Here is a 143,594-nt window from a genome sequence, read left to right on the forward strand (position 1 = left end):
CCGGTCCCCCCCCCCCCCTTCCTCCCTTCTTTTTTTTTCTTATTTTTTGTTACCTTTTTTCGAATCCATCTTTCACTCAATGTCGATGAAAGATGGATTTTACTGGGAGACGCATAGTCCTAGGGCAATACCAATTTAGCGCTTTTGTGCAGGAACAGGAAGGCCTCGGGTAATGTGACAACGTCTCCTATTGGCATGCCTCTTAGTAAAGTGCTTTTCAACACTTTTCACTGCCACGTAACGCTCGTGCATTGAACAATAACTTTTTTTTACATATGCAGATACAGAATAAATAAGCTTGACGTGAACACTTTCTGTTTGTTGTTGTGGTATATACTCTTACAGTTAACCTTCACCGAATCATATTACCGTTGTGCCCTGCTCGTAACCGTCAGGTATTTGCGGCCATTCATGTAAACTTTCTTCGCATTTTCTCTGCAGATCGGCACGCTTTCTTGTCAGTACAAGCCGTGGCACGGAACACAAGGAGGTCGGGCAGTGTGTGGCTTCTGCATTGTCTCCCGTTCCATTCTTCCCGCGTACGACCACACACTAACTTCACGCTTTTAAATCGAATCAGCGGAAGTTCTTTGTCCTCAGCTCTGTGGGCTGTGCATAGGACGAAACGCAGGGGCGGATGTAGGCATCACGCAAGAGCGACCCATTTAAGACGACTCGCTCACGCGCTATCTCCCGTCGTGCCGCTCGGCGCATGCCAGAAGGGGAGAGGGCTGAACTTCTCAATAATCTCCGCCGCGATCTCACGCGCAGATGTAGGGCGCTGCCAAACGACGCCGCAACACAGTGAAGTTAGGTTTGACGAAAACCATTTAGCGTACAAACGGCAGCACATCCCGAATACCCTGTAACTTTGCCTTCGTTGTCCAGCATAGTTCTCGTCTGGACCGGAACATGTTCGGCGCTTCAGGTCTCATCTCTCATCGTCTGCTGTTTTTAAACAGCTGGGTTTCGTGTTTCACTCGACGTTTTGCGTATTCCTTTGTTTAAAAAGGCCAGCCTGCCAGGAGCTGTGGGCCTTGAAAATTCATTGATCTTCCATAAATCCCTGCATTATAAACGGGAGATTCCTTGAAGTCGTTGTAAATTTCTTTCCGGCATATAAATATATTTTCAGAAGATGGCATACGGCTCACTCTGGCGGATATAACCTTCACGGCTGTGTTCACCCTCGCAAGCATACGGTGTATACAAACAAGAGATGATACAAAGGGCAAACGCAAAGAGGGAGATATCAGCATTGAATGAGATCGGTTTCACTGACCCTGAGTCAATAGCGTGTCCGCGCGTTCGAGGGCTGCGGAAGTCGGCACAAGTTTTAGAAGCGACCGAGGCTGGCAGACCACAGGGCGTTCAGCGAAGCGGACGTTGCACACGGTCGGCCGTCTTAATGATCTTTTGTGCTGCGGAATATGGCAGCGTTCCGAGCTGGAGATCGCGGTCTCTTATCGGATCGCACTGGAAGGACGGGCCAAAAGGTGATCGCAAAACCAAGCTCCGAACACAGATGCAACGCCTCCGATCCGGTCGTTAAAGATCTCGATAGCCTGGGAGTGCCTCGCTTTTCTGGGAAGTGTTATTCAGACACCGGTGCGGCCGTTCCGGTCCTTGACTAACGCGTATACGTGTACGCAGCTCTGGTTTGCGCGCTATATACAAATGCGCGGCGGCCCATTGTTCGTATAAAACTGGCGCTGCCGTTTGGGCTGTTGTGCGACCGTGCGCCACGGCGTCTGTTAACTACGTTCCGAGGCTTCGAGCCCTGAGAAAACGAAGAGAGGTCGTTGGAATCACGCTTTTCTAGAGCGTCGAGGCGAGTGGCGGCTGCCCGAAATGCGAGCACAGATGCAACGCAAGTATACAGCGGCGGTAACCCAGGAAGTTAACAACGGTGGTAACCAGGAAGTGGAAGTAAAAGCGACGTTTCAGGCGCACGCAGAAGGATAAAATGTTCTGAACCCCGCCTCAACCAGCTGGTTGCTCGCGCGATGCCATGTAATCGGGTACGCGTGTTTCCCGGCGGGCCAACTCTCACTAATGTCCTCCATACCCCCTCAGCCTTTCGCGGTCCCGTACTTTGGGAATGTGGGGTAACAACAATGGAGTATTTAGGGCTAAGGACCAGGGCCCGTATTCACAAAAACCTTATACGCTAAAATTGTTCATAAGAGAAAATTTCAACCAATCTTGATGCCGGACAGGACATATTATTAGCCAAGGCGGCCGGCCAATGGCAAACACCACTTACGAACAAACAGCTTTGTGAATTCGGCCCCCGGGGTCAAAGTTACGAATCTTTTCGTTCGCAAGATCTTTTTGTGATTAACCGGTCATCTTTACTAGAGACATGTTCGCTATTTCGATTGAACAGCGTTCGCTGTTACGAAACACTCTAACATGTAACAACTGTGTTTTGTAGGCGGGATGAATGATTCAAGAGCCGGGCCCGTATTAACAAAAAGCTCTTACTCTAGAATTTTTCGTAAGAGCGAAGTCTGGTCAATCCTGATGCTTGAGTTAGTATTAATGGTGGGGGCCGGCCATTGGGAAAGAGTACATACAAAAAATGTGGTTGATCCCTCTTATATAGGAATTGGTATAGAACACGAAAGTGAAACGTGTCTTCACAGAAGTAGTGTAATGTTTATTGCACATTGATATATAATGTCTATTGGTGTTTTGTGGCTAAAGCGCCCTTAGGCGTTGATGCACCCACGCTGACGCCTGGTGGCACGTCTCCTCCATCACGACTACCAACGTCGATGACCATGAGCAACCGTCGTGCATATGGAAGCTGCACTACGCTGCACACGCTAGCACAACACGAAAGACGAAGCACGTAACTGACACACTAATACAACGCGCAAGACAAAGCACGTAACTGAATCGTCACCGAGTCAAATCAGCGCGTACAGCGCGTCGTAATTGCAGCCTCCGCGATCAACTTCAGAAACATTTTCAGAGCTAATTGCGGAGGCCACGCTCCGCTGTGCTGAGTACGGTGAACGCCACCTAGGTGCGTTGGTAGTGCTTCTTGATGCCAGCGTCCCTTCGAATGCTGGCATCGAGGCGTCGTAGTGCTGAGACCACCGAAGCGTTCACTGTCGGTGCGCGTTAGTGTCATAATGCAGTACTTCTCTTTTCTGCTCGTAGGCGGCGGCACCGCCCCGAGCAAGAGCGCGGGTACACGGAGGAGTGTTAGATCAATGCCTCCTAAAAAAACAATGCCTGGGACGTCGCTTGCTTTGCCATTGGAGGTACGCTGCCGTGCGTTGCGAGCTAGCGCCGCGTGTTGGCGCTAGCGACTGTACTGCCGGAGTGACGCTGTCGGCAACGCTGTGTCGGCGCAGCTGACTACGTTACAGAAAGTACGCTACAGTGGCCAGAATCACTGTAACTATACGCGTTGTGCAGGCGGTTGCTTGCGCGCTCGTGGCGTGCATTTGAGGTGCGGCGTAGAGCGCGCGCCTGCTGCGTGACAAAATTTTTTCTTCGAAGGAAGACCAGCTCTGGGCCGTCCGGCAGAAGATGCCGGCCGAGTCCAAGTCCTAGCTTTTTTATAAGCTTTTTTTCGGCCGTCTTTCGACAATGCCGTGTAATGAGTTTTGAAGTTTTGAGCATTACAGTCACTTGGCAGATTTTCGAAGAAGAGTTAAAACTTTGTAAAGATTGGTAAAATCGTGGTAAAAAAATGCGTGGCGAAATCGTGGAAAAAAAAAATGCGTGGCGAAGAGAGCTACGCTCAAAATTTATCTCGTCATTAACTCCTGTACAGCGTCGCGTCGCTAGCGCGTTGGAGATAAGAACGCTGGCATTCTTTCTGCCGACGGTCAACCGTGCATGCTGTGTTCGCCGCTGCCGAATAGTTTCGCCAGAAGCTCGCTTATGGACACAAGTTCGTCCAAATAAAGGCTACTGTTATCCCAAGTCACCTCCTCTCTTTGCCAACTGACAAAGACCGCCACTTCAACGCGACAATATGTAGCATGAATGTCGTCTGGTGAAGCAAAGGTCACGGTAGGCAAAGGCGGGCGTGCGTCGTCTGCTCGAGTTACCATGGCACGGCGACGCGCCGCCGCCGCAGGTGTGTTGCAAGCGTTCGCCGCGAGAGGATCTAGGGGTTGTACTATGTGGAGAGGAGGAAAACAGAAAGGGTAGGGCGCCGCGTCTCCGGCTCACGTCCCAGGCATAGTTTTTTTTTTTTGGAGGCATTGGTTAGATATATAAGCCGCGTCTGTGTAGCTCTCCGCAAATGCGTTTGTGGCGCAATGGGTTAAACGCTCGGCGATCTATCGTCGCGGACCGAGAGGTCGTGGGTTCGATTTCCAAATTTTGCATGTTTGTGGAACTTTTTCTTCTGGTTTCTTTCTTTGTATTATGTTCTATGACGTATTTCCGTGACGGAAATACGTCAGTGAAGTCTTGGTGGACCCCGGCATAAAACACTTTCGTATTAAAAAAAAATGCTTTGTAAATTCAGCCCATGGTCATTCTTGGTCTCAGTCAGAGACAGCGACGCTGACAGCTTGGCGTGACCGAATTTTAATGGAGGAATAGTTCGGGTTTCGGTCTTGAGCAAGGTGTTTACGGTGTCAAGTCTCTACTGACCAGCGAATAAATACTAGCTACAGCGATCAACAATGCAACTCCGCGTCGCGTTCGATAGTTGCTTTCCGAGAAGCAAGCACGCCACTTATTAGAACGCGGGACTCGCTGACTGCTGCCCCAATCAAGGGAGACGTCTCATATGAACGGTGTCACCGGCCACATACATGACTTGATCGTCTAGGGGAAGAACGACCTGATTAAGATGTCGACCCTGCAAGGACAATTCGCGCACTCCCGCCATCGCTCCAGCCGCTTTCGCAGAAGCGACAAAGGCTGCTTCTGCTCAGGGGCGGAGACAGCTCCGAACATGTCGTTGGAATGAAAGGCGACCAGTTTTTACACTACGTCTTGGTATAATACTGTGCAGTATTTTGAACGCTAGGTATAGTGTCAATACAGCAGGGTTAGAGAAACTTCCGATACATGCAGGCGCCTCCTGCGCTGAGCGATAACATTTGTTAGACGCTGAAACGCGGTCACTCGAGAAAGATGAACAGGTACACGTGTCAGTATATAATGTATAGCAATTATTTTCACCTGATTCAATTTGATTTGTATCATACGTCGTTCATGACAAGCTGACTCTCGCGATTACGTAGGCTACGTTATGTTACAATTCATGCGATAACGCGCCTTTTCTCATGAAGCGTTTCTGCGCACGAACGGTTTTATGAACATAAGATCAGATTAAAAGAGGTTTTCGTTCCTATAGGGTTTCCGTGACTTGCCAGTGACTGGCATGTATCGTTAGCTTAACAGATCAACAGATCTCGGCAATTGCAGCACATTTAAGCAGCACATCCTAACCGTTCGCCAAGTGGCGAGCGCAGCAACGACACTTGACGACATTCAACAGCTGCTGCCAGCCGCATAGCGTCTCTACCGCTGCATGGTTTTGATGATCCAAGGCAGACCAGCCTGGCCCGCGGCGTTGACGGCGACTAATCACGACGAAACCGCGCGTCACCGGGCCTCATACTCGGCATATGTGCGCGTGTGTGCGTGAGTGCGTGAGTGCCACCACGCAAGGTCGTATCATCCGTCTCCTGCGCCTTCGACAACCCATCAAGGCCTGTCTCCTAGCGGCGGCGGCATTGCCACCGTGTGTCAGGCGCGCCGAACGAGAAACAATGGTCCCGGGTCGCGGAGAACGGAACGCTGCTGGAGGCACCGGCGGGGACGACGTATCAAGGTTCTGTTTCCGAAGGACCTCTAAACCGAGACGAGAGTAAACGGACGGTGGAGGAGCGACAATGCGCTTTCCGGACACCAACCCAGCGGCCAGATACATGTAGCTATAGCTCCACAGAGGACGCGAATGACTCTGAAGACGCGGTGTTCAAGAGTAAAGAAGAAAAATAAAGTATAAATTTGAACGCTTTGAACGAAGCGAAAGCGTCACGCCTGACGACGTATCGGAGATTCCGACAGGGTCGAACACAGAAGGCGAGCGAGATTGCTAAGGCCGAGACCGCGTATAGCATTCACGCATCACTAATTCTGCGGAGGTCCCTGGAAAGGCACCCCGCGTTTATTTGCAAGGTGACAGGCGACGACAGCGAGACAAATATAAACGACAGTTGCTACGACCAAACGCATCCCGAAACGCTCCGTGTCCTTGACATGTGTCGGCCTTTCTCGAAGTCCTGAGCGCAACTCCCAGCGTGCCTGCCGTGGCCACCGTTATCGCTCAGGTATGGCTTATATTTAGCAGCGTGAAAGCTTCGTTTACATTCGATAAGCGTTTAAAACACGGAAGAAACCTTACTTGAGATGGGCCCACCAAGAATACAGGGTATAGGGTGTGCGTACATCAATTAAAGCCGTGACATGAAATTCTGAAGCCAAGCACTTTTAGTAATCTAGTTTCCCTGCATGTGCCGCTGCCCCACCCCCCTTCCCCCCTCCTCTCGTTATAAATTCACCTCCTGACCTCAGAAAAAAAATGTTTAAGAAAACCTCCTTCCGTGCCGCAAAGGGGAAGTACAGATGAGCTTTCTCGAACAGCGTATGCATGCATATTTGAACACGTGATTGCTTCCATACCGGAACACGTCATTAAGTCGGCACAAGATCGTGGTGACATTGCAAACAGCCGTGACGACAACTGCACGCTTCTTGTACTACGGTCACTGCACGAGCCAGTCTAGTCGACGTGCTCAGTTAAGATACGTACTCTCTCAGTTCAAACCGTGGCAGGGACGTTGGAGCAGCTGGAATCCACACTCTGTGCCTATATAGTCGTTTTGTTGTTGTTGTTGTTGTTGTTGTTGTTGTTGTTGTGTTGTTGTTGTTGTTGTTGTTGTTGTTGTTTTGTTGTTGTTGTTGTTGTTGTTGTTGTTGTTGTTGTTGTTGTTGTTGTTGTTGTTGTTGTTGTTGTTGTTGTTGTTGTTGTTGTTGTTGTCGTCGTCTCGTAGATGGCGACGGCGCCTGCCAGAAGCGGAACGTATCCGGGAGGAAGGATTGGCTATGTTTGCCTTGCTTGATATCATGCGAGGGCTTTTTTTTTTTTGTAGCTTAGTAGCAGGCCCGCGAAGTCTAAAGAAAAACGGTGAAAGGCCTGTTACCCTCCCTCGCCACTTTTTCTCTTACTTTCGACACTAATTGTATGAAAAATAGTGAACGCCTAGACTAGGGCTTTTCTGCATAGCACATGAGGTGAAGCTATGTGAGGAAGCCACCTCAACGTTACCCCAGACTCACTTGCGTATTCTCATCGTTGTTCACACTAGAGTGAGAACTTGATTTTGGACTGTTCCGAAATGCGGATGGAGAATTTGTTGCCTTGTGCTGACGTACCTAACCGTGCTTGAGAAGTCAAATCTCTCTAGCTTAAAATTTTAGCACGAGCTTGTTCAAAGCCACTGATCACGCGAAGTTCCACAAGAAGAAATCGCGAACGCCCGAGAAAAATCTCCGTGGCCTGTTCAGACCTGGTGTGAAACTGCCTCGCAGCCGTTGGCCTGAAACGAAGGCAACTGCGGGCATGATGCCAAGATGTGAGAGTCAAGCGGCTTGGTACAAACGCTTCCAGGGAAAAGAAGCGGCTTGGAGGGGAGAGGAAAGGAGTTGGGGTAGGGTTGGAGAGAGATGGCACGTTAGCACGGAGCCAGTGGCACTCCGCTTCTGACGCCGCCGCTAAACGCCTAATGGCGAGCCTCGCCATTCTTCTTCCGTTAGAGGCATTAAAATACGCGTTCGTAAACAGCCACAAAGCATGTGCGCCACTCATTTTGTGCGGCACATTTTGCTTGATTTATTTCCTCCTATTGTTCTCTTCGTCACTCTTATCCTCCTCGGACAGGCATGCTTTCCCGACAGACACCGGTGTATGGCGCGGCAGACAAAAATGTCGCTGGTGAATAAACAATAATCATAGAAAGATAAATCGTCCGAGCACCGGTCATCTGCGTCCTGCGGTATACATGAGCTCTTCAACAGGTAGTGTTTACGTCAGTACGCAAAATGCGCCGTGACAACATTAGCGCCGACCATCTCGTTACGTCAGAATGAGTCACGTATGCGGTCGTTGCGTTAACAAAGAAACCTCGCTTGGTTGTTGTGTGGCAGCCATTCGGAGCCAAAACACTCGTCGCACAAAGAGTTTTAAAAAGATGAAAGAAAGCGTGTCTCGGCATACAATAGTGCACGAGGGACATTATCACCATCAAAGCAACGGAGGATGTCGGGTATTCTTATTGCCTTGTTAGTGGCGCGTCTTCGTCAGCCCACCAGCATCATTCCGTTCCTTGGGCTCTGGCCAGCTGTTAAAGGAAGTCCTTGAGACAAAATCCTTGACAACAGACTTGCGCGTTTTTCTAGGGTGCCTCGATACTGCGCCTCACAGAACGGCGACACTGCTATCGAGGTACCCTACGTCTTCCAGTGTGTTTTGCGCCTTCTAATAGCCAGCGTCGTAACCCACCGAAACACGCCTCCTATATTAGGTATAGAAGTACAGGGCGACACGTACATGTTGTTGTCGTTCACATTACAAATCATTTCTGAGAATCCTGCAGGGAAAATCACTCTAAGTCGAAGGAAATGAACCCTCCAATCTCCTTCGCTAATGTCTCACAAACAGCTCCAGGCCGCTTGGCAGTGAAGCCAGTGATTGGAACGTATGCGTACCACCGTTAACTACTGTGCTCTCACGGGTTCGGAGAGTTAAGTAATCATTGAGCATTGCATACACAAACTATAAGAACAGCAGCTCAACAACAGCCAGTGACTATCCAAGGAGTAAATGCATCATTTGGTGAATCATTTGAGGAGGAGTAGCTAGATCATTAGCGTATAGGGTGATGGCACAACAGTGGTTCAGCTTGTCGCTCAAGGAAGATACCGTAGACCGGAAATCACGCTCCCGGCTTGTTGCAGCCTATGCTGATGTCATGAGCTCGGGACACGCTGCGTTTATCAATCTGAACAAGATATGCACCGCATCTTCAAAGAACAGAAGCTATGTTATGAAGCCCTTGTCGACGTGCCGCCTTACAACGAATTCATCTACGAGATTCCAACATCACTTATCTGCCAAAAGGTCTGCATGAACTTGGCAGAAGCATGCCCAGTCTGCTTGCCAGGCTGAAAACCGCGTTTTACTTAACCCGACCCGTTTGGTAAGTTATGAGAAAACGTGGTGGCATAGACGGCTCGCAGCCAGCGACGAATAAGTAGATGCTTTGTTCGCGCGCTTCCTTTTCGCGTCTCGACGTAGGTATATAACTAGAATTTTTGACCGCCAAAATGAGCTCCTGTAAGCGCTGCCATATTCAGCTGTTTCAGCCCGACTCGCACGTCGACCCACTCGCATCAGGTGCATTTAAACGAGAGAGAGAGATAGAAAGAAAATTTAATGATGAAAAAGGCAAAGAGGTAGGCCTCACGTACATTCCTCTAGCCATCGACTATAGGCTGAGGAAGGGGGAAGAAGGAATGAAAGATGAACATGGGTGACGATGACAACAGGGGGAAGACGCGAAGCACATAATGGGCACGTCTACTCAAAGTCTTGAGTCCAGGCCTGTACTTTAAAAAAAAACTCAAGTAAGGAACCTGGATACGGAGAATGACTATTGTGATCAGCGCATCGTTGCTCCTATGGTGCTATGGTGACGCGAACTACACATCCGTTCTATTGCAGCAAGAATGAAAATTAAATCGGTATTTCGACAGCGCCTAAATCCCGCGCAATAAAAGCCTTGTCGAGAACCAATATAACAGTTGCTTGGCCCCATCGCCTACCTCTCGCCAAAGGTGTCACGTGTTTGCGTCGGTAATCTTGCCTCAGGCACTTCGTGGGAACTGGCTCTATGTGATAAAGTGTAGACTGAGATCTCAAGTCGTTTCCCAATGCGCGACAAATGGGCAAGCGCTCTCCAACCTGACGATTATGCGACATGTTTGCACAAGCGTACGTCATCTCTACAAGCGTTTTGCGCATACAGCGTAATGCTTCTTTGTGTCCGCACATACAATTCTTTGCAACCACGTAACTACAGGTAGCCTTGGCGGTTCCGCGCAGCACGAAAGCGATGAAGCGCGTGAAAGAAATAATGAAAAAAAAAATAGAAGCAGAGTAAACAGAGAGGACACGGATGGGTCGACAAGAGAGCATCGCTTAGTCGTTATTCGCCATGACCATATCAAATCGGAAACACGTTTCACGGTGGCAGAGGTGGCCGTAAAAGGTCCTTGCAACAGAAGATGGCAGGCAGCGGCCGCAGCCGGCGATTGGCGTTCCGTATGACCCGCATTCGGAGAGGGGAACACTGAAAGCTGCCGGCGCTGTCGGGAAAGAATCATCAATGGCGGCGCACCGATCGAGAAGAATCGGAGAAACAATTGAGGCTCGACGTTTTAGACAGGTGAACACCACATAATCTACAGAGAAAGCCCAAAGAAAGCACAGGTAAAATGAACATACGAGTTAACGTTAAAAATTCATGGGATTTTAACGTCCCGAAGCGACAGCAACACAGTTGGGTTGCATTCATGTTTTATGGGACACGGCACACACAGGAGCTCGAGTCCTCTGCGTTTCCTTTCTTCGTCATGCTAGCCTTCCGCGCTATTCCCAAGACATGAGCAAGGTACAGCACACACACAACTGTACCTCGACCGGACGCTGTATCAGCACTCGTGGATCTCACGATACACAAACGCTTTCGGAGCCGACACTATATACATGAACTCGGATGGGAGAGAGGACCAACGCCCACGTCGGCAAGCTTGCGGTTCTGCACTCCTGCGGAAGCTCCGTTTAACACGATTATCTCAAATCTCAGACATAGTGTTGTGCACTGCGTTCCGGCAAGTAACAAGAAGCGGCAATGCTGTTGCTCTGTTGTACCAGACTATATAGAAACCAGTTTCTCGTGTCTTAAGTGCTCGACGAAGCGGGAAAAAAGGCAAGTAAGGAAAAAAACAAAGAGGGATAAAAAGAAAAAAGAGCGATGATGAAAAACAATGGAAGCCCGTTTCCAGCTTGCGGTGTAGGTGTGACAGACGGCGTGCGCCGCTCGAGCGGTGCGGATCGCAGGGAAACCTGCCCCGGCAGCGCGGAGGAAACGCCCGCGTTTTACGGTTCCGAGAACATGCGACGGCGACACGCGGTTTTCCAGGCACGACGACCGCGGCAGCGGAAGTTGGGCGCAACGAAAGGGAAAGCGCCTCTGTGTGTACGAGACTGACCCAGTTGGGACAGCCGAACCCTATAGCGGTTTGTAGAGCACGCCGCGCCTTGCTCGGCTATGCGGGCACAGTCAGCACAAACGTATAGTTACAGAACGCACGTGACTGTCCGTACACGACGCCGAATTCAATCACCCCTCTGGATCTTAGAATTCGGAACGAAGCGCTGAGCTTGGAATCTCTTCTATAGCTTAGCGGAACACGCTGGCGAAGGCAGTATACTACAATTCATAGGGATGATCGACAAACCATGCACGAACGGTTTTTAGCCTTAACTGGAGTTCGCTGTGCTGCACGTGACCGTGTGCTGTGATAGTGCGTGGTGATCGTGACCAGCTGTGGTTGTGTGTGTCGGTGCTGTCCATTTCTGTATATATATATATATATATATATATATATATATATATATATATACTTTCATTGCTTGCTACCTTACCTTGCCCCTCAGTCTCCCAGTAAGGGTATCAAACGAAAAACGAGATTTTCCGTTCTGGTTAACGTTCCTGTCCTTCTCCGTTCTTTCGTATGTGTCTCTCTCATTTGTATAGGCCGAAGTGCCGTCCCTAATAATGCGATAACTCGGCCTCTCTCTCAGTTGCAGCTAGAACAAAGAACCTGTTTGCTCGTTTCCTTCTGCATGTGACTACTCTGAGCGTGGCATAGAGAATAGACATATCGCTTCAAGAATTCGTTTCGCCTAATTATGTAGCCCCCTTCATTTATTCAACAATTTAAGGTTGTGGAGAGGCCGTTGAGATATCCTTTGACATTTACAATGTCACAATATAAAAAATAAATAAATTAATTAATTAATTAATTAAATGACAAAAGACACAGCAGAACCAGCATATCGCGGAAGACCCGAGAATGGAATGGAGTGACAAGCCGAAAATACGGGTCCACTGGCTTCGCAGCGACAAGGATTAGGCGCTCGACAAAAAAAAAAATAATGCTTTGGAAATGTTGCTCATTCGCGTGTTCCGGGGACATGGCAACTATCTCTCTCTCTTTTTTTTTTTTTTTCGTTCGTGCTAAAGAAGAGAAGGAGTGTTGATTGCTGTAGGTGGACCTACCCTTGCAAAAGTTTGAGCGCCACCTATCGAGTGCAGAAGAGTTTGAAGATCGCCGCACGGTGGTTGAGACCGGCACCCATTTTGCACCTTCTGATGCGGCCCTATGTTTTCATGGCCATAGCCACGTAATAAATGTTGCGCGCATAAAGCATGCCATACTATGAAACAAGTTATCTCCATAATATTCAAGTTGCTCTCACGTTTTCAAAGAACAACAATTTTTTTATATACTTTCATCAATGACCTCTGATGCTTTAGCACACCGGCTCATTTTCTCAAGTGAAGGTCACGATCAGGACAGGAAAACGGAAGTCGGCTTTAGTTGCCGGCAGTGTGGTTTGGATGAAAATCGTAACTCAGAAGCAAGTGCTGAGACACTGAGGTCATCCTCTCAATAAAGACATTTTCTACTATACTACTACTTTGGACGAGTTCTATCAATATTGCCTTAATTACTCGCTCTTAAACTGAGCACAGCAGCAGTAATCTCTACGGCCACATTAGGCTATACCAAGCAATGTGAGCTCGGCTGAAAGTGCCACATTTTACGTCAAGACGATGCGCATTGTATAACAACCCAGGTGTAGACACAGCCTATGGAGCACGTACCCTGTATAACATATTGAATAAAGCCGGGGAAAATTGGACCTCGACCTCACGATTGCTGCTATCGCTCTATATATATATTTTTTTTTCATTTTAATATGAAGATTGTCATAATCGCGCCAACTGCACTTATATCTTTGTTATCAGGTGGCTAATCTCAAAGCGCTTATTTCGTTTTGCGCACGATCTGAAAGGCTATTAATTTTGGCCTAACTAAGCAAATGAAACAATAAAAAAAAGGCAAAATCGCACGCACGTGCACCCCAGAAACGAACACGGAACACCATCTTCGGCAAAGCATCCACGCTCCGCACGCTCGGTCGCGCAATCTCGTCTAGCCACATCGCAACACGCTGCTGAGCGCCAATGAGTGCTGCTCTATCTCTTGGCCAAAAATACGCGGACAGGAAGAGCGCGGAAATCTGGAAGCGGCCGAGTGAGCGCCGTCTGCACGTCGTTAATCAAACTCTTGGCTTCCTACATTCCCACAGCGTGCTTTGCCATGACCGTAACCGCCCGGGCCGCTCCGCGGCACCCTATGCAAGGCGACTGAATGGAACCGTACAAAGACGACCCGCTGTGCTCGTTCAGCTGCTGTGGCTTTCAGCGACTCAGGTCGAGGGTTTGAGTCCCGACCTGCCGGAGAGAACTCATTTTCATGGGGGCAGCATACAAAAAAAAAAAAAACGGAAACTTCAACGATTGCTCCGACTCTGATCTCAATTGCTGCGACAACAGATGGAGGTTCTCGCAGTGAACACCGCCGTCTTCTATAGAACAGCTTCGTCTTTGCGATGCGCACCAAGTTGTCTTCGTCCGCTACGGTTTTGAGCCTGTCATGGCACTCGAAATACATGTGCACGGGTGCTACAAATCTAAGAGGCTGCGTGATGTATGACAGTCCAAATGCACGAAAGCCCATAACGCTATCGCGCAGATTTGGCTACCGCGCCTAATCTGCGGGATAGCGACGTGGTTAGCATGCCTTGCTCCCAAATGCCCAGTGCCACAGTGACGAACGGTCGATCCTCAGCAGTGGCGGTCGGAAAAGGTTTGTTTTTATTAGCCATGAAGCAGATTATGATGACAGCCTAACGTAAAAGATGGGACGAATGGACAATCCACTTTAAAGAGCCTAACTGCTGCCGCCCACTAAAACGTCTGTCTATGTAAATTTGGCAGTACAGCGTACGTTTTTCTTTTATTTAGAGCACCAAAGCCTCTGTGCTCTTGATTAAGCCTCTCACATGGCCATCTGCTCTGGTCCTTCTAGAACTTTTGCTGGTACAAAGGTGCAGGAACTAAGCGGGACGGTGCATTAGTATTTTTTTTTTTTTATGTAGCAAAGTGGGAAAGTAAGCTCTATTATGGCCGGCTATCCCTGAATTCCAAATACACTACAGAGGCAAGATTACCGAAAACAAAAAAGAATGAAGAAAGAAATCTCAACACGCAGTAGACACACAATCCCAAGACATCATGGAAGCAGACAAAATGTCACTATAAGGGCATTAGCATCGGCAGCATAGTCCAGTACCTGGGACAGTCATACATCATATATGAGAGGTGGAGCCCACATAAGTCCTCTTATGTGCACATATATATGCAGCAACCATATTTGCCAATAAAGCTGACCGCGAGGTAGGCCAACACGAGACAGTGTTGTTCACGTTCCTGACATTCACGTTCCCGGATACGCGTCTCATGCACTCGCGGAGGGACTTGCGGAGGGATACTTTTGACAGAAGATGACGACTCAAGTGGCCAAAATTGATCTGCAGCTCTGCACTGCGGTGTCTCTGATAGACCAATTAGAGCGGGTCAGGCACGTTAAACAGCATTACCTATACACGTGCCGGAAGCACTGTGAAAGCGGGAGCTCAAGCCAGCTTCGGCGATGTCACAACTTGCTTCCCGGTGTACGATCGAGGTCAAATGAAATGCGAGCAATGTAACTCAAATTCGAAGAGCAAAATATAATAGCCTTAATATAACTATCTGTTATTAGTGTTCACGTTCAAGCGCTTCTGCATAGATTGAGTCAAGGAGGAAGCGCCTGTTTAATCTTGGGCGTGCCCGTACAACCAGCGCAGACGCAGATCTAGATATGTGAACATGGTTCGTTTCGACTTCCGAAGCGTGGTCATCCCATTGGACAAGTCAAAATCAACCGTGCTATTATAAACTCTTCCTCGACCACCGTTTCCTCTCTTTATAATAGATATTTGCGTTCAAGCTCGCTTCATTTGTCCACGATGGTCGTAACCTACGGCCAACAACGTCTGCTCGCGAGGGCACGAAGCGGACGCAACCATAACGAGTGTATTCTGACGCGGAGGTCTTTGTTACGAGTCTTCATCGATAAGTTAACGTTCTAGCAAGAAATTAAGTAATATGCAGTGCACGCAACGCTGACCACATGAAAACCACCTCCTCGTGTGCACTGTCTCAACGGAGCTCTGACCGTTTGTAGTGAGACAGCGTACAGCGCTCTTTTCCGTCCATCTTGGCTTTATTTCGCTCGAGGCACAAGCGTGACGTTTGATAAACGGTCCTGGGCAGCTACGCTTAGCGGACTCGCGGTCACCATTGGCCGGTCGTGCTCAAAATATTAGATGAGCTCTCGTCACCGCTTCCTTCGGGACGTTGCTGCCCTTGCAGAGTTAGGCAACTGCTACACAGAAACACCTTCCCATGCCATTTCTGGCCTATTGCTTCTTTTTTCGTGGAAAAAGAAAAGAAAGAAAAGGCGCTGACGCATTCAAAAAGATGCGCGTGCTGGTTATATACTTTGAGCCCCTAGGGCTCAGAAGAAGCCGAACGAGATTGAGTCACAGTCAGCGCTCTCGTTCAACAGGTTTTCCACACGAAATGATAATAAAAAGCTTTGCTATATCAGAATATGCGGTTGCCGCTTCAGGTCATCTTCCTGTCGCGTATTTTACTGACTTCGCCCTACATTAAGTTTCGTCGGCGTACAAACGTCGGCGTGCAAACAAGAAAGTATATAGGAATTCTGTTGTGCATAATGACTTGCGATGTGGCTGGACGTTTCAGTAGTGATGTGGTGTTGAAACGCCGTAGTGAGTGGCGGCCGGGTTACCGATCGCCAGCCCATGCATCCGGCCGTATTTTCCCTGGCACTTCTGAAACCTCTTGCTTCGCCTTGCCGGGAAAGCCAGCTGGTTGCTAAGTCGTATTCTTTGTGAATTACGCACATCACCGCGCTTTTAGAAAAGAAAAGGTCGCAATCGAACGATCACATCAGTTTCTCTCGCAATCTGTATCGGATTAACTCACCGATATCGAATCGGTTTCTTTCGATGTGTGTCAGATGTGTCGACCAACAATGTTCACACACCCACCCAGTTGCACACGTGACCCTGGTTGTCTATTCGCGCCCATGCGCAGTGGCCCAAGTTGTATAATCGGCAAGGCGACAGTTGCCGGCAGTCAGTGCCAGCAAAATGGGATGAAAATAGGTAAAGAAAGCTTCGCTTTAAAAAGGACATTCTCATACGCCGTCGTTGCTTTTTGCCCGAAAACGAAGAAAGGAGTTATTCTTTTGCACAGCAAAATAAAAAAGAAAACAAATCAACTTCCTCGTTTGGCAAACCACTACCATCCACGGATATCGCATCGCCGCTAACGCAGTCATCCGTGCGCGGAAAACTGACGCCAGCGAGAAATTATTGCTCGACCACGCACGAACAGTCGCCCCTGCAGGTCGCGCTCTAGCGCGACCACGGAGCGGCTATAAAGGCACGGATGAATGATCTGTCCAGACTCGAAGTATCTCCGAGCACGTACCCGCATATAAGGAGAAAAGAAAACCGCATGAGAAGGAGTACAAAAGCAATCGATTTACGCCGGAGCACGACGTTTTTTACCCTTGTGCATACAAACGCCAGCGGTAAAACATTGCACAAGACACCGTTCGAGCAGAAAATTCCTCCCGCGTAAAAAAGCAGCGATGGCGAAAGAGGTCGAGAGGCAGTGATCAGTTGACGCCAACGGACGCGGCGCGACGGAGATTGACCATGTGGCGCCGTTGTTCCGACGACGGGACCGCCTCTGTGAGAGCGCGGTTGGTTTCTACAACTCATCGCGGCTAATGCGCGGACTAGCAATATACTGGTGCATAATGAGAGGTATTGCCCTGCTACCGACCTGAGCCTTGATGTACAGACTGCGATGATTGCTGCTGAACCGATGACTATACGATAGCAGCAGCACGAAATGACATGGCCCGAGACGAGCGTGTCTATTGATCGGAACATGACGTTTTGCCGAGCACATCGTATATTATAACAGAGACCTTGGGGTTTTGTATATGTTACTTCTGACTCCATGTGGTCAAAGGGGGAGGATTGACGATTTGCCACTAGACCTACTGCACGTATAAACTGCCCGCTGAGAACAAATAGTGCGTTTTGACGCAACAATACAGGCGCATGCGGATTGAGAGCGTTCTAACTCAATCACCCATCACTTCGCCAAGACAGGGCAATGCAATAAAGATCCATTTTATTTCCCGGTTTCGCGCGTTCGTCACGCAAGGGCCCGTGTTTCACGCGAAGGGGCAACTTCTTCCACCATCGTGGCCATCGCGACTGTAGCAAAAGCTCCTAGCTGACATGTACAAGCACCGCAGCTCCACGGACATACGTCGCTACGATCTGTTGCTGTTCTAGACCAAACCTTTATATAAACGGCATGGCGCTAGCGATCTCGTAAAACCTTAGTGGGGGCCTGGTTGTGGGGCCCTTAATGTTGCTAAATACGGATATAGGTTGGCAACAATGACTGGCCGGTGAACCGCCTGTTGCATCTCTTTCCGTGATATAAGTTCATACCACTACACTTCCCAACACCCACTGCAACTATGAAATGCCATTAATTAAGTCGAAAGCACGATACACATCCCCTCGAAGAATCTTGTGGCCTCTGGAAGTAATAAATGCTAAATACAATCATGTGAAAATCATGATCTTGGCAGTGCACCAAATAGTAAGCTTCGCACCGTCGTATAACGCCGGAAAAACAGTGCGAAGTGCTCCACATCGCCAGTCTCTATACGCAGCCTTTACAGACTGGGGAATGTGTACACTGTGTCTCGAAAGCCGAAGCTGGCGAGTACGCCGATCTCCTTTTAAAACTCCTGCACAACTTTCTTCTCGCATTCTACATGTCGGTTATTTGGAAGGTGAATATTAGATGTGGCAGGTACTATATACTGCACTTCACAACGCTATACAGGTCTCTTCAAGTGGCTCGTGGGCTTCTACAGCCTTTGACGTCCACGATTTCGCTAGTCAACTTGACTGGACAGTGTACGGTCCTGTGACGTGACGTGTAAACCACTGTCAGTCCATTGAGAAATAGATTTAGACGGCAAATATAGCGTTCACGAATAATTTATTCCGCCTTCCCATGTTCATATTCTTTAGCCTTTACGTAGCCTACAGTCATCATATAGGCAAAATTAGGCAAATTGAGTAATGCTACAAGTTACCATACTCACAACTGACTCTTTGCACCGATGTGATAACGACCAAAATTTTAAAGAACAAGATGTCGAGAGGATGCACCTTAATCTGACGCAGTTGTTTTCGGCATATCGCCAGCAGTGAAGTGGGAGTTATGAATGGGGTCTGAATATGGCGTCCGTGACGTCATGTGAAGCTGTCTATAGACTGCCTCCGGACGTGGTCTTGTATGTGCTTACATACACACTACGACCCTAGGTAGTGCACAACCTCTCTACTGATTGTCTATAGCCGCCAACAGACATTGGCCATAAAGAGTACGTGAACTTAACAAATACATAGACTTTCTGTAAACTGGCCAAATTAATTCTTGCGACTAGCGTTGGCGATGGGCCGCTCCGATATGCGAGAAGGCATGTGAATTCCATCACAGGTTACTTCATCCCACTGGAGCTTCTGCTACCCTGCACGCTTATTTATTATGTGAATTGGAGTGTAGGACGCGACATCTTAAAAACTCAGGACGAGCAACGAAGAAGGGGTCAGGGCGAGAAGCGATGTTATACGATCGTGCCTCGCCCTGATGATGGCGATCTTCTTGAGCTGAAGGTCGCTATCGAGCGATTCGGATCGCGTGTGGTACATTTGTCCTGCGTTACGGCGACCGATCGCTTAATCGACCCCCGGCGTAATCACCGGCCTCATTTAAGCTGAGGATACGACGTGAACAGCACTTCTATTGCTACAGACATTATACAATGTGAAACATGGACGTCGCTCCCTACCGCATTCTGTACTCGAAAGCCGTGAACGACCCTCGCGGATATCTAAGGATATCTTCGGCTGAAAATAACGCTGGTATTCAGCAAGGGAACGAAATTACAGGGGGCAAGAGGTTAATGATATCTTGAGAAGTTGCACGGTACGGAAAGGCAAGCGAACAAAGCACGGACATGTGTACATGGAGATTGAGGGAAAAAAATTGCAAATTTCTACTGAAGTGTCGCACAATGACAGGAAAAAAAGAAAATGATGGCACAATAACTATATGCTCATGCGCATGGGAAGGAAGCGCCAGCCCGTCAGTCGTCGACACGCCTGGCCGCTATCGAAAGACAATGGTTTAGGGATCACAATTCTTATTTATGCAAGATAATACAGGACTGGCTTACGCTTGTGCTACGGCTACTGCTGATATGTCACGCCTCGACCACTGAGGGTTCACTGACAGCTGCAGGTTTGAAACGCAACTTCAGAAATGGCAGATTAGACTGCGTACAATGTGACACGATGATCCCTCCCTCGTTGAATAATGCAATACCTAACTACACGACGTTCGTGGCAAAATTCAGGGACATTTTTGCGTTTTTTTTTTTCACGTGCAAGAAAGAGTTACATAACTACTTGCTAGTCAGTAGATCTAACAAATGTGTCACAAGAAAGTCGCGTTATAGATTTACAGATCTAAACAGAAAGAAAGTGACCGTTATACACGTTTCCTGGTCCCAATCCAGTGGCACAACATGCCACAAGAAAATTCCTCGTCATATAAAAGTCTTTGCGGGAGAGACTATAAAGACTGCACAAGTGCATTAGGTTGCGCTAAATGGTTTTAACATGATATAGACAGTGTAGAAAACAAGGCAAATGGAGGCGGATAACGTAAGCGCTGACCATCAGTTCACGTTGACTGAATCTCAAGTCGGCAATCCAGTTGATAACTCAGTGCCCACGAAGTCCACCTCACGTGGCAGTTTCTTCCTAACTGTTTGTATAATGTTGGATATTATGCAAGCCTATTTCATCCGTGTGCGTAATAGAAATCCGACTGTTTGTTGGAACTGATAAGGCAGCATAAGCACGTTCGAGAGGCTTAAACTGGCAAAACTTAATTTCGAAATAAGCCCACGCTGACGGCGCGCCTATCCTCTAATGATCCAGATTCGCTTCTGATAGGAGAGTCCGCGAGCAGCTTCGTCGTCAAACGTGACCAGATTTTTTCTGATTAAAGGCGGTCAAAAGTCTACATGGGTATGTGTTCCACTTATTGTCTCTCTAAATTTGAACCGTTCCTAAGGGTGCGGTCTGTTAGGCCCACTGTTTCGATTAATAAGACATAACCGTAGTTTTTCATCGATATTGCGAACAAGAAACCCATATGGCCAGATTTTGTATTTTTAGTATTTGTATTTGGACGAGCGCATGTTTTATTTCAAGTTTGTGTCTTCCTCGGCCAGATTAGCTTCCATCAAACACTGGACTATGTTTCTGTTAAGGTATACTCGTTTTGCAGACAAAGAATCGAGCAAGCGAATCAAAGTTAGAGGAAGACGAGTCGTGCCATAGCCAAAATCTCGAGCTTAAGTTTCAGCCAGATCCCCACACTTCAAGTTGCGCGCTTAGCACTTGGTAAAACTCTATGTAGTTAACTAGCACGTATCAAAATGATACTAGCAGGGATTGCCGTTACTATAGTTGCAGGTAGTGAGGGCAGACAAGCTTAGAATGTCTAACGCAAAAAAAAAAATGTAATCGCGAAATGTACCTCTTCTGTCGAACTCGTGCGATGGTGATCTTCACGAGAGTAGCCGGAAGTGTCTTACTTGCAATCTTTACATAACTATACGTGAATTTTAAGGGGGGTGAGGGGTGGGGGGTGGTGGCAGTCGAGTAGTATAAAGAAGTGAAATTTTAGCGTGGATATCACATCGACGTTGACCAGAAGTTGGCTCTCACTTGCACATCCTAAATTAGGCACGATATTATGGAACCATGACAAAATATATTATAATAACACGACGTTAGAAAGAAAACTCCGGCTGAATTCACAAAGCTTTTCGTTTGCAAGTGCTATCTGCCATTGGACGGGCGCCTTCACTAATATGTGCAGTATTAGGATTGGCTGAACTTCGCTCTTACGAACTATTCTATAGCGTAAGAGCTTTCTGCAAATACGGGATCTTACTACTTCATGTTTTCTGCTCATCTTTATCTTTTTTTGTCATGAATACAGCGTCATAAACAGTTACTATTCCTACATCTTGTCCACAGTGCAATTCCAATTGTTGATTACACCAAGGAGGACGTGCACAATATAAGCAGTTGCATTTGCCCACACAGAACCACCCACTGCCAAGAAGCAAAGGCCACCCTGCCGGTAGAAACAAAGCTGTTGACAACACACTCGCTTCAGTTCAACGAACCAGTCGCGAGCGCGGAGCACTGCAGGAGAGCCTCGTGCAGGCACTGTCTTTAGAAGATCTGTGCGCGCATTCACAAAACTTATCTTACGTAAGATTGCTTCCTCCGGGGGCAGCGTTTAGGAGCACGACACCGAAGACAGCAATTAGCGTGATAACGAGACGGCGACGGCCAATCGCGCGCAGCTCTTACGTGACACACTGTGAATGCTGCGTTATACCAACAATTTTCCGTTCCGCGCTTCGTCAGTGGTTGAAGAGGCGCCCTGCCTACCTACGTTATCACCGCCAGGATCGACCAATCGTGAAAGATGGATGATAAGGAAGGAATAGAATAGAAAGAAAGGAATACATAACTATTCTATTCCAATGTAATTCCTTCTCGCGCTTCGTCAGTGATCCGAGTGGGGCTCAGCCTAAGGTATCACCGGAATCCGTCGCCGTCATGAACGGTACATGATGAGAAAACAATGGAATCGAGCGAAATAACTCACTACAGTAGAGCGATCTTGTCGCTGCTCAGAAGAAGCGAGGGGCGAGTGCGCGCATGTACGAAAAGAAAATTATCCCACAGAAAGCAGACCTTTCCAGCATTGTTCTCGTTACGAACAGCCCCGGTTGCATCCCAATCGTCTCTTCCGCAGCGGTGCTCGTCGCGACAGTGACTCCACTGGTGTGCACGCGTCGACACGTGAGGGCAGCAGCGAACGCGTTAAAAAGAACCATAAAGGAAGAACCAGCAGTGGTAGATAAGGAAAGCAGGAAAAAGGAAAGAAAGAAAACGGGATAAATATAAAAGAAGAAGAGGAAGAAAAGAGCAAAGTTAAAGCGTCCGAAACGAGGCAAATGGGCCGGTCCAGCCGGCGGCACTCACGTGGAGAAGCATCGCCGTGGGGAGCATTTCTCTTCTGAGGTTACCTGCCTCTGGCTGGCGCTGTGTGTGTGCGCACGGGTTTTGCCGGGCCGAAGAGCGCGCGGTAGAAGTGGATAGAGCACGGTTCTCGCTCACTCGCTGGAGGTTGACGCTGGTCGGTGGGGCGCTGCCGCTGAGCGATGTCCGAGCGGCGACTGGACCGGCGCGCTTTTTTTCCACCGCGCACCAGGGAAGGACGGCGGCGACAGCTCTCTCGGAAGGCAGCAGCGCCGCGCTGGTGGAGGGGGGGGAGAGGGGTGTTGCCGAGAAAGGACGATGTGCCGGCGTGGTGCGTGTAGCGAGAAGAAAGGAGTCGGCGGCGGCGGCAGCGACGTAAGAGCGCGCCGCGCGAAGTCGTTCATGACACGAGCCGCCCGGCGCGAAGGTCGGGTCGGCCGATTCGCCCGCCCTCCACGATGATGCTGGCAAGCATGTCCACTCCTCTCTCTCTCTCTTCCGTCCCCCTCGAAACGACGACGACAACAAGCGCGCGCGGGAGACGCCGTCACCGGGTCGCGTTGCAAAACGCCGGGCGTCAAACGCGACCGAACGAACGACCCGACGGCGATGTTTCGCCCAGCTGTTCCGGCGCGTCAGTTTCAGAGCTGAAGGATCCGTCCTCAACGAATACTAATACGCCCGCATCCGTCTGTCTGAGCTATGGAGTTTGTCAGAAGGACATAAAAGCGAACGTTGAACCAGTCTCGTTGTTAGATTACCCTTCTAGGGACTTCGCAACTATCTTATCTTCATCCTTTCACCCCCTTCCCCCAGTGCAGGGTAACCAGCCGGACTCAGTCCTGGATAACCCCCGTGCCTTTCATGTATCCTCCCACTCCCCCCATCGCTCTCTCTCTCTCGCTCCCTGTCTGTGGCTTTGCGACAGGATACGACTTAATTGCAGAAAAATTGCGAATGAAGGGGCTGTACAATTCTTCCGCAATTCGAATGTCCCGCTTCGGACGGGGTCACCTGCGCTGCGCCGTCCATGTCGGTGGTCATGCTCTGCCCGGCATTGCTGCCTGCTTTGAGTCAGAGGTCCGCACAGAGTGGATGCTACTCTTCCACAAGTGCACGTAAATCGGGCTTTGTGGCTCTTAATGGCAGGATTGTTGAATGGTACGAATGAGCGCCGTGTGGAGTGTCCGCTCCTTTTCGTGGTCCTTGTCGTAAGTCGCGCTGATGAAGCCATCAATATAAGCCGGTCACAATGCATGGAAATTATGTATCAAGGGCAGACGCGTACAAATATCTAGGAGTTCGGATGAAAGGGGTAAACAGGTATATGGAAAAACATGGAGGTAATCGAAGTGAAAGGTCGGAAAAACGTGATCATATTGAAACAGAGAGTGCTATGGCAGTAGAACAAATATGAAGTAGTATGAGGTGCATAGAAAGGGGTAATGGTTCCAGGGCTTACGTCCGCCATGTCAATGCTGCGCTTAAAATCTGAAGTAGAGTCTGAACTGGAGATTAATCAGAAGGCTACTGGAATAACAGCATGGGGGCGCATGGAATAACCACATGTGAGAATATATAAGGAGACATGAGCTTGGCATCGTTCAAGACTCGGTAAGCAAATAGTAATATCTGCTTCGAAAAACGACTCACGTATATAAACGAAAATAAACGGCCACTGGGTTACTTAGGCACCAGTATAGAAAATGCGTTGATTGACAATTGAGAAAAAGAATCAGGGGCGAATCCACAAAGCTTTTCGTCTAAGTTTTCTTCGCCATTCGCCGGCCGCCTTCAATAAAAATATGTGTAGCGCCAGGATTGGCTGAAATGTTCCTATACGAATAACTCTAGCTTAAGATATTTTCGTGAATACAGGCCCAGAGCCCGTATATTCACAAAGATTTCTTGCGCTACGATCCCTCGTAAGAGCAGATTTCAGCCAATCCTGATTCTATATACACAATGTTATCGAAGGCGACCATTCAATGGCAAATGACATTTACGAAGGAAAAGATTCATGAATTTGGTAGGCCGAATTCGCAAAGCGTTTTGTTCTTAAGTGCTATTTGCCAAAGGCCGCTAATAATGTGTCCAACATCACAATTGGCTGGCACCTGCGCTTACGAACAGTCCTCACAAGAACATTTTTGTGAATACAGGTCCTGAAAACTAACCAGTAGTCCTTACCACGGTCCTCTGCTATTATGCTGACGTCGTGGACAGCAGTGTGTTGAACGTGAAGTCAGAGATGCAGAATCATCATATTGAATTTGATCAATGGAGGGGAAGCCAGCCATTAAACTAGTACTTTACAGAACAGCAAAGAATGAAATTTTAAGGGAAACCCTTGATGACAATAATTCCAATGACAGCGCCAAGCCGTTCGAAGCCACATCAGTATGTCTGAAAACGAGGAGCTTTGGGAGAATATTTTTTAGGTGAATACGATTCGTGCAAAGCGTGAGCTAATTCTACAAAAATTATTCCACATGTTTTGGGAAAAACGCCCCAGTGTATATATCTAGCGAAAATGTAGTAGTAAGCCTTCCCGAAGGCGTTGAATATTAAACGAATCTGGGCCCGTGTTTACAAAACGCTCTTACGCTGTAAATGTTCGTAACGAAATATTTGAGCCAATCGTCATGTACATATTAGCAAAGGCTGCCGACCAATGACTAACCAATGACTACGAACATAAAGCTTTGTGAATTTGGCCCCTGCAATGGAGACTATAGTAAAAGAAGACTGGAAATTTTGTGACGTACAGGAAGAGAAAATCAAACTTTCTACTTTGACTACAGTGGGTAACTAAGTATACGAAAACGAATACTTAAATGCACCAAAAAGGTAAAAGAACGAGCTTGATGGGATGAGCCGCTTGCTCCGATTAAACGCGGATGCTCATGTCACGATCATCATCATCACAGCGCCGACCGAGCGATGTGAAAAAGTGGCGTAAATTCGTTCTTTTGGGAGTAAATCCAATGAAACTATCGAAAATGGATTATCTTCTCTCTTGAAATACAACGTTGAGCTAACAGATTTTTTATTAGCAGAATACACCCACAATTCACTGAATACACCGCGACACGTTACTCGTAGGTGCTGATGCCGTATTTTTACGTTTACGTCAGCTTCTCACTAACAAAATCGCTGTTCGTGGAAAAGGCAACAGTGGGAACACCTTAGAGCATTATCTATTACTTTATTTTGACTTCGTATTTGTGTACTATGCTCAATGAATGAAATGCGAACAGTGTAACACCTACTTCTTGCGCAACCTCTAGTGAAAAGCAAGAGACTCGAATATTTACGACTAACTCTGGCGTGTCACCATCTCTCGTGGCAAATCGCAGTTAGTCATTCATACTTGCGCCCTGGTAGTCAGATTAGTACCCAGTTTTCAGCTACGGCTTCTTTTATCGCAGGTGTAGCTTAAGCTCACTGTCGTAAATAGTAAAAAGAAGGTTTAGACCTTAAAGGTAAGGGTGTTATCCATGGGGCCAACCAGCACCCATAAGAACGCAAAACAATTCACTGTGCATACTGCCCACTGTGTGTTCCGCGCTATACGAAGGCGCTTTTAACTTTGGTCTCAACGAGATACTTTAATTTTGTATGTTGCGTATTGCAATGTGTTTTGTGTTTGTGAGGTGCATCGTGTGTGTCATTTCAGTTCTCATCGTTTCCATCTTAAGTAACGTGCTAGGCGTGTTGATGGAACAAGTTATAACGACGCGTGTGAGGACTGGGCGCAGAAAGAAGTTGAAGTTCGGCGATTGTCCTCTGTGCATTCTTCCTTTGTCCGGTCCTCACACGCGCCTTTATAAGATGTTCCATTAAGCCAGCAACCAAATGGCCCATCTAAGTTTCTTAATTGTGCTTGGTGTGACGCCAGGTAAACATCCCTAGTTTTCATTAAAGAGCCTCTCTCTGCTAGTCATACTGTCTATGTCGGTACTCGATTCGACTGAGCGTCCCTTAAACACCAACGCGTGTCAGTTCTTATTTCTTTACCCTTTCTTTCCCATCTTCCCCTTCCCCCAGCGCAGAGTAGCTGCCTAGAAAAGTGTACATCAGGGCGACCTGTCTACATTTCGTATGATTAAACCTTTCTCTCTTCCGATCCTTGTCCCCCAGAGATCGGAAGACAGGTCCCACGTAGAAAAGTGACGAATAAGCTCCAAACTTCTTTCCGAGCTATGGTGAGCACTTCCGGAAAGCGCCAACCATTGAATGCTCGCAGTAGAAAGCGTTTCGTTCAGAGGCTGTCACGCAGTTTTTGCCTTTCAGGATCGTTGTCATATAAGCACAACGTAATGATCTGTTCGGCACGTCCCATCTCGTCAGGTAAGGGGCTTAACGTGAAAGTGCGTTAAGGCGTTCCTAGCGCGTTCCTCGCGCTTTTTCTACGACGTTCCCTGACAAGAGCCCTTGACCAAAGCTCCGTATATACAACTAACGCTAACTTCTCTCACACCCCACTCCTCCGTTGACCTACTTTTTTCGTACACCACCATTGGTTGGCGCGCCTCACACTCTCCCCCTCCAACGCGAGTATTGGACGGCGCGACTTACGTCAACCCCCCTCCCTAGGAAGCCTACATGCAAGCATTGTTCTTGCATGTAGGCTCCCTACCCCTCCCCGTTGAGCTCTTGTTTTTCCTCTCCTCTCCCGCTAGGTCACGTGGTTTTTAGCGAAACCGACAATGACGGCACAGGGTCCGCACAAAGAGCTTCGCTGTAAAAGTAGACATTTTTGAGGGCTTTAGTGGTTTCCTGCAAAAATAACTGGCTCCACAAACTTCTGCGTTGGTTTGTCTAGGCCGCGTGACTCAAGTAGATTTCTCATTATTTGACAGTGTTGCTGCTCTCCAATAACTTTCCTAACGATACTCACCTTTTCCGCAGTGGAGTCTTGCCTGCAGGGTCCACATCGAATCGGCTCCAGGATCAGTTCTCCCAGTGCCTGTAGTTACAGATTAACCTTCACCGATTCCATTTGAATAAGTGGCTCGCGGCCTATGGAGGATTATTTCATAACCGTGTCGATGAGGCCTGCTGAACTTACATGACGTTGTAGGTCAGTTGATGGCTCACCTTACACTTTGTAACGCTTAAACACGACATGCTGCGATGACATCTGGCCGATACAAAACCTAACCCACATTTTCGTCGTCGGCTGCGCCAAAATATATAGCGATCCGGATAGAATACTAACTACAAGACATAACTTCGGTAAGACGGGTGTCGCTTGCTTGCTAGCTTCCTATATTATGGCGCGTAACCACTATATGTGAGGGAACAGTTGTCAACCGCCATTTATTGTTTTTGTTTGTTTTTCCTCTAAACAAATGGCGCATACCCACCGTGGGGGATCGGCCAAGAATTACGCCATTTAATGTGATTCGCCGCCGACCCCTCTTATTCTACTTCTCCCCACTTCTATGCTTCTTCTTCTGTCACATTCCAGAGGCAGTTTGCTTCACGGGGTTCTCAACAGATTTATTTATTTATTTATTTATTTATTTATTTATTTATTTATTTATTTATTTATTTACTTATTTATTTATTTATTTATTTATTTATTTATTTATTTATTTATTTATTTATTTATTTATTTATTTATTTATTTAATCCGTCCGTCCGTTTGTTTGTCTGTTTGTTTGTTGGCTTGTTTGTTTGTTTGTTTGTTTGTTTGTTTGTTTGTTTGTTTGTTTGTTTGTTTGTTTGTTTGTTTGTTTGTTTGTTTGTTTGTTTGTTTGTTTGTTTGTTTGTTTGTTTGTTTGTTTGTTTGTTTGTTTGTCTGTCTGTCTGTCTGTCTGTCTGTCTGTCTGTCTGTCTGTCTGTCTGTCTGTCTGTCTGTCTGTCTGTTCGTTTGTTTGTTTTACGTGCCAGATTACGTAGCTAAAGGGGGCCTAAATAGTGAAACATCTTCACAGCATGGTCTCACACTTAAACTTAAAACTCATTTTATTTTAATTTTAATTTTTTTTTTTCAGCGTGACGTGCGTTGGCACAACCATTTGCAAAACAGCCGTCTACACATGTTGACGGATGCCAACAGCATTTCGAAACTGCTGTTATTGGTGCGGCATGACAGCGCCGCCGACAGCATGTTACTCATGCGTTTCCGGACAGTGTCGATCAACTGCTTACGCAGTTGTCAGTGTCCTCATACCCTTAAAAAAACGCAAGTCGCGCGGATTCGTGGAGCGAAACGAGCAATGGCGTCCCGGCATAGCGCGGGTTTGATCCCGGCCGCGGCGCCCGCATTTCGTTTCGATAGCGGCGAAATGCAATATATATATATATATATATATATATATATATATATATATATATATATATATATATATATAATATATATATATTCGTGTATTTTGATTTAAGTGCACGTTAAAGAAACCCAAACACAATTATAGTTTACTTTAATTTTTATCATAAATATTTATTCATTTCCAATTCTTACTCTCAATGAATATGTTTTTGTCCGACCGCACCCTTCCCCCTACAAACTGCCGTATACAACCACGGTGTTCTTGTCCAGTTCCCCGTACAGTGGGTGAAACCGAGGAAGAAGCAGGCAACCGAAAACAAGACAGTGGTCGTCACTGTGGGACAACGCTGCTGTCGCATTAAATGAGTTCAGAGGCAAAGGAATCGCTCAAGTTGCTGTGCCTTTCTTTTTTTTTTTTTTAAGCAACGACTCCAAAACTTTCAACACAAGCGTCTGTCGGGACCGCCGCTATTGCACTTCCTGTTATGGTGTCGAGCACATGCCAACTCTGTCATGCGCAGTACACAGGGCTTGCTTAATCTCTAAACTAGACTGCAGAAAGACACGAATAGGGTGCGAAGCACAGACTTGTCGCAGTCACAGCTATAGGCGTCATTGGCAAAGTTTTTGGCCGCCTTATCCAGAATGCAATGGGTGCTGTTGAATGTTACGCCGGCCCATATATGACGACACAAGTGATATGTTCTGACGAACAAATAAATATATAGCTCACAAATGACACTTCGCTCAAGCTTAAGGTTATTTCTCCAGTATGGGTGCTCGCTTCTTATTTAATTCAGAAGCAGATTAAGAAGTTGAGAATGTTGCAGATTTCAATGTGGTCACAACTTTTACATGCCGCGAATGCCAGTGTCCTAACGATATGTCATGACGCCATCGTTCTCATTGAACGTAGACCTAATGCAAAAGATAACCCGCCGTGGGGGCTTAGTAGTTATGGTGTTGGGCTGCTAAGCAAGAGGTCGTGAGGTCAAATGCCGGCCACGGCGACCGCATTTCAATGGAGGCGAAATGCATAAAACCTCAGTGTGCTTAGATTTAGATGCACATTAAAGAACCCGAGGTGGTCCAAATTGAATCCGGAGTCCCCCACTACGGCGTGCCTCATAATCAGATGGCGGTTTTGGCACGTAACACCCATAATCGAATTAGTTTTGCAAATCCAAATCCACATAGATGAGTGCTGACAAATGTGTGGGAAGATGCGAGAATTGGACGGAAAGCACACGGAAGGAAGGGAAAGAATCTCGGTGGAGAACGAAACCTCCGCAACCTGTCAGGCGCGCCTTGCAGGTTTCAAGAAACCCGAGGACCTTGCCACCGTGACGTTTCGAATACTTTCGCACGGCCGCGTGTATAATAGTGTCATTGAGCTGGAAATCACGAGGAGAGCGTAACATAACGCTGGCACGTGCCGGAATAACCTGTTGGGAAGGACCAAGACTCCCCGCGAGTCGATGGGCGCCGCAGACGATGTGCGCCGCCCTTCGTCGTCTCGTGACGGCGACGATTAGCCACAAGGCAATCCTCTTTGTTTCGGCGCGTTAATCAGCATTCCCCAAACAGCTTGCCCCTCTTCGGTGAGAAGAGGCAACGATTTCTGATTGCACTTGGTGTAGGATGAGCCACCGCGTATTATAAACACCTATCAGCAAGGCAGAACGGCAGAAGTCAATAACCATCCGGTCCGTGCACACGCAATATCTAGCGTATAATCTACGTGTGTCATCGGTAATTACTCGCCCGGCGGGAGACCTGTCGGCTAATGGTTTTGCATGCTCCGTGGGAAAGCGTTTACGGTAAGCACACCAAGGTTGCGAAGAGTTTCGAGAACAGTATACAACCTCTCCTTTTGCCCTATAAGGACGAAGATTGTTCCTTTTTTGTGGTCATAATTCAGCATTCGTCCTTGCCTGAGCGTAACGCAACGCGAAAGGAAGGTTTGTATGCTATACAAGTTTGTACGGACTCGATGCGGTCATTAAAATAGCTATTGCAGCGAGTTGCCTTTCGTATTTTTTTTTTTCTTTTCTCTGTGTAAACGATCTGGGTAATTTGCGTAAGGCGTTGCAAAGATAGGAGCGCCGTTTAGCGGGGAATTCCAAAATACCCTTGTCGGTATAGAAGAGGCGTATATGACAAGGCAAAATGACGTAGAAGAGAGAGAGAAAATGATAAATTAAAGGCAGGGAGGTTAACTAGGGCTGAACCCGGTTGTCTACACTGGAGGAGAAGAAAATATTAAGAGAAGGAAAGCAAGTCATCTGCACTGGAGTTATGATGCCAGGTCTAGGGATTTATACATACATCTAGGGCTTTTGGAATGAACTTACAGATGTAACGTCTTTGTGGCAATATCTAAATATTGTAACCGACAGTTACGACAACCGTTTCTAATAAAACTGATTTATTCTGGGCGAACCTGTGCCCGAGAACTCCAGAGACTCAACACTCAACAAAAAAACGCCTGCGAGCGTGGCCTCTTCGAACGTTGTTCTCTTCTTTTTCACCTCCTGTCGCGTGCCATTCATCCGATCCTCGAGCACGAGCCACCGGTCTGTAAGCACGTGGTGTGGATACGTGCGGCGCAGCGTTGCCTTGCGGTGCCCTGCCTGACGCTTGTATTGTAGCGGTTCTTTGAGACACAGCTATGATGCGGCGAGCGTCTTCTCGGTCTCAGTATGCTGGCGGCATTAGTCCCCCTCCGAAGAAGCATCGTCCCGATGCGTAGAACAGGCGTAGACAGGCCGATAGTTTAAAAGAACAAAGCTCAGGGATGGCCGGTGGTATTCTTGGGCACATTTGCAAATTCTGTTATTTAATGCCTTTCGTAGTAAGGCTTCATTCGTACTACGTGTACGACCTCTGGGCGAGTCCTGCGTCGTGTGGAGCACACTTGACCTTCGGGAGTTACCTCGTAGTTTAAGGGACTTAGCCGACGAAGTACTTTATAGGGGCCAAAATAACGGCGCAGTAACTTTTCCGAAAGACCAGGCGTACGTATAGGCGTCCATACCCACACTTTGTCTCCAGGGTTGTACTGCACCTCTCTTCGACTTAGGTTGTATCGGTTTGCGTCGACGTACTGCTGTTGTAGGATGCGGTGCCTCGCCAACTGCCGTGCCTCTTCAGCCCTTTCTATGTATTCACTAACGTCAGCGTCGTCTTCGCTGCTGTTATTCACAGGTAACATCGCGTCCAGTGTCGTCGTTACGGTTCGGCCGTAAACAAGTTCAAATGGCGTAAAATGTGTCGTCTCTTGTACTGCAGTATTATACGCAAAGGTAGCGTATGGTAGAATACTGTCCCATGTTCGGTGCTCTATGTCCACGTACATCGAGATCATGTCAGCGAGCGTTCTATTGAGCCGTTCAGTCAGGCCATTTGTTTGCGGATGGTATGCTGTGGTTTTCCGATGATCAGTATGCGTTAGTTTCATAACAGACTGCATCAAACGGGCCATAAAAGCTGTTCCCTTGTCTGTTATGACAACCTTAGGCGCGCCGTGTCGCAATACGATGTGTGTGACGAAAAACTGAGCCACTTCAATGGCGGTTGCTGTTGTGATAGAAGAAGTCTCGGCATACCGGGTGAGGTAATCGGTTGCTACCACAATCCATCGCTTTCCTGAGGACGAAACGGGAAATGGCCCAAGTAAATCTAATCCGATTTGTTCAAATGGTACTGCTGGTGGCTGTATTGGTTGCAGAAGGCCTGCTGGTTTGAGTGGTGGTGTTTTGCGCCTTTGACAATCTCGGCACGATTTAACATAGTGCTGCACTGAATTCATCAACTTCGGCCAGTAGTATTTTTGGCGAATTCTTGCCACAGTCCTACTAACGCCCAAGTGACCAGCTGAGGGGTCATCATGGCAAGCTTCTAAGATCTCAGGTCGTAGCGCTGATGGTACGAGAAGTAGAAACGTCTCACCACTGGGCTCGAAGTTTCTTTTGTAGAGGACTTGAGGACATACGAACACAATCCGCGGACAAAACCTCGTGGAACTTTCACTTGCCGATCCCTCCAGGTGCTGGATGAGCAGGAGTAATTCCGGGTCAGAACGCTGATGATGAGCCATTTCCGACGTGTTGACAGCCCCAAGAAATGGAAAATCTTGCTCGTGTTCAGTAGCGGTAGATTTGATCGGTGCACGTGATAAGCAATCAGCATCATTGTGCTTGAGGCCGGACTTGTACACAACCGTGATGTCATATTCCTGTAGCCGCAAGCTCCACCTAGCGAGTCTTCCAGAAGGGTCCTTGAGGTTCGCCAGCCAGCACACTGAGTGGTGGTCGCTGATGGCTCGGAACGGTCTGCCGTACAAGTATGGCCGGAACTTGCTGATGGCCCAAATAACCGCCAGGAATTCCTTTTCTGTAGCTGAGTAATTTGTTTCAGCTTTCGATAAAGTACGGCTTGCGTACGCAATGACTTTTTCTTCTCCATTCTGCCACTGAATAAGTATGGCGCCGAGACCAACGTTACTCGCGTCGGTGTGGATGTCTGTTTCGGCATCTTCATCAAAATGGGCAAGTATGGGAGGACTCTGCAAACGTTGTCGTAGCTCAGAGAAGGCGTCGTCTTGTTCTTTCTGCCACACGAAAGGGACATCTTCTTTTGTAAGCCGCGTGAGTGGTTCAGCAATTTTAGAAAAGTTTTCTACGAAACGTCTGTAGTAGGCACACAGTCCTAGGAAACGCCTGATAGCTTTCTTATCTCTTGGCTTCGGAAACTTTTCTACTGCCGTGATCTTCTCAGGATCTGGGCGGACGCCTTGAGCACTGACAATGTGTCCGAGAAAACGGAGCTCGCGAAAACCGAAGTGACACTTTTCGGGTTTTATCGTCAATCCCGCCGTGCGAATGGCATCCAGAACTGCCCTCAGCCGCTGTACATGCTGCTCGAATGTAGTGGAGAAGACCACCACATCATCAAGGTAAACGAGGCACGACTGCCATTTCAGTCCGGAAAGAACAGTGTCCATCATCCGCTGGAAAGTGGCGGGCGCAGAACACAGACCAAATGGAAGCACCTTAAACTCGTATAAACCATCCGGTGTCACAAATGCCGTTTTTTCGCGATCTCGCTCGTCCACCTCTATCTGCCAGTACCCGCTTTTAAGATCCAAAGAAGAGAAGAAGTGGGCATCGCGTAGTTTGTCCAAGATGTCGTCGATGCGTGGGAGTGGATAAACGTCCCGCTTCGTGACGAGGTTGAGTTTTCTGTAGTCTACACAAAAACGTAAGGTGTTGTCCTTCTTTTTCACCAGGACTACCGGAGATGCCCATGGGCTATTGGATGGCTGTATTACATCGTCCTTGAGCATTTCCTGTACTTGACTTCTTATCGCTTCTCTTTCTTTTGGAGCCACTCGGTACGGGTGTTGGCATACGGGTCTTACGGGTTCTTCGACTATAATGCGGTGTTTTGCGACGGGAGTACGACGGACTTTCGATGAAGTCGAAAAGCATTCAGCAAACTCTGTGACCAAGCTCACAATCTTATCTCTTTGCGGTGATGACAGCTGTCGGTCAATATCGATCGATGCGAGCACACTGTCTAAAGTCCCAGATGCTGGTGATGGTGTGTCGAGAGTCGATATATCCGTCACTTGTTCATAGCCATGAAGAGTTGCTATGGCTGTTCCCTTCGCCACGTGTTGTGCTTCATTGCCAAAGTTGGTCAGGAGGACAGCCGCACATCCGTTACGCAGGTGAACAAGGCCCCTTGCCACACATATTTGCTTTTCCAGTAGCAGCCCGATATTTCCATCTACAAGTCCCTCATTGTCTTGAAATGCGTCGCTCCTTACAATGACAGTCACACTGCACCTTGCCGGCACCGTTACGTGTTCATCCACAATACGCAGAGAGGCAACATGTGGCTGTTCCACATCAGAAAAGGCGACAGCATTTTCCGTAGTAAACAACACGCGAGATTCTTGCAAGTTGATTATTGCGCCGTTTGCTTGCAAAAAGTCCATGCCCAGGATCAGATCACGGGAACACTCGCGTAGAACAATAAAGCTGCTGACGTACATAAAGCCACTAATTACGATCCTTGCCGTGCACATTCCTACAGGCTCGACTAAGTGTCCCCCGGCTGTACGTATCGGAGATCCGGCCCAATGGGTCAATACCTTTTTCAATTTTCTTGCGAGTACACTACTAATAACTGAATAGTCAGCACCAGTGTCTATCAACGCGGTCACTTCGAAGTCGTCGATGATGACACGCAACTCAGAAGTAGCGTCGCCATCACTGCATTTGTTCGTCGTGGTGTCACAGCCGTCGTCTCGTCGGGTTAGCGATGGAGGGCCTTCGGTTTCCTGGGCGTCAGCGGCCTTGCCTCCACAGGTCGCTGGCTCTAGTTTTCCCGTCGCGGACTTAGTGAGCGACGCCTCGGTGACATGGAGGACGGACGCGGACTCGGCGACCGATAACGCATAGGCGCTGCCGATCGAGGCTCATGTTGCTGGGGGTACGGAATGTTTCGGCGTGTAGATAAAAATTCTTCTATGTCGTAAGGGCGCTCACCGTTTCGAGGGCAAGGCGCATTCACGGAGAAGCCACGGAGTCCCACTCGGCGATACTGACATTCGCGATACAGGTGACCAGCCTCGCCACAGTGGTAGCAGAGGGGACGCCGGTCTGGAGTACGCCATACATCGCTTTTACGTGGTCTTCCTTCCGACAAGGGCGGCATACTGCGAGCAAGCGTCTGGGGTGTAGCGGTAGTTCGGACAGAGTCAGCGCGTCCAATGTCCTGCCGTAAAGCTTGGGTGTATGATATCCGCGGCTGACGCTCCAGTTGTGCTAGGGGCCGTACCTGAGGCTCTGGTTCACAAATTACTTGTCGCACTTCTTCGCGTACGACATCTGCAAGTGATGACACCGTAGGAGGGCTTTGAACCAGCTTCAATTTCTGCAGCTCTTCCCTAACGACAGACCTCACCATTTCACGTAGGGCGTCGATGTTGCTGGGGAGGGCTCCTGACCCAACTTCAAATAATGCGACGCTTGCATCTCTGTTGTACTGTCTTGCCCGCTGCTGCAGCGTCTTCTCCATAGTCGTCGCTTCTGATCTGAATTCGGCTACAGTCCGGGGTGGATTTCGTACCAGGCCTGCAAATAGTTCCTGTTTAACACCGCGCATTAGGTGCCGTAATTTCTTGTCCTCAGCCATGTTTGGGTCGGCTCGGCGGAAGAGGTGGGACATGTCTTCAATGTACATGGTCACACTTTCGTTGTTTCGTTGGTTCCTCGCCTGAAGAGCAGCTTCTGCCCTCTCTCTGCGGTCCGTGCTCGGGTAATCGGGTAAGTAGCGAGCAGCTCTCGTCGGAAGTCATCCCACGACGAAAACGACGCTTCGTGGTTTTGAAACCACGTGCGTGCAGATTCCTCCAGCGCGAAGTACACATACCGGAGTTTCCTCGTTGCGTCCCAGCCGTTGCATCTGGCGACACGCTCGAAGTTTTCGAGCCAGTCCTCGGCATCCTCAAATGTGTCTCCGTGAAATGACTCTGGCGTCTTGGGTGAGTCAACGATGACGTGAGGAGGGGTCGCTTGAGTAGCCATCGCACTGGCGCCTAGGCTGACCGCCGTCGCTTCCCTTGGTGATTCGGTGAGGGGACCAAACTCGGGAGGCTCACCTCGTATGCGACGACTTGTGCGTTGATGAACAGGCGTCAATTCCGTTGGCTGCAAACTTCGGGGCTCCGGGCTACCTTCCCTGACGTGTGTGGGGCTTGGAATCATACCCCGCACCTCCACCAGAAATGTAACCGACAGTTACGACAACCGTTTCTAATAAAACTGATTTATTCTGGGCGAACCTGTGCCCGAGAACTCCAGAGACTCAACACTCAACAAAAAAAACGCCTGCGAGCGTCGCCTCTTCGAACGTTGTTCTCTTCTTTTTCACCTCCTGTCGCGTGCCATTCATCCGATCCTCGAGCACGAGCCACCGGTCTGTAAGCACGTGGTGTGGATACGTGCGGCGCAGCGTTGCCTTGCGGTGCCCTGCCTGACGCTTGTATTGTAGCGGTTCTTTGAGACACAGCTATGATGCGGCGAGCGTCTTCTCGGTCTCAGTATGCTGGCGGCAATATTTGTTAAAGGTGCCGAGAGCTACATTGGCATATTTCCCAAAGACAGATTCATACTCCTGGCACCGTGCTTTGTAATAATCCATTTTTATTCCCATTACTTTAGCCCTTCGTCGTTGGCTGGCACCTGGCAAAACGGATTTGATAAGAAATGGTGACGCGTTAGAGCGAACCGTCATCGCATGAAAACTAACCATAAATACTTAAAGCTAAAGATTTCACCAGCAGGCTAGAGATGTTTGATGAATTATTTGAGGAATTTTTCGGCACAGAAGGTTGCCATCACCGAATGGAGTCACCAACGTAATGAAAATTTTGACCGCAACAGCCATTATGCGCATCTTGTCGCCTTCGAGGTACACACGCACACACGCCATCAATTCCAGAATCTGTATGGCGCAAAAACCTAGTTACGATGCACACTGTTTGGCTCGACCCCGACACAATATACACAGACGCAGCACGGAACATTAAGGGACACGTTATCGTGGCTGCTTCGGGACCCTCCGGTATTCCAAGAACCATAACAACAGCTTCAGTCCGCACAGCCTGCACCAGCACAGCAGAGGCGGCTGCAGTGGCCCTGGTAATAAAGACACGGGAGGGAGAAGACAGGCCCGCCTACGTCCTTACGGACTCTCAGGCGGCCTGCCGACTCTTCTTCCACGGAAGAATCCCTAGGATCGCCCTTAACATCTTGGGCGATCGACTAAGACAAGAACATCACATTGTATGGTGTCCGGGGCATCTTGGTGTCACTGGTAACAGAGGGGCAGACGCTCTTGCTCGCGAGACTTCAATCCGAGCAAGGAATGACACCCCAATCGGAAATAACAATCAAATACTAGCATGCGATGTCTTAGAACATCAACGTCGTTCTCGCCAAGAACTCGCCGCGCCAAACCCGCAATTAACAGTGGAGGAGGTTCGGCTATACAGAAAAATCCAGACAAACACCTACCCACATCTGGGGCGATGGCATGCCATCTGGCCAACCAGATACGCCAGTCAATGCCCCTGGTGTGCGGGGAGGCCATCCTTTCCCCATGTGACATGGGAGTGCCAATCACGACCCCAAAATTCAAATTCACCCCTTTTAGCACAAAATTCCTTTAGGGAGCCTTGGGCAGCCATCCTCGCCCGGACTGACCTGGAGACTCAATTGAGCCTCCTCGACCAGGCAAGGCGCGTGGCGGTGGCCACTGGAGTCCTGGACTAAGGACCCACCCTCCGGCCCCCTTAACCCTATTTTTCCTAAATAAAGTTATTTCTCTCTCTCTCTCTCTCTCTCTCTCTCTCTCTCTCTCTCTCTCTCTCTCTCACGATGCACACGACGTGGTACTTGTCCACTACATACAGTCAGATGTGGCCTCCGAAATGCACTGACGCCACCATCTGCGCACTCAGGGTGCGTGTGGCAAAAAGAAACTGTACAAATTATGAAGAGCCGTAATTTCGCGATAGCACTGTGGTTAGTGCGTTCTACTCCCAACCGTTAATTGTCACAGGGGCTTGTTGTTGTTGTTGTTGTTGTTGTTGTTGTTGTTGTTGTTGTTGTTGTTGTTGTTGTTGTTGTTGTTGTTGTTGTTGTTGTTGTTGTTGTTGTTGTTGTTGTTGTTGTTGTTGTTGTTGTTGTTGTAGATGTAGAGCCTTGGAGTCACTGGCACATACCCACTCTGGGGGATTGGCCAAGAACCGGGTAGTTTGAAATAACAATCAGAAGGGAGATGTATAAAACAATACAAACATAAATGTGGGAATATATACGCATCTGAGAATGAATAATTAGAATATATCAAGTGACTTGAATAGAATAAGGAGTAAATGATGAATTAAAAAAAAAGAAGTAGACAGCAAGTCATCAAATTTGTAAAAATATTTCGGTACCCGGTTGTTGTTGTTGTTGTTGTTGTTGTTGTTGTTGTTGTTGTTGTTGTTGTTGTTGTTGTTGTTGTTGTTGTTGTTGTTGTTGTTGTTGTTGTTGTTGTTGTTGTTGTTGTTGTTGTTGTTGTTGTCGTCGTCGTCGTCGTCGTCGTCGTCGTCGTCGTCGTCCCTGTGTATACAATATTTCCTATCTAACACCTGGAGTTGCAACGTTGTTGTTGTTGACACCGATGACTAAGGAATGTGGAACTCCAGTGACTATGGAATGTGGCAAAAACTAAAACAAAATAAAAGCAAGAAAACCACAGGCAAAAAATAAAAATTGCGGATGAATAGAGCATCACTTAACTCAGAGAATTCTGATCCTGACAGACAACACTTAACTCTGATTGCCTTTTTTTCTGAGACACTGAGTTGGCGAACGTTTGTTAAAACACCCGTGTTAACCACGCAAGAGATGATCAGGCGCAAGAATTGCCGGCCGAGCACGCCAGGCTAACCCGGCCTCTTGCAACACCACCACCGCCATCTTAGCCCGTACGGGCAGGTTAAGAACACCTCAACTATTCCGTTGCTGCAGAGGAGCCCTCGACATTCCCACGTGTTCTCCCTATCAATCACAATGTTGCTTGGCGTCGGTTACCAGACGGGAACCTGCGTATTCAACACGCATAAGCCGATGTCCGAGCGAAAGCACGGCACTGCTGAACCGTGAAGAAGTCAGCGACCTGTAGGCATCGGCGCATGGAATGTGAAACTTTGACAGTAGATGTCCCCCAGCCAGTTCCGCCCTTCCCCTATTTTGCATAAGCGCGAACACACGCGGTGCGCCCGTAGAGACGTCAACTCTCAAACTCTAACCGGGACGCCCACGCATATACATACGTCGCTGGGTGGACAGTGTCGGAGATGCAGCTGTCACGCGATTACGGGACTGCGTCCGTCGCATCACAGCCCCTCTCCATCGATGATCTTTAACGCTGGGCTGGCTATGCACCGTTGATCGGACCACGTGGAATCAGGCAGGATTGCGCAAAACACGCCGGACCCATGCAAGATTGGCAAGAGTGGCATGCACTCGGCTTTAGGTGTTCGGCGTGTCATTCCTCTGATCCAGAGTCGTGGACAAGTAAATGCAGTTGCTTTCTTATGCTATATGCAGACGGATTACTTGAATAACTACCAATAGCCTCCCTGCAAGAATTCGAGTTTTCGAGTAACGCCGTGCAGAGGCAGCTGACTTTATGGAGGAACAAGGCTGACAGGGTCTGTGATTCTTGCATCAGCAGCTTCTCCGCAGCAAGACTATCTACCTAGCAGTTTGATAAACAGCGGCCGAACAAGGCCCACCCTGAAGCCAACGTTCCGACATGGGCACTTCTTACCGTCAGCGCCACAGCCAACGCTTCGACAACGGGACAGGACAACAGTAGGGTGTTGTTCGTTTGCCTTCTTTTGACGTGAAACGTCTTTGATCTCATTTAGATGGGGCCGCTTGCTAAAACCGCATGTAACGAAAACAGGTTATAGCATTATCACTTAAATCTTTGCAACCGTACTACCCACGTGCCTTACTTTGGTATTGTGTAGAGGGAAAAAAAAAAAACATTACTCGATCATGCATGTGTCGCGTGGACAGATGGTGCCGTTGTTGCGCCAAGCTATGACGCAGTGCGAGTTAATTTAGCCTCACACGTGTCGTTCAGAGAGGCGTTGCTTAGCAGTACGCTTGTCCATCCGAGCAGGAATGGTCGCGTTTGAGAAATCTCACTATGCCATAGTAGGCATAATAACTCAAACTTGTGCACATCAGGAGTAATAAGGCCTACAAATGTAGAATTTGGTGCAGAAATTTTAAGCTTGCTTGGCTATGCTCCCCTTGCGTGCATACGACACGTACGGTTCAGAAATGGCGTGAAGAGAATCGGGCAGCAAGACGGCTTTGACCACGGCGAAACGTTTCCGTCTTTAGGGAGAATGCAAGCGCAGGAGCAGGCTCGAGCGCGCAGGGCATTCTCGGGCCCCGCCAAAAGGGGGATCATTTCTTTAACCCTAGTGCTCAAACACCCGCTGGAAAACAAGCGGGCCCACTACGAATAGGGAGTGAGCATTATTGCGAAATTAGCCCGTAAGACCCCCACTAGGTGCAACATAAGTTAGGCAAATAACTTATGTTGCAACTAGAGGGGGTCTTGCGGGCTAATATCTGCGATTTTTGAAAATTGAAAACTACAGGACTGAGTGACCGTCTATGATCCGGACTGATCGATCGTCAGTGATAGAGCAGAGATCTACGGCTACGTCGGCGATATCCACAGCGGATTTTCTATTCTTCTCTTAATCTCTCTCTCCCCTTTTCCCTTCCCCAAGTGTAGTGTAGCCAACCGGGCTCAGTCCTGGTTAACCTCCCTGCCTTTCATTAAATCATTTCTCTCTCTCTCTCTCTCTCTCTCTCTCTCTATGCAAATAAGCTTTCCAATTCTTTAATAAATACGACTTGTGCATTTCTTTACATCATTCCTGCACCTCCTACAGGCCATACACCGTGCCCCACTGCAGCTGCGTCCCTGAGACAGCTTACCTGATTTTTTTTTTTTTTCGGTGCCGTTTGCTTTTTTCTTTTTTTTTCTCTCTCTCACCGCTTTAGAACAGCAGCTGCATATGTGCTGTCGGTAGCTTCTGTTACTGCCAACCATAGTGTCAAACCGAAACTGGTTTCGTTCCGGTTTTCGTTTCAGGGCACTGAAAACTGTTCAGCTCCGGTTCAACTACGGAGCGAAAACATTTGGAGGACGCTTAAGCTTCGCCTGTAAGAGTGGAACGCGATAGCATTCAAAGATCCCTGGCTGCTTATCAGGCTTTTTTCTCGTATATTCAAATTGCAATACGACGCTATCACGTCTGTATAGGTTGTGGTTAAGTCGTACTTTACGAATTTTCCGACAGATCTTACTTTGAGAAATTCTATTTTTGTTCACTATCACCTTGCACCACGCGAAGGGCCTGCCCGGTCGGGGTGGTTCAGGATTATTTCCGTCACCGACGCCGGCCAGCCCACGCCGACACCAACGCAGGCTTTTCTGCGACACGGGGCCCTTAACGTTATCGCGTTAAAAAATACAGGTCTAACCGGTTTACGTTCATTTGCATAACTGAAGAATACTTACCAAGAAAACAGCGCAAATTTATTTTGTACAATACCTCGACGCTGATGCACAGCTGCGCTGAAATTTTACGCCCGTTTGTTCTTCAGGCCGCATGTAGTTACAAAAGAACTATGCAGATCCAAAACCAATGCTGAAATGCATGTGAAGCGAAGCATTATTGAGGGAGAGAGGAAGAGATGAGAATATATTGAGCAAGCGCAGAGTCCTCTAGAGTGCTTCTCTGATCAGGGGGAAAAGGAAGAGAAGAAAAATGGTGGACTGAGGATTAATGATGAGGACGGGCAGTAGGATGCGATTATACACACGTTCGTGTTCACAGCCTAGAATCTAGGCCTGTGTTTACTAAATGCTCTAAGAAAGCCTTGATGAGTGAGCCTTCATTGATATGTCCGGTCACTAGCCCAGTAACAATTTTTCACTGAACAGCCTCTTGTTAATTTGTGCTAACGAAGATATCAATACCTGCTGTTGACAATCATACTGGGACAAGCTACAAGTATAGACGTACTCCCTCTGTCTCAGATACATTGCCCGCATCGCATTCTGGCGAGTCCGTTCGTCGGATGCGATGTAAATGCTGCCGCGTTAGCACAACACTATATTCTACCCCTGATGCAATACACCAAAAACCGTACTAACGACGCCGCTGCTTTAAACTTTTGTATTTACAAAGGAGGGAGCATAGCTGAGCCTCAAGTACAGGCAATGCATGCCGAAAAGCTCCAGAAAAGTCAGCCTAAATTCAACTGAAAATCGTTATTTGTTCCTTTCGGTTTCTCTCCGGAGTGAGAAAAAAAATTTAGTAATGATTATCGTCATCATCACTAGTGCCACCCGCTTTGAAACACGCATGTTTTGATACCTCCATCTTTTTCTCCAAGGATAGCCATGCTCGGTTTACGCATATTGCCCTATTTTGCATGTTTGGTTTTACCCATGTCACTCTCCTCGCCTTGACAATTTATCGGCCCCGTTTGCTGTTCGGGTTCTTCTTTCTTCTTTTCTGGGGTTTTACGTGCCAAAACCAGTTCTGATTATGGGGCACGCCGTAGTGGAGGGCTCCGGATTAATTTTGACCACCTGGGGTTCTTTAACGTGCACTACAACGCAAGCACACGGGCGTTTCTTGCATTTCGCCTCCATCGAAATGCGGCCGCCGGGGCCGGGATTCGATCCCGCGACCTCGTGCTCAGCAGCGCAACGCCTTAGTTTACTGAGCCACCCCGGCGGGTTTCGGGTTCTTCGCTGCACACGATGCGCACTTGTGTTAAACGTTTACGTCGTGTCGTGAACAGTCAGTGACATCCTTCTCGACTACGCCACCGTACCTCTCTTAACTGACATGCACTGCTGCAAAACATTAACTGTTCCGAGCACCTTGAGAAGCTCATATTTGAGGTGACGTGCTTGAGGCCAGAATCTGAAGGTTTCAGGTTCGTTTTCACTTTTGTTTATCGGGCACGTCGTAAGCTTGTAATCGTGTTGTCTGCATTTTACCTGCCAACGTGGTTGCAAATAACCTCGTTGTTCCTGTGCAGTAGTGTAGTGGCTAACTGGGGCGCCTCCGGTGGTCTCTAGAAAAAGTTGAGGCGCGCTCGCCGACAGCGCCCAACTCGGACAGCGTTTCGTGCTGCACTATACTGCAAAAATGCAGTTACAAAACTCTTATGTGAACTTTAAGGGTAAGCCTAGTTATAGATGAGTGACACTTTTGTCGACAACATCGATTTGTTAATTGATTGACTCAAGCGTCGTCCCAAAAACTTTCATTTATCGCCATATGAGTGGCCGAGAGCATAAGGTTACATATGAAGGTAGAAATGGGCCCAGGGCACTCTCCAATTCCCACACATTTCCGGTTTCTTGAACTTCGACTCCCAGAGCGAGGACAAAACGTGTGAACTCCACGTAAAACGCTATACAATTTGGGGCACGCAGTTTTTACCCACGCATTTTAAAATGCAAGCCGCGATTCATTTGCATTCAGGCATGCTTTCAGTGGTATTTAATGCTGGCCTCCAGATGTCTTGCCGAAGGCTCTATTTCCAACCACTCCGAAGGGCTCCCATCTTCACGTAGTTCTCAGCTTCGTGGGCCTTCCTTTCTATACCAAGCAGGCCTTTCTCTGCTATCAGCCGTCATCGTATGATCGATGCGAAAAACCTGCGCCTACTTCCGTCGCAATTCCCCAGCAGTGACAGGTACACGAGAAATCCATCCCCCTCGGTGGCTTTGCCCCGGAAGTGGTGCTTTCTGAAACGGCTTCGTAGCGTCAGAAAACCTGGCGGCCGACAGACGACCGCGGCAGACGAGCACGCATCTCGCGGTGACGGCTTTTCACTCGACACTTCCCCCATCAGTTCCTTCGGACCATCCTCTGTTTTCTTTTCAGCCAAGTTGGTTGATGGCGTGGGCCACTGCTGTTTGAAGAAAACACGCAGAGTCTTTCGGAAATGTGCATTCGCCGACGTATAATCGAGGTTGTATGTGACATCACTGTCGGCGACGCCTTGTCGTCATGGCAGAAAGAAACAAATTATATAACGTACGCAAGTAAACGCAACAGACCATGGAAAAGGCCACCCAGGTATATGGGCGGCTCAAGCACGGCCATGGGCTCCACACTTTCTTAATATTTTCAAACTGCTGACGCACGAGAGGCCGTCGTTATGACGTACGGGTGACGGCAGCAGCGTCAACAGCATAAATGCAAGAATGCATCTTTCGATGTCATTTGCCTGGCACAGAATCTGCGCTCGCTGGAAAAAAAGGACGCAAGACGGTTAACGACGTCTTCGTCTCGCCAGGAGACGAAGGTCTCCGGCTGTGTCGGATTGGAACTGCAGAGATCGATGACTATACGGCCTTCATTTGCCATCGATACCTTCCTACATAGAAAGGCTCCAGAGTCACACTAAGACAATTACGTATTGAGTTTAGCACATTTATAGCAGCCGTCCAGCTAGACAAATCTGAAAATTGTGGAGTTTAACGTCTCGAAGCTTATGAGGAATGCCGTACCAGAGGGCTCGATATAAACATGAACGTAAAATAAACGAAATAAACATAAAATTGAGGTATAAGTATGGGAAATTTTCACCCTGCGGTGAAAAGCATGGGACATAAAGCATGGGAACTTGCGAAGTGGAGCAGGCTACGTCACTTAGGTAGCCAAACGAAACTTGCAGGCTCTACAGCGGTCAGTCGTACTCTCTGAAGAGCACTGTGCATGCGCAGTAACTACTTGTTTGTTCCTAATGTTCCATTTGTGTTTTTAATCAATGACGCTTCATAAAGTGGTACGCAATGACAAACTTGCTAACTTTAATAATGCTGGAATGGAAACATCGTTTTATAATATTTGTGACAACGACTATTCATTATTCTAGAACTGTTTGAAAGGTATTCGATATTCGATTCGATTCTGGAACTATCCAATTCGTATTCGATTCGGTCTCAAAAATCACTATTCGCCCAGCCCCTACAAGATACACATATGGAAAAATTCAAGAAGATACCCAGAGTCACTGAGGCTAGCAACTGGTGGCGTTTAAGGTATAATTATTCGACAAGAGTTAACACATATATGTTAACAATCTTTTTCCGGTAACCAAACATGATTGACAAAAGCCGATGCTGAGCGGTAATAGTAATAATAAAATTTTAATCGTTGGTTTCTTAAACATTATTCCCAGGTGGAATGCTGCAATTGCAAAAGATAAGTCAAGTCTGTGCTCATAGCATGCCCTTCTGCTAAAATTTATTCTTTGAACAAGTTTCGAGAAATACGTTCTGAACACGCATCGTGAAATGCACTGCTCTTCCAGCTAACAGATTTACATATTGTCACGTAGTAGTGACGATGAAGCAAACAGTCGTAAAACTGGGAATGACGAAACTGATTCTTTATTGGGCGAACCTGTGCCCACAAAAGCAAGTTACACTTGAAGCTCAACGATAGCGGCGAACACAGTCGGCGATCGTCGAAATCTGATCAGCGGCGAAACGCGTCGGCTTTTATACCTGAGTCATCGAAGGTTCCAGATTAATCCCTGATGCCCGCGTGTCTTCCAGAAAGTTCTAGACAATTCGCGTCGCTCATACAATCAGATTACATGGGCGTCGGTGACCACAGACGACGGATAGAAGCATTGATAACGTTCGAGAAGCTTCCAATGAAGGCGCGTCCTGCGCCGAGCGATAACGTTTAACATTTGTCAGCCAACGTTGAAAGCGGCCACCGGTGAAAGATAAACATGTGTACGTGTCAATACCCTCCCCTTAAAAAGCATCGTCCCGATGCTACTAACAAACACGAAAGCGAAAACAAAACCATGCGTAATAAACAAAATAACAAAAAACAATAACAAAGTAACAAAGTACCTAAGTTTGTCAGCGGGCGTAGAAAGGCTTAAGACGCACCACGTGGATGACTTCAGGTCGTGCCCGGCGCCGCTGTGATTGCGAAATGCCGTCTGGCACGACCTCATAGTCCAGTGCGCCAATACGTCGGGTGATCTTATATGGTCCGAAATAGCGACGTAACAGCTTCTCGCTAAGTCCTCGTCGGCGTATCGGAGTCCAGACCCAAACACGGTCACCGGGCTGGTACTCGACGTAGCGTCGTCGAAGGTTGTAGTGTCGGCTGTCGGTCCTCTGCTGGTTCTTGATGCGCAGTCGGGCGAGCTGTCGACCTTCTTCGGCACGCTGCAAATAGGTGGCAACGTCGAGATTTTCTTCGTCGGTGACGTCCGGTAGCATGGCGTCAAGCGTCGTTGCCGGGTTCCTTCCGTAGACCAGGTTGAACGGCGCCATGTGCGTCGTTTCTTGCACGGCCGTGTTGTATGCGAAGGTCACGTACGGAAGGATGGCATCCCACGTCTTGTGTTCGACGTCGACGTACATTGCCAGCATGTCGGCGATGGTCTTATTTAGGCGCTCGGTGAGGCCATTCGTCTGCGGGTGGTAGGCGGTGGTCCGGCGATGGCTTGTGTGGCTGTATCGCAGGATGGCTTGAGTTAGTTCTGCCGTAAAGGCAGTACCTCTGTCGGTGATGAGGACTTCTGGGGCACCGTGACGCAGGAGGATGTTCTCAACGAAGAATCGGGCTACCTCGGCAGCACTGCCTTTGGGCAAGGCTTTTGTTTCGGCGTAGCGGGTGAGGTAGTCCGTAGCTACGACGATCCATTTATTCCCGGACGTCGACGTCGGAAAAGGCCCCAGTAAGTCCATCCCAATCTGCTGGAACGGTCGGCGAGGTGGCTCGATCGGCTGTAGAAGTCCGGCTGGCCTTGTCGGCGGTGTTTTGCGTCGCTGACAGTCTCGGCATGTCCTTACGTAATGGGCGACGTCGGCAGAGAGGCGAGGCCAGTAGTATTTTTCTTGTATCCTCGCGAGCGTGCGGGAAAAACCGAGGTGTCCAGCCGTTGGGTCGTCATGGAGAGCTTGCAGAACCTCTGGACGCAATGCTGAGGGTACCACGAGGAGGTAGTTGGCTCGGAGAGGCGAGAAGTTCTTCTTTAGGAGAATGTCGTTTTGCAAGAAAAACGACGCCAATCCTCGCCTGAACACCTTCGGCACAGTGACGGTCTTGCCTTCCAGGTAATCTACAAGGTTCCTTAGTTCCGGGTCGGCTCGCTGTTGTTCGGCGAATTCGTCGGCACTGATGGGTCCCAAGAAAGTGTCGTCATCCTGGTCATCCTGTGGCGGCGGTTCGACGGGGGCGCGAGACAAGCAGTCGGCGTCAGAGTGCTTTCGCCCGGACTTGTAAACGACGGTGATGTCGAATGCTTGAAGTCTCAGACTCCATCGTGCGAGGCGACCTGAAGGATCCTTCAAGTTAGCTAGCCAACACAAGGCGTGGTGGTCGCTCACAACTTTGAAGGGCCTGCCATAGAGGTAGGGGCGAAACTTTGATGTAGCCCAGATGATGGCGAGGCACTCCTTTTCTGTTGTGGAATAATTTGATTCCGCCTTCGATAGCGACCGGCTAGCGTAACTTACAACCCTTTCTAGTCCGTCAGTCCTCTGCACAAGAACGGCGCCGAGTCCTACGCTGCTTGCGTCGGTGTGAACTTCGGTATCGGCGTTTTCGTCGAAATGCGCAAGTATTGGCGGCGATTGCAGGTGTCGCTTCAGTTCTTCAAATGCTTCGACTTGCGGCGTCTCCCACTTGAACTCGACGTCGGCCTTCGTGAGATACGTCAGTGGCTCAGCGATCCGTGAAAAATTCTTGACGAAGCGCCTGTAATAGGCGCACAGTCCAAGAAATCTACGCACTGCCTTCTTGTCAGCGGGCGGAGGAAAGTTGGAGATGGCCGCAGTTTTCTGAGGGTCGGGGCGCACTCCAGACTTGTTGATTACGTGGCCCAAAAACAAGAGCTCCTCATATGCGAAGCGGCACTTTTCTGGCTTTAACGTGAGTCCGGAGGTTTTGATTGCTTGAAGGACTGTTTCAAGGCGCCGCAGGTGTTCTTCGAAGCTTGAGGCAAACACAACGACGTCGTCCAAATAGACAAGGCAAGTCTGCCATTTCAAGCCTGCCAGTACTGTATCCATGACGCGTTGGAAAGTCGCAGGTGCCGAGCAAAGACCAAACGGCATGACCTTGAACTCGAACAGTCCGTCTGGTGTTATAAAGGCAGTCTTCTCCCGGTCCCTCTCGTCGACTTCGATTTGCCAGTAGCCGGTTTTGAGGTCCATCGACGAAAAATACTTTGCGTTGTAGAGTCGATCCAAGGCGTCGTCAATCCGTGGGAGGGGGTATACGTCCTTCTTCGTGATCTTGTTGAGGACGACGATAATCGACGCAGAAACGTAGGGTTCCATCCTTCTTCTTCACTAACACCACGGGGGACGCCCACGGACTCTTGGACGGCTGGATGATGTCGTCGCGTAGCATTTCGTCGACTTGGTGCCTTATGGCTTCACGTTCGCGCGCCGAAACTCGGTACGGGCTCTGACGGAGTGGGCGGACATTTTCGTCGGTGATGATGCGGTGCTTGGCGACAGGGGTTTGTCGAACTTTTGACGACGACGAGAAGCAGTCCTTGTATTGCAGGAGCAGAGCTTTTAGTTGTTCTTTCTTATGCCTGGGAAGGTTCTGATTGACGTCGAAAGTTGGCTCAGGTACTATAGTCGTCGTTGCAGGTGCACTGGAATCCGTGAAGGCGAAAGCACTGCTGGCTTGTAATATTTCGTCGATGTAGGCGACCGTGGTGCCTTTGTTAATGTGCTTGTACTCAGGGCTGAAGTTCGTGAGCATCACCCTTGCTTTCCCTGCACGTAGCTCAGCTATGCCTCTAGCGACGCAAATTTCACGGTCGAGCAGTAGGTGATGATCGCCCTCGATGATGCCCTCCATGTCTGCAGGCACTTCGGTACCGACGGAAATCATTACGCTGGAGCGAGGCGGAATGGTGACTTGTTCTTCAAGCACATTCAAGGCATGGTAACTTATGCTTGTATCCGGTGGTAGCGCGTTGTGCGTTGAAAGCGTTATCGACTTGGATCTTAAGTCGATGACTGCACCGTATTGGTTTAGAAAGTCCATGCCTAGGATGACATCCCTGGAGCAGTGCTGCAGGATTACGAAGGTCGCCGGGTAAGTGCGGTTGTTTACCGTGACTCGGGCTGTACAGATTCCAGCCGGCGCTATTAGGTGGCCTCCAGCTGTCCGGATATCAGGTCCTTGCCAGGCCGTCTTCACCTTCTTTAACTTGGCGGCGAACGCGCCACTGAAGACGGAATAGTCGGCGCCAGTGTCGACGAGAGCGGTGACGTTATGACCATCGATGAGCACGTCTAAGTCGGTAGACCGTCGTCTAGCATTACGGTTAAGTCGTGGCGTCGGATCACGGCTGCGTCGGCTTGCTCCGCTGCTGCTACGTCGCGTCGGCCGGTCTTCTTGCGGCGGCGAAGTGCTGTCAAGGCTGTTGCTAGGCGGCGTGCGGATATCTCGTCGTAATGATTCGCGAATCGTCGTCGTCGTCGGCGGAGGATCTTCGGCATTGCGTCGTACAGCAACCGCACCTCCATCGGTTGCTGCCTTTAGTTTCCCCGGTAAGGGCTGGGAGATCGGCCCCGGGTGGGACCGGTGTACTGACGACGATGCGGCGAGATGTAGCGGCCTGGTGACGGCGAGCGTGAGGGTCGTCGGGGTTGCCACTGGGCTCCGGCGAGGTAGTCGGCAATGTCGCGCGGTCGTTCACCCCGCACTGGACGCGGCGCGTTGACGGCGAACCCTCGTAGGCCCATCTCGCGGTATGGGCATCGGCGGTAGACATGGCCGGCGTCCCCGCAGTGATAGCAGAGCGGGCGGTGGTCGGGGGCGCGCCAAATGTCCGTTTTTCTCGGGTAGCTGCGCTGGGCGACGGGCAGGCGTGCTGGCTGCGGCGGCGGCGCTGGGCGACGGAATTGCGGCGTTACGGGGCCCTGGCGCGAGCGCGGAGGGGGGCCTTGACGACGGGCGACGGCGGCGTATGTCATCGCTTCCGGCTGGGGTTGCGGCGATTCGGGAAGTCCTAGCGATTGCTGGATTTCCTCCCGCACGATATCGGCGATGGAAGCAACTTGAGGCTGCGACGACGGTAGCAACTTCCGCAGCTCTTCGCGTACTATCGCCCTGATGGTGTCTCGTAGGTCGTCGGAAAGTCCTTGGACTTCGGCGTAGTGTGGCGTCGAACGGCGATTGTATTGCCGGTTGCGCATGTCCAGTGCTTTCTCGATCGTCGTAGCCTCCGAGAGAAAGTCTTGGACTGTTGTTGGTGGATTCCGTACCAGTCCGGCGAATAGCTCCTGCTTAACTCCCCGCATGAGCAAGCGAACTTTCTTGTCTTCGGGCATAGCTGGATCGGCGTGCCGGAACAATCGAGTCATTTCTTCAGTGTACATACCGATGCCCTCATTCGGGAGCTGTACACGGTTTTCCAGCAAGGCTGCAGCTCTTTCTTTACGGACGACGCTCGTGAAGGTGTCCAGGAAGGCGGCTCGGAAGAGGTCCCAGGTTGTTAGTGAACGTTCCCTATTCTCGAACCAGGTTCTGGCGCCATCTTCAAGAGAGAAGTAAACATGGCGCAGCTTTTCGTCGCAGTCCCACTTGTTAAACGTAGCGACCCGGTCGTATGCCTCCAGCCAGCTTTCGGCGTCTTCACATGGCGAACCGCGGAAAGTCGGCGGCTCCCTGGATTGTTGCATCACGACCGCAGATGTTGGCACAGGGGCTGTCATGGTAGCTGCTGCCGAGGTCATGACTTTTGTCCTCTTGGTCTTCTCAGGTAGGGGTTCGTACTCCGGTGGCAGGTTCAGTAGCCTGCGACTAGCTCGCTGGTCGGGGTAGGCGTCGACGTCTTCTAGACGGTGTGGGCTTGGCTCACGGCTGGACGGGGGGGTCCGGTACAAGGACATAAAAGCACCTCCACCAGATGTCACGTAGTAGTGACGATGAAGCAAACAGTCGTAAAACTGGGAATGACGAAACTGATTCTTTATTGGGCGAACCTGTGCCCACAAAAGCAAGTTACACTTGAAGCTCAACGATAGCGGCGAACACAGTCGGCGATCGTCGAAATCTGATCAGCGGCGAAACGCGTCGGCTTTTATACCTGAGTCATCGAAGGTTCCAGATTAATCCCTGATGCCCGCGTGTCTTCCAGAAAGTTCTAGACAATTCGCGTCGCTCATACAATCAGATTACATGGGCGTCGGTGACCACAGACGACGGATAGAAGCATTGATAACGTTCGAGAAGCTTCCAATGAAGGCGCGTCCTGCGCCGAGCGATAACGTTTAACATTTGTCAGCCAACGTTGAAAGCGGCCACCGGTGAAAGATAAACATGTGTACGTGTCAATATAACATTTTGCACAGGGTGAAACATAAGATCTGGAACAGCAATATATGTCGCTGTGGATTTCGAGTATTCTTATTGCACTTGACGAGTGCTGACCCAGTCACTGCTTAATACCCACACAGACGCTCCTTAATGGAATTCAAAGCGCAACAGCAGAAGCTAAACAAAAAAGCGATGTTTTATTGGACTTTGCTCGCAGCGGTCTCCCTATCACCGCTGTCTCATATCTGTCACCGCTGTCTCATAACATGTCGCTTGAAGTCACGTGATTTAAGAGACACTATTTATCAAGTTATTTCATAGCAGCTGTGAGAAATTCGGGCAGCCGCTCATCACTATACTAATGAAGGCCATCCAGGCATTACTGGACTTTTTTTAAAGTGCGGACCTGGACTGTAGACTTTGAGTAGACATAATTGATTGCCATATGTTTTACATCCTCCTTCTCTTGTCATCGTCGCCCATCATGCGCCTCTTTCTTCCCTCTCTCTTCCCCTTTTCACCTGGCTAGAGGAATATACCTCGGGCCGACCACTCTGCATTTCGTATCATTAAACTTCTCTCTCTCTCTCTCTCTCTGTTGTCTTAAACCGTTTTATTGAGGTTGCCGCCATTTTTTGGACACCGCGCCGTCTATTGTCCGGCGCCATGCTAGTATCTGCGATCGCGCTGGAGGGTGCACGGTGAACGTGCCGTTGACGACGAGGGGGCAAGTTTTCTCGTTTTCCTGAGAGGTCTTAACAAGTTTTTCTGTGATTGAGAAACTTCTTAGCGTGTCGTTACTAAGCTCTCAGCTTCGGTATCGCAGCAATGTCGAACGGTGACAGGCCTAGAGGCGCTGCCATAGCGCTGCCCTCGATAGAAGTAGGAAGCGAGTCAAGTGTAAACATTGTCGGTACGTAACATACATGTAACGTGTTATTATTGTATGTCTAGACTTTAACTCTATTGAGATATCACTCAGATGACAATTTGCCATGCGATGTCCCGCGCCAGCGTAGATCTTAACACAAGTAACTATCGAATCTTAATTCTGAGGTTTTAGGTGTCAAAACCACGATCTGATTACGAGGCACTCCGTAGTGGGGAACTCCGGATTAGTTTTGACCACCTGGGGTTCTTTAACGTGCCCCCAATGCATGGTATACGGGCGATTTCGCATGTCGCTCCCATAGAAATGCGGCCGCTGCTGCCGGGATTTGATCCCGCGACCTCGTGCTTAGCAGCGCAACGTCAACGCCACTACGCCACCGCGGCGGGCATGATAATCTTTCAACACATTTGAACCGAATGTACGAAGAAATGGTTGACTTCGTCCATTCGCAATTGTTGACCGACTCGAATGCGCACTTTTCGTTCATATCCCAGTTGATCATGGGTGCCCTGTGCACTCACTGGAAACAAAATCTCCTGGAAACAAAACACGAAACAAAGCCGATGACGTCAAGTCCTTTCTGTTTATGCTGGCATTTTCAGCCACGTGGTTGCCGTGGCAGAAAATGCACTTCATATTCACTTCCGAAAGTTATTTTTGCAGCCGAATACAGCACAGTCGTAGCCAGTTGACCTTGAGACATGCCATCGCAGGAATCACAAACGGAACACGTTAGAATCCCAATAATTCACAATAGAGAGGTTTAGCTTCTCCGGTAACCGGGAAAACGCGAGCGGATCGGGCGTTGGGGCGTTTTGCCGTAACCGTAAACGTGAGCGGCCTGTATGGTGCTACCACCTGGTGGCGCAGAAATCAAACAGACAAAAACAGCCTATATTGCAGTAACCAAGTGTATTCTACTTCGCTGCTGGTGTAAATGTTCGACAGTGGCGTAATCGGGTTGCCGCCGAAAATTTACACCAGCAGAGAAGTAGAATACACATGGTTACTGCAATATTAGCTGTTTTTGTCTGTTTGAGCTCTGCGCGACCAGGTGGCAGCACCATACAGGCCGCTCACGTTTACGGTTCCGGCAAAACGCCCCAACGCCCGGTCGGCTCGCGTTTTCCCGATTACCGGACAAGCTAAACCTCTCTAATGACATGCACCGCTACCGCTCCAAGCTGCGGCGGCGAGAAACCGCGATCCTCACATGAGAGGAAAGCGGCGCGGCTCGCCGGTTCGATGCTACATTCCTTCCTCGCCGATAAAACGGTCACTAACGTCAGTGAAAACAGCATGACTAGCCTCAAAACTAGCAAGCAGCGTGGCAAGGCGTACAAGTGAAAGAGGCGCCTGCTTCCGCTCTATTATATGTGCATTAACACTGAACCTAGCCGTCTTTTGATATTTTTACCACCAGGTTCATTTCTCCTCTCCTACCATGATTAAGGCTCAAGGCCTTCGACAGGGTAACTACATCCTTATTTACCTTTTATAGATACTTTGACATAATAAAAAAAAGTCACAGTTTCGCCCTAAGGGCGAAGCAATGAATGCGATAGCAACACAGCAATGTCATACGAAGTAAGGTGAGCGGCCTTGGTAGCAATATGAATTGTAGTAAACATGAGCTGATTAAGTAAGCAGGTGTGCTGCGGCGTAAGTAGACCGATATGAAGAGAGACTCGATGACCACGAGAAGGCGCGTGTGAAACGGTGGTGTTGATGAGAAGCGCTTACCGTGGGCAGCGCGTGCGAAGGGACACACCTGTAGTGCTGCACTGCCGATCTGGGCAGCATTGCATGTGTAGCGTGCGTTGGAAAATGTGGCCCGACTATTACTAACTGAATGAACAAGCGTAGTGTGAGCGCGCACAAACAAACATGAATAGATCACACTGAATGACTGCAGCCAACGACTGTCAAAACGCTGGCAGCGCAACGTACCTTCGCCCGCGCAGCGGGCGAAGGTACGTGCGGTCTATCAACGGAAACTGAGCGGTATAAAGGTCAGAGCCGTGTGGAGATAAGAGACGGTGCGGTCGAACGAACGACGAGCGCGGTTGTTGGAAGCGTAGAAGTGCCCCCCCCCCCCCCCCCCCCCCCATGCTCCCTCCGGCGCTGGCTTCCCGCTTCCTGGCTTGCGCGTGGGAGAGATAAGAGACTGTGCGGACGAGCGACGAGCGCGGTTGTTGGCAGAGAAGTGCCCCCCCCTGCTCCCTCCGGCGCTGGCTTTCCGCTTCCTTGCTTGCGCGTGGGAGATTGAGTGCGTTCGCTCTCCGTGACAGCGCGCGTCCCCCCACGCTTCCGCTGGGGCATACGGCGCGCGGCGAAGATTTTATCTATACGGAACCTCACGGCGACGGCGACGACGACGGCGACGGCAGAAATCCGGTTGAAGTGTCCATATAATTGCTATCGCAATAAAAAATTGGGGTAGCTTGCACTAGTGGCGCAAGGCTAAAGACACAGCGTAGCTGATCGGTTCCTAGCTGGTCCTGGCTATAGGAAGTGATGCTAAGTTATACGAAGTAATGTCAAGTGATGCTAAGTTATACGAAGCGTATAAGCATTTCCTCGTAGTCCGTGGCATCGGGGAACGCCTCGCGAAGCACTTGCAGTCCGAGCACACGTAAGGGAAGTGGGGCGAAAGCTATGCACAGCACAGTGTACGGGCGGCGAGCAGCAGACGACACGCCGGGATGACGTCACGGCGCAGTAGCGCGCAGCTGGTGGGAGCTCGGCCGAGCCGCCGCCAGAGGCGCCTGCTGCAGTCACGAACATCACGAACTAGGGTGCCTCGATGCCCAGCGCCGCCGCTGGCATCGAGGCACCCTATCACGAACACCGCGAGCGTTCGGCGCTGATGCGGAGAAGCGTGGATGGCGTCGGCAGCACCTCTGCGCGTTGCCTCGTTGGTGCTGCTACAATTCGTTTCTCTCTCTCTCGCTCTCATTTTCTCTTTCTCTTTCCCGAGCATAGCACGCGACGCGCGCACTCTCTCCTGACTCTCATTTTCTCTTTCTCTCTCCCGAGCAAATGCACGACGCTCCACGAGGTGGTTGCTAGGCAACGCACTGGCAGGTGGCACACATTACGGCTGCCTTAAACAGCTCCGCTGTTTATAGAACATGCTGAATAGTTTATCTGCTTATTACAAAGACAGCGGCAAATAGTCATCGGCTAATTTTCTCCCTGAACACTGCGTTCAGATAGTAGGACACCCTTATATGGTTTCTAACAGTATGCTGTTCTCTTTCTAGTACACTGCTCAGCGCTTTGAATCATCATAAACTTCTATATCTGATGCATTTGGTCTTCATTGTAATTTAATCCATTGCGCCTATCCAATATATGCTGTATCTCCATCTCTGACTTCGATTTTCACACGTATAATTTCATCTGCCGCTGCCAGGATATGCATTTTGTCTAAGTTTCTACCGAAGAAGTGAACGCGGCTAGTGATAGCTGGAACGCGATATTAGATGAAACGTTGTCGGCAGTTACATGATCTACCATTTGTTCGTCTGACGGGTACAACGTGAAATCAGGATGCCCGTTTCGCGAGACCACCATGCGTGCCGCTCCACCCCGAACTTTAACCTTTAGCCACTAACGTTGCGCGTACATTGCACATTGGTGCACACCAACTATGACGATGTTATGATGATGATGTCATGATGACGATGACAATGATGTGAAGATTTCCATCGATACGGGGTTGAGTCATGTCGCCAAGCCCGTTCTTTAAACTTTCATGTATCTATAGGCTTTGAAGTACATTTATAACTATCACTTATCCCTTTCATTTGCCCTTTTCTGCCCACTTCCCCATCCCCCATTGTTGGGTAGTAAACCAGGTACAATCTGGTTAACCTCCCTGCCTTTCATTTTCATCTCGGTGATGAGTACTGCCTGCCAGAAAGCAAACAATGAAACTCCTATTCCGTGAGCCGAAAACTCTCCGTAAGCCGAGTTTCGAGAGAGAACAATGTTTCAGTGGCTACCATCACGCATTGGTATCTTAGGACACGAAGGCACCCAATTCCACGGCGACTTCCGCACACAAGCGGCGTTCGCTCTTGTGCGGTGCTTGTATTTTCATGCAATAAATTCCCTATGTGGGGGTGTTTATAACGTCCGATTGGAATACACTGTCTATAACAAACGTGGTGGCGTAGCCGTAAGGCTCATGATTAATTACGACCACATAGGCAATTCAGAGTGGTTTCTTTTTCATTACGTTTTCGTCGGAACGCAGTCGCCATGGCCAGGAATCGAACGAGGGACCTCGTGCTCCACCGCAATGCACCGTAGGCATGCACCGAGCCACCACGGCGGTCTCAAATGCTTCGCGCGTGCAGAAATAAAAAAATATATATTTCACCCAACCAGTGGCCAAGCCTAGTGTCAGTGACTGCCTAAAGTGCGGTGCAACGAAAACGAGGGTGAGAAATCTCGTACATCGAAGGACACATTTATAAAAAGTTATGGGGTTTTACGTGCCAAAGGCACGATCTGATTATGAAGCACGCCGTAGTGGGGGACTCCGGAATAATTTGTACCACCTAGGGTTCTTTAACGTGCATCTATATCTAAGTGCACGGGTGTTAGCGCATTTCGCCCCCATCGAAATGCGGCCGCAGTGGCCGGGATTTGATACCTCGTGTTCAGCAGCCCAACACCATAGCCATTAAGCAACCACGGCGGGTAAGGACCCTTTCATTAAACTGTTCTTTTAAATGCTTTATTCGTGTCAGGTTAAACTCGTCAGCTTAGCGTTCGCATCATGCTCGATGATAAACAGCACGACGTCTCCGCGCCGAACACAGTAGATAAGTAGTACATTGCCGTGATCCACAGGGTTGCATCTGCCGCCTTCTGGACCTCGCCCTTCTTTGCGTTACTGAAACCACTACGGGCTCGCGCTACCGTGCAGACAATAACTGAAGATTAAAGCAAGCTACAGTACTCGCAAGTGTGAAATTTTTTTTTCCTTTGGTGAAAGAAGCACAATCTTGACATTTTACAGATCGACCAAAAATTGACAGTCACTAAGAAATGGAGCACTTGTCCTTGCAATCCCCGCACTTGTCCTCGTGAGGATGGTTTCCACACGGTAATCTGCACGCATGCTTACAGCGCAATACGTAACCACATCGCCAGGGGCACGGAGATGTGCTGTCGCAGCAGGGCCTGGCGGCAACGTGGCCGCATGAAAGTGTCCTGGAAACCATAACTCGGCACTGGGGACTAGGTTCGCTGCAAACCACGTCAAGTGTGTGGCCACAAGACAATGTTCTCTTGACGAACATTGTGCACTTCAACGAGGAGGTTCTGTTGCAAGACCCGTGAGCTGAATGACCACAGTCTAGCTCAACTTTCACTTGCACAGTGCATGGCGGGAAAACCCTGCGGTCCGCTCCGCAGGAGACGTAACAAGAGTGACCACAAGGACGGACGGCCGTTACCGAGACGTCGCACCGATATCCAGCTTTGTCGCAACACTGGATGGACTTTGTGTGACCGCAGGAAGAGGTCACTAGCACAGATCTTCGGCACGGGGGCAAGTTGACTCGCTGTCCCAGACGTCCAACTGCGGAGGCATTTGTGACCACTGTGGACTGATTCCGGTTCTCAAAGCAGCTAATCTGCAACTTATGTCCGCACTCCCGGTCCACGGAAACTGGCACCTGGCACTTGTACTGGAGCAGGGATAGAGAGCCTAGAGTTCCAAGTGCTGAGGCACCCGTGGCTACCGTAGATTTATTCTCAGAGCACGGAATCTGTGCCGTGTGTCCGCACTGCAGGTTTACGGTAACTGGTACCATGCACTTGTACTGGCTTAAGGGCAAGTTTCCAAGAGGTCCAACAGCTGAAGCACTTGTGGTTGCCGTAGATTGGTTCTCAGAGCACGTAATCTGTGCTGCGTGTCCGCACTTTAGGTTTACAGTAACTGGTACCTTGCACTTGTACTGGTGCGGACCGCATCGGCTGACTGTCGCGGTACCAGGCACTGTTGCATAACCCGCTTCCCACTTGTAACAAGGAAATGTAGCAGTGTGGGTGCAATAAGGGAGTTTTTCAGTGACGTCAACCATGCACCGCTGAGTGCAGCGCTCGGAGCACCTGTTTAGACAGAGATGTTTCCGACTGCAAATATATTTCAAGCAGTGCTGGTCACAAAAGTCCGGGTGATCCCCACTGTGGCACATCTGTAAGCACACATGACTGCAACGTTTTTTAGCACCGCATAATTGCATGCACCCCCCAGTTTGCTGCATCTTTGTCACAAAATCGTCTCCGGATTCGATACGCACGACGGTTCCAGGGTGGCGCACACAGGACAAAGAAAGAGCTGGACTGGCAGACCTGTTGCTTTCGTTGGCCGTGTTGAAGACGTTCTGGCAGCTCTCGTCAGCGCTTGCTAGCCTTCCAAAACCGTACACTGCGCAACGTGCCCTGCTCAGAGCAGCCGCAAGATCTGAGCCACGTGCACCTGAGCCGACAAGCAAGATCAGGATTTTACAAAAAGTGGAACCTAAGGTTTTGACAGACATCACTGCGTGTTCACACCCTACCTGCCACAGCTTTTCGACCAGCGTCTGCGCTGCCACTGCAGCAGAAGGCGATAGGGTAACAATAGCCACGTCTCTCGCATGGTAGCCGTGTGTCTGAAAATGAAGACACAACCGGGATATCATCAAGACTGCTTCTTCTTTGTTGGGAATGTCGAAGAACTGCACAGATTCTGCAATGCCTCTGACAGGCTCAATGCTGCCGCCCGACTGCAGCACATTTTTTGTGAACGGTGCTAGAAGGTTGCAGACCGGCTGCGAGAGAAAATACTGAACGCTTAGTTCGTGTAACTCAAAGCCTTGACTGCTGAATGCGCAAGACCAAAGTGACGAAGATAGTGTTCCCTTTGAACATACGCCATCACCTATGAAAACGAGCTTTGAAATGCTGTTACAGAAGAGACTACCAGCAAGCAAAGATGGGACTTGGTGCGCTCGGAACACAACCAAGGCCTTAGGTTGCATTGAGTCGATGACGGCGCCATGCGCGATGGCTGTAGTCACAGAGGTCACAATAACAGACGTCCCGGAAGTCGAACGCGAGACATTTTCGGATAGCATTTTACCGCAGTGGAGGTAGCAATGCAATACTTCGCGTTGAGCGTCTTCAAGTTTATCGAGGATATTTCGCCTCAGGCACACAATCCACTGCTTGTATAGCTGCCATCGTTGGCACCGCTCCATCTGAATGATATTGGTCTGTTCCTCATGAAATTCGTCCGCTCGAGTAGCCTTGAGAGTTTTCCAGATGTAAACAGCTTTCACATCGTCAGAGACACCTTCGGCGCCTTGGGAAGTTTGCGGAGCCCTCTCATAACGAAAGCCAACTGAACGATTTGAATTGGTGGGTACCCCGCTTCCTTTTATCGCGTACTGACAGTCTTCGCGGTAATCATTCATATCAGCGGGCGACACAGCAGTCAACATGTCGTTGCGACTAACTCCATGCATTAGCCACCTTTCTACGCAGTTTCTTCCCTCATTCCTTTTAGTTGAGAACTCGCGGGTGATCCCTTGAAATTGAGATTGGTGGAGGATAGCACACTTCAAACTGTTCAGGTCTTTCAACACCTTGCTGATTCTAAGAAGACACTCATTCATTTTTCCTTTCGATAAAATAGCTGAGGCAGATTCTTCAACAGCACTTGCTGCTTTGTCCACTTCGACGTCCAAACAAAATAAGCCATCTGGTTCATTTTTGAACATAGGGGTTAGCCCGCTACCTACTACAAGCACAGGCCCTCGGCTCTTCAAGCCATCCACAGTAAGAGTCAATTGCACAGCGGCCCTCAGCAGCTCTTTGTCACCGGTTCCTGAAGGCGCATGAATTAGCACGCCTCTATCAGAAGCAACTGCAGCTCTTACTGCAACCACTTGATCTTCGTCAAGAGCCCCTGCCAGCTTGCTGTCCAATGACAAGTCAAGCGCAGTTTGCATTGCAGCCTGATCCTGGACGACCTCATGTCCAGACTCAAGAGGCTGACAGGCCTCACCTAGAAGCATCGATTTCACTCGCTCCAAGTCGTCAAACGATTTTGAACGTAGCGAAGCGAGATGGTTGATGAAGCAGCTCGCATCCAAATTCAAGTTGACCAGAACAAATTCGTGACTTTCATTGTCGTCGGTAACTCCCAGACCATCGTACAGCAAGGCGACTCGTTTGCCATCGAGTTTCAGGATCTCTCCATAGCATATGTACTGGTTTTCCTGATCGCAGAAGGCGACGGCAGCGCCACGAAGCGAGGCCGGGTCGCAGTTGACGGTCGTTACGACGCGGCCTAGGCCCCTGTTGGGAACAAGGCGGAAGCTGCCGAGTGTAGCTCGCACATCCGAGGACACCGCGTGCAAGTAGCAGTCGTGGATGTACAATGAGATTGACTTTTCACTCGTAGGTCCAATTTCTTCGCGCCGGCACATGATGGCGGACGTTATCTCAGCGAACGTCGGGAAAGGCACCGCCTTGCTCGCCGAGGAACCATCTGCTCCAACCGCGAACATCCGCCGGTCATCGCAGTCGTTCTTCGGAGGGTCATCGTCTGGAATGTTCTCTTGATGGCAGCCGCCTACTGTCCTATCGCTTTCCGGAGGACAAGGCTCGGAAGGAGCGTCGTCAAATGAGCCATGGCCTGTACTTCGAGCGCTGCGGCACGGGGTCACATCTTGTGGGGTTCGCCCTCCCCGACGCCCTCCTCTGTCAGGACCTCCTGTAAATGGGGGTCTTGCTCTTCCCAGCGTCGTACCCCTCTTGGCCCTGGTTCGGTATCTTGCGCGAGCGGCTTGAGCCGACGCCGAGGCACCCCCGTCATCAGAAAACACAGGCGTATCCGACGGCGGGAGTTCGCCGAACGCTTCGCTCTCTGCAGAGTGCCGAGCAAAGCTGAAGTGCGGCACTTCGTCAGGTGTTAAGCCGTGGTTCCCTCTTCGTCGGCGATTCCGAATTCTCGGGCGGTCGTTGCGTTTTGATGGTGGTGGCTCCATCGCCTTTCCGCAGGTGGGGACAGAAGACGACTTGAATATCTGTACAAACAGAAATGGAAAAAAAATTACTTTGAGTTTTATATTTCACGTCCTTAAAACACACAAGCGACTAGTGCACTAGCAGAAAGCCACCAAACTTATTACCGGCCACTCCTAGAGTCCATTGGTCGAGTGGCGCGGAGGCCCATTTTAAAGCTCCCGCGAAGTTTTCGCGCTGGCCGCAACACCTGTAAGCGGATAGAAGCTGCGAGAAGAGTGCACGAAGGGCGCGAAAAAAGATCTTACGGAAACCGGAAACAACGCTCTGCCGGCCAGAAAACCCTGAGGTTGCGACAACTTTGTTCGTCTCCGCGAACTCATCACGTCCTTCCTCCCCCCCCCCCCCTCCCCTCCTGTCTCTATCTCATCTTTATATTCTTCCTTTTTCGTCCTCCAGTGTAGGGTAGCCAACCAGACGCATTTCTGGTTAACATCCCTGCTTACTCTTTCTTTCGACCTACTCCTTTGCTGGAATTCTTAGCTGTGATCTTTCAAAGTAGTGAGCTGGGTTTTCAAGTTCTTTCTCTCATGTTTTCTTCCTCGTGGAATGTCACCGAAAGATTAAACCGTCGTGTTGATAGCAGCCGGCGGATGGACCAAAATATTGCGCGGTTTCATGCACAACCGCCATCCGATTTAACCCGAACAACGGAGACGCATTTAATTGTAACAAACACGGGCCGAAAGGAGTGAGCATCGAATGCTTTGGAAAGAAGACACATTGAGGTAGCACATGCAAGATACCCAAACCAGAAATGTCTAGTATATCCTCTGGAGGTGAAGCAAAAAGGCGCTTTTGGTGTGGCTGTGTGAAGTACAACGGCGGCTACACTTGATACGAGTACCGCAAGTGATTAAAATGAAGCTGTAGCGAACTGCGGCGATACATTATGTTATCTATTTCCTCATACCATGCCCTATTTGGAAAGACCAACCTGACTAATAGCTCGTCGACACACTGCCAAACATTATTTCAGACTTTGCTGTAAGCAACGCCACAAATTGTACGAGAAGAATGCTGCACTTTTTTTTTCAGTTTTGTCATCTTTGAACACAATTGGAATCTGAAGAATAAAACTTCGGCAGGAGGTATAGCGTCGAAATTGGCCTACAGGGAATGTCACTGTGCAAAAAGTGCGCTTTGGTGGACCATATATAAAGCAGCAGTGGAGATTCAGCCGAATCTCTCTGGTTTCTCAATGTTCCCCTCCGAGCTGTGTTGCTTCGGTACACGCTCTAAATTTGGCAAGCGAGTTCTGCGGAAGCCCACAAGGCGGAGGAAGGTTCAAGGAAGGAAGAATTTCCATCCACTAGAGTGTAGCACGAAGCTACAGAACGGAAACCCAAACAGGTTTCTCAGAAAGCTTCGCAGTCGAAGACAAGATTAAAACTAAATTCTGGGGTTGTACTTGCCAAAACCACGATCTGACCCAATGTACACGGGCGTTTTTTGCATTTCGCCCCCATCTAAATGCGGCCGCCATGACCGGGATTTGATTGCGCGATCTCGTGCGTAGCAGCGCAACGGAAGAAAAGCTTGTTCTGGTGCGGGGATCGAAATCAGGACCAACCAACGCCTTTCCGGCGGCGTTTGTTATGCCATCTGCTGGGCTAATCGGGAGGCTAGCAGATCGCAGAACGAGGTAGAATTCCTGTGTCCCTGTGCTTAGAGTTTTCGATTCATTCGGCGTCGGTGTGCGATCTGCTAGCCTCCTGGTCAGCCCAGATCATAATAGCGAACGCACCCGGAAAATCGTTGGTCCCGCGTTCGATCCCCGCACCAGGATTTATTCGATTGCGAAGATTTCCGAGAATTTTTAGCTTCGTTTTTTAGATGCGTGTCAGGTGGTTCTCTTTCATGTTCTAAAGAGAGCGTCGTTTTGAGAAAGAGAGCTCTTTATTTAAAAGCAGAGGGGTTTGCCGGTATAAGAGTATTCGCTTACATGCTACTCTGAGGGAAGGAAAGAGGACAGAGAAAGGCCCCACAAGAATGAGAGCAGAAGAAAGTGAAAAACAAATAAATACTGCAAAAACCAAATGTGATGTAATACAAAGTGAGCTTTTGCTTTTGTCCTCTGCGAGTCGCTGTTATTATTAAACGATTAACATAAGTGCAACGTACTATAAACCATCCTCGTCGTGTGCCGTTTTCACTCGGACAGGAGCACACAGTCGATTTCAACCCGACCTTACGAGGATGTTTCGTCAGCATGCAGTTTGATCTCTTAATGCTTTAACACAGCCTGTGCAGAGGAAAGACAAATAAAGCCAAGGGCAACAAAACGAATACTTCTAATAGCGATGGAGGCTGCATATGCTATGAATGTACACTCACCAACTGTATTTACTCACCATGCAACATCACTCATGTAGCGTCTTTCGCTACCGGATTATCGCGTTCGTCAAAAACAAAGCCGCAGGACCAGCTTTACTGTCGAAACAGTACCGCGTACGCATCGTTCGTTTTGTTTTGCTAGTAAATGACACGTGCACAGACGGAGCTCCAGGCCAGCGCCAATCGCATTTACCAATGCTGCCTCTGACGTCGCAAGCTGCGCGCCAATGTGGCTGAGGCCGTAACGCGGATACAAAGAAGCAAGAATCAGCTGCAGGCACTTTCCACATAGCCGAACGGTAGGTACAAGTGCATTTCGACCGTTTACCTCCAAGGTACGAGCTCAATACTGGGTAGTAGTTTAATGGAAGTTTGTACCGATATCCCCGAATAACGGGCCTTTGTTCGTGCGGTCCGAAGATCATTTGCCTTGCTTGCAGCAAGCAAATCGCAATCGTCCACCCATTCGTATATCTCTTCGGCTTATGTATCACCAGACCGATAAACATGCCATTTTTCGATTTGGTAAAAATTTGAAGCTGGTTGCAACCGTATGTTTGCACAGTGCGAAAGAGTGTGCAGGAGGCTCTGTCTACAACTGCTTACACGTTTTGTGACGACACGGCCCTTCTCTCCTCAATTTTGGTTATGAGTGTCCTCGGCAACATGCTATCTAGGGCTCGCTAGAAATATTCTAAAATTAACAAAACAAGAAAAAAAAAGTAAAATAATGAAAAACTGTGCACCACGCACATGTACGAGTTCATTTTATGTGATCGTGTACGTGTAAAAATCAGACGCTGTTTTTAGAGTTATAGTTTCGCACGACGCAATATTTCAGCTTGCTGTTGATTTGGGAGCCATGCTATCCACCTGATCTTAACCTGTTTCTTGTTTTATACAGTATCAATGAAACTGGAAAGCAGGCGAGGGGGGGGGGGGGGGGGGGGGGTGAACTGACACCTAAAACGGCAGAGTGTAAATGGTGATCCCTGTATTGGCGGGCTAGCTGGGCGAGGTAAGAACGGTGGTTGTGCCGAATGCCTTTATTGCTATATACGGTGCCTACGAAGTGTTCGGAAAGGTTGGACCTGGATGTACGATCATAAAAAGCATATTCTCTCCCTCTGAAAAGTGTTGTCTGAGGTGGAAGGTAAAGAAGGCTGCCAGGGTAGAAAAGTCGAACGTAAATCTGAACTGCACTGCACTAGAACTGCAATGAACAACGATTATATGAATAGGCAATTAAATGCACAAGCGCTTATACAATAAGAAGGTACAGACGGTATAAAGGGCTCTGTCCTGTGTTTCTTTTCTTCCTTATCTTTCTTTGCGTTTAATTAATTATATTTAAGCCTTGACAAATGCGCCATCAAGCCCAATGACCTTTAATTCACGATTCGGACATTTAGTGTCACGATAAAAGACAGGTGGAATTCAGACTTCATCCGGCGAATTCAATTACGGTATTTTTCTTTCCCTGATAAGCCCCACGAGTATAACAAAACAGACGTGGGAGAAGTTCAGAGCGGCGATTTTGCATTCTAAAGCTGCTTTTGTAGACGTCACGGCGATAATATGCCGGTAGAGCTACTATAAAGCTATTAGCACATCGAAAGCGGCGACATCCAGAAAGTCCTTTAAACCTTTATTTCTTGATTTTTATCATTTTATTTTTTATATTATTTAAGTGACGGAAACGTCCTTATATACAAGCACGCTTAAATTATCATGGGTGCATTAAGGACATATTTTCACAGTCTACGTCATATAAAGATGCGGTGTGCGGATGTAAGGGTGTTTCTGTTTCACTGCAAGCGAGACTGATATCAGTCAGTATTATCGGCACGTGTAAATACGCGTAGCAGTTGAACACCTACTGACGTACGTGACGTGTATTTATGCAAAATACACAGCTGCCCACCGCTACTATAAAGTGCTCCGTCAGGTACGGCAAGGTACGTGATTTGTGCGTCGTACCTCTTGTAGTTTTCTCATTGCTCTGTCACGTGGCATATGCGTGCGCAGTAGTGCTCATTTAACTTATCATGGCGGAGTCGTGGCGCAGAGGAGATCGATGATGTGGTGTTTTTCGGGGGCAAGGGGCGCAGATAGGGTTATGCAATGACAAGAAAAAAAAAGGAAGAGGAGGAAAGAGAAGGCAGGGATCTTAATCAGAAATGCGTCTGGTTGGCTACCCTACATTGGGGGATGGGAAAGGGGAATATAAAGATGAAATAAAGAGAGGAGGGGTTGGGGAAGGAAATACGTGGCGAGTTAGCGCACGCGTGCGGAGGTCCCCACCAAGTCAACGGCGTTCACACAGGCCAGGCGCCCACAAGAAAGACGAAAGTGCCTTCACAGCTTGGTGGGCCGAGGAGCGATGTGGACGGTCTTCAAGTAGCGCCTGCACGGACAACGGCCAATCGTACAGTCGTCGCAATGCGACAGATAGTGTTTGTCTTTCCGATCGAGATCGACGGCAGTGGCACAATAAATGTTCCACGTTCTCTTCGCTCTCGCAGACGTCATACGCAGCGCTGCCGGTCATTCCAATCAATGCAGTGTAAGCCTTCGTGAAAGCCACTTCCAACCACAGCGAAGCGATGCCTCACGTCGGTGAAGCCTTGGTGCAGGTCGGAGTAGGAGCGAAGGGTTCAGCTTGTGTAACCTGGTGCGCCTTATATTTGTGGTGTTACACTCTGTGAAAGAGGGCTTGCGTGCCAGATGACGAAGGCGCCTTGCAGCGTCTGTCCTGGAAAGAGGAATGGGAACGTTGTGTTGTTCTCGATGTGACTCTCGGGCAGCTTTGTCTGCGTGATCATTTCCACTGATCTGGCAATGGCCAGGCAGCCACTGGAAAGTAATTTCGTGACAGTTTTGTTTGACGTCGTGGTGAAGTTTGACAACTTCGTACGGTCGGCTGTTCGTGAGCTTCACGTCGGAGAACTGACTGTATACAATGCAAAGCAGGCCTCGAGTCGAAAAACGTGTCCCATATACCAGGGCTATCTATGCCAATAAATTGAAGTTCAGTGCGCAGAGCCGCGAGTTCTGCGGCCGTAGACATCGTGACGTCTTGAATCGCAGCGTTGCTCTTCTGGTCGGTATATACACAGCACCACCAGAACTGGTCGATGTAGTCAATCCGTCAGCATAGAGGTATACGTGACTACTGCATTTCTCGTACAACAGGAGCAAGCTTGAGCAAGAGTTTATTTGAGTGCAGACGGTGGTAGATATGACTTTTTCCGAAGTCCTGGAATTCTGAGATGTACTTCAGGACGGCACAAACACCACGGAGGCGACACCGGCCTGGCCGCAGGTGCGTCTGCTGATGTAAACGAGGCACGATATGCACTGACAGTGTACTGTATGACGTGCGGCGTCTTTCTACGTTGAGTCAGGCAAGGTGGTGGGAAGGGGTCCGTGCAATGTGCCTGACGTGTGCAAGCATTTCTCGACGGCGATGTGCAATGACAAGTTTTCATAGAGGCTTCGACACAAATGTTCATCGTGGACGCGAAAATTTTCCAACCAGACTTGTATTAATGCGAAGGTATTACATGCCTCATTACGCGAAAATCCGGCGCTGGCGGCGGCGGCGTTACCGAGCGATGGTACCAAAAATGGTCGACGGCGCGAAAAGTAAAAACACGTCGAAAAATGCTGGGATTGACGTCAAATTTCTCAGGGAGGTTCCTGTAAACAAAGTAAATTAATGGCTTTGAAAAGAATATTAGGTACATTTCGGTCTTAGTGGGAATCGAACCAAAACAAGCCCGCTTCCCTGACGCCACGGCGGCTCCCCGATTCGGCTGACAGGTGTACCTAGTGCGTGCGTCATTGCACACGTCACGTCGCAGCCATCTGGCTGACTAAACGTTTCACCAAAGGAACTATAATGATTCCCACACGTAAGCAGTCTTAAGTGTGTCTGCCGAATGTTTTATTTGTACTCGTATTTGTCTTCACTTTATTATGCATTCTTAAAGTGACAACGTCCCGTGCTTATAGCGTAACGATTGCTCCAAGGCTGCACGCTACTCCTTTCAAACAACAAATTGAGGAGCCATTCCACTCAGTGAAGGTGTATGACCAGCGAAGCTGTAGCACATCACACAGGGTTAGGCAAGGGTACAAGAATTCATTGTCATCCTTTGGTAATGGTAGTGACGGTAGCTTTGTGATTACTGTGATATACAATGATTGGCTCGGTAACAACCTTAGACAGATTCTTGGCCAAAGTTAAATCTATACACGACCGTTGTTGAGTAGTTGTAAGTCAGTTGGATTGGTGTGGCACTTCAAACCAAACTCTTCTAGCACAAACTGAGTGAACAATTTCTTGTCTGGTTTTGAAATGTCTACATTGAAGTCTCCAACGATGATCACAGGGGTAGTGTCATCCCGGCTAACCCATGTGAAGTGCGTGGTCATGAACTTCTCGATATCACACTTGGGTGTGCCTGTAGATATATACACAGTGGATAACGCAATTCCGACTTTCGTTTGTACGGCACACGTATCCCAACAGTCGGTGGCATTGCCCTCTTGCGAGTCAAGGGTGTACGGCTGTACATACATTTTGTCCTTTGCCTATATGGCAACGCCTCCTGCTCATGAGACCATGTGCTGTTCACAAACGATTCGAGTATACCCATCGACTTGAAACAATGAATCTTGAATTATTTATTTCATTTGTTATTATTTATTAGTATTAGGGGCAGAGCGCTTGAAGCGTGCTTCACCTCCACCGCGGGTGGGCCTTGTATTTCACTATCTCCGGGATCGGCCCACGCTAACCTTTTTGTTGGTAACACACAAACACGAAATATACATGGAACCCTAGCCATATACGGCTTCGCTGTAGAAGGGTAAATGTTTCATAGCAAACCCGAGAGGCTGGCGTTGCGAAACGTGTAATGCTGCAGATCGCACCCTTCGTATGGGTGTTCCAATGTACAACACACGCCTCATTATATGGCGTAAGTTAATAAATATACAGAAAAACACCCTTAATGGAGAGCATGGTTATTCACAGCGTATTGTCGTCGAAGAACGCCCGATCGTGCACAGTGCGCCGAAAGCACGGTCAACAGACGACCACGGACAAGGAGCTGGTTTAAAAAAAATGAGGCTTCCTTGCAGCGAATCTGCGATATCGCCCATACCGAGATTTCTCAACAAGCGCGTCGTATTTGATAGCACTTTCCACGATATCGTTGCCATGTTTGTTGTAGCAAGTCGGAACACCCACCAGGGGTGCTTCTGAAAGCTTCCATCGCCTCTGTGTGCCCGAAAAAAGGCCAGTAAAATGTCCTGCTTAAAAAACAAGCATACACGGCCTCGTGTCAGTTACACTAAGGAAGCAAAAGAACAGTCACAAGTTCAAAGATCACGAGTTTCTTGGGCTGAACACGCAAAAAAAGAAAAAAAGAAGATTCGTCGGCCCTTCCACTCCGTGAAGATGGTTAACAAGCGAAGCTGAAATGTGCGGCCCCGCTGTTTATCACTGGGTTAATCCCGAGGGTTTATTAAAGTATTTCTCAATTATGAGGTTACACACGCGTTCGACTGCGACGGAGAGAACGACGTCACTGACCGTATGCCCGCAGTCCGCCGTGGTCGCTTGCGTTCGATGCCTCGAGTTTGCTCGGCGGCGTGGTTAGCAGCATTCGCCCGCCCACTGCCACTTGCGATTCTTCGAAATTAAATTGCTACAAAATTAAATCTGTCCATTACGTAAGACAAGTAATGGCTCATACCTCCGTGAACGCGGCCTCCCCATTACGACAACAAAAGTGAAATTCTACGCTGGATTGATGAGTGGCAACGCAGCCAGCTGTAGAAGCTAGCAGACGACGACGAACGCGGGAGCAGTGGCACGAGCGCGTGCCGAGCACGAGCCAACGATCCAGCTGTGGCAGAAGACGACGATGCTCGAGCCAATGCTGATGATGATAGTTTTCTGTCTGATTTCGTCTAGCCATATTAGATTTTGCCTAGACATATAAAGCTTCGCTTAAAAAACGCGGGGCGGGGATGCACGCAAGAGAGATGAAGATTATTGTTGGGCGAAAAGAAAGGTAATCCCGAATAGGTGAAAATGTTTCTGAGCTGTTTAAGATGAGATTGTAGAAAAGCAAGCCCGGCCTGAATAATCAATACCGAGCGTTTTTTTCTTTTTTTTTTTTTTAGGTCCAAATTTTTTCAGAATCGCTTGTGTCAGATAGCATAATTCCAATCCTTGTTCTAAATTACTCGATGAGGCGGTCATTACTGCAACGAGGAACCAAAATGCCTCATTAAATTACTAACATAATTACCCTAACTAGTTTTTCATTTAATTACTTTATGGCGCATAATTAAATCTACGAATTCTAGCCAGTGAATTCGCAAGGCGTATCCATTTGGAACGAATTCTCAGGGCTGCACCAGTTTCGATATAGTAATTTACAAAGTGTCCGATGAAATGCATTGATGTTCCAGTTACTTATGGGCTACAATGCATAAAACAGCGTTTTCTTAAAAGAAGTAACTGGAACGCCAATGCGTTTCGTCGAACACCTTGCGAACTCACCGGCTAGAATTCGTAGATTGAAATATGTGCGTGTGAGAGCCCGATATATGTGCGGCTCCTGCAGGTGCGAGGGAACCATCGAGCACCTATTGTGTACCTATTCCCCGTTTCCCTTACCCCCAGTGTAGGGTAGCAAACCGGACGCTCGTATGGTTGATCTCCCTGCCTTTTCTCTCCTTGCTCTCTCTCTCTCTCTCTTGAAATATGTGCCGTAAAGTAATTAATTCAAACGTATATTAGCTTAAGTATGTTAAGTTTTTAATGAAGCATTTTGATTTCTCGTAGAACTGATGGCCGCCTCATAGAGTAATTTAGGTCAAGGCCGGGATAGAATTGGGCTATCTGCCACAGGCAATTTCTGAAAAAGTTCTTACCTTATAGAAAAAAAAAACCTCGGTATTTTCACAACACTTTCATTTCCAATTCCCGCAGCTTTCTGGTGCTGCAACTGCTCTCGGTAATAAGAGTGACGTATATTGCAAGTTCTGTGAAAATTCGCAAGGTGAAGGAAGCTTCACGCAAGGAAACGTTTGCCATCCACTTGACCGTATACCGGTGTGCTACAGAGGTGCACGAGCAGCCATTTTGTTGCCCCCGAAAAGCGTTCGTAGCTGAAGAAAACTTTGCTATGATCCGATGATCGAACCCGACACCGCTGCCTTTCCGGGGCACTCACCCTACAATCTGAGAAGGATGTTAACAGATGGCAACACAAGGCATCGATGCTCCCGGCAACTTTCGTTGTCTGCGCGGCCGTGAATTCGTGTTCCTGGGCTGGTGCCATGCCAAGTGTTAGCAGAGAGAAATAGAATGCATGAGAAATGAAGGATAACTCAATAAGGCACCGCACGGAACAGATAAGTCAGAGAGCTCTCAAACACATTGACCGCGGCGCTTTAATTACGCTGCTCGAATCGGTCCCCATGAATTCCCCAAGTTCTTCACGTGGCCGAACAAGTGAAGCCTGAAATATATATAGTGTACTATATATAGCCTGGAGCGAACGTTTCGACAAGGGGACTCGTCGAAACGTTGTCTTCGGCTTCCTTTGTTCGGCCACTGTTGATCCCGTCAAGTCTCCATTTTCCTTAGATCCTCTTTTTATACTATAGGCGATCGCGCTGGCTTAAAATCCATCGCCACTAGAGCACACGAACGAAAGTCCACCCAGATGGGCCTCGAAACAATCCACGGTCATTCGCAAAGACCGGTGAACTGCTACCGCCGCTATCACCAGAAAAAAGAAAAAAAAAAGTGGCAGTTTCGCCCCAAAGGCGAAGCATCGATTGTGATAGCAAATTAGTAGACATCGATACGAATTAATGGCTCGCGCGGCCGTTCTCAGCCGCGTCATACGCTTCGCCTTTCGGGTGAAACTGCCATTTATTTCTTTTTTTCAATTACGTTCAAAGCACAGTCCCTAATGCACAGTCCCTAATGCACAGGCGCGCGAGAAATAATTGTCATGCGCGATCGCGCTACATATCTTATCACCAGCCAGGCCCCGAGCAAGACGCAAATATTTAGCACGGGTTTCCGGATGTCACCCACTTCTGCCGTGGGCAACAAAAGGGGAGGGGACACATAGCAATGTTGTAGCCGGCTTCGAAGCCTGTAATCTGCCACATCCAATATATTGGCTCATAAAATGGCACTCGAAACGGACCGTCGGCAAAGAATATGTGAAACATGCATGCGAAACAGAGTGCATGCGTTCGCTCCGTCGACCCAAGAGCTTCGCGTTCGCCTGCTCAGAGCCATGCATGCTCTAGATACCATGCGCGTGCGGCAGATATCGCCATAAGTTTACAAAGACGGTGGACAATGTGCAGGTTCCAGTACGCTGCTGGCACCAGGCCGAAAGAGGACTTATCGCATATCAGTGAAGGCGTCTAACGAATCTCGGGAACGTGATCTGATCAATGCGTCCCGCGAATAATGCGTAACGGCAGCAAGTCACGCTCACAAAGCACCGTATATACGAGCAGGCAGGCAAAACAGATCCTCATGCGAACTCTGTGTCATATTCATATGTTTCATTTAAGTTGTCTGCAGCATTGCCCAATTGCCACAATTATTCTTTCCATATTTTGAGGCAAGATATCCTTTTTGATTAAATTTCCACATCAGCAATGTTATTGACAAACGTTTTTTAAAGCATCAAATAAGTTGATCGATTTTACACATGTGTCTACACTTAAAGATCATTTTAAGAGCATCTACAATTCCAATAAATTCGTTCAAAGCTGAGCTAAAAGGAATATAAGGTGCACCCGACTAGCAAACACCTAACAGACCGTGTTGAATCCGGCATATGCCGTTGTGTGGAGGAAATGTTCAAAAATCCCATAAAATACTTTGACGAAACGTTTCTATTCTAAACATCAGATGTACTTGTCAACCTTTAACGATTTCAAACACTTTGTTACGTTATTCCAGCCACGCAATCCATAAATGAACAGATATACTTTCCGCTGCACATAAAGATTTAGGGATGACACTTAGCTACGAAAGTAAGACAAATACTCAACGTTTAATTTGGCATACATGGGCATGTCCTTCCTCGACAAATACACACCGATGACACAAAAACGTGTGAAGCTCCGGCAGTTGCCGCCGTTTACTGATGCATGCTCGTGTACAAAGGATATTTCAACCAGCGCTGTTAAAATTTCTTTTTAGTCTTAGTTTAGCCTGCACAGCAATAATCAGAAGGTTCATAGTAAGGTCACCTATGTGATTCCGAGGGAACGCCCGTATTTGCAATAGTCTTTCGAGCCAGCCGCTACAAGCGCGAATATAGCTGGCCGCACAAAGGATGCTCCGGATTTCAAAGCAGCGGCTCCATGAAGGTTTAGACATGCCGGATTTACTTGGATTTATTTCGCTACTCAAAAACAATCACTGTTGCCACTTACTTCCGTTGGAAAATTTATCACGATTTGGAAACATTAATTACCGACAACCTAAACATCTCAACGTAAACTAAGCTAAATAAGTCAAAAGCTCAAAACCGAAGTCAGAACGGCTTACCGCGCAGGTCGTTATTTTGTGGGTTAGAATACGAAACCCTATATGCCCATCCCCGCTCTTATAAGTTTTAATTTTATTAGACAAAATCACAGAGCGGCAACAAGTAATATCCTGGAAAAATCGCCTAACCTTAGAATCTGGAGAGAAAAAAAAAAACAAAAACAGCATATACTTGAGCAACCTTGCAGAATCACAGCCCAGATTCCACTGATGCTGTTTCTTTCGAGCAGTTACATTAAGAATTTCGGTTGCCCAGTAATTAGGTCACACACTGTAATTAAAACGTTGCCCGCATATGACTCATCTGTTTATAAGGCTGGTCAACAGTAGTTGCTACCCAGTTTTACCTAAGCAACAATACGCAGCACGTTGACGCACGTCGGGATATGAAACATCTAAGCACAGTTTGTACCATTGCATTATGAAGAAAGAAGCTCGAAAGGCGGTACAAAGTCCAGGAAACAAGAACAGGAAAGGCGTTGTCTCCGCTTTCTGCATGATGCTAGTGTACCAAATCGCCGAGCTGTTAATCTAAGTTGCTATCGTCCGTTTGTTGAACCGCATATTTAGCAGCGTACATTTTGTGAAATAAGTCAACTATATAGGCTGGCGAGTGTACGAAAGACATAGATCCGAAGCCCCAAAAAAAAAACAACCCGTAGTTTCGAAATGGGACATTTAGAACTAACTTCATCGTAACTAAAAGCAGCGCCTGCCAACAACACACTTCTTTTCTTAACATACTACACGCATGCCGAAACCACATTCAAAACTTACGGATCAAATGCTCATAGGTAGTCGCAGCTGGTTCTTGATGCGGCTGCTTTCCAAAGAGCACATCGGCTCTTTACGGCAGGTCCCGCATGGCTGATTAACAGCTGAAACTAAAGTCGAAGCATTGCAGTCGTCTAGTCACCGCAGTAGTGGCTCCGGTTGAGAGGTTGGAGAGCGGATGAATTCTCGAATTAACGTTTAGCGAGCTTCGTTAACTGTATACGTCTTGTTTACGAGCTGTGAAAGCAACTGCCTAGGCCGCATAGTCACATAGGCCAACCGAGGTAGGTAGAACACCCCGCCGCCCGCTCTGCTGCAAGATAAGCGATAAAGCCGATAAAGCCTCAGTAAGCTCCGCTCGCGTCGTTCGTTCGTCGCAATCATCACGTTCTAAATTTCATGCGCCAAACACAGCGCAGGTTGCGGGAAGTCGACCAACCATGGTGCGGAAATCCGCTGAGCCGGTTGCTACTGACAACAGCTCAAATAACTCTCCGGCATGGCTGCGGCTTGGTGCGATTGCATACCCGTTTATCATTACCCGCGCGCGTAAAAAGAAGCTGTTATCTAACGCAGCTGATCTTTGATAAAAGCCGCTAAGCCGAATGTAGTAAATGCGTGAAAACGTTTCACCTGTCTACCAAGTCTAGCGGATCGTAAGGTTGTCCACGCGTCGCCGGCAATGCAGCTGGCATGATTAGATTTCGCTGAAGTGCTCGGAGACAAGCATCGAAGCAGTTGAGGGTGTGCTGACAGCGCTCCTGTGCCTGTCAAAATACGGTGAAAGTCTGAGCGCGCGCATCGCTTCGAGAGCTTGGAACGCATCAAAATTTTATCAAGGAAGAGCCGGTGCAAGTACTTCGCTATGGTTTCTATCCAGTTCTAGGAACCCCGATAATATACCTGCCGAATAAATCAGAAGCCTTTTCCAGTCGTATTAGTCTATGTGGTATACGTTCCTTTGAGCGATCGCCGCGAATTACGCCTGACACTGTCGCAAAGGCGTTGTCCGTTAATCCACGTGTATATTATTTAGCAGAAACAGCGAGGAATGTATTACACCGAAGATGTCTATGACACAGGAATAGCCGCCCAGCGCATTAAAATATTTACGAAATCATGCACTATTACCGAAGTTTGTAGAGTACACTTGTGCTTATTTTTAGGTGTATCTTGCAAAAACATACGATGGTGGCTTCACACAGGCACTTTGAGCCCTATCGGGATCGAATTTCTCAGTTGACTTCCTAGCAACAGCTTGCGCAAGGGAGCCAACCGCCATCGAAAAATTTGATCCCGATCGGGCTCGATCGCTATCAAAGTGAACGTTGGTATTCTGGCGCGTTCGTTTAAAAATGTTTATCCCGGGTATTTTTTTTTAATATATATACTTTGCTAGCCGCGTCAGTACGATTGCAGTCATTACGCATAGACAGATAAGCTGCGATTCTCGGGTGAGAAAAATGTTTCTGAAGCCTGACACAGACGTTATGCAGGCACACAATGGAATGCCCGCCACGGGTGAAACTAGCTGACGTTTGTGATCAAGACCATCGCGAGCGTTTGGAGCTGATCCGCTCGAAGTACCGCGCAACATTTGGCAGTGATCCCGAGTTTTACGTCAGGGCGCCCGGACGGGTTAACCTGATTGGCGAGCATATTGACTACTGTGGATATGCTGTTCTATCAATGGCAGTCCAACAGGACATATTACTGGCCTGCGGACACGAAAACACGACAATGTTGCAGCTGGCCAATGTTGACAGCTGTTACCCTAGCTACTCAGCAAAGTCAGCGCCCATAGATGGCTTAAAGATAGATGACGTTCAACCCTGCTGGCATCACTATTTTATGTTATTTTATGTGTGGAGTTAAAGCAGCTGTAGAAGACGCAGGAGCTTGTGAACTGTGTGTCTCTCTGCCTGGCTTGGACGTCATGGTTAATGGCACCGTGCCACAGTCGGCGGGTTTGTCAAGCTCAAGTGCATTGGTCTGTGCTGCTGCACTTGCTACACTACAGGCAAACACGTAAATCTTCAATGTTGATCTCATTGTTGCATTGTTGTTGCATGGAAGTAGTAAGAATACCTTTTTATCACCAGGTTCATTTCTTCTCTCCATCTATCATAATAGACATCGACATGGTATGTCCTTATTTACCTTCATATAGATACTTCGACACAATAATAAAACATACTGAATAGTTTCTCTGCTAATTACAGAGACTACTGAAGAATAGTCGTCATCGGCAAATTTTCTGCCTTATATGGTGTCGAAGAGTATATACTGTTAGCTTTCTACTATACTGCTCAGCGCTTTGAATCCTTATAAGCTTCTATCTCTTGATACATTTGGTCTTCATTTTAATTTAATCCAGTGTGCCTATCCAGTCTGCTGTTCCTCCATCTGTGAATTAGATTTAACACGTATATCCTTTCATCTGCCACTCACATCTATGAACTTAATATTTACTGGTTAGGTTAATGGCACATTCGCCCATTTTCTTCAGTGTTCGTCAACCAAGACAGCTATTAGGGCAATTTGGTCGAAGTTCATAACTTACAAAGACCGAAGTGCGGGAGTCTGTGGTAGGGAAAAAAAAAACGACAAGCACAACGCCCGTATTTGTAGTTCTCCACCCTAACCACACACGTATTTCTTCCCGTGCGTCGGTGGTTCGCGCTGTTCTTGGGTCATGTTAGCCAACGTGTCTTGGAAGCTGTCAACAATTTTTCATATTTTTCTAACGCCCACTCATGAGACTGAGCTTGTTGCCAAATTAGGGCGATTGCTGAGATCTACCGCACCATTGGCGAGCATATTTTCTGGAAGTTTCTACCGAAGAGGTGAACGCGGCTAATGATAGTTGGCACGCTATATTAGATGAAACGTTGTCGGCAGTTACATGATCTACCATTTGCTCGTCCGACAGGTATAAAGCGAAATCGGGATGCGCGTTTCGCGAGACCACCATCAGCGCGACGCGTACCGCTCCATCCAGAACTTTAACCTTTAGCCACGTGAAGTTACGCGTACATTTTACATTGGTGCGCACCAACTATAACGTTCTCATGGCGACAATGATGTGAAGATTTCCACCGATACGAGGTAGAGTCATGTCGCCAAGCTCGTTCTTTTAACTTTCGTGTGTGTGTGTAGGTGTTTAAATACAGTTATAACTATCACTTATTCATTTCATGTTCCCTTTTCTAAAAATATTACTATTAAATTATGGGGTTTTACGTGCCAAAACCACGATCTGATTATGAGGCGCGCCGTAGTGGGGTACTCCGGAAAATTTCGACCATGGGTTCTTTAACGTGCACCTAAATCTAAGTATACGGGTGTTTTTCGCATTCCGCCCCCAACGAAATGCGGCGGCCGTGGCCGGGATTCGATCCCGCGACATCGAGCTTAGCAGCCCAACACCACATCCACTAAGCAACCACGGCGGGTTTTTCCCTTTTCTGCCCACTTCCTTCTCCCCGAATGCGGCGTAGCAAACCAGGTGCAACCTGGTGAACCTCTCTCCCTTTCCTATTCTTTCTCAGTGATGAGCAATGCCGCCGTGAACTTTGAGCATGCAAGCCTGCCAGAGAGCAAACATTGAAACACGAATTCCATGCTACCAAAGCTATCCATCAGTCAAGTGCCCCCACTCCCCTCTCTTTTTTTTTTTTTTTCGCAGAGTCAGCTAACATTCTTACCTAGTATTGAAGGACGTTTAAGAGCCTAGTGTTCTGCGTATACACTTGCTTGTCTTATAAATACCATTTTATTACATCATTTTCAGTGACATTCATTACGGGCGGTTTACAAGGCGGCCTATGAAATCGAGTTTCAGGAAAGAACAATCTTTCAATGGCTACCATCACGTGTCGGTATCTTAGAAAACGAGGCACTCGATTCTACTGTGACTTCCGCAAGTGAACAGCGTTTGCTCTTGTGCGGTGCTTGCATTTTCACGCAATAAATGCACGATATTGTGGTGTTCGTAACGTCCGATAGCACTGGCTTTGACAACGCGGTAGTGGGAAGGCTCAGGGTTAATTACGGACTCACGGGGTCCCTTGACGTGCACCGAATGCGCCATACAAAGCGGCTCCCCCTCCTAGTTGCCGTGGCCAGAAATCGAACGGGCGACCTCACGCTCCGCCGCAAAGCGCCGTAGGCATGCATGCTGAGTCGCCGCGGCGGTCTCGAATATTTCATGCGTGCAACAATGAAACAAATTCACAATGCAGGTTAACCAGGAGCCAACCAGTGACCAAGTCTAGTGTCTGTGACTGCCTAAAGTGCGGTGCAACGAAACTGAGGGTCAGAACTCTCGTACACCGAAGGACACTTTCCCCCATAAAACTGTTCTTTAAATACTTTATTCGTGTCATGTTGAACTTGTCATTTTAGCGCGCGCATCATGTACGATGATAAACAGCCCGAATTCTCCACGTAGAACATATTAGATCACTAGATTGCTGCGGTTCATAAGGTGATGCCTTCCGGACCTCGCTCCTCTTTGGGCTCTTGAAACCACTTCGGGCTCACGCTACCATGCAGATAATAACTGAAGAAAGCTAAAGTACTCGCAGGCGTGAACATTTTTTTTTCTTTGGTAAAATAAGCATAATCTAGACATTTTCAGACCCTCAATATTGGCAGTCATTATAAAATTGAGCAATTGTCGTTGCAATCCTGGCACTTGTCCTCGTGAGGGTGGTTCCCGCACGGCAATCGGCACGGGTGATTACAGCGGAATACGTAACCACATCGCCAGGGGCACGGATATTCTCTGTTGCAACAGTGCGTGGAGAGAACGCGGCCGCATGAATGTGTCCCAAAAACAACAACTCGGCACGGGGGACTAGGTTCGCTGCAAAGCGCGTGAAGTGTGTGGCCACAAATCAATGTTCTCTTCACGAACACTGTACACTTCAACGAGGAGGTTCTGTAGCAAGACCCGTAAGCTAAATGACCGCAGTCTAGCACAACTTCGACTCGCACAGTGCATGGCGGAAGAACCCTGCGGTCCGCTCCGCAGGAGACGTAACAAGAGTGACCGCAAGGACGCACAACCGTTACCGACACGTCGCACCGATATCCAGCTTTGTCGCAACACTGGATGGACTTTGTGTGACCGCAGGAAGGGGTCACTAGCACAGATCTTTGGCACGGAGGCAAGTTGACTTGCTGTCCCAGACGTCCAACTGCAGAGGAATTTGTGACCACTGTGGACTGATTCCGGTACTCAAAGCAGGTAATCTGCAACTTATGTCCGCACTCCCGGTCAACAGTAACTGGCACCGGGCACTTGTACTGGTGCGGACCGTATCGGCTGACTGTACCAGGCACTGGTACATAACCAGCTTCCCACTTGTAACAAGGAAATGTAGCAGTGTGGGTACAATAAGGCAGTTTTTCAGTGACGTCAACCATGCACCGCTGAGTGCAGCGCTCGGAGCACTTGTTAAGACAGGGATGTTTCCGACTGCAAATATATTTCAAGCAGGGCTGGTCACAAAAATCGGGGTGATCCCCACTGTGGCACATCTGTAAGCACACGTGACTGCAGCGTTTCTTAGCACCGCATGATTGCATGCACCCCCCAGTTTGCTGCATCTTTGTCACAAAATCGTCTCCCGATTCGATACGCACGACGGTTCCAGGGTGGCGCACACAGGACAAAGAAAGAGCTGGACTGGCAGACCTGTTGCTTTCGTGGGCCGTGTTGAAGACGTTCTGGCAGCTCTCGTCAGCGTTTGCGAGCCTTCCGAAACCGTACACTGCGCAACGCGCTCTGCTGAGAGCAGATGCAAGATCTGAGCCACGTGCGCCCGAACTGACAAGCAAGATCAGGATTTTGCAAAAAGTGGAACCTAAAGTTTTGACAGACCGCACTGCATGTGCACACCCTACCTGCCGCAGCTTTTCGACCAGCGTCTGCGCTGCCACAGCAGCAGAAGGCGATAGGGTAACAATAGTCACGTCTCTCGCATGGTAGCCGTGTGTCTGAAAATGAAGACACAACCGGGATATCATCAAGACTGCTTCTTCTTTGTCGGGAATGTCGAAAAACTGCACAGGTTCTGCAACGCCTCTGACAGCCTCAATGCTGCAGCCAGACTGCAGCACATTTTTTGTGAACGGTGCTAGTAGGTTGCAGACCGGCTGCGAGAGGAAATACTGAACGCTTAGTTCATGTAACTCAAAGCCTTGAGTGCTGAATGCGCAAGACCAAAGTGACGAAGATAGTGTTCCCTTTGAACATACGCCATCGCCTATGAAAACGAGCTTTGAAATGCTGTTACAGAAGAGACTACCAGCAAGCAAAGATGGGACTTGGTGCGCTCGGAACACAACCAAGGCCTTAGGTTGCATTGAGTCAATGACGGCGCCATGCGCGATGGCTGTAGTCACAGAGGCCACAATAACAGACGTCCCGGAAGTCGCACGCGAGACATTCTCGGATAGCATTTTACCGCAGTGGAGGTAGCAATGCAATACTTCGCGTTGAGCGTCTTCAAGTTTATCGAGGATATTTCGCCTCAGGCACACAATCCACTGCTTGTATAGCTGCCATCGTTGGCACCGCTCCATCTGAATAATATTGGTCTGTTCCTCATGAAATTCGTGCGCACGAGTAGCCTTGAGAGTTTTCCAGATGTAAACGGTTTTCACATCGTCAGAGACACCTTCGGCGCCTTGGGAAGTTTGCGTAGCCCTCTCATAACGAAAGCCAACTGAACGATTTGAATTGGTGGGTACCCCGCTTCCTTTCATCGCGTACTGACAGTCTTCGCGGTAAGCATCCATATCGGCGGGTGACACAGCAGTCAACATGTCCTTGCGACTAACTCCGTGCATCAGCCACCTTTCTACGCAGTTTATTTCCTCATTCCTTTTAGTTGAGAACTCGCGGGTGATCCCTTGAAATCGAGACTGGTGGAGTATAGCACACTTCAAGCTGTTCAGGTCTTTCAACACCTTGCTGATTCTTAGGAGACACTCGTTCATTTTTTCTTTCGGTAAAATATCTGAGACAGATTCTCCAACGGCACCTGCTGCTTTGTCGACTTCGACATCCAAACAAAATAAGCCGTCTGGCTCATTTTTGAAGATAGGGGCTAGCCCGCTACCTACAACAAGCACAGGCCCTCGGCTCTTCAAGCCATCCACAGTAAGAGTCAATTGCACAGCGGCCCTCAGCAGCTCTTTGTCGCCGGTTCCAGACGGCGCGTGAATTAGCACAGCCTCTATCAGAAGCAACTGCAGCTCTTACTGCGACCACTTGATCTTCGTCAAGAGTCCTTGCCAGCTTGCTGTCCAATGACGAGTCAAGCGTAGCTTGCATTACAGCCTGGCCCTGGGCGACCTCATGTCCAGACTCAAGAGGTTGACAGCCTTCACCTAGAAGCATCGATTTCACTCGATCCAAGTCGTCAACTGATTTTGTACGTAGTGAAGCGAGATGGTTGATGAAGCAGCTCGCGTCCAAATTCAAGTTGACCAGAACAAATTCGTGACTTTCATTGTCGTCGGTAACTCCCAGGCCACCGTACAGCAAGGCGACTCGTTTCCCATCGAGTTTCAGGATCTCTCCATAGCATATGTACTGACGTTCCTGATCGCAGAAGGCGACGGCAACGCCACGAAGCGAGGCCGGGTCGCAGTTGACGGTCGTTACGACGCGGCCTAGGCCCCTGTTGGGAACAAGGCAGAAGCTGCCGAGCGTAGCTCGCACATCCGAGGAAACCGCGTGCAGGTAGCAGTCGTGGATGTACAACGAGATTGACTTTTCGCTCGCAGGTCCAATTTCTTCGCGCCGGCACATGATGGCGGATGTTATCTCAACGAACGTCGGGAAGGGCACCGCCTTGATCGCCGAGGAACGATCTGCTGCAGCCGCGAACATCCACCGGTCATCGCAGTCGTTCTTCGGAGTGTCATCGTCTGGAATGTTCTCGTCTTGCAGGCAGCCACCTACTGCCCTAGCGCTCTCCGGAGGACACGGCTCGGAAGGAGCGTCGTCGAATGAGCCATTACTTGTACTTCGAGCACTGCTGCACGGGTGCCCATCTTGTGGGGTTCGCCCTCCCCGACGCCCTCCTCTGTCAGGACCTCCTGTAAATGGGGGTCTTGCTCTTCCCAGCGTGGTACCCCTCTTGGCCCTGGTTCGGTATCTTGCGCGAGCGGTTTGAGCCAACGCCGAGGCACCCCCTTCATCAGAAAACCCAGGCGTATCCGACGGCGGAAGTTCGCCGAACGTTTCGCTCTCTGCTGAGTGCCGAGTAGAGCTGAAGTGTGGTGCTTCGTCAGGTATTAAGCCTTGGTTCCCTCTTCGTCGGCGATTCCGACGCCTCGAGCGGCCCTTGCGCTTTGACGGTGGTGGCTCCATCGCCTTCCCGCAGGTGGGGAGAGAAGACGTCTTGAATATCTGTACAAACTGAAATGAAAGAAAGAAAAAAGAATTACTTTGATGTTGATATTTCGCGTCCTTAAACCACACCAGCGACTAGTGCACTCGCAAAAAGCCACCAAACTCGTTGCCGACCACACCTAGAGTCCATGATCAATGGGCGCGGAGGCCCATTTTTATGCTCCCGCGAAGTTTTCGGGCTTACACAAAAAAAAATATGTTGGGACAGAAACAGAAGCGCTTTACTGCAAGTTAGCGGAAGAGTGTGTCAAAGCTGCAGATGCCAACGCGGCATACTCAACAATCGTATGTGCCTTGTGCACTGGCTAGCTTCAACTTCGCAATCGCACCACTTTCCTTAATAGCCTGCCGTGCGCGTGTGTTGCCCCTGGACATTTTTTTTTTAGGATTGAAAATGAAATGGTGGTACGTAGACAAGCTGAATGTTAAAGAGTAGATCACAACGTTGACATTCATTCGTTATTCGCCGCTTCAAACAATAACATTTGCGAAGTACGTCATGAAGCTACGTCTATTTATTTTGCTTTCAGAGAAAATTCGCGACAATCTACATTGCAGACTTTGTGTTTATCTGCACGGAGTGTTGAGTGTGACCGTGCACAGCAGCACCATATCCTCGTGATGTCACCATCTCCAGTTTGTCTATTGGTGGAAAGATAGACCAGCAGGATTGTCTACGATTCTTGACTTACGCTATAGCGCAGGAAATGCGTGTGCCAGAGGAATAATTCGCCAAGCATGCAACCTTCAGTGACAAACTTTCGCTGAAAGCCGTGCATTTCATTGGCTTATCGATGCGGTTCAAAGTCCCAAAAAATTGACACGTCGCAGTGGAGGGATCTGCATTATTTTGACCAGGCACACCAACATCTAAATATGCCAGCGTCTTCGCGTTTTCCCCCGGTCAGATGGCGGCCGGAAATGGAAACTGTAACCCCGTGCTCAGCTTCACAACAGCTCATTCACTGAGACAGGCACACAGAAAATTGTTTTTTTTTTTTTCAAAGACTATACGGCGAGTGTCGATTAGGAAGCCTCGCAGCGCTCGAGTTGCGATCTCGACGCCGAGAAGTCTAGACGCATGCACAGCGGTGCATGAGTCGCTTGCGTTGAGAAATTTTGCCTTTTCAAGAAAACTGCACACCTTTCACCGATCTCTGACATTGTTTGCCGGAAACGCAGAACCCACATCTTCTGGAACTTGACAGCCTGAAGTGCGTGCTCCATATACTGCGCTGCAGGAAATAGTGCCTCTCTCACTCTCATCTTTTTTGTCCGTTAAACATGGCGAAATAATCAAAGTAGCATGCGTAAATTTAATGGTTGCTAACCGTTACACATATGAAAGTTCATATTGCCGTTTTCCTGACGGCTTGCGGTGGAGAAGGCCTGTTCTAAATGTCGACGAAAATTAACTGACACCGCCATTCGAAGTAACGCAATGAAATTTATAGATGTTGGGAAAGGTGATGTGGGGGCAAAGTTGAAAGTGTGAGTATAAATTCTGCGCGTTAGGAAAAAAAATTGCCAACATTCTTGAAGTGCGCTTTTGGAGATCTCAATAATACGTCGTTTCATAACTATCGGACATGTCAAGACGGAATCTGGTAGGAATTTTAAGTATGTTGGGAGGAACATGCCGGAGAAAACAACAGAGCTCTACATTGCCACAGCTCCACAGCTATTCGGAGCTTTGGCAAGGCATGCATCGGCCAAACCGGCCGGTGTGTAAACGGTCGAACAAGGGAACATGTCCTCTCTTATTGAGAATGACAATGGTTCGCATGTTCCGATCTACCGAGGCTCGTGTGGCTGTGCACCGCAGTTGGAAGAGGCCTCGGAATTCTCGGAAGAAGCAGCGTGATATGACAGCACGAGAGTTAAAAGGAGGGTGACTTGCGTATCAGCGTGCCTTCCGTTTCTATCTAAAATAGCGAGTTTCAGTTGCTCGATATGGCCGTGCGATTCGTGTCGTCTGCGGGACGTTTCTATTCTAAACATCAGATGTACTTGTTGTCAGCCTTTCACAATTTCAAACATTTTCTTACCTTATTCCAGTAACGCAGCCCATAAATGAACAGTTATACTTACCTCTGCACACAAAGATTTACGGATCATACTTGGCTACGAAAGTAATTAAGACAAATACTCAATGTTTAGTTTACGATACACGGGTATGTCCTTCCTCGCCAAATACACACCGATGACACAAAAACGTGTGAAGCTCTGGCTGTTGCCGCCGTTTACTGATGCATGCTCGTTAACAAAGGATATTTCAACCAGCGCTGCTGAAATTTCTTCTTTGTCTTAGTTTAGCCTGCACTGCGATAATCAGAAGGCTCATAGTAAGGTCGCCTATGTGATTCCGACGGAACGCCAGTATTTGCAACAGTATTTCGAGCCGGATGCTACAATCGCGAATAGAGCTGGCCGCACAAAGGATGCTCCGGATTTCGCAACTATACAAAACAGCGGCTCCATGAAGACATGCTGGGTTTACTTTTTTTTTTTTTTTTTTTTTTGCTACTGAGAAACAATCCCTGTTGACACTCGAGCAGTCAACTTAAGAATTTGCATTTGTCTAGTAATTAAAACATTGCCCGCATATGACTCATCTGCTTATAACGTTGGTCAACAGTAGCGGCTACCTACTTTTACCAAAGCAACAGCGTGGAATAAAGAATCAGCTTTAGAGAAGGGAAACTGTATCTTCCACTATCGTACGAAAATAAGCAGCGAAAACGCATGGGACTTACGTAGGTATAAGACAGATGGCGCTGCTCAAACAGAAAGCGGAATATTTTTTTTTTCCAATCCAATATGGCCGCTTTCCACCGGTAGCGTGCGGTGACACGCGCCGTGCTCGCCCTGCTGGCTTTGCGGTATGCCTCATTACCATGGCTGCCGCGTAGCTGGTGCGTTCTAATTGCAAGCAGACCAAAGAACATCTACTGACGTTCATACAAACAAGCCACAAGTGAGTGAACAGAACGTCCGACTTTATTGGCAGAAGACAAACAGTGCTTCTTCTCGTACAAGAGCAGAAATAAAATTTGCATGTCGAGATACGCTGGAATCATTAACGCGCGCTCGTAAACAGCTCACCTTCGTCGTCGCACATAGCTGTCTGGTAACGAGTGACTATCGCAAGCAGATTGGACAGAGTGTCCCACCTGTTTGCACCGACAGTCGCCGTTAAAGATGAGCAACTTGCATTGCGAAGCAATTGGGGGACGCAGGCATCTGCTGCCGCAGCCAACACAGCGACATGAACTATACCCCGGAATTTAGCGTTGCTCCGTTCCAATCACCACGGCTTCTTTTTTGGTCCTTCGGGGGCCGCTAATGTGTCGCTCACACTTAGTGCCCCTCTATCTCTCAATACGGACATGGTTGGTTTCGTGGGCATCACCTTCGGCAGTCACTTTTGCGGGCTTTTCCACCCACGTGCTATCAACTTCATACACGTCGGACCATGTCAGCGCGTATGCTGGTCCCCGCTGACGCCAAATCGCGGCCGAGGAAGGCCACAAGCACAAATTTGCCCACGGCTGCAGCAGGAAAGGATGGAATGGGGAGCACCAATCTCGGTGCGTGTAAATTGGGAGTCTATGTCGCTGTGCGGATTGCAGGATAAAATACCTCGAAACCCTGCTTCCCAATGCAACTGACCAGACCGCCACATCCAAGAAACGTAACACGGCGACCATAACCAAGTGAGATAACAGCGAAATGAGACTGTAACCGCATAAGGTTCAGATTATACGTTATACTTTGGCTAAGATCCACATAGAAATAGTGAGCATTCACGTACACGGGTCGCTTACGGCACATTCAGCCATCCGACTACAAGTATAGTGCTTGCCTTCGTCGCACAGGCTCTTTTCAGTCTTGACACAGTCCTCCGTAGAGACTTGATATCTCATACAAATACTTCTGCATCCGCATCTTTGTTCGTGGCGTAAAAGCCTTGCAAATTCGGCTCAAGCCCCCTCCTGTTGGTGTAGATGTGGGCTTCTGTGATGAGGACCAAGATGTGCTTGGTGCAGACTCTGTTGGGACCGAACAGATAGACATGAGATACAGCACAGATTATCCTAACTCAGGTAGTTTTTTTTTTGTTTTTTTTGTATGTTTGACCAATTATGCTGAACCGTAAATATGAACAAACATTCATATTATCTGCTACAAACAAATGACATGTATCTCAAGACTAGCAAGCCAATACAGCATATATCAAGCATATTTATTTCTGAACCCGGTGTTGTTTACCTTGTAGTAGCAGCCAAAGTCCACACAATGGCCTTGTTGTAGCAGGCAGTAGCTTCTCTTTAGTGCGTGGAGTGTGTTGCTTTACACTGGTGCCGTCATCTTGACTGCATGTCTGGAACAGAAATTTCGACTGCATCAGAAATTGAAAAAGCACAATTTTGCAATATGAAATGCAAGAAGGTTTGACATATATATTGTACTGGTTTGTGACTGCAGAACACATGCAAATGTACACTGCTAGTTCTAGGGTGCTTAAGCAGCATGTTAATTAAATAAACAGTGCTATTGTCCATAAAATTGATGTCTGCCTAACTACAATGCGTGTCAACAGCTTAAGTATTATTAGAATCACAAATGAGAACACTTGGGCGCTCATTTATACACTAGAAGAGATCACACTGCTGGTTCCACAAGCAAATGCGTAAAAGACATGAAGTTATTAGAATTGATGCATTCTTTTCCTGCACGAACGTGATGTACCGCTTCACTACTGCGAAAATAAATGCCCTAAGGTAAACCAAACTGAACAGCAAGAACATTTGGAACCAACAAGTACGAAGTATGGGTGAAGTATCATGCGTGCAACTGTTTAATTCAGTACTTTCACTTCAATTTACCAAATTGTTATTCGGTTTTGTGGACGAAAGAAGTTGCCGGCGGACTCTAAATATATATATATATATATATATATATATATATATATATATATATATATATATATATATATACGCGCGTTACGATATCGCTCTCTCTCTCTTTCGTGATTGTGTGTGTATAACGACGGCCTCGGAACTAAAGGTTTATTTCGGAAACACCAACGGAGGGTCCTGACCGCCTGTAAATTAATGAGACGAATATTACATAACGATTAAAGCAGCAATGTTAAACGACTCACCAGTATTGCCGTCCTCAGTCGCAGCCAAGGAGGTTATATACTAAAACTTCTGGAGTGGGGGTGGCTCACCGAAACAAAAGCTGGTCGCCGCCATCTTGCTCGGGGCAAAAAGCTCGCGCCGCCGTGGTTAGTCGTAGTAGCAGAGCACGGAGTGTGCTGCCGCGCTGCTGTTGTAATTGTATTTAATGGTTGTTGCATGCTTTTCTAGAGCATTGCAGCACCTCAGTAGGCCATGGTGAAATCTTGCGTTGCTTTAGGCTGTACATATCGTCTTCAGAAGACGTCGGGAATAACATTTCACCTGTAAGTACACTTTTCTCTTTCATCGTACCGTATTGGCGAAGCAGCGCACTGACCAGGACAAAGTGGAGAGACACAAGAATACACGACACGGCCGCCTGTATGGTGTGCGTTTGCTTCAATTGAGAACCACTGGGAAGGTGCACGTACATACGTACATGATGTACTACATTACACGTGTCTCGATGTTAAATTTACGCCTTAAATACTCATTGGCACATCGCTGCGTGTGGTTGGGCTGGGATTTCACTTTAAGTTGGCACACGTGCAAATTTCAAGTTGGCCCATCCCCAAATTTCAAGTTGGCCCACCCCCAAGTTTCAGTTGGCCCATCCCTACGTTAAGTTTCCCCACGCATTTTCTACTTCTTTTCTTTCTGGGGTTTTACGTGCCAAAATCAGTTCTGATTTTGAGGCACGCCATAGTGGAGGGCTCCGGATTAATTTTGACCACCTGGGGTTCTTTAACGTGCACTACAACGCAAGCACACGGGCGTTTTTGCATTTCGCCTCCATCTAAATGCGGCCGCCGCGGCCGGGATTCGATCCCGCGATGTCGTGCTCAGCAGTGCAACGCCTTAGCTGACTGAGCCACCGCGGCGGGGCCCACGCATTTTCTATGGAGCCGTATGTATCCCTATGGGTATTCTCTCTGATCAATTTTTTATTGGTTTAAATTGTTCCTAATCACTTATAAAGCTACGAATCATCTACATTTACCCTACTATAACGACTTAATGTCTTCGCAAATTACGCATTTTTGTGCAGGTACAAGGCATTACACTTTTCGCGTGACGGAGCTGGGGTACTCGCCAAAGAATGCTTACGCATTAAAACAAGCTAATCATTAAAACGCTTTCATGCACACAAAAAATCAATGTAATATCATATATTACTGTAATTAAATTGCCTTATCGCAAGTAAAATACTTGTGTAAGATAAATATCTTTTGTGCAATTTTTTATCGGGGAAACGAAAACGCACTCGAGCGATGGCCGCCGGTGGCTTCACTCGCTCCCGTAGGCGGCCGCAGCGGCTGCCACTCCGGAAGAGAGAGAGCAAGGAGAGGAAAGGCAGGGAGGTCAACCAGACGAGCGTCCGGTTTGCTACCCTGCACTATGGGTAAGGAAAAAAGGGAGTAGAATGAGCAAAAGAGGGAGAGAGTGAGTGCTGAGTACACGTGTGACGATGCACAGGGACACTATATAAGCGGTCTCTTAAACCGGTGCACTTCAAGTAGTTTACTATAGTGCCCGAATCGCTTTTGTGCCAGTGACGGGTGTAGCCACGGTCCGAGTATCTTTGACTCAGCGAACGGCCTCGAGTCCAGTCGGTTTAAAGTTGTCCTGAGAGAGAGGCGCTTGTACGTCGTAGCAAGGACAGGTACACAATATACGTATAGGCGCTCGGTGGTTACCTCGCACCTACAGGAGCCGCACATCGGGCTCTCGGCCACTCCCATACGATATGAGTAAGCGTTCGTGAACGCCACTCCCAGGACCAAGCGGCCGGCACAGCAAGGTTCTTTCGCCGCGGGAAAGGCTAGATTGGCATGCCGTAGCAAGGGGTCCAACTTATACAATCGGCAATTGAAGACACTTGAACTCCAGAAAGCTTGTGACTTTTTGCGTGCGAGCAGACGAAGTTCCCTGGCAGTGTCCGTCCTCGCCAAAGGTATTGGACGCGTCTGGGTGTCTTCTTGGGCAGACCGGGCAGCCCTGCCAGCAAAGTCGTTGCCGATGATGCCACAGTGAGCAGGAATCCACTGAAAGATGATGTTGTGCCCTGCTTCCAGAGCATGGTGGTGTACTTCCCTGATGGCGGATATCATCTGCTCGTAAGTCCTGCATAGGGCAGACTCGATACTGTGAAGAGCTGTCTAGAGTCACAAAATATGACCCATTTCTGTGCCGGCTCTTCGGCCACAGATGCATGGAGGGCTGCAAGTTCTGCCGACGTAGATGTAGTCGTATGTGACAATTTGAATTTAACTGTAACCTGCTTGGCTGGAACGACGAATGCGGCAGTTGAGCTGCTTTAGTATATAACCTCCTAGATCGCAGCAGAATCCGGCTCAGTTTCGATGCAGACGTGTTCCGCGTGGCTCACGACCGTAACCTAGCTTTCAGCTCGCAAACGCGTCACTTCACCCCAAGTTAAATAACGCGACGCATCGAAGCACAATAAACTGGCTTTAGCACAAAATAAGCAACCAGCTTAAGTGTACGAACCAATGAATCCGTGCCTGCCGTGCACGCGAACATACCGGTAAAAATTTTAAATCCAATGTGAGGTCACGTGAGAGGTCGATGCTGAACGTTATTTTGCCTTTATAATGGCAAAAAAACAACAGAGTTACTACTTAACAGTACAATGTATAATTATGAATAATAATTTTGTGCTCTTTTTCATGCGCTTCGATAAATGTGGGAGAAAGTTTGTAGGTTATAATTGCGCTTATTACGGCGCCTTCCGCTGAAGCTTTTGCACTCACACAGGCATACTTTTGAGCGAATGTACTATGCTTGTATTATTAGCAGCGCCGCGCGGTCGATTTTTTCGCCCTGTGTGACCATTTTGAAGCGAAAGCTTCATTACGCTACCTCGGGCAGCCGTCGGCGACTCAACAGTTTTCACGTTGAGAGCTAGAGGTCAAGCCACAAGAGAGCATTAAGGAGCGTTTACAGTCCGACGTTATCGGCACGCGGGCGAGCGTCATCAGACGCCGGGCGCGTCGGAGCGCGTTGGCCGCGCGTACGGTGACGTTGGCGGCGCCAGTACGTCGAACCATTGGTCGAACTATAGCCGCTGTTGTTCTCGCCAACGTGACATAACGTGTGCGCGTGTTCACGCCACGTCGGACTATATTTAGGCCTTTACGGAGCCCTGAAAGGAGACATTGCCGCCGTTGCCCGAGTAGAGTTGGGCCAGGCTGCGAGTTGCAACCAAGTTTCACTACTTTACTGATCACCGCAGTGTCTTCATAGGCATAAAAATTATGAATAAACACTGTATTCATTGCAAACATGTCTATATCATTGCGAAACCACACCTATGCCACCGCTCGACAAAGGGCCTAGCCAGGGTAGTGATGCTTTCGCTATCAACCAGGGTTAACCAAAGCTAAACCACACCATTTTTTTTTTTTTTTTTTGAACTCGAGAGTGTGCTACTCCTGGCAAGAGTATGCAGCAAGTTAACTAACGTCGGGATATGAAACATCCAAGCACAGTCTATATCTTGCAGTATGAAGAAAGAAGCGTGAAAGGCGGTACAAAATCAGGAAGCAAGAACTTGACAGGCGCTGTCTCTGCTTTGTGTACTGCACTGCTTTCTTCATGATGCAAGTGTCCCAACTCGCCGAGTTTTTAACCTAAAGTTGGTATCGTCCGTTTGTTTAACCGCATATTTAGCAGCGTACATTTTGTGAAATAAGTCAACTATATAGGCTGGCGGCTGTACAAAAGTCATATATCCGAAGCAAAAAAAAATAATAATAATAATAATAAAACAAGGTTGAAGACTGGGCGTGTTGGTATAGCATATCTCTAGAGGTTGGAATGCGCAACATTTTAGACGAGAGACACCGATGAGGAACACACACGACAGAGCGCCAAAAAAAAAAAAAAAAAAAGAAAGAAAGAAAGAAAAAAAAGAAAAAGAAAAAAGAAACGTTCTTTCGAAATGGGACAATTAGAACTAAAAAACTTCATTGTAACCAACAGCAGCGCCTGCCAACAACACACTTGTTATCTTAACATGTTGCACCCGCATGCCGAAAACACATTTAAAACTTACGCATCAAATGCCCATAGATAGTCCCAGCTGGTTCCTGATGCGGCAGCTTTCCAAAAGTCACATCGGCTCTTTACGACAGGACCCGCCTGCAGCTGATTAACAGCTGAAACTAAAGTCCAAGCATTGCAGTGGTCTAGTAGTCTAGTTCTGTCTAGTCGCCGCAGTACTGGCGTCCGGTTGAGAGGTTAGAGAGCGGATGAATTCACTTTAACTAGCTGCGTTAACGGTATCCGTCTTGTTTGCGAGCTATGAAAGCAACTGCCTAGGCCTCATTGGCAACAAAGGTAGGTAGAAATACTCCTCGTCCCCGGATCTGCTACAAGATAAAGCGATAAGATAAAGTCTCAGTAAGCTCTGTTCGCGCCGTTCGTTTCGCCGTAATCACGTGCTAAATTTCGCGAGCCAAACACAGCGCAGGCTGCAGCAAGTCCACCAACCATGGTGCCGGTTGCTACTGGCAACAACTCAAATAACGCTCCGGCATAGCTACAGCTACGGCTTGGCGCGATTGCATCCGGTGGCGATACCCGCAATACCCGTTTATTATTCCCCGTGCGCATAAAAAGAAGCTGTTATCTAACGCAGCTGATCTTTGGTGAAAGCCGCAAATCCGAATGTAGTAAATGCGTGAAAACGTTTCACCTGTCTACCAAGTCTAGCGGATCGTAATTAACGTTGTCCACGCGTCACCGGCAATGCAGCTGGCATGATTAGATTTCGCTGAAGTGGTCGGAGACAAGTGCTGAAGCATTCCAGGGCGTGCTGACAGCGCCCCTGTGCTCGTCAAAATACGGTGAAAGTCTAAGCACGCGCATCGCTTCGACAGCTTGGACACGGATCAAAGTTTTATTATGGGAGAGCCGGTGTAAGTACTTTGCTGACCAGCAAGGTCTCTGTTTGAAGACACCCCGATAATATACCTGCCGAAGAAATCGGAATGCTCTTCCTGTCGTATTAGTCCTGCGCTACGTTCTCTTACGCGATCGCGCCGCGAGTTGCGCCTGACGCCGTCGCAAAGTCGTTGTCTGCTAATATGCGTGTGTATTATTTACAAGGAATAGCGAGGAATGCATTGCACAGGAATAACCGCCCAGCGCATTAAAATATTAGCGAAACCATTAAAGCGCGATGCATTATGACCGGAGTTTGTAGAGTACACTTGTGCTTATTTTTACGTGTACCTTACAAAAACTGATAGGATGGCGGCTTCACACAGGCACTTTCGATTGCGATCGAGCCCTATCGGGATCGAATTTCTCAGTTGACTTCCTAGCAACAGTTTGCGCAAGGGAGCCAACCGCCATCGAAAAATTTCATCCCGATCGGGCTCGATCGCTATCAAAGTATACCCATGTGAACGTTGGAATTCTGGCGCGTTCGTTTAAAAATGTTTATCCCTGGTATTTTTTTTTTTATATTATATACTTTGCTAACCGTGTCAGTACGATTGCGGTCATTACGCATAGACAGATTAGCTGCGATTCTCGTGTGAGAAAAATGTTTCTGAGATCTGACACAAACATTATGCAGGCACACAGCGGAATGCCCGCCACGGGTGAAGCTAGCTGACGTTTGTGATCAAGACTATCGCGAGCGTTTGGAGCTGATCCGCTCGAAGTACCGCGCAACATTTGGCAGTGATCCTGAGTTTTACGTCAGGGCGCCCGGACGGGTTAACCTGATTGGCGAGCATATTGACTACTGTGGATATGCTGTTCTACCAATGGCAGTCCAACAGGACATTTTACTGGCCTGCGGACACAACAGCACGGCGATGTTGCAGCTGGCCAATGTTGACAGCCGTTACCCAAGCTACTCAGCGCCCATGGATGGCCTAAAGATAGATGATGTTCAACCCTGCTGGCATCACTATTTTATGTGTGGAGTCAAAGCAGCTGTAGAAGACGCAGGAGCTTGTGAACTAGGTGTCTCTCTGCCTGGCTTGGACGTCATGGTTCATGGCACCGTGCCACAGTCGGCGGGTTTGTCAAGCTCAAGTGCATTGGTCTGTGCTGCTGCACTTGCTACACTACAGGCAAACAAGTAAATCTTCAATGTTGATCTCATTGCTGCATTGTTGTTGCATGGAAGTAGTAAGAATGTGCGTGTCATATAAGTATCAAATTTTACTTTTCTCAAAGCGATCCATTATAGGTATGGTCCTTCGGTTCCTGGTTTTATATATATATATATATATATATATATTCTTTATTTCAGGGGTTGAAATGGGGTGTTATATTTAAAGCAGAAATCCGGGGAGTAATCTTGATTTTTTTTTTTTTGGCTGGTAGCCCAAAGATTGGGATCCTCCTGTTAACTTTCACAAACAATTAGCACAGGCAATGGCCTCCTTTTAAACACAAACATCTTATTCAATCAAGCGAAATCGTTCACAGGAACACATAGTAGCAAAGAGCACTGCTCGCAAGTCATGTGGCAAGCTTATTTACGCAAAGACTGCGTGACAGACAGTGCCCACGGAATCATTTCTGTTTTGTGTGTGTGTGTGATTTTCCTTTCTTCCCTTTTTTTTTACCTTTTTTTATACTTATTTTTCTCTCTCTCACCTATCGCATCCCTTTACCCCTCCCCCGGTACAGGGTAGCCAACCGGAGATGGATCTCTGGTTAACCTCCCTGTCTTTCCTTTACCCTTCTCTCTCTCTCTCTCTTTATTTACGCAAAGCTTCATTGGCAGGCATGATCAGCACTTTTAAACAAACCACATAAATGAAAATTCTGCCTGAAGCCATTCCACATTGAATGTAGACGTTAGTGCAATTAGCATTAAATCTATGTAGCGACACACCATGTTTCCAAATTCGTCACTTCTGTGTAGGCGACTTCTTCACATAATATAGCTCAACGCTCGTCACTGAATGCATGTGCTGGTCCCATTCTCTTCACTTCTTTCTCCGCACTTGGCTGTATTTGATGCCGACTATTTCACTTATCTGTAGCTGACTTCTTCAATTGCTTGTTGCCCACTTCTTGCCTCTTGTTCAGCTTGTCCATTCGGGCACCTCTACCCAGTGGTACATAACCATCCTGGAGGATTAGCCAAGAATATTCACATACCTATTGTCACATGTCCAGTTCTCACACGCCCAATGGCCCAAGCTGTCTATTCGGGCACATGCTCAGTGGCACATATCCATTGACCCAAATTGGCATGAAAGAGGTTAAACACGGACATCGTATCGAAAAGGGGGTGAAGTTCCCAAAGAATGCTGATCGCATTAAAAACAAATAAGAGGCATGCTTGGCAATTCCTTGCTTGATTTGTTCTCCGGGACTTTCTTTAATCAAGGAAGAAAACTAACAACCAATAGTGCACACGGGCGTGCTTTACAAAAGGTATGATACTTGTAATTGCAAGTCCTTGTTGATGTAGATTACCATTTGCATTTTAAACATTTCTGCGTCCATCCTAAACCAGTGAGGGCTGTGAACATAGCTTAGTAGAGAAAATGTCCTCTCAACGTCACAGCTACCGCTCACAATGCAAAGCGACGTCAGCACTGTGTTTGCTAGGGTGGGGTAGTGGGCAATGGCATCCGGCCAGTAAGCCAGCATGTGATTGCTGTTCTCAGGGCTTCATTCTAGTAGATATTCTTTATGTTCATCCTTTAGGGAATGCGCTTCGGTGAGTAATTGGGTTTAACCCAATTTTCAAAAAAAACTTATTCGGGGTGCAAAACCGGGAATTATCGGGTTTCACCCGAAAATGAAGGACCCTAACTATGGATAAGCATGCCTAGTGTACATGATTTGCAATACGTTATTGAAGCTCTCATCTGAAGTAAGCATTATATAATGTTATGCTTGAAATTTAATGACAAAAGTGAACACTTAATGGTCGCTAACTTCCTGCTTACAACACGAAGTTAGCGACTGTAAGTAATGAGTAAGAGCAAATGCAATTAATTTGACCAGCTTAGTTTATGGTAGGTCTCAGTTTAGTGAGACAGAATCAACTGGGGGGTTAGTCTGTAAGTGGTGACTAAGTGAACTGTCCATTTCAGCATGCGCTTAATGAATAGAGCTAGAGATTTAGCGGTGACGACTGGCACCTGCGATACCGGCTTCAAGCTCTAATTAATGCAAGCTGAAATCCACTTAGGGCAAGCTTGGAGAATACCTCCCAGAAGAATAAGAAATGATTTTGCCATATGTACAAGTACTTCCAAGCTTGTAATATGTCTGAAAAAAAAAGTATGGCATTGGTTTGTTAGGAAGTAGCTGTGAGGCCAAAACTTGGAAGTGAGAAAGAAAACAGGATAGCACAACAAACAATGCAATGGAAGATGGAAGAGAGAAATAGAGGAAGATGTATTATAAAGTAAATGTGAGTTAATGTTGTAGCCAGCCAAAAATTACTCAAGGGTGGCCTTGTGCTGGAAGCGTGATGCATAGTATAGCTTGCCAGTACAATGGGCTTGACACCAGGGAAACAGAAACAAAGTTGGCAACGTAAATAACCAGGTAAAGTGGTGAGATGAGAAAATCCACAAATGCAAGGTAGTTGTAGGTGGCACATTAAATCAAGCTAGGTGGGAGAAGGCTGATGTGCATTTAAGCTGGCAACTGATGGGGCAGTTTTAACGTCCGTGATGCATTAAACTTCACTTCTGTGATTTTCACTCGATAGTCTGTCTTTGATGGACTCCAGCTTCCACAAACTAATTCAACCATGTGATGCTAAAATTCAGGGCTGTTGCTGTACCGAAGGTGAAGCTGGCGTCATTGTGTGCTGCATCTGAAAGGTATATTGGCACTCAGGGAGGAGGAATGGACCAGGCCATTGCATTCCTTGCAGAACCAGGTCAGTTTCCTCAAGTGCAGCTAAATCCTCTACTGGCAGTGCTCAGTACTAGGCTGTAAACAAGCCCTGTAATAGTATTTTGCTCCTCTCTCTTCCAGGAACTGCTAAGCTCATTGAGTTTGACCCACTGAGAACCACGAGCATAACTCTACCTGAGGGAGCAACATTTGTAGTCGCTAACAGCCTTGTGGAAATGAACAAAGCGGCAACGTCAGATTTTAACGTCCGTGTAGTGGAATGCCTCATTGCTGCACAGGTATGGTACTGCTTTTCTTTGATTAAAAGTAGGACTCTGCACATTATCTGGATTTATCTGATACAGTGTACATTCCTCTCAATGTGCAAGTGCAGTGAAGAAATAAGCTGACTCCTATTTTATATTCACCGGTTTATTAACCCGTTAACTGGCAAGATAAGAAAGACTTGACCTAGAATGGTTTTATTGCTTTTAGTTCTTCTTTACTTTGCTCAAATACATACCAATTGAAATGTTAACTGGTTTCTCCAAAAGCTAAGCGAGATACAATAATTTTGACCAGGTGGTGACAGGTAAATGTATGGCCCAAAACTGGTCTCTGGCACTTGCTTTGTCAAGGTTAATGTGTGTTCTTGAGATGTACTTTTATGACGTTAAGAAATAAAAGCTTGCTTAAAAAAGGAAGAAAAAAATTGCATTGGCGAGAATATGACCCCCACATGCGCTAAGATAACGGCGAAGCCTTCAGGTTTTGTGACCAATACATCTGCTGCTACTCATGCTTGACATTTTAGTGAATACCACTGTTCAGAAGGTACATAAGTAAAGGTAAATTGAAAGGCACAGACTAATATTTGGATTTGTCTAGTTTTTACAGATACTTTTGTTAGATCAACAATATTGTTGGTTGCTTAACCCATTGAAGCTGGCGGAAAGAAACACAGGAAATTTAATGGAAACATGCATACATTACTGCATGCACCACATACTAACGTAGTTATTTTTAAGTCTTTCTGCAGTTAACATGAAATATATCTGGTTCTGGAGGAGGAGGCTTGCAAAGAACAAAAACTCTGAAGCATGTTGTAGAACAAGTGAAGCACACTCTTTTGCAAAAATTATGTAGTACTGGTTCGCGGTTACTGCACAGGCAAAAGTAGCGTAGTTTAATGCTTTTATACGGTGAAATGCATTTCAGCTTTATCATTTTCTTACGTGGTATTGTTTTAAACAACTGTTTTTTTAATGCAAATTTAGTGCACACATTAGCAGCGAATATGGAAAATTGGTTCTGCGGAAGTCCGCAAGGTGGAAAAGTGCATTAAAGGGAGAAATTGTCATCCACCTGTATTGTAGCATAAAGCTACAAAGAAAACCTATGCAGGTTTCTTCAGAAAAAAAGCCGCACAGTTGAAGAATAATTCGTCCTGGTCCCGGACAAATTTTTCCCTTTACTGCACTTTTCCACCTTGCGGACTTCCACAGAACAGATTTGCCATATTTGCTGCTAATGTGTGCCAGGACGAATTTTCCTGCACCTGTGCGGCTTTCCATCTGAGAAACCCGTATGGGCTTCCTTTATCGCTTCGTGCTAGAATTCAGGTGGATGTCAATTTTTCCCTTCCATTAGCAGCAAATTCCACTGTGTGACCTCGAGCAACTCTTTTCTGCTCTACTGGTTGATCAATAAGGATCAGTATCTAATGTTTCGCCAGTACATTACGCAAATTATAGTTTGAATAGATCAGTAAAATGCCAGAGGTTACATCAACCATACAAGCATGCCTTCTCCCCAACGGAGCAAGAAAAAGTTGCTTCAGATCTGCCAGCAGCACTCATTGCCAGTGGTGTCATGCCTTCACATGCATTTCTAAATCATTCATGCAAGTTCACGACTCCTTGTTGACTTATGTTCATTTTCTTGCTTTTGTTGTGTTCAGGTGATTGCTAAAGCCCGGGGTCTAGAGTTGAGGAAGCAAATCAAGCTCGGAGAACTCCAGTCGCTGTTGCAGGTTCCCTTGCACGAAATGGGAACATTGGCCAAGAACATTTTGCATCCAGCTGTCTACACAAGGGATGAACTTTGTACACTCTTTGGCATGAATGATGCTCAGTTTGAGAAGTGCTTCCTTGGAAAGAACACAAAATACCTGCAAGAGTTTAAGGCAAGCAAATTTAATTCCTTATTTTTCTTTCAGATGAAAAAAAAAAAAGAGCAGCCAGAGAACACCGCTGCACTGAATAGCTTGATGGCTGCCCCCGAAAAATGACAGCAGCGGGCAATTTCCAAAACAAAAGTTGGCCGATACACAGTAAACAAATTTCACGGATAGTTTGAGATTTCTGCCCACCCCAGGAATCAGTAGCCTTTATGCCTGACAAGCAGTTACAGCCAACTGTTACATGTTCTACATCAATAGGCAATGACGCGACAACACAATACATTAACATATAAAACAAAGGCCAACAATCAGAAGAGGCAGGAAAATTGTAATGCTACAGTTGCACAAAACTAGAAGAAAAGTAATAAGATGTAAGCTTTCAATAAATTTATCTGTTTTTAAAAAGTAAACCAACTAAATTCTTATTTCTTCATGTGTTCGGGGGTGATTGTTTGAAGGTTGCAGAACAATATCTCCAGTCGAACACTGGAGACATTCTTTGAACTTTCATGCTAATGCCTGTTCATAAAATATGTACTTCCAATGGACATGCAAGAGAAAAAATTTTCTCTGTTATAGTTCAATCTCCATACTCGTAAGGTTGTGTAACATGTGGCACAATCGAAAATTTGATACAAGCATTGGTTGCTGTCAGCACTGGGATGTGGTGAGGAAGAAAAAGTGTTGTGGGTAGAAAAACATTAAAGCTTTTGCTTTTTTGACACGGCTTTATCACAATAAAAATAACTTGTGGACTCGGGTAACACTCTTCTGCAGACGCACTTCTAATGGGTGTCTAGCAAATTATACTTCTCAATTTCCCAAATTGGTATTCTATAATGATAGAGGAAGACAGGGACAACCAGGACAGGCATATGCACTTGTCCCTATCTGTCCTGGTCATCCTTGTCTTCCTCCTGCATTTCAACTTTACGTGTCTTCAATTTTCCAAGTCTGCCCTCTCCAGCTATTCGGGCAAAGTTTCCAAAACTGATTAAAAAGTGGTGAAATCGAAGAGGCAGTGTTTATTAGGTTTTGATAACATGAAGCTTGCAAATTAAAACATTTTTTCAGCTGTTTTCATTATGAAGCCACAAAGATGTAATAAACTCCATTTTCTATTCAATTTTCTTGAATTAAACAACTTTAAAACGCACCAAAAGCATGCTGGGCCAACCAAGATTTTGACATTTCGGTTAACCACAATTTCAAATGGTCCAAGTTTGATTTTCGAGTCTGGTGTACTTCTTAGCACTGTTGCGACATTGGCCTTGTGGATATCCTGACTGTAGAAAGCAAATGTGCAATGATTTTACATTTCTGCAGCTGCACCAGCGAGCTGTTCATGTGTACGAAGAAGCAAGCCGGGTATTGCAGTTCAAGGACGTATGCGAGGGGAGTCATGGTCCCTTGTCATTGTCAGAGCAGCTCTCCAAGCTCGGACAACTGATGAATGATAGTCACACAAGCTGCCGCGATCTCTACGAGTGCAGCCACCCAGACCTCGATCTTCTGGTAGAGATTTCGCTACAGGCTGGTGCACTGGGCTCCCGCCTCACTGGCGCAGGGTATGCATGCTTCCTGCTAGATCTTTGACAGCTTTTAATGTTATGTTGGCACTGAGAATCACCACAAGTACACAAGTGTACAACCCTTCCCATCTTGCCACACATTGCCACATTTGTAGATGTAGCTGTCTTTTCTGACGCAACCATTTCGGCCAGTCATGTCCAGCAGCTGGCCTGTGAGTTCATTGAAGCCTTCCATATTAGAAGGAAAGGGGATAATTGCATCAGTCAAGTGTCCATCGTTCTTGCTGACAAAGGAATTTGAGAATTTTGGCACCACGTGCAGATTATCAAGTCTAAAAGCATTGTGATTTGCTGTCACAATCCTTGCGCCTTCTTGCTTTCAATTTCTTTTATGTATTTGCATTACCTACACATCTCCTTTATCTTCTTGCCTCCGTATTAGCCTGTGTAATGCTGCTATACCCCCTCCTACTGCTAGCAGCAAACGCTGGCTCTCCTAATGCTGGCTGTAGTCACTGTTCGTCACTTTTAAGGCGCATTCACACTGGCAATTGACAAAGGTCACATGAGTGATCACGACTGGTGACCAATGTACGACTCCCAGTAACTGATGTTCACAGTGGCTAGCGTGACCTGCCAGTCACCACACCAAAATATCTCGCTAATGGTGCTATTCATGTCCCCTCACACTGTCATCACTAAATGAAATAAATAGCACCATATACAGACGTCCTGCTCTTGTGCCGCCGGTTGGTTCAGCAGCTTTGTGACTGCAATCGCGTGACTGAAAAATTGAGCAGGGTTTTCAACCAAAGCGATAATTCGTGACCGGCTGCTTTGCAACCAACTTGGTCACACAACCTCTGCGAGTCGCAAATGTGAATAAGCTCTAACAGTGCTTTCCAGCAGCTAGAAGCGCTTCTTGCCTACCACACTAGCTCAGTGGCTATGGCATTCCACTGCGGGGCACAAGGTTGAGAATTCAATTGCCGACTGTGCACATTTCAAAGGGAGCAAATACAAAACGCTTGTGTATACTTCAGTTAGGTGCACATTAAAGAACCCCGTATGGTTGAAATGAATCTGGAGGCACCCACCACCGTGCCTCTCAAAACCTGTATATTGCTTTGGGACATTCAACTGCATAGTTTCATTTAGAAGTACTTTCTGCTAAAGTACTACAGTCGAATGCCTTCATAACAAAGTGCTTGGGGCCTCCAAAATAATTCGGTGTGCAGGTCACTTTGCTTTAAAGTATGCACGCCACACCGCTCACAATAGAACCAGGACACAATTATTCCTTCCTTATACAGGTCATTTCGTTGTAGAGGTGCTCGACTGTATTAAATTACCGCTAGCATTATAACCATAAGCACTACCATAAATGTCTTCCAAGTCCACGATAATATATTGAGACAGCCAACACCACAGTGCTGGATAGGCTGAACAATTGTCCACTCTCAGAACACAAAGTTCTGGGCCAATGCTCCCAAAGGAACTCCGCGCAGAAGCTCCCTGCCTCCCTATACATCCTTTCTCTTTCTCCTGCAAGATTTTGCCACATTGTCATGAGAGAACTCGGTGGAGTGAGACACTTTTCATCAAAAGTTGTCTCAGTGCCCTCTGGAGTTCCCTGGGCGTCGCCACAATAACTTCTTGATGGCTGTAATTATCTGTGACCCCCCGCAAAAGCATTGCAAAAACTGCAGCACCTACCTTTGTCCCAACTTCCAACAGGCCCAAGGGGAGATAGATAGAATGGTAGAAAGGAGGTAGGGAGAGGAGGCAGAGAATGGCTAGAACCAATGCAGTCATGAAACGAGTGAATAAAAGCCTTGCCAATCCTCGCTCGCAGCTCACATACATAGGGGCAGGGTGGAAGAAGGAAAAGGCGATGTGAGAAGGCAAGGAAACGCTACTACTACACACGACAGCGGTTGCAGACAAACTGGACAGATTTAATTTCGAGATGTGGTACCGTACGTGTCTGCTTTGAAAAACTAACACCGTGCAAAAAATGTCAAGCGCACAAGTGACGCAGGGCATACAGACGCAAAGCCGCATTAAAGCACCGTAGCATCTATGGGATTCTATGGAAGCAGCCGCACGTCAAATCAACACTTCTGTGCCTGCCACAATAGCTTTGCGGCTATTGTGTTGCTCGAGGGTGCGGGTTCGACCGTGACCGCGGTAGCCGCATTTCAATGGGGCAGAAATATAAAAACACTTATGTAATTAGATTTAGGTGTACTTTAAAATACCCCAGGGGGGTCAAAATTAATACAGAGTCCGCCACTACGGCGTGCCTCATAATCCAACTGTGGCTTTGGCCACATACAGCCAAATAATCCAAATAAAATTTAACACTTGTGCAACGCTGCGATGTGCCATGTGAGGCAATGACAATGCTAACCTTCTCGGAGGTTATGAACAATAGTGCACGACAATGCCTCAAGGGAACAAATCTCACTGTGTGTTCTGTTTACTATGCAGACAAGCAGCAGTGGTGCACGCAAGGTAACGTTTAACGTAAATTCACCACTCTCGTATTGCACTAAACGCTAAAGAAATTAAACATTCGCCGTCAACATCACTGCTAACTATAGTCAATCAAAGCAAACAGCACAGAAAGCTTTGCTTACATCGATTGCCACAGTGCGTGGAACTCGAATTTTTTTTGTTTTTTTAGATGAAGCATGGGAAGGTAAGCTACATCAGAGCCAGCTATCCCAAAATGCTAGATTTTTTTACCATAAATCATTCCAGGATGGAGAGCTGGAAATACTGGTGTCGCTTCCTAAACAAACACAGCTCAGCCAAAACAAAGGAAGTGCTATGAAAACACATTCACATCTTGTTTCAATTACACTCTACTCACATTTTCTCCTGTAAGCATACTCTTTCATAAATTTGGTCCAGATTAAAATTTTGGTTCTATTCTGTTCAAGCTTGCTTCTCTGTTCCTGTTTCACAGATGGTCAGAGTCTTTGGAAGGCTAAGTTCTTTTGGCCAATTCAGTAAATGCTTCACGACTTCATTTTCGAGTTTCTCACCTCTCATCTATGTTGTAGGTGGGGAGGCTGCAGCATATCCCTGGTGCCTTCAGACAAGCTGGAGGCCTTCTTGAAAGAGGTTGGCACCAAGTTTTATGGGAAGTTCGGCGACAGCGTGGCAAAAGATATGGCCATGTTCGTCACCAAGCCTGGCAGTGGTGCGGCCATTTTTGTACCCTAGTCACACATGCCATAATACCAAAGGTTGTGAACACGTCTATGCTGAATACTCCGGCAAATCGACAAAATGATTTTCTGGCTCATAGGGGAAGACCTCTCCCCATTCAGCAGATTTGTGTAACGGTTGTACGACCAGCAAAAGAAAAAGCCAAAATGAATAAACACCTGCAGTTTCCCACCGTAATACAGTGGCTCACGAAGAAAAAAAAAAACTGGTGATGCTCTTCCGAGCCAACACAAGTCATATTCATACATTTATTCTAGCCCACAAGCTCTGTTGCATAGCAATGTCATTGTTATTCCTTATTACTTTTGTTGTGGCAAATAAGATGCTAGTCTGATGCACTTCCACTCACCTACCAACAGTTCAGTCAAGAAAATGCCAGTTTTTACAAGTATATATACATGCACCAAGGCTTTTAAGCTGCACATTTTGTGCTTTGCAAGAGTTATGGAGCAAAGGCAACTACACCGCAGGCAGTATTTTCGTATTACATTTCAAAGCACGATTTTGTTATCAGCACCAAACTTTTTCTACCAATAAAGCTGATTGTGTTTCACGTACGCCAACAGTGTGATCAATCTACAAATGTGAACATCGATGGAAACCACCTTGTTATTTTATGCCAAGATGACAGTTGGTAATGAACAGTGCAAGTCCAAAAGTCATTCTTAATGAGTCAAACTTTCGCTACTGTACGGCAGCTAAGTATGAGAATGCTGAAAAAAAAAAAAAGTACATATGAAAATTATTCAGAAAACCACAAGTTCGACTTCTCTCCCACTGCCCGGACATTGTAGACATTTACATCCGGAAGTGCAAAAGACTCCCTTGTAGCCATATAGGAAGTGATCCAGTAAGTCGACTCCTCAGAAATCCATCTTAACTCTCTAAGATGCTTCGTACATGCCTGTGTACATCACACAAGCACGCTTGTTAATGTTGGTAGTGTTTAACTCTTTTCTGATGCTAGGCACAATGACTATTTACCAGCTTCAGCATCATCTTTTGCATACTAAGGAAAATTACAACACATGCACTGCGTCGGCACTCTTGAAATCCCGATTCCTGTTTGTCATGGCCCATCAGTAGGTTGCACGCCATATCCCACTTGTGCGTCATGCTCCTTTGAATCTAGCTCAAGGTTTTGAGATGACATGTCCAATTAGAAGCAACTAGCTTTCCTCTAGATAGACTTCTAGTAATGATGGTGCTTCCACATTCATACCTGCCAACCTGCAAACTTTAATATTTCGCAAAATCCCAGGTATACTGCAACAGAAGAATGAAAAGGAACGGGGTTGGGGAGGGCAATAGCATGCATTTTTTAAAGTTTGCCATCAGCACACGCACCTTTCGTGGGATACATACGCAAATTTATTAATGATGATTTACCCTTAGATGCACTTGGCTCCAGGCAGGTACATCTCTTATGTCCTTTCACAAACAAGACTTTCAAGGGAATGGTTAGAGACCCGAGAAACGAAATAATTTTGCAAACGTTAGTAAGTTTTCGTAAAACTTGACCAAACATTTGCAAAATCTTGTAACGATCCTGAAATCGTAAACTCAACGAAATCTTCTAGAGCTGGCAGGTGTGCAAATTACAGGACGGCCCTGCACAGGGTAATGACCACCATGACCCACATTGCAGTGAATGTGTTCAAACAAGTCACGGTTCATCGAATTGGCCTTCCAATTATACACCTTCCAACTCTCCAGTGATATTGGGCTTGTTCTATGATATTATGAATGTTGGGGCATGTTTTACAAAAATAACTTCCATTTGCAAGACCGTATTAAAGATGTTGAAAGATGGGGCAACACAAGATTACGAAATAATGCACAAAAGAAAGGAAATTGTGATGGTACTTGCACCACACTCTTGTGGCAGCACAATGTGCCATGTACCAGATGGGTACTTCCTTCAAGCAAGTTTATTCTATATGTAGCTCCTAAAGCAGGCAAAATTGGCAACAGCAATGCCACTGAAAAAGTCACTCTGATATAAAACAATGTGTAGCTTATGAGTCTCTGCTGTTTCAAGTTTGCTGCTTTTAGTATGCTGCGCCTAAAGGTAAGTAATTGTTAATTACTGTATTAGCGTACATGTATACTAATTAGCGCACATGTATACCACAAAACTTGTGCGCTCAAGGCAAAGTTTAAAAAAAAAATGCATGCTATTCCTCCAGCCCCCCTACCTAGTCGTGTCTGTTGAATTTTCTCAAATCTTCAAAATTGCATGTATGGCAGGTGTTTAATTTAAAAGTTTTAAGTAAATTAAAGTTAGCGTTAAAATTCTGGCATTTCTGTCTCTTATACTGAAGTCAAATAGAAATCCCAAGACAGAGGTGTAACTAAGGGTGACTGAAAAGCTGCACAGACAAAAGTTATTGTTATTACAACCCACGATGACTAGAAATGTCAGCATCGTGGACACATAACTTGTATGACATCACTGGGCAGCAGTTTGAAGAAAGCATGTGACATGTCAAAAACCAGTGATGGAAACAGTAAAGGACAAAATGCACGCAAGTAATGTAGTTATGCAGTCTTTTATACTACAATAACAGTATACACATGTCACTACATAGTGAAGTCAAGGGTACACTCTGAAACAAGTGACCAGCCTGTGTCTTCAAAGCAGTACCAAATCTGAAAATATGCAGGGTTGCAAAATGGCACGTAAAATGAAATGAAGGAGATATACACAGGGACAGCACAGCCGCCTTCTTGGTGCTTATAACATTTTTTTTCTTTTTTTTTTTGTTCTTCGTCTGTAGAATGATATTCCCCTCTTGCTGCTCACAAGCCGGAAAATAGCGATGACACTGTTGTGCACCCTAAGTATGTACAGTAGGTTTTCAATCTCTGCATGGTTTGGCCTTAGCTACACTGTTTGTTGTTTTTTTTCTTCTGAGAATTTCTCTTATGTCTGCCTCTGACAGGAATAAATCTGTGAGGCTCTTGTGCCGTCATGCAGAGGGAGGTGGTTGTAACAGCAAGCTTTGCAATAATTTTAACGGTTATTTATTTATTTATTTATAAACACACCACAGGTTTCAATCAGAACATTGAGTGATGGGGAGGAAGTACAACAAAATTACATAAAGAATAAACAAGAACAAGAGAACATTATTAAGGACTACAAAAATTCTATACAATACTGAACACCACGTTTACAAGAAGTGAGAGTGCAAATTCTCGCGGAATGTTTCACAGTTAGCGATAGAAACAAGGCTATCAGGAAGATCATTCCAGAGTGCTATGGCGTGTGAAGCTGAGGTGATTATGAAGACGCCTAAATGTACGTAGTGGGGTTACAAGGGGCAATTTGTGTTGTGCCGTGAATGTATTTGTGTATCAGACATAACAGAGCGATTTTTCTACGAGTACATAATGTTTAAAGGGAATAGACTACTTTATTTCGAGTGACACTGGAATACCAGTCGTAGTTGGATGAGATGAATCTGGCAGCTCTGTTTTGTACTGCTTCTAACATTAAAATTACGTAACCTTGATGAGGTGACCAGATCGACGAGGCGAATTCAAGCTGCGGACGAACGAAGGTTACACAAGCTAACTTGCGTGTGCTAGCAGGTGAGTGACTTAGGTTGCGATATAAATAACCTAATGTTTGGGATGCCTTTGCGCATATGCTCATGATATGGGTTTTCCATGAAAGATTAGACTTGAGATTTAAGCCCAAGTACTTATATGACTGTGCCCGAGCCACTGGAGAGTTGTTTATTGTGTAGGAAAAGTTAGAATTTGACTGTTTACAAGAAAATTAGACTATTTTGCACTTTGAAGAATTGAGGGTCATTGGCCAATTACAACACCAGGAATAGACTAGGTTAAGATCGTTTTGAAGGCAGGTGTGGTCATCAGGACTTTTAATAGCTCTTTATATAATGCAATCATCAGCAAAAAGGTCGCATGCAGGAGGAAATGTTAGAGGGTAAGTCATTAATGTGAATTAGAAAAAGCAGAGGACCCAATACACTACCCTGTGGTACACCAGAAGTCACATCAGAAAGAGAAGAAGAATTTACTACTGTTAGCTGCCTACGTAATGTCAAAAAAATTTCGATGCCAAGATAGCGTTTGTGAGTCAAGTCCGAGAGCAGATAACTTTGAAATGAGCCTAGAGTGAGCAACGTGATCAAATGCTCTAGAGTAGTCGAGAAAGATACAATCAGTGTGAAGGTTATTATCCATGTCAAAATGCAGGTCGGATGTGAATTGAAATAGTGGGGTGTCGCACGAAAATGATTTTCTGAACCCATGCTGATGAATAAAGTTTAATATTATCAAGACAGACGACAATTATGTTCACTTTGAGGACTACTACTTTTCCTTTCACCTTTGTTTCTTTTTATTTACTTATTTTTTATCCTTTCATGTTCCTTCCACATTTATTGTTTTTGTTTGCTTCTAGTCACTTATGATGTGTATGAGGCATGAAAATGCTATCGCACTTACATATTTACACTAAGAACTGCACGCAACCCATGGGAAGGACCATCACAGCACCACTTTGACAGACCTCTCCTCTGTCATGAAACTATGAGTGCTTATCTTAATGAGACTAAGGCAGCTCATGATTGCATTATCTGTACACCTATACAATATTACTACATCCTTCCAAAGGATGCATAGCAATTTGCAAAAGTAAAATAGGCTCCCTGTCACTTCAAGTATGCAGTGATACTTAGCACTACTGTGGTAAAACAGAATTTTACCAAACACAACGTTCTGTATCACTTGAGAATAACCAAAGTAAAATAGTGTATTGGGACAAGCTGCAGACATCTTAATTCAGCAGAACGTCAGTGACAGTTCAGAACGAGCATATAAAAGTATTGAAATAAATCTGTACACTGTAGAGACACTTGGCATTAAAAACGTGTGGTACAAGCACAGCTATGCGCTGCAATCAGTCCGAGCTGCTCTCGTCGCTTGCCGAGTACGTGCCCAACAGGCTAAGTCCCGTTGACGAAGATGGCCCCGACGGTGCCATGTTTGAAGAACTAGGGGCTTGCAGTGTAGTCCCACTACCTCCTGAAGCACCTGATCCTTTTGGTCGCACTAAACCAGCAAGTGCTGCCTTTAAACAGCTGGCCTTCCCAGACGAACCAGGTGCTGTCAATTGACTTGCAGTTTTCGCTGGCTGTGGGGCATAGTTCTGAAATAAGAGCAACAGGTTTTTTTTTTTTTTTTTCATGAGTGGTGGACCTGTTTCCACTGTGCACATACAGGCATCAAAACATGCCCAAAAACATTATACCATCGAACCAGGATATATCAAATCTGAAGGGGATCACAAAAAAGTTCGATATATAGGTGTAATTTGATTTATAAAATAAAAAGTTTATACGAAAATTTTCAAGGGCATTTTACGGCTGTTCGTTATACACAACTCATTATGTGTGGATTCAATATACAGTATCGACCACTTATAATGTAACCGCTTATAGTGCAGGACCGGATATAGTGCGGTCTTTTCAGACTCCCGTTAATTTTCCCATAGCACTCCATGTATACACGTATCGCTTATAGTGCAGTTGCGGGAAACAAAATACCGGTTACAGTGTGGCTGCCTGGGAGTACGGTAGTCAGCGGAGACGGCGAAAGCTCCCTTCAAACGGGTGCCCCAAGGAGTGCTCGAGGAAGAAAGAGAGACGAAGTGGAGGAGATGGGCACGTGGTGCGAACGAACAGCCAGCGAGGCTGAAACCAGAATCTTGAGTGCGAGTCGTGAAATATCATGGCGCGCATAGCGAGCGAGGGCCACGAAACTGCCAACACCGGCCAGCGCTCGCTTCACGATAACGGCAGTAAACGAAACTTCAGGGAGCGGGCGGCGCCGGCACGGCATGGCGAAGGGCGCATGTGGAGACCATGGAACGTGAGGGAGGAGGGCGGCAGGGAAGCGGATTTTGCCTCGGCAACTCCGCCACTTTGGTGGCTCCCCTCGCCCTCCCTCGTAGCTCCCTCACTTTCGACTGTCACTGTGCGCGCCCGCCGCCGTGCAGGCACCGCCATTCCAGCCGGCCCGGCGCCAGCTCCCCGAAGTTTCGTTTTCTGCCGTTATCGGGAAGCAGGCATTTGCCGGCATGGGCAGTTTCGTTGGGCGGCCTGGGACACCGCCGCTGCTTCCCTCTGCACCGTAGCCGCAGCGTGCAAGGTCAACACGTGACTAGAATGTAGAGGAAGCATAAAGGAGAAAGACAGGTTCACTGCCATTTTATACGCGTGGCTGAGACGTCGGCACGTACGCGCATGTTCCGGCGCAACGCAGAATCGGCGACCTTGTCATTTGAGAGAGGGTGAAATTTCCGCCGCGTTTCTTTTTTTCTTTTTTGTTTTGTTCGCGGGCAAAACTGAGGGGTCTCTCCTAAGCTTTTACTTTATAGCGGTGCCGAAGCAATGCTGGTCGGAGGCGCCGCCGCGCGAATTATTTCGAATTAACGAGATTCGACTGTAAATTGAATGCAAATGTTCTAGCTGCATTCCTCGACTGTCGCATACGCGTGGCGGATCGGTGCACATGTTTTGCATATGTGCGGGCCTTGAAAATTGTTGCTTTGGTTATAGTGCGGTACCGCTTATAGTGCGGATATTCGCGACTCCGGCGACTTACGTTATAAGCGGTCTACACTGTATGTGGTTTATTTCAGATAACCGAAATTCTTAAAGGGGCCCTGAAACACTTTCTGACTAATCATAAAACGACCTCACTATTAAATTATGTCGCTTCACGAATCTCTTGTTGCAACCCTTTTTTCCAAATCCTTAAGTATAAGCAGAGTTAGACATATTTAGACGCCTACACTGGCAACGCTGGAAGTTACACGTGGGAGAACCAACAGGGGCAAAGCCGCTAAAAGTTAAGCGTCTCGGTGGTGAGAGCACTCGTTGTGGCACCCTGTGGCAGCAGACTAGGCTACACAGCATGCCGCTGCTGTCTTGGAGGCCACACACGGCAAATGCAGAAACACGCAACTTTAGTGTGTAGGCCGTCAGTGCAAAGATGAAATAATTTTTCTGTATTTTTGAGATTGCACATATACTATATATTCTTCATTTATTTAACTCAAAATTAGCAATTTTAGTACAGTACATTACAGTAAAACCTTGTTATTTCGAATTTCACCAGACTGAAAAAAATGACTGAATTAACCAAACATTGAATTATGGAGGGTATCAAGAAAATAATAAATAAATGCTTACTACATCAACACGCTTTTATTTACTGAATGAATAAGGAAATCCTGTTTTGCACAAGAGCAGTGCGGAAGCTGCAATTCTCGTCATCTCAACTGATTAGCGCTCTCACTGGTGAAAGCCTAGCAACTTCCTTCGCAGAGCGGCCGCGACATGAGTCTTCATCTGAGACACGCTTTTCACTACCGCACGCACATCCCGATTATTTTTTCGCCAGTGAGCTGGTCATCAGTAGATTGTCCGACCATCGCGATCTAGCCAGTGTTCTTCATCCTCGACAGCTTTGCATCATGTATAAACGAGACCACTGTTTGCCGCAACCATTGCGGACAAAACCGTGGCATCTATCAACGCGATCATGGATAGCGACCTTGCGGTTCTGAAGGCACTGTGACAACACACGCAGCGAATCAAAATGGAACTACTGTTTGCTGTAACAACTGCAAACGAAAGCGCAGTCGCTATCGATGCAATCATGGATAGCTACTACACAGTATAGAAGGCATGGGGCTGACATGCGCACAGAGTCAAAATGAAACTACTGTTTTCTGTAACTGCTGTGGACGAAACCACGGTGGCTACTGACGCGATCATGGATGGTGACTATGCAGTTACGAAGGCACGCGGCCAACATGGTGTCATGCACGGCAGTAAACACAAGAATAAAGCACTTAAAAGGGCACAATTAGGCACGAAGTGTTCCAGCGTTGCTGTCTTTCACATACAATTTCCGCTGATAACTATGGCAATGCGGACTCCAACACTTCTTTTCGGTTGGACACTAACGTCATTCTTGCTCTTTTGCATCACACATTTGCGACGCTCCGCATGCAACAAGCTCTGAGAGTTGTCTGAACAAGAGTTTCATTGCATTAAATGTGATGCAAAGCTCCGTTCCCTAGAACACTACCAGATGGTGTTGGCCTCCACACAACACGGGCGGCAAGATCCACTGATTGCTGCTGTCACCAGACTATGCAGGTGTAATCGGGAGTGTGTATGTTCGGCTCCCACCAGCAGCAAGTTGATTTTTCATCCACTTTTCCCTTTACGTTATTATTTCTACACTCCAATTAAAAACAATAAATATTTTCCCCCATTCTCTTTTCGTATGGCTGTATGGTGCAGATTTCAAACAAGCTGAAGGCAGATGAAACAATGCCAACCAACTGGGTCTGCAGCAATTGGCTACTTGGGATTCTTACAATTCATAATAATGTTGTTGCGCAATGCCAGATGTGTCACGTGTCTTAGCCAACATGGACATTACGGCTTCCACTTTACCAGCGTTAACAGCTTACCTCGGCTAGGATATCTGTAGGCTTTTCATACACTGTTTTTGGCTTCTTTGGCACTTCTTCCCCGCTGTCTTCATCACTGTCTTCAATAATTCTTTTCACTGTGGCACCTTCATTTTTTCCAAATACAGACCTGAAAAGTGAAAACAAGAAGCTTTAATATGTGGTTACCAAAGGGCCAGCATACAGCCCAGTAGCTTACTATCTTCCATGTTGCTTTCACCCCCCCCCCCCTTTTTTTACAGGCTCATTTACGTATTTCAGCCTAAGTCCTGTTATCTAAATACAGTAAACCTCGTTAATATGTAGGTGGTGGGAAACATTCATCGGATAAGCACTAAACTATGTACTGATTAACCGATGATGGCAGATGAGCAGCTATAAACTTACCAGCCTCCCAAATAACTGTTTATTCTCACTTAAACATACACGCAGACAAGTTTTATTCGCACGCAGGCAGCAAAAGAGTTGAAATTTTGACTTTCCACCATGGCAGCCTTGTAGCAACAATGGCATCCTCAAAACCAGCAAGGCCACGAGCCAGTTTCTCCATTAGGGCCCACTTCTCTGTGAACGCCCTCATGACAGTCAACGTACTAGCGCGTTGGATACGAAAGGGCCATCATCCACGTCGTCATCATAGACAACGACATGGAAGCTATGAGAGCAGAAAACATATCATGGCTACCATGTTTTGACGACACTACAGGTGGCAACTGTAGTCCGGCAAAGGTCCGTGCGCTGTGATTTCGCTATCTATGGTCTGCGTGCACAACATTTTGCCAATTTTACCAAGATACCCCTGCATAGCAGCCCAATGTTCTACCCAATATATACCCAAAGCACAGGCGGGCAGCACAGTTGTGCCACTGTAACTACACCCACCGTCATCAACCAAGATTACGCTATACTCGGGGCTCATTAAAGCTCAGCAAGCGCCATTTTTCGGAAAAATTTGCGAGAGAAGCCCTCAAGTTACATATCAGTCTCTAACATTTTTAGCATGGCAAGTCAGCAGAACAAAAACTCTTGCCACCATGTGTACCTGCTACTGAAGCATAGTCTAACCTCGGTATAACATGCGCAGATGTAATAAATTATCACATGTAACGAAGTAAATCTGAAATTTGGTTGATCATGCATCACATGAATTAGTATTCTACTGCTATAACAAAGCCAAAAATGCAACATACCAGACAATTTCGGTTACACCAAAACAAATATCTGTTCTTCAAAGTTCAAAATACATACTATTCTGGTAGCAAAACTGTAAAATGCTTAGCAAGACCAACTTCGAACTGCACACTCTTGAAGCACATGTGCGTTTCAGGCAATGACTTGGCTGACCCAGAGCGAGCAAGCCAACGTGCTTATCCTAGAAGTTCATACCGATCACATGGTTGCATATTAACAGTGGTGAAAACCTAATTTGTAAATTAGCACTGCTCATTTGCCACACACCAGCACTTCAAGCTGTCTATAGTACAGGTCATCAAAATGAACAAGGGATGTTAGCCTCGCCTGCTGAAGGCATCACACTTACGTTTGCTTCGCACAGACACGGCCGTGAACTTTTTTTTACCAATATCAGTGTGTACGCTTGTGACAAATATAAGATATAACAAATGTCATGTGAGGTTTAAATTTATTATAACGAGGTTAAACCGTCCAAGTTTTTTTTTTAAATCCATTCCTGCAAAGGTCTTCAATGTGTACCTCTGTAAACTCTAGCATTAAGGTCGCAAAGGTAGCGAGAGAAACATCAATAAAATTGACGAGCTTACGCAATAAACTTCTCATCTTCCTCCTCTTGTTTCTTGAGCATAACTTCCCTTTCAGTATCATAGCGTCCCAGCATGTCGTCGAAATTGACATTGGCCTGCCGCTTATTCAGATCCTTCAGATCTTCAAGGGCCTCGATCAGGTCCATCTCTTGCTTGGAGGCCTTTGTCCGCTTCTCCAATAGCTGCAAAAACGACGGGGTGTTAACATCTACATGAGTTCAGATTAGTAACACTGCAACATTGCGGGCACAGACTGCCGCCACCATCAGTTCCACAAATAATTTTATTTCTATGCATAAAACTGATCGATTGAAGGGGCTTAATGAGCCCTTCACCAGGACCTGTGAAAAATTTTGGTTCCACGCTACCATTTGTAAGCAACTGTCCAGGGAGCATTCTACCACAAAAATTGTCGTAGAGCAGCGGTGTGAGGAGGCAAGCTACCCTTCTCCCACAGAGACTGTTAGCAGTACTCAAACCTGATGAGGGGCTTTTTGCATCGCAAAGCAAAGCAGGGGGGGCTATGAGAGGCACCATAGTGGAAGGCTCCCGATTTATTTTAACCACCTGCCAGTCTTTACAGTGCACCCAAAGCGCAGTAGATAAGCATTTTCGCATACCACTGCCACTAGAGCGCAGTCGCTGTGGCCGGAAACCGATAAACATGTCCACTCGCTAGACAATGGGGCCATTCATGCCTTAGTCAAGTGCTATTCCTGCACATGCAGCACACAGTCAACAAATTTCCAGTGATGTAAGCGACACTTGGTCTTTTGGAGCAGTTCTTGGAGCAGGAAAAATCGCAGTTTGGAGCATAAATACTATATGCTTTTTTGGAGAAGAAAAATTTGCTTCCTATTTCTGGGGTTTTCCATGCCAAACAGAAAAAATTCTGGAAACAATTCCTTGGAGCAGTGACTTACTGCTCTGGTGCAAAGAGGAAGCTCCGCATGCAGTTAACAGAAAAAGACGCAGTGATGGATGAGTTTGAAAAATTGCATTCATTATGTATTATACTAAAAGATGCAACTTTTTCTTTGAACTAGCTGTTCTATTTTTTTATTACATAAAGAAATGAAAATAAATGCAGATTTAACCCAAATTAACAGTTAATTCTGCATTTCAACGAAGAGTTCCTCCCAAGCTGTCATTGGCCTCATTATCCCTTTCATCTGCGATACATTTCATCTGTTAAAGCATTTCATCTGCTAAACTAGTGTCCACAAGTGGATATGTACAACCACCCAATTCAAGGGCACTATTTTTGTTGTTGTCCTCGTAGGTATAGATCATGGACAGATCATGGATGGATAGATCATAGATGGGTAGCGTCCGTGTTGTGTAGATAGTTTGTGCATCCATGTCTACTTTCTTATACCGTTTTTGCATTTTTTTTTCCATGTCCGGCTGCCTAGTTGTAATAAAATGCGCCATACACAAAGGCGCATCGAGCAGGTGTGCCCTCACAGTTGTGCGCTCACCATAATTGCATAAAATAATTATTTCTAAACTATACACAGCAGATGTAAAACACTAATCAAAGGCGTGTAGATAAAACTGATCGATTGAAGGGGCTTAATGAGCATTTCACCAGGACCTGTGAAAAATTTTGGTTCCATGCTACCATTTGTAAGCAACTGTCCAGGGAGCGTTCTACCACAAGAATTGTCGTAGAGCAGCGGTGTGAGGAGGCAAGCTACCCTTCTCCCGCAGAGACTGTTAGCAGTACTCAAACCTGATGAGGGGCTTTTTGCGTCCCAAAGCAAAGCAGGGGGGGGGGGGGACATACCAAGAAGCACTTTGAGTACGCTGCTGAAAAACAAGAGCGACATAAAGGCCAAGGCGGAACATAACCAGCACTCAGGCGCGTGGCGTGTTCGCAAAGCTGCCTTTGAAGATGTTAAGAAGTCGCTGCACAAATGGTTCGTCGATGCAGGGCCCGGAATATTCCTTTATCGGAACCAGTGCTACAGCAGAAGGCTAAGAACTTCGCATTCACTCCCGGTGCCGAGAACTTCAATGCCAGTAGCGGTTGGCTGCAGCATTTTAAGGCCTGCTTCAACATTGTCGGGAAGACAGTCTCGGGGGAAAGTGAGGATGCCAATGACGGAGAGAATGAGAAGTGGCTTGAACAAGAGTGGCCCCAGGTTCTCGCCAAGTATGAGCCGAACCAGATATTTAATGCGGGCGAAACAGGCCTGTTCTGACAAATGCTTCCGTAACAAACGCTCGACACCCGCGGGGACAAGTGCCATGGCAGCAAGCAAGGCAATTAAGAAGGGTGTAAGATTGGGCTTGTTGGTGAAACATGCTTCAAAGTTGGGTTAGCAGTGCAAGGCCCAGAGGGGATGTTCTCTCTTCTGTCCCCTCTGGTGGTATTGCACTGTTAACCTGACTTTGAAGCAAGGCAAGGCTCGCATAACAGTTTTGTTGGCTGCTAATATGGACGGAAGCACGAAGCTACGGCCACTTGTCAAAGGCAAGTTTCATGCGCAACTACCCCAGTATTCTGGTGACATATGCCTGGAATAAGAAGTCGTGGATGACTCGGGACATATTTCAAAAATGGCTGAAGGCATGGGACTCCGAGTCAGCGCGTTGGGGCCGGAAGGTATGCCTCTCCATTGGTAATTGCATGGCACATCACACCGATGTCCAGCTGAACAACATTGAAATCAAGTTTTTGTCGCCGAACACCACGTCGAAGCTGCAGCCATTGGACCAGGGTATTATCCGCACTTTCAAGTCCATGTATAAGCGTTGGCTGATAGACATTTTGCTTGTAAAGCTCCGGATGGGCCAAGAGCTAAAGATAGATATTTTGGGTGCCATTCAAATGCTGAAAGCCTCTTGGGACAACGTCAAACAGTCGACCATAGTTAACTGCTTTCGGCATGCGGATTTCGTTGGCCGCACTGAAGAAGCTTGCGAGGAAGCAACCGAAGAGGCAGGATCGGATGATATAGAGGAAGAATGCCAGCTTGAAACCTGGAGCACATTAGAGCGCTCTGTCGGTGCTGAGCCACAAAGCATGTGCATTGAAGACTTCGTTGGCGGTGATGACAGCACCTGAACAACGGCGGAGTTGACGGACGTGGAGATCGCAGCGGAAGTTACTGCTGAGCGGCTAAACAAAAACGCTGCCGAAGTTGATCCCACAAGCGCCGACGTTGCCCCGCACCGACTTCAACCAAGGCTGTAGCTGCTTTGGCCCTTGTATGCCGCTACTGCGACACAATAGAAGGCACCGGCCTATCTCTTGTGGATGGTTTGGCCCACGACCTACTGAATTCCAGACCTGCACAGATCTCCCTCCTCCAGCACACCTGGTCTAGTTCACCCCTTTTGCCGCTAGGGATAGGACGTACGAACAGAGTGGCGCTAGCTATAACCTGTTCGCTGTCGTCTGCTTCTGCGATCTGTTTCAGCGCTCGTGCCGCTATTTTGGCAGCCACAAAGCGTTTAGATTGTTTGCAAATGCATAAATGCACGAAAATAAAAAGAAAACTAAATTTATGAGTGATTGCTTCTCATTTCAATCACGAGATAGAGTAGGAAGAGTGGTGCAAGAAAGGAAAACAACGAGTACAGCCGGCAGACGATAACATTTCCTCCCGTTGCCTTTGCAGTGCGGTGGAAAAAATCTGATTACCAGAAGATTCATAGGATGAAATATAGTGCAAAGGAGTAATAATGAAATACAATAATAAAGAACTTGATATGATATGAACGAGGAAATTTAAGAGAATCACGCAGGTGATATGTATAAGCAGACCACACACAGACTGCGAGAATCTGCAGACGCTGCAGAAGGCATGTAACTTCAGCCTTGGCTACATGCAGCTTTCTTGAGTTAATTACAGATGGGATAACGTAAACGATCACATTATGGTATACTGCTGTGTGTCATCATGCAAGTCAGAACAAAGCAAGGAATCTAGCATCAGTTTTCAGTTTCATAAAAACTTTGTGATGCATATTCGACGGACCGAACAAACACGTAAACAATCACTTGATCAGTTAGTGGTTTTTTTTTTCCTTGTGTGAAGCAGCCCAAATATTCACATAATGGCAAACCTAGAAAGAACTTGTGTACTATTTTACATGTTATTACATAGCACTACAGTGAGTACACTTAAACAATTTTGACATACTAGCTGTTGTCTTCACAAGAAATTGTCACATATGCTAGCACTCCGCCACAGAAGAGCAAGCGCACGCATTTGAACGCCACCGAGTAGCAGACGAACAGGTAATAAAAGCGCCACCTATGGCCACCGGTTGAACGAGAGTGGGCGCAAGCAGCTCCCATAGAAGCCGGATATCTATGCAGGTCTGGAGTTCCAGTAGGTCGTGGTTTGGACTATGTTGAGGACGGCGTGGTTAAGCACGCGGCTGCCAATAAGAAGCAGGCTACACCGCTGAAGTACTTTCAGCGAAATGAATAAATGCTTTGTTTGAAGCTTCTAGTGAGTATTTACTGCGCCACTATTGGTTCGTTGATTGGTTTGTGCAAGTTACTGATGCGTTTTTTATGTGATTTTATACATCGAATTCTGGCTACATCGAACAATTTCTCGATCACCGCGCTGTTCGATATATCGAGGTTTGACTGTACATGCAATAAATGACAATTAGTCGCAGCATTTAGCAGCATTCCCTTCAAGGTGCAGTTTGGTGCAGCCCTTCCATCAATGAATTTGCTCAAAACCACATGCCTGTTACTTCAAGCTCTTGAAATGTCAGCCACTTCGCATGTTTATAGTGATAGTCCGAAAAACAAGATGGCTACTGACTTGATTTCTTTAAGCATCACAACTAATCAGCGTCCCTGGCAAGAGCAAGGTTATTTTCAGCAAAGCTATTATTGTTCAATACTAGTCTGCCAAATAAAGTTATAACAAAAATCTCCGTTATCTCACAAAGCCCATCTTGAGCCCATATTGCCCATCTTGAGCAGTGGTGATCCGCTCTAGTTTTATTGCCACAGTCAGAATGGGAATACTGCAGAGCTATCTTCATTCAACTTTCTTTTACTCCAGCCATTGCATATGCATTTTCCAGTGCTTCTTGCCCTAGTGAACTGTAAGTAAGCACTGTGGTGTTGTCTACAAGTACGCTGAGTGGTTTTCATTCCTAACATTGGTGATTCATTATTAGCAGGAAGTTTCCAGCACTATGTTTTCACTCAATGTGATCGAATGAAACAAGGGTAAAAGTGGGGAACATGGAATGTCAACTACCATGTCTAGTGACAGTAATCATGTGTTTTGGTCTAAACCTGCTGAAAGATACCAACGGCTGCAATTGTTCTTGATGAAACAGCTCAAATTAATTTCATCGACAATAAGAGAGCTGTTCCATCTAGTGTCAAAGAGTGATGCCAATGCACTGATCCCAAAATTCAGCACGGTGACGTGTGTAGTTGAGCGGAATGCTGCAAATATGACACTGCCTAGCTCCATGTCGACAATGCTTCAAGTGCAGAATGAAATGCAAAGGAGTGGTCAAAGCCACCACGGTGTGACCAGAGGGAACCTTAGTTTGCCAAACAACTTTGTTTGTACAAGGTGCACTTTATGACTTCTTCTAAAAAACAAATCATTACGTTCTTATTCGTATTGTGTATTATATATTGCTCTCTTATTCCAGACATATTCCAAACCTTTCTTAGGAGGTGTCTCAGGACCCTTAATTTTGTCAAGTGAATAATCAATACTGCAGCCCTGAGTTAATAACAGGCCAGTTCTGCACATTGAAATCTGAACCACATAAGACCACACCGAAGCACAATAGAAAATGAAGACAACATACCTTCATAGGGTTGTTCTTTTCTTCTTCTTCCTCTTCTCTGGCTTCACGCTCGGCCGCCTCTTCAGCCAGCTTAAGAGCCTGGAAGTTCCTGCTGGCGCCATGCTCCACGATGTAGTCAGAATTAGCCGGATCTGTCTAGCAAAAGAAGAAATACAGCAGGCTTATTTCACATATGCTACATTGCTGAAAGCGTAATGAAAATGTAATGGTAAAAGTAACCATGACACAACTGCAACTTCAAACCACGTGACACATTTCTGAAAGTGGACTGCACGTTTCAGTTGAAACAGAAACTTTTCTTGCAGTACTGCCAGTTTCTGCCCTATTCAGAAAAAAAAGGAAGATAATTGCTAGTGGATCTTGGGTCCACCAAACCAGTGGAAGCTGCACTACTACTGGACATCCTGAGCTATAAGAGTAATTAAAGATGGCCTTTAAATAATGCGTTCATCATAAGCTAAGTCATTTTTTAGACTCAATGCATGGCTTTCATGACCTGTGGCATGTGCTGGCCACATCGGTAGAGGAAACACTGCAGGCATCAGCTGTACAAGGTAAAAAGAAACATCAGCATCTTGCACTTACTGTAGTCCTTGTACATATGCATGAGATGAAATATGTATTTGTTAAATCTGAATAATGCATATTATGAATTGTCAAAAATTAAATTCTGGGATTTTACGTGCCATAACTACAATCTGATTATGAGGCACGCTATAGTGGGGGACTCTGGATTATTTTTTGACCACCTGGGGTTCTTTAACGTGCACTCAATGCACGGTACAAAGGCACTTCTGCATTTCACCGCATCAAAGTACGATCGCATATTGTGCATTGTTATGTATGTAAATAATTGCAGCACACTAACAAAACAAAGAAAAAAGAATCTGGAGTTTTAGGGATACAACTGCAATCATTTAAGAAGCATGGCCATAGTGGGGGGGCTCCGGATTAACACCAACCACCTGGGGTTCTTTAACGTGCACTTAAATCTAAGAACATGGGCGTTCTTGTATTTCACCCCCATCCGTCAAATCAAATCTTTATTAACGTCACCAGGATGCTTGGGGGTGTAGACAAACTACTAAGTGGTTTGCTATGAGAAAAGTTAAGGTTGGCACTATCTTCTGCAGCCCTTGAGGGAGCACGGCTCAGTGCCAAGTAGACAAAAAGCCTTTGTATTATTAGAGGTCTACACCCTCAAAAAACTTGCAATGCTTCTTGTAACTGCTTCTGTAATATACTGCAACCTACAGTTGAAATGTCACCTTTTTATTTTGGTGTAGATGAGAGTTTTGCATTTGTTAAAATAATTCAGTGGCGTATGATTTTGCTACATGCGCATAATGCTTAGACCAATCAAATTAATATTGCCTGTAACACCTTTGCAAAATTGATCTGTCACACCGGCATGTGCTTAACGGGCTACAAAGTAGCGATATTAAATCAGCTTGTAGTAGTACATCAATCTTTCAAACATATATTTGCATTTGCTCGACAGAATAGATTGATTTCGCAGAAAATGAACAAACGAGCAAGCTTCCCTTTATTTTGAATTTCACGCCAAAAGCATGGAACAACTAATCATTGATTGACAAATTAAGCTAAGGAGCATAACTGTACGAATGGCAACATACCTTAAACGTAATTTCAGCAAGGCAGCGAGGACACTTGATGTAAAAACGAAACACTTTGATCCCAAGGTAATCTTCGTTCTGTACAGTTTCCTTCCGTGCGTTGAACTTTTTTCCCTTGTAGATATATTCGCCGCATGTCTTACACCTGTAAAACGCAAAATATTTTCGGAAAAAAAGGGTATTTTCATCGCTCTACGCGTGGCTTCAACATTACCTCATATTGCAAGGAGCCATGAGACGAACTGTATACTGTCTGTCCTTAGGTAGCCGAAGTCTTGGTATTTTCAACGGATCGAAGTCCGGAGGGTAGTATTTCTGATGTGGAAGGGAGAGAGTGCATAGCATATTTCGAGTACTGTGCGTAAATACGTTGCTTAAAAGTAAGGCAAGGTAGATCGAACACGACATGCGGTTACTTACGTTGAGAACTTTTCTCTCAGACATTGTCGCGTCTTTTACTTAACGGGGTACGAATAAATATTGAAGAATGAAAGACAGCAACCAAGATAACGACCAAGGTAAACTTCTGCACTTCACAGACAGAATCCAACTATTGCTGCTAAAGAAGCTAAGCAGCTGAAGCGCCATGCATAGCGCAGACAGCGGACACGGCCGACAGTTTCGAGCATTCAATAACCGATAGTTTCGCACCTTTAAGCCGTTTTGGTTTCGTCTGTCAGTTTTTTCCTATTTAATGAAGCATAAATTTAGCAGGCATTTGTCTTTATAACAATTGTAATAACGCCATTGTTTAGTCTTGGCCGGGCCTTCAGTGTTTAAAACGAAACACAAGTGGTTGCCCTCTTTGGTTTTGAATTATTTCGTTGCTGAAAGTTTTTTGTCAATCAGCCACCCTGAGCAGCTTCAGTTTGCCGCTTGTAAAGCGTTTGCTCCAGACCGCTGCTGCCGCTCCGGCCTTGTCACCGAGTTGTCTGACGCATCTAAGCGTAATATTAAGTATTTCTAGAAATGTCGGACGATAAGAAGGTACGTATTACAGCTTTGACATGGCTTTTGCTGTGGTAGCACTTTACGAGCGACTCGAGAAAGGTATTACTGCGTTCAATTCATGTTGCGGCAACAGTGTTTGAATTAGGCTTAGATTGAAATTCGCCGTGTTGATGCAATCGGAAGCCCGTGGCTCTTTTCACAGCGCTATTCGCCGAAGTTTTATTGTGTTGGTGGCTGTTAAACAGCTTGTACTGTTTCGGATGTTCGGCTCTGAGCAAGTCCTGTGCAACAAGGTGCACGAGCTTAGCAAGTTGTATCTAAGTGTTTCGCGCTTTATTCCCTTTTCTTCTCCCTCCGACTTTTTAGGATGTGAAACCAGACAACGAACACATCAACCTAAAGGTTGTCGGACAGGATGGAAGTGTTGTGCATTTCAAGATCAAAAAGCACACGCCACTGCGGAAACTAATGACTACGTACTGTGATCGTGCGGTAAGCTAACACGTTTTCTTTTTTTCCTACAACTGAGGGAGGACGCGTGCGGCGGGTCCTGCGCGCCGGCGTTCCTTGGTGCTTTGAATCCTGTCCCTCTTATCTTATAAGAGCATATTAATACATCAGCCCTTATTATACTGGCTAAACGGCCCATGGCAAACGCACAAGCAGGGCGTACGTGTGGGAATTAAAACAGTTTTGCCGGTTAACCGCTTGCAAGTAGTCGGCGGAGATACACACGCGTAGTTCCGCATTCGTCGAAATGACCGCGACAACGTTGTGCTGTCTTCCTTCATTGTCACAATGCGTTTTAGTATGGCTAGGGTTAGGACCCACGTCGCTTGTGTTGCTGCTATGATTATTATCGTATTGCGTGCAAGTACCGACACGTTGTGATGTCTGTTGGTACCGCCGATACTCCTATCACACGTACACTCTCGATTGTCACTGCACTGTCGACGGTCAACTTGTCGAGGCCTATTTGTTGTGTGGAATAATAGTCGTAGTATGCAGGTTCAAATAACTGGTTTGAGTTGCTCCTAGCGTAAGTAGCCAGCTTGCTATCTTCACGAGACATCACGACAGGTTCAACTGCACTATCTAGCTTTCACCGGTCCGTTCGCCAAATTTTCGCGCTACTCGGCTGCTCGGGAAATGCAGTTTTTCAACCACACATATGGCCACCTGGCCACCAAAAGCCAATTCACGATTTTTTCGCCCAGTGCTCGGGAAGCTGGCTTGTCTGTAAAGCTGTGCTGCAGTACAGGGTCTCTTTAATTGGACTTAATCACACAAAGCTTGATGGACGTTGCCATGTTCCTGACTAGGGTGGCACAAGCCTGGTAGTGTCTGCTGGTTGTACTGAAGTAAGCTGCAGGAAACAGTTGTACAGACATCAGTTTCCAGACAACTGTATGTAAAAAAAAACACACACACATATGTATGTATATTCATACCATGTGAAACCACCAGGATAGCTTCCCTGCTTGACGAAAACTTTTCCTTGCCATGGCAGCACAAAACGACCTCGAGGCACAACTTATGTCCAGCATGGTGCCCTCTAAAGTGTGGTCGCAAACACCTGTGCCAATCCAGAATAGGTGTAATATGGCAGCGCGCTTCGATACAAGGACGTAACACAGTGAACAGCAAGCAGTTAAAATGTGTGGGTCTGCTGTCTAGACACAGCCAGTGTTGCACGAAGGTCAATTCCTCCGCTATGGCAGCCATGAAAAGAATGCCACCATGTCCCTTAGGGAGTCTGTCTCAGAGGTTTTGCCATGGTGCATTAAAAAGCAAGGTATTTTTATTTAGCTAGGCAACACTCTGTAGTGCCTCTCCATTAACTTTCTCAGTGAAACAGTCTTGGTTGAGGTAGAATTGTCGTCAAGCATCAATTAGTTTGGTCCATTGTAAATTTAGTTTGACCACATTTCTTGCATGTTCAGAATCGTCAAAAGCACACAGCTGCATAACGGATAGAGAATTTTAGTTTTTCAGTGAGTTTTCTCAAGCTTATAGATTGTAGACTCCATGCAAAAACTTGCTACAGTAACGTCAGATATAAGAACATGGGCCATCACATGTCTAGTGTACTTCAAAAGCCCCTATCCAGCCACGTGAAGAATTTTCTTTGTGTAAACCTGAAAAACAAGTGAACCCACTACATGACAGACACCAAAGCAGTAACCCAGCTGTCTACCTTCCAACTCGTTTTACTACGACACTTTAGAAGTATTACTCGAACTTTTAGCATAGGTTCAATCAGAATTGCTTCAATTTGTTCACGACACCTTTTAAATATCACTTTTATTTTTTAGTGTTTTTTCTTCGATGCCCTGCCCTGGCATGCACATAGTGCCTGAAGGGGTTAATTGCTCTACCCAACAGTTCCTGGTTAGGTAGAACCATTTGCAGGGCATTCACATCTAGAATTGTGCAAATAGTTCATTACCATTGAGCATGCAGGTGTGACATGTATATTATTTGTTTGAAATTCACCCTGAAATTTGCTGGGCTTATTATCCATTGTTGTTGGCTTCTAGGAATTCCATATCTAATGGTAACAAAGCTCTGGGTGACTGTTTAAAGTTGGAGCATTGCGAGAGGCAGTTTCTTCTGCTTCTGTTATGCAGGAAATTCTAAAGTAGGTTAAACACACAACAACAAGCTTAATTAGCTGTGGCTGTCATAAGCTTAATTTTGTAGGTATGGCCCCACACCTAAACCCTGTTTAGATACGAAGGCGAGTTGATTAGGATGCCCTTTTGAGGCACTGCAAAATGTTCAAGAGGAGTTAGCCGGTACTCTTGAAAAGAATGCAAGTGGGCTGTCTGTGAGGCTGGCATTTGTATGAAAAGTCTTGAGAATGATGAAAGATGAACAAACTGGCTTAATATTTATATAAAAAATGGCAGCATCAATCAGTTAGTTTTCATTTAAGCTGTGATAAGCATGCGATGCGCATAACGACTCATGATGCATAGAACATGTAGGTGGCTGTCAAATATATTATCAGAAAAAAGATACGAAACTGAATGTAATCTTGAGGCCACTGAGAGGTAGAGTTATGTTAGGTTGAATACCAGAATGCTGGGTATGCTTTTGTACTGTAGTTGCCTTGCACTTTTTATACAAGTAATTTTGAAATGATGAGGTCCATGGAGGCTTGGAGGAGGCAAGGGGCCTCGTGCTTTCAAGCTGCATAGCGAGTCTAAGTCAAATTGGAAATAAGCATGTCACGAACACCTTCTGATTGCACAGGAACTGGACAAATAAAATTGCTTTTTGCCTACCTTGCAACTAGTTTTGGTTGTCCATAATTATGCCCTTGATGAATATCTCTGGTGCGCCATTTACAGGGGCTCAGCATCCAGAACGTGCGATTCCGGTTTGACGGCCAGCCAATAAATGAGACAGACACACCAGCAGGCCTAGACATGGAGGATGACGACACCATCGACGTGTTCCAGCAGCAGACGGGTGGCCACTGCAGCACCACACACAGAGAGCATGCACTGTGACAGTTGCAGCTTGGGCTACTGCGTTGGGCGGGCGAAATGCGGCGCCCCATTCACATATTTTTTTGTACATAATGAGTAAACACGAGTTCCAAAACAAAGCATAAGCAAAGCTAAAGCCTGCCTCTGGAATTTACTGAGGAGGCTGACATAGGTCTTGTTTTTTTTATCCTCTTTATGTACAGTGTTGCCAGTTCAACCCCCTTTTTTTGTGCGTGTTGTCATCATTTCTGTTTTCTCTTCAGTATGCCCTGCCTAATTGTTCCCCACCACATCTTTGCTGCCTGCCTGTTCTCAAAAGGCTCCTGAAGAAAAATTCTTTCACTTGTCTACATTGTCTTACAGTAAACACGTAAACCTTTCATTGTGCTTGCGTCATCAATAAAGTGTTTTCTGCATACTGGAACGTGTCTTAAGTGGTATGTGCTTGCATCAGTCTTGATTGGCAAAATGTGAACAAAGCCGAAGTGAAACACTGCGATGTGTTTATTGTACCTTTTTGGAGACCGTTGTTGCTGACAAAATGAAGCATTATACAGTTGAGTTTACTTATATTTACGGTCATGCAGGATGTATTTGTTATAGCTGAGCGTTAATAAAAAAAAGTTGACAGGCAAGAAAAAGCAATTGCAAGAACATTCGTTTTCCAATGTGCATCGGTAAGCTTCCTTGGCTTATTGAATGCCAACACAGTAGTCTCTGCTTCCAGATTGCTCAAAGCAGAAAAGAAATTATCACCGAGAGCTTTGCTGCAGATAACCTGTTTGAGTTACTACTGGGATAACACTAACTACACTTACGGCTGGCAAAGCATTGCACCTCATACGTGCATGACTTTTGAGACTGCTTTGTTTGCTTAAACTAAGTCGCTAGCACTCGACTGCGCTTCACCAATGTGCTGCTATAAACCTGCAGGCCAGTCATTCCTTCCGCACTATTTTTTGATGTAAAATCGGGTAAATTCACGGTAAAATCCAGCCTTGCGAAAACTGATTTTGATGCAATGTGCGGTAATGTTTGTCTAAGCTACCTTTATTATTTCCACGGCTGTACTACTGCGTTGGCTCTAAAAAAAAGCTTGGAGCCACAAGATGTTTGTTTCGAGACTCGCTGGGTCCCACAACAGGCGCCTGAAATTTAGTATTTGGAAATAGTCTTTGATGCCATTATATTATGAAGAATTCATCTTAAATATGCATAGGGATATAAAAATTGAAGATGCCCAAAAACAAGCATGTAAATACAAGAATTTGAAAAATGCATTGGCTGCTCTGCAAAACAACTCGCGAAAACCGAAAGTGCTTAAAACATTACAAAACTAATAAATGCAACAGCTGTCCCAGGTTTAGTATTAATAGGCAAGTGTTTTTGTTTATTTTGCAGCATGGCCTTTGTAGTGTTTAACGGGTTTCTCTGCTATGGTTAGAATGTGGAGAGGAGGATGAGGGAAGAGGCGAGGAAAGAAGGTAGTAATGTACCGATTGGTTGGTGCAAATATTGATGTCAGGTGGCAGAATAGAATGGGCCAGATGCACCAGTGTTGACCCTGCTGTGGAGGAAGGAAAGAAAAGCTAGCCTCAGCAAGCCAACCTCCCCCGATATCGCCCATCCTTTCTTATGGAATCCATCTGCATGTTGACTTGGGAAATAGGGCCCTGCATGGTTGCTAAACTTTCCAAGGGTGGCAGCATTTAGAGATTGTCACAATTTGTTCTTGTCCCCTGCTCTCCACATTGCTTTTCCACATACCTCTGCGCAATCAGTGGTTAGAAATTACCACTTGCATGGTAAGAGGCCCATTTCCAACTAGCCTTTCCTTCGTATTTTTTATGATTAGACAAAAACTCGTGCGAGATGCTCCCTCCTAGATTTTTACTTCCTCCATGACTAAAGCTTTGCTTACACAAATTCCTACAGTGCATGGGATACAGTGCAGTCCAAATAATACCTGTGCGAAACGACCCAAAATTTATTTGCTCTTTACCTTGCAAATGCTGTTGTGGAAGCTATGCATTCTGACAGAGTGGAGTGAAAATAGTCTGCGCACCAGTGCACTCTGAAACATGTGTGTTGCATCCAAATTGCACTAAATTTGCCTCTTTGACAAGTGTGTTAGTTTGTTGTTAACCACATTGCAAAAGTTACCACCTTGTATGTAGTTGCAAGAGATGACATATGGCATACCATTCAGGCACACACATCCTGTGGGTCTTGAGTGCACGAGGTGTGTTAGAAAAGTATCCGACCTTATTCTTTTTTTTTTTCGAACACCTGATGGATATGAAACAAGCGCGCTTGCATCAGCCGACCTTGAACCTTCGTGCGCATGCACAAATTTTTTCCTGCCTGCCGATAGCGTCACTCGCTGGGAAGCAGCGTTTAAGTGAGATAGTGCGCAGTGCTCTCGTCGGTTTCTTTATTGCAAGGAAAATGACGGACCGACTGGAGCAGCGCTGCTGCATCAAATTTTCCCATAAACTAGGCAACAGCCAAGTGGAAACCATTAGGAAGATTCAGACGGCTTTCGGTGACGATGCTATGAGCAGCACACAGATTAAGGAGTGGCACAAACCAGTTTAAAGACTGCCGCATATCGGTGGAGAGCGAGCCACGCTCCGGTCGGCCATCAACATGCCGAAATGACCAGGTCATTGCCGAAGTGAACGCTGTGGTGATGCGGGACCAGTCGTGTGACTATCCGAGAAACTGCGGAAAAGGTGGGCATTAGCACTGAAGAGAGTTGCGGCGAAATTCGTGCCGAAGCTGCTCACAGTGGAGCAAAAGCAACTTCGTGTTGAAGTCTCACAGGACATGCAGGATTCCACAAACAGCAACCCCGACTTCATGAACACCATAATCACTGGTGACGAGTCTTGGGTGTACGGGTACGACCCGGAAACCAAATCCCAGTCGTCACAGTGGAAGCATTCCATGTCGCCAAGACCAAAGAAGGCCCGCCAAGTACACAGCAACGTCAAAGTGATGCTGACTGCTTTCTTTGACTCCTGCGGTGTGGTACACCACGAGTACGCACCACAGGGTCAAGCAATCACCAAGGAGTACTGCAGGGATGTCCTCCGTCGCCTACGTGATGCTGTGCAGTGCAAGAGACCGGAATTGTGGTCAACAGGAAATTGGCACATTCCTCACACTTGATTCAGACATTTTTGGCGAAAAACCAGACTCCTGTAGTTCAACAGGCTCCTAACTCTCCTGATATGGCCCCTTGTGACTTCTGGCTGTTTCCCAAAATCAAGAGGCCATTGAAAGGAGTGCGATTTCAGACAAGAGAGGACATTATGGCTGCAATGACAGCTGAGCTAAACTCCACTCCGAAAGAGGCCTTCTCTGAATGCTTCCAACAATGGCAACACCGCTGGGAGAAGTGTGTGGTGTTGCGTCCCGAATCGGCCGGGCGCATTCTTTGATTGTTTCCCATCGAGGCAGGCCCTTTCATGAGCGTCGCCCACACGGCGACAGTGCCAGACACCGACGAGACGGGCAAACAGGCGCCCCAACTCGGCAGTGCCCATTCTTTGGGTGCTTCCCCCGATGCCACCCCTTTCATCAGTGTTGCCCAGACGGCGACAGTGCCCAACACCGGCAGTGACGCGATGACCAAGAAGCTCACTTAGAAGCGACCGACCACAACCGCCACCCTTCATTAGACGCGGGGATTAGTGCAAAGGCCATTCTCCGACCCTGGCAAGATGACCGTCGGAGGGCAAGAAACAGGTCACCGACTTTCGTAGAAGGAGTGTCAACCCCCTGTTTCCGGATTGCCTCGTCCTTGCTTCGAAGGTGCAACATTAGAGGCGGAGTTCAGCGAACAAGACGGCCCCCGTCTGATTGGCCGCATCAAGGTCATCTGATTCCCTAGTCGAGTCAACTAGGGAAGACCGATGTTTTATAAGGAGACACCTTGCGTGCAGTGGGGTGTCCTGACGTGTTCCGATATGTGCTCAGACATGTAGTGAGCTGAGACTTTCAAAGTGCTCCCCCATGGAATGGGCTTCCATATTTGGAGCCACTGTAAATATGTAGAATAAACCTTTTTTTCTCTCGCTCTTACTCCCGGACGTATTCATCCCTTTGGCTGAAGGATCACCGGCCTAAACGCTCAACCCGTTCCCAACAAACTGGTAGCAGCGGCGGGATTAATCTCCGACCCGCAACAGTGGAGTCCCAAGGGGACTACTTTGAGGGTGATTAGGTTTCCAACGCTCCAGTTATGCCACTTTTTTTTTCTTCGGCCAAAGTTCAGATACTTTTCTAACAGACCTCGTACATAAGCATGCAAGTACGCAGGAGAAAAGCAATGAGAGTGAGCCATTGCACTGATTTCTTGCCTCTTCTTGTAGCATCTTTCTCCGTGCACTTCGCATATGTTGTTCAGTAACACAACTGGCATCTTCTCGACTTCTCGGCAGCTTAACATAGCAAGGGAGTAACCTGCATTGCAATGCAGAATGTCGCATCAGCAAAAAGTTACTGAGCATGCAGGGTTTCTCACTTCTAGTACAAACTCCTCGGCAGTTATGCTCACTCCTATAGATGGCTTGCACTGGCGTCGTCCTAGCCGCCATGTTGGAGAACCAGCATAATGAGAAGGCTGCATCTGTTGGTGTCTCATGCAGTAGTTCTGCCATGGTTCTGGCACAAATGCCAGCAGCCTTCCGATTGGGTCTCTATGACATTGAAGCACTTTACCATGGCAATGAATGTGACACGCTGACGTCATCCTAGCTGCCATGTTGGAGGACCACGCTGAAAAGCTACGTCCGTGATATTGTCACGAAGTTAGCAATCGAGGCCTTGGCAAAACGGTGTTCTCTTTAATCAAGGCTGACACTTGGAGAGAGCGCGTTCCAGTACACACTTCGTCGTTCTCGTTCCAGCGGCCGGCGGCCGCAGGTGCCAGCCTATCCCGCGTCATTTCTCCCCTCTCAAAAGTGACCGTCCCAGTCGGCTGGTTAATATAAACTGCATAAGGTGGCAGGACAGCTCTAATGGCAAATGTGGTTACAGAAAGCTAAGGATAAGCACAACACTGCGTAGGACGGCAAAGGGTTTGAAAGGTGCACTTCACTCGCGGGTGTAGTACGGCTTCATCTGTATTACGTGTACAACTTTGGCGCGGGGACGTCGTCGGCTCAAGCGAGGATCAACGCTTTGAGGCACAATCTCGTAATTCACATCACTAAGCCGGTGCACAACCTCGTATGGTCCGAAGTATCGTCGCAATAATTCCTCCGAGAGCCCACGGTGACGGACAGGTGTCCACACCCACACGTGGTCGCCAGGGTTGTACTGGACATTCCGTCGGTTCTGGTTGTAACGACGGGCGTCGGTACTCTGCTGGCTGCGGATGCGGTTCCGAGCAAGCTGGCGAGCTTCCTCTGCAAGTCATCAGCGCCCTCGCTTGTCGTGGTGCCATTGTCTACTGGGAGCATGGCGTCTAAAGATGTTGTGACCCGACGTCCATAGACAAGTTCAAATGGGGTGAGCTGGGTGGTCTCCTGCACAGCTGTGTTATAGGCAAATGTCACGTATGGCAAAATTTCGTCCCATGTCTTTTGCTCTACATCAACATACATTGAGAGCATATCGGCCAGTGTTCTGTTAAGGCGCTCTGTCAATCCATTAGTTTGGGGGTGATAAGCCGTGGTTTTCCGATGGTTGCTGAGTGTCAACATGACCATTTCTTGTATTAAATCAGCAGTAAATGCTGCACCACGATCAGTAATGAGGACAGCAGGTGCACCATGACGCAGTACAATGTTGAGGACGAAAAACTTGGCGACTTCAGCAGCGGTTGCCCGGGGTACAGCTTTGGTCTCGACGTAACGGGTTAGGTAGTCAGTTGCGACAATTATCCATTTGTTTACCGAAGATGACGTAAGGAACGGACCTAGGAGATCCATGCCCACTTGTTGGAACGGCGCTGGAGGCGAGTCCAGAGGTTGGAGCAGACAGGCGGGCTTGACGGGTGGTACTTTACGCCTCTGGCATTCACGACAGGTTTTCACATAGTGCTGAACAGACGAAAATAGCCGTGGCCAGTAGTATCGCTGGCGTATGCACGCTAGTGTTCTGGTGAAGCCTAAGTGACCGGCACAGGGGTCGTCGTGACATGCCTGCGAAACTTCTTGGCGCAATGCCGTAGGGACGACAAGAAGGAACGTTTCCTGACTGTTTTCAAAGTTTTTCTTGTAAAGTACATTGCTCCGCAGGCAGTATGATGTCAGTCCTCATGACAGCGGGCGTGGTAACGTCAGCTCCTTGAAGATACTGGATAAGAGCAAGCAGGTCTGTGTCCGCAGTTGTAGGTCAGCCATCCACACCGCGTCGACACCAAGAAATGGTAAATCTTGCTTCAAATCTGATGATGTCAGTGGAATCGGAGCACATGACAGGCAGTCGGTGTCGCTGTGCTTTCGTCCAGATCGGTAGACGACAGTTATGTCATACTCCTGTAGGTGGAGGCTCCAACGAGCGAGGCGGCCTGATGGATCCCCGAGATTGGCAAGCCAACAAAGTGAATGGTGGTCGCTGACCGCTCGAAATGGCCAGCCATACAGGTAGGGTCGAAACTTACTGATGGCCCAAACGACTGCTAAACACTCCCTTTCAGTGGTCGAGTAGTTAGCCTCTGCCTTTGTGAGACTATGGCTCGCGTAAGCGATTACACATTCTGTACTGTCTTGCCACTGAACAAGAACGGCTCCGAGACCAATGTTGGTGGCGTCCGTGTGGATTTCAGTTTCAGCAGCATCGTCAAAATGCGCGAGCACCGGAGCTATTTGCAGTCGTTTGCGTAATTCTGTGAACGCCTGTTCTTGTTCTTCCGTCCACAGAAAAGGCACAACGTGGCGTGTTAATCTCGTCAAAGGCTCAGTGATTTTTGAGAAGCCTTCAACGAAACGACGGTAGTAGGCACAGAGTCCTAAAAAACTCTGAACAGCCTTCTTATCTTGGCAAAACGGTGTTCTTTTTAATCAAGGCTGACACTCAGAGAGCGTGCGTTCCAGTACGCACTTCATCGTTCTCGTTCCAGCGGCCGGCGGCCGCAGGTGTTAGCCTATATCGCGTCAATATATCACATGCAAGATATCTTTATAACTTTGGCATTTTACAGTATTGGCAGTTAAAAGAGTACCACGACAAAAATTTGTGTTTTGCTCTTTCTGCTTTGTTCTGCCATGGTTGGTGGACCGCCTGGCTCGAAATATGACAGGCCGAGTCGCGGATCACTCCGCCCTAACGGAGCCCCCCACACCCGGCACGCCACGAGAAATACTGGAGATGCAAAGACTCAGCCGACAAACAAAGACTCCTCCCCATCCCAAGCTCAACAGGGGGCAGGCAAGGGACTGGCGCCGACTACAGACTCACTTGCACAGGCTACACAAGATGTACCCCGACAGACACAAAGACAAATGTCCCTGGTGTGAAGACACCCCGACACTCCAGCACATCACATGCGAATACCCGAGGCGCCCAGCACACGCCGTCTCGCCGCTAATCACAAACTCACTCGTTAACTGGTCGGGGGAGGCGCAACTCACCGAACTGGACTTAGGAAGCCAGTTGGCAACCCTCAACCAGGCCCGGCGAGCCACAGAAGCCAGTGGAGTCCTGGAATAGGGGCTCCACCCATAGGCACCAATCAGATTTTTGATTCAATAAAGTTGTTGTTCTTCGTCTGGCACGAATGCCAGCAGCCTTGCGACTGGGTCTCTATGACACTGAAGTACTTTACCATGGCACTGAATGTGACACACTGACGTCATCCTAGCTGCCATCTTGGAGGACCAGCTCGTTGAAAAGCTACGTGCGCGATATCACATGCAAGATATCTTTATAACTTTGGCATTTTACAGTGTCGGCTGTTAAAAGAGTACCACGACAAAAATTTGTCTTGCTTTTTCTGTGGACTCCATAATTATGGTACGAAGCCTCAATTTCTAAAGAGTGCCACAAATAAATAAGTAGAGCACCTTTTATGCGACCCGTTCAATGTGCATGCCAAGCGCCTGTGCGACATGAAGCATTAATCGAATTCACTGGATGAAAACACCAAAATCCGTTCAAAACCGTGCTAGTGGTTTATCCTCTCCAACTACTCATACAATAGCAGGATCACAAAACTAAAGTCCCATTTTAGTCTTCCCAACCTTGGACTTGGTTGTAAATTCACTCGATGCATCTCATCGCCATTCTAGTCGACTCAACCACGATAAGGCTGTACACCCGCCCCGAGCCTGGATAGCACCTCACTTATCTTCTTTTTTCGTGCGCACCTTGGAAGAGTGGTACGGTCTTCCTGCCAACGCTGTGCGCCACTCCAGCTCCATCCACTTCAAAAAATACATTGCACATCTCTGTTAAATTGTTGCCCACCCCTCATGTAAAACCCCTAAACAGGGCCTTTGAGATATTGGATTAAAAAAAAAAGAAAAAAGTGCAGCACTTCTTTGAACGTAAAAAAGGAGACTATTCATGTCAATGAAACTGGAAGCCAGCAGTCACATGGTATTAGAACTGAAGAGTACGCCATTTAGCCCAGCACAATAGTTAAATAGGCCATACAATGACCATGTTGCCGAAAGCTGCCAAATTGGCCCTTTCAATTGTTTACTTTCCTTGTAAATGCAGGGGTACACGCTCTCTTCTCTGGTCCCGTCGAGTGCTGAATGGACTCGGCTTTCGGCAGCACATTACCACCACATCTCGGTTTGGTGATGTGAATAGTAGTTCGCTTTTTCACATCCAAAGTCTCACTTCACTTGGCACGCATTTGGCACTGGTCGTATTAAAAGGTAACAATTATTTGTTGTGCTCTCAGGGATTTGAGGCTCCATAGTGTAATAACTGGATCAACAGCTATAAAATAAAGAAATAAAATCGAGACAAGAATGTTCTGCCAGAACTCCTTTAAGAGCTTACCTGTGTTTTACAGCATTCATCCTCTATCTGGCCTTCATTGTATGCAGGAATTTTTTCCCAAGGATTTGCACAGACAGGCAAATAGAAATTTAACAGATTGTAGCATTGCCAATAGAGCATGTGTTGTAAGTTTAATAATCCCGTAATTAACTTGCAGGGAAGCATGGCCACAGGCTCTCAGGTGCACATATTACCTTCGGTGACGTCCCACTCTGGGTATCATTGGTTGATGGTTACTGTTCATAAATGTATTTAGAGAATTGCTGCAGGCAATACAGCAGTAAACAAAGATTTAGTGAACCTTGGTAGAGCAGGCAGAGAAGTTTCCTCAAACTTTATAATGGTCGTCATGGGACCATCTGCAGACTTGAATTATCTCTGTTAAAACTGCCACACCAGCTAAAAATTCCACCTGGAAATTCTTGCAGGCTCTTAGGTGCTCACTCTTAGCAGCGGACACTACTCTTATTGTGTGCTAAGTGAAAGTTTACAGATTTGCTGAAGTTATTGCCCATTCAGGAAGAAAGGGTTGGCCGATACCAAAGCAACTCTTCTATGAGCACTTGAATACCAACACTGTGTTTCCTGAGAAACTTGGCAGCTGTGTTATAAGAAATATAACCTGCTCATAATCCTGTTCTAAATTTTATTATTGCTAGAAGAATTATATGGACATTCTACGTAAATTTCCATTTTCGCCATGAGGTTCTGTATAAAGTCCAAGTGCAACAAGATTGTGGCCGCTCCGTAAGCTGCAAGTGCAAGGGTGAGTCAAGAAGAATCGTGAACTGATGCGTGGCATCTTGCATGCGCAAGGAAGCGGGGTGGGAGGATTTCTTTCCCGAATATGGGCTGTGAAATCCACTGGTGTTCCAGCCAGTTTTGTCATGCAGTGCATGAGGGTGGCCAATGGGGAAACTATGAACTGGACCGCCATTGTATTTCGAACGACATTTTCGATGAAAAAGCGTCAAATGGCCGATTAAGCGAAAAAAATGGCATCTGTCGTCATTGGCTGCGACGCCACGTCATGAGCGTGCCTCGACGGAGCAGAGCGGGCGAAAGGGAACACATGCTGCTGCGCTAGTGCGCCAGGTCTTGCGTGAGGGGAGAAGGCATCACCACAAAGCGTCACCCTCACTCTCGGAAGCCAGCGCACCGTTTGTATCTCTCTCTGTCACCCCCAATGGGCTTAGCTGCTGCGTGTGCCTGCCGGCCTTGGTGGCCGCTGCTGCTTCCTTGGTCTCTGGTTGGGCAGGATGTCAGTGGCATGCAGCGCTGGCACCGCAGGCTGCTGCTACTGCTTGCTGGCTCTGGCAGCACGTACCGCTATGGTACATTACTCGGAGTGCAAAACTCGGACCGCTCAGTGGCATTCAACTGGACATTAATGCTTTCAAATTGACAACTCATAAGAAGTACTTAGGTGTCTTCGGATTTTTGTTTGTGACACACATCCTGGATTAAATGGACATGACCTCACTACAGACCAATTTCAATACTGCAGTTGCAACATGCACCCAAATTCAGTTACTAAAAAAAGGTAACTGGTGAAACTTTATACATTAGCTAATTGAGCATTGTGATTTGACGTCCAAGTAATGTTTCCTTTTCAAGTAATCCATCTGGAGAAATGAAATGGTGCTGACACGGGCAAAATCTTCTTACAATATGCTGTACGTAAAAAAATAAACTACACAGGTTATTTCGTGTGCGAAGCTGGAAAAAAAAAAAAAGCTTGTGTATTAGTGTACAGAGCATGACATTTTTTGGGGCACAATAGGTTTTCTCAGCAGAACGAAATAATTTTGGAGATTTAGAGAAATGCTACAGTTTCTCTTTCTGAAAAAATTTGAAAAATGACTGCAGTATAAAATGCATAATGTATTTACATTTATTTACATACAAGGCACAGAATAAACACATACAGTCTGGTCTAGTCATCATCAGTTCGTTGCCTCACATTCCGTTTACCTTGACAGCCAAGTTTACTACGCTTTTTGAATACAGAACTTGTGTCTTCACCTTCCCCGGATTCAAGGCTACCCACAGTCTTTTCCATAAACTTCATCTTTGTGGGGACGTCCTTTGGAACACTAATGACAACCTCTTCAACACCTTCTGGCTTTTTGGGAAGCTGCAAATCTATCTTCGGTGCCTCCCTGGAAGTTAGAAGTAACGTGTTGTCAGCAAGCATGCACTAAAGAAAAAGGCACTTGGCCGTCTTAAATATGGAATTTCTGGGCGACATTAAAGTTCACACAACAGCTGTAGCCTTTGCAAGTCTCCTGAAACAACTTCTGCATACTGTGAATAACACAGCTCATTAGGTACACAATGCCATTTCAGTTTTCTTAGCAGTATGAGCAGCGAGTGCTTGACAAAAAAACAACAGTGTCAAACACAGAAAGACACCCACTCCTATCCATGCAAGTGCTCGTTGTCATTCAACAGTGGTGGAAGTGAAACCATAATGTTGCACCCTTATGTCACAGCTGTTAAGTGTACATACAAACATCGAGTGCCGGTAGATCAAAGTTCTGCTCTGTCCCATATGCAGTTAACTGGAAAAGGACTAGCATTGAATATGCAACATGGGAACACACCATTTTGAGAAGCATTGACTAGAGAAAGGGGACATGCACAAAAAAAATTTTGACGACGGATGTTGCAGAAAGCTGACTTGGTAACTGATGGTCTGGCCAATATACTTCAATATAGTTGTCACTGAAGGTTCACCAAAAGTGTGTTGCTGAGAACGTTCGCATCCCATACAAGAATAGAATTTTATAAAACGCTCTGCACGGAAGTAAAAGGTAATAAGTTTGTCAGAATGCTATCGGTGACGCTTCCTGTGATGCATTAAGTACAACTGCGTTGACAAAACGACAAGTCATGTAAGCAGTAAAAAAAGTGGGGGGAGTATTAATGCACAATAATGCAAGATATCCGATGTCTTTATCATATGTGCATCAACTTGCGCAGCGGCAACGTTACTGCATTTATAGATATGTCAGTATGCTATCGGTGACCTTTCCGTGATGCATAAAGTACAACTTCACTGACAAAACGACAAGTCATGCAAGCAGAAAAAAGTGGGGGGCAGAATTAATGCAAAATAATGCAAGTTATCAGATGTCTTTATCATATGTGCACTGACTTGCGCAGTAGCACCATTATTGAATTTTTTACAGTGAAGCTGTTTATGGCTAAGGTTCCATGCATTCTTGTTCTGTGCTTTTGTTCTGCATTTTCAAGATCAGTAGACTCCCAGGTAGATAATAAAGGTTTCTCAAAGATTTGCTGCTGTGCGACCCACGTCGGCCATGTCTATGTTTGCACCACCCTCTCTTTGTCGACGTTCCAAGCTCTCGCGTATCTAGTTTCCTTTCCTTCCACTCTCTCATGGTGGTGGTGCCGTCAAAATGTCAAGTGTGTCTAGTTTCCTCCGGGTCCTCGGGGCGGCGGTCCCGTCGTCCACGCGAATGTATATATTAAAAAAAAAAAAAAAAAACAGAAAGACAAGTAGCCATTCTCCATTTTGAATTTTATTTCTCTTTCGTCGTCGTAATGAGGAGGCCGGGTATAGTCCGGACTCCCGAGGAGCAACACGCCTACGTGCGAAACAGCTTCGCTGGTCATCCACCTTCAAAGAGTGGAATGGCTCCTGATTTTCTTTCTTTTAATTACAGCATCCGTTAAAGTAGATCCCTCTCTTTAAAGATCTCTTCCTTCTTGTCCTAGCTGTGTCTTTCCGGCACTGTTCTGAATTATGCATTTTGCAAATGAACACATAACCTGCCTCCCAGACAACTTCAAACATTCCAGTTACTGAGGTCAGTAAAGAAGGCCTACAGTCAACGCACAGATATACCATGATGTGACTTACATGGGTTTGACCGCTTGCCACTCTCCATATGGACTTGCCCTGGGCGCTGGTCCTACACTTGAGTCGGGTTCCTGCGATGAATCGTCCTGCAAATAAAGGCAATAGATTTGTCAACACCAGCACTTCTAGCAACCAATGCTAATTTGTCAATGCTTTAGCTCTGCAGTGAAATGCATGAAAGAGAACCTTCCATCATTGTTGCGCAAACGCACATTAGTTTGAAGAATTGGGACTGAAAAGCGAGATGCTCGTGCTTCACCCATTCACTTTCGTTTCTTCGCGTTCATGTCCATGTCCTGCTGTCATACATTAAAGGGGCCTGAACCACCCTTCGGGCTTGGTGAAATAACATAGTCCGTGGGTAGCATATGCAGTTGTGCCAAGTTCTGCTGTCGGGTCCGTGAAGCTCGCAAGCGGAGCGCGAAGTCACCTTTTTCTCAAACGCTCTTGTTTCAAAACGCTCTTGTTTCAGTGTATTCTAAACCAATGCACGAACTTTCTTGCTTGTTTCTGCTAACATACTGTTACGGAGGCACACTTTAGAGAAGAGTGCTGGATGATGGGCAATTCAGCTATCAAGTACTCCTACCTCTGGTGGTACACTCTCATTGGATGATCCTTGCTGGTCAGAAAGCGGCACATAATTCGCATCTGGCTTCTCCCATGAAGATTCTGAAAAGAAGCAACAGAAAGTCTAATGAGAAGCTATTTTCCATAAAACCATAATTAGATTTAACATCTTCGATATTTTACATAAGCTCAGCTTATGTGCACAATTTTACCGGTAAATGTATTGAATGAACAAGACTCATCCAATATGATTAAGCCTGCTTTTTGGTGTCTTAAAGGCAACTGTCCATTCAAATAGTATGGTTAGTTTTCTTCAAAGCCTACAAAGGAAACTGAGGGGTTTGGATTTTTAATTCACGCAAGTAAACTCACAAATCCAATGAATTGATTAAGTAATTGATCAAACATAATTATTAACCAATCTAAAATTTTAAATTGATGCTTGGCCCCAGTAATAACAAACCATTTCCCCCTAAATTTACGAAAATAAAGCTTTAAATTAATCTAAACTGCTTTAGTGTTCCTCCTTCAGTGTCTCTTTAAAACCATTAAACCATTTATGTCCCATGCATTTTTTTTTTTTTTCAAAAAGGAAAAGAAAGCAAGAGAGAAACAAACCTCCAGTTTCCATGTTCCAGTAGTAAGTCTCTCCTCCTTCAGTGACACCTTCAAACCACGACACTATTGGCGCTGCTGGAGCAAGTAAATTTGCTTGCTCTTTCTCTGCAGCCTTCTCCTTGAGCTTGGCTTCCTCAGCAGCATACCTAATCACGTCGATGTTCGAACCTCCGGTCTTGACGTCTTTTTGAAATGCCTGCAATGCAGCCTGCAACACGCGTCAACAGGATTACTGAACTGAAGCTGCAACGAGAATTATTCCGTGCTCACCTGGTTAATTCCATCCATAATGTTTTCATAATTCTGCTGAGCTTTCTGCATCTTCTTTCCTTTCTTCATGATCTGTAAGCACCCAAAAAGTTTTTACAACGCAAACATCTAAGTATCAACGAAACTTTTGTTAGCAGGCTGGTTCAACTCTTGTGGTACAAAAAACTCTGCTTCTTACCTCTGTGATCCGCTTCTGCACATTGGCCTGATGATTTTTGCCCCTCTCGTGAAAATCTATGCTCTGAAAAGGACACACAAGGATGAGTAACCATTGTTGTCATTTTTTCCTTGGAAAGATTAAAACAGCATTCAAAATTTGCTGGAATTAGGCTGAATATTTTAGAGCGATAGCCCTATTACTCCAGGTACATACCCAGAAAACGCCTGGTTCCCTAAACCTGACCTTCAAGCTCAGCCAAGGTCAAAGCGCGGTGTGTATCTCATTTCTACCAATCATAGAGCGCTGCGCACCCTGTGCTTTCTAGCAATTATAGCACGCCATCCGCGGTGCCGGCCCGCCGGGGAAAAAAAAAAGCCAGAGCACTCGCCTTCGTGCATAGTGTTCACCACTAGCGTTTCCCAGCAAACATTACGGCTACAAAGCTGCAGTTGCCGGGAAGCGTGAAAGCAGTCAAGGATCTTTGAATGCTATCACATTCTACTTTTAAAGGTGAGGCTTAAGCGTCTCCCAATTTTTTGTGAATTCCCTAACCATCCGCTAGAAAAATTTTTAATGAGAAATAACAAGAAATGTAGTCAAGAGAAATATTAAAATAAAATATATCCAGTACTATGACAGCAGTGCTGCAGATAATAAAACAGCTAAGATCTGTGCTGTGCAATCTGTTGAGTGAAATCTGTTCACTGACTACCTTCCAAAATATACTCCATGTTTTAACGAATGAAGTATGCCAGAAGATTAATATGAACATAGATTCTTGTAAAAATCACAAAGGAAGTCTGCTGGAATTTGATAAATATTTCTGCGACCATGAGAAAAGTCTACTACGCAAATCCTGGTGAGACATCCACTAAAAAATAATCCATCTGCCAAGGCTAATTTTATTGCCACTAAACAAGCCTAAAATCCATCATATCTAAAGGAAACTGCAAATATGACAACACTGCAAACCACAGGCAAAAGACAAGGCTCACGTGACAAATCTTGCACTACTCACTGCTTTATTGTCTGCAAACCAGCACTTGCAGGCATCACAAAACTTTTTAGGCTGTGATTTCCAGTAGTCAGCCCTGAAATGATCAAAAACAAGTCAATAATCTCCTCACCAGACTGATTTTGCAACAGGCCACATATGCAAACTGAATCCCCAGACATGACATGACATGCATTAATTATCAGCGTGCTTGAGGAGAAATCTGACATGCAATAATGATGTAGCTCAAGTAACTGCAATTTTGTTTGCCTGAGGCTCTAATTTCACATTCTTTGGTCAGCAAGGAGTTACTGACATGTAACTAGCAGTGATGATAGTATACAATATGCCAAGCTAGTAAAAAGGAAAGTGATCGACAGACCAAATCCAGTGCTACTAGACAGTAGCAGCATCATAAGGAATTTAGAAGTTGGAAAACTTTGAACCTACCAGATATTTTATTATGACATCCATTTCTCTGGTACACAACTTGAAAAAAATGCATTCACCTAACAAGATTATTTTTTAATTGCTCTTATAATTCTTACAGTATAACTTAGGGGGCACATGCATTGAGGTGCCCTTCACACATAGCACACCCTAGCAAGAGCACTCATGGTCATTATTTTCTCAAACATTTTTGTTTCTTGTAAAAAATAAACTAACTTCCAAATGACTCACCAAACAACCAAAAGTAACAGCTAAAAATAAATTTGGGGCAGAAAATACACTGTTTAATAAAGGGCTCCTCACTAGATCTGGTGAAATTGTAATGATTCTAAAATGCACAAATGAGGCATGTGAACATAGAAGCGTTGCTCACAGCTGAAATTGTTCATAATCACATACTGATATTTAGTGGTTTCAATGACGAAACATGTTTCAATAACAAAACACATGTATTGTGTTTGTATCATATAAACATCTGTATTTACAAATGCTGAAAGATGCATATATTGACAGCCTATAGAGTCTATAGGTGTTTTATTATATATGTACAAAATCTCTACAAATATACAATGAAGTTGTGGCCTCACACTCTTTGTGGACTAATTAATGTCGACAGAGACACAGCTGGATGAAGTGACTGAACATGTTATGACCTCGGTGTATAGACATTTTGTGGACTTTATATATTTAAAAAGACAAGTCTGAAAGAAGGCAAACCAGGCTATAAGACGTCCACGTACAATCTATGGGGGTGTCTAAATTCCTTTTTATAAAGAAAGTGAAAAAGCAACCTGCTGCCATAATAAACTTTGGCTGTTAGTAGCTAGCAGTACAGTTGCATGCGGGGCGAGTTGGTTCAATAAACCAGCACAAGAAACTGCTTCACACAAGAAGCAGAGAAGTGGACGGGACAAACGTTTTCGACCTGCCCACTTCACTGCTCCTTGGGCTGCGCATTTTTTTTTAAATGCTATTTAATGCAATTTTAATGCTAGTGGGAACTTTGCCCACTTGGCAGTATGTCTGTTTGTATCTAAACTCTTTCACCCAGTGACCCAAGTTGTCTACTAGCTTGGGCCACTAGGCTGGCTCCTGTCTTGCCGAGCAGACATGGACCACTGGGTATGTGGCCGAATAGATAACTTGCTAGGCTTTGCAGACAACCTGGGTCAGTGGATTAAGTTTGTGTCTGTGGGTATGTGCCCAGACAGACAACTTCAGCACTGCGTATGCAATATCGGTATGTCATCGTATGTGCCCATTCTTGGCCAATCCCCTAGAATGGATGTGCCAAGGTCACCACAATGGGTACTAGCGCCCCAACCACGACGGATACATCTGCGTCGAGCACAGCCGCTTGATGGAGAGCCATTGCAACGAAACCACTGCAGCCAAGATATAGGATAGGGATACTGTGGAGTTTCAACTGAGATGCAGTGATTACGAAACATAGATCGCCACTTCGT

The 143,594-nt window shown here is 46.9% G+C and overlaps 7 protein-coding genes and 1 pseudogene across 8 annotated transcripts in view; 3 read left to right on the forward strand and 5 right to left on the reverse strand.

Annotated features, from left to right (window-relative positions):
* LOC119449701 (uncharacterized) overlaps window positions 1-22,960 on the reverse strand; it is a 99,414-nt gene extending 76,454 nt beyond the window's left edge. The window contains exon 1 of the mRNA XM_037712940.2: window positions 22,565-22,960. Coding sequence (XP_037568868.1) covers window positions 22,565-22,591 — 27 coding nt within the window. The 5' untranslated portion in view covers window positions 22,592-22,960. The remainder of the gene's footprint in view (window positions 1-22,564) is intronic.
* Window positions 22,961-57,433: 34,473 nt separating this feature from the next.
* Window positions 57,434-74,635, reverse strand: LOC119449702 (uncharacterized). Its single transcript, XM_037712942.2, has 3 exons — window positions 74,574-74,635; window positions 71,440-71,537; window positions 57,434-61,845 (listed from the first exon to the last, which is right to left on the reverse strand). Exon 3 carries the CDS (start codon window positions 61,804-61,806, stop codon window positions 57,805-57,807), a length of 4,002 nt encoding a protein of 1,333 aa, XP_037568870.1. The 5' UTR covers window positions 61,807-61,845; window positions 71,440-71,537; window positions 74,574-74,635; the 3' UTR covers window positions 57,434-57,804.
* A 4,307-nt stretch (window positions 74,636-78,942) lies between these two features.
* LOC125944672 (NFX1-type zinc finger-containing protein 1-like) lies at window positions 78,943-92,551 on the reverse strand. 2 transcript variants are annotated; one of them, XM_049665400.1, is made up of 2 exons: window positions 92,269-92,551; window positions 78,943-83,010 (listed from the first exon to the last, which is right to left on the reverse strand). In XM_049665400.1, the coding sequence occupies exon 2, from the start codon at window positions 82,960-82,962 to the stop codon at window positions 81,700-81,702; it is 1,263 nt and encodes a 420-aa protein (XP_049521357.1). In that variant the 5' UTR covers window positions 82,963-83,010; window positions 92,269-92,551; the 3' UTR covers window positions 78,943-81,699. The 2 variants fall into 2 exon arrangements, with proteins under 2 accessions (XP_049521357.1, XP_049521356.1); XM_049665399.1 differs by having other exon boundaries at window positions 92,269-92,542.
* A 215-nt stretch (window positions 92,552-92,766) lies between these two features.
* Window positions 92,767-104,556, forward strand: LOC119449703 (N-acetylgalactosamine kinase). The gene is made up of 7 exons (XM_037712943.2): window positions 92,767-93,133; window positions 93,799-94,311; window positions 96,980-97,092; window positions 97,191-97,348; window positions 99,010-99,234; window positions 100,558-100,799; window positions 103,835-104,556. The coding sequence occupies exons 1-7, from the start codon at window positions 93,120-93,122 to the stop codon at window positions 103,995-103,997; spliced, it is 1,428 nt and encodes a 475-aa protein (XP_037568871.1). The 5' UTR covers window positions 92,767-93,119; the 3' UTR covers window positions 103,998-104,556.
* Window positions 104,557-106,536: 1,980 nt separating this feature from the next.
* LOC119449704 (splicing factor YJU2) lies at window positions 106,537-122,346 on the reverse strand. Its single transcript, XM_037712944.2, has 7 exons — window positions 122,183-122,346; window positions 121,977-122,077; window positions 121,763-121,907; window positions 120,126-120,260; window positions 114,312-114,493; window positions 112,531-112,660; window positions 106,537-109,188 (listed from the first exon to the last, which is right to left on the reverse strand). The coding sequence occupies exons 1-7, from the start codon at window positions 122,204-122,206 to the stop codon at window positions 108,940-108,942; spliced, it is 966 nt and encodes a 321-aa protein (XP_037568872.1). The 5' UTR covers window positions 122,207-122,346; the 3' UTR covers window positions 106,537-108,939.
* Window positions 116,851-119,086, forward strand: LOC125944673 (tigger transposable element-derived protein 6-like; annotated as a pseudogene).
* A 245-nt stretch (window positions 122,347-122,591) lies between the features above and the next one.
* Window positions 122,592-126,634, forward strand: LOC119449705 (small ubiquitin-related modifier 3-like). The gene is made up of 3 exons (XM_037712945.2): window positions 122,592-122,749; window positions 123,080-123,205; window positions 126,070-126,634. The coding sequence occupies exons 1-3, from the start codon at window positions 122,732-122,734 to the stop codon at window positions 126,229-126,231; spliced, it is 306 nt and encodes a 101-aa protein (XP_037568873.1). The 5' UTR covers window positions 122,592-122,731; the 3' UTR covers window positions 126,232-126,634.
* A 10,414-nt stretch (window positions 126,635-137,048) lies between these two features.
* Window positions 137,049-143,594, reverse strand: part of LOC119449708 (WW domain-binding protein 4-like) — a 7,236-nt gene continuing 690 nt past the window's right edge. Inside the window, exons 2-8 of the mRNA XM_037712946.2 lie at window positions 141,703-141,775; window positions 140,703-140,765; window positions 140,525-140,596; window positions 140,255-140,462; window positions 139,656-139,738; window positions 139,067-139,152; window positions 137,049-137,339 (exon numbers count right to left, since the gene is read on the reverse strand). Of these exons, the coding sequence (XP_037568874.1) occupies window positions 137,114-137,339; window positions 139,067-139,152; window positions 139,656-139,738; window positions 140,255-140,462; window positions 140,525-140,596; window positions 140,703-140,765; window positions 141,703-141,775 (811 nt within the window). The 3' untranslated portion in view covers window positions 137,049-137,113. The remainder of the gene's footprint in view (window positions 137,340-139,066; window positions 139,153-139,655; window positions 139,739-140,254; window positions 140,463-140,524; window positions 140,597-140,702; window positions 140,766-141,702; window positions 141,776-143,594) is intronic.

This window comes from Dermacentor silvarum, chromosome 4, assembly GCF_013339745.2.
Source record: "Dermacentor silvarum isolate Dsil-2018 chromosome 4, BIME_Dsil_1.4, whole genome shotgun sequence".
Classification (NCBI taxonomy): domain Eukaryota; kingdom Metazoa; phylum Arthropoda; class Arachnida; order Ixodida; family Ixodidae; genus Dermacentor; species Dermacentor silvarum.

Excerpts from the sequence above, each read along its gene's own strand:
- LOC119449705 (XM_037712945.2), top strand. Across the intron at positions 123,206-126,069 it reads CTACGTACTGTGATCGTGCG|GGGCTCAGCATCCAGAACGT; the intron begins GTAAGCTAACAC and ends CGCCATTTACAG.
- LOC119449704 (XM_037712944.2), bottom strand. The coding sequence starts at position 122,206 with ATGTCTGAGAGAAAAGTTCTCAAC. Across the intron at positions 122,078-122,182 it reads CTGAGAGAAAAGTTCTCAAC|AAATACTACCCTCCGGACTT; the intron begins GTAAGTAACCGC and ends CTTCCACATCAG. Across the intron at positions 121,908-121,976 it reads ATGGCTCCTTGCAATATGAG|GTGTAAGACATGCGGCGAAT; the intron begins GTAATGTTGAAG and ends TGCGTTTTACAG.
- LOC125944672 (XM_049665399.1), bottom strand. The coding sequence starts at position 81,581 with ATGAACGAGTGTCTCCTAAGAATCAGCAAGGTGTTGAAAGACCTGAAC.
- LOC119449703 (XM_037712943.2), top strand. Across the intron at positions 94,312-96,979 it reads GCTACACTACAGGCAAACAA|GGCTGTTGCTGTACCGAAGG; the intron begins GTAAATCTTCAA and ends GCTAAAATTCAG. Across the intron at positions 100,800-103,834 it reads TCCCGCCTCACTGGCGCAGG|GTGGGGAGGCTGCAGCATAT; the intron begins GTATGCATGCTT and ends TCTATGTTGTAG.
- LOC119449702 (XM_037712942.2), bottom strand. The coding sequence starts at position 61,806 with ATGGAGCCACCACCATCAAAACGCAACGACCGCCCGAGAATTCGGAAT.